Consider the following 135,995-nt stretch of genomic DNA (forward strand, 5'->3'; position numbering starts at 1 on the left):
GAAAGGTGAGGACACAGGGTGCCTGCATCCGGCTGGGGCCCCAGGGCACAGCCCCTGCCGGGAGGGTCAGGGAGCAGCAGGAGACGCAGGGGGAGCCGGGCCGTCGGGGCGGGTGGTCTGCAGGCTGCAGCCTTGGATGGAGGCGCCTTCCTACCCAGGTGTTGGGGTCCCGAAGGAGGACCCCAGAGGCTGAGGGTGAGGGATAGGAATGCATGAGGCCATCTGGAGGCTGAGCCCCAAATGGGCCAGCCCCGGGGACGGGGACGGGAGTGGGATGTCCAGAGGCTCCAGGCGCTTTTCCGGGGGAGCATCTGGGGCAGGTCCGCACCCTGGGAAGGGGGCGGGGGTACAGTGGTCCCAGCGAAAGGGAATGTCCGTGGGAAGTCGCCTAAAGGTCAGGCCCCAGGGGCGGGGCACCCGTTCAGTCATTTGATCCGGCCACGGCCACGTGAACGCGCCTTCTCCCGGTCCCCCCACCCCACCGCCCCCCCAGTCCTTCAGCACCCGCTCCTCCGCTGGGCTGTCTGGTTGTCACTGGTCTGCTCTGGGGCGAGGGGCAGACCGGGCTGAGGGGGTCTGAGGCTGATGCAAAGGGGAGAGGGATCCTCTCTAATCGATAAACATACGTTTAGAAATTAGCTTTACCAGCTCCAGCGACCCCACAATTCCACTCCAGACACGGCCCCAGAGCAAGCACGTCAGCCGCCGGCAAAGCTGCGCACGTTGTTGAAGGAAGTGAAAGACCCGAACCAACGTAAAAATACCCATGTTCCCGCGCCAGAAAACCAGCATCTCTGAGGTGGCGGGACTCTGCACACCCGCGGACAGAGCCACACCGGCCGCCGGCATCGCAGGGGCCGGTCCTTGCCGCACACCCTTCCCTCTGGAATCGCACACGCTTCCCTCTGGAATCGAGAAAGGAGGCCAGAACGGGCCCGAGACTTCACGGAAGGAGCTCTGAGGGGACCAGGCGTCTCCGGGACCTGGGATTCGGCAACGGATTCTCAGATGTGACGCCAAAGCACAAGCAAAGTAGGTAAGTGGGGCTGGGCCCAAATTAAAACCTTTTTCTGCTTCAGGAACCATCCGGACAGTGAAGAGAGTGCCCACCACTGCAGGAGACACACCTGTGTGCCTTTCACGTGAGCACCTGCGTGCGCCTGGCACTGCGCCTGGCACTGAGGACTAAGAGCTAACACGGCAGACAACACCTCAGCCCCTGCCTATCCGAGCACCGCCCTGCCCGGCCGGGGGCTCAGTGGTTGAACCAGGTCACACGGTTCGATTCCCGGTCGGGCACGTGCCCGGGTTGCAGGCTCGATCCCCTCTGTGGGACTTGCAGGAGGCAGCTGATCGATGATTCTCTCTCATCATTGATGTTTCTATCTCACCCTCTCCCTTCCTCTCTGAAATCAATAAAAATATATAAAATTTTAAAAATTAAAAAACCCCACTATTGCCTTATATAAATTTCACCTGAACGCCACCCTTCCCCAAGTCTTTCTTTAAAAAATATATTTTTATTGATTTCAGAGAGGAAGGGAGAGGGAGAGATAGAAACATCAATGAGAGAGAATGATCGATCGGCTGCCTCCCGCACACCCCCTACTGCGGACTGGGCCCACAACCCGGGCACATGCCCCTGATTGGAATTGAACCTGGGACCTTTCGTCCCACAGGCTGACGCTCTATCCACTGGGCCACACCAGCCAGGGCCACCCTTCCCCAAATCTTAAAACACTCTCCTTGCTTGGTGACAGGCCGCAGGCCTGCCCTGGCGTGCCGTCTCCCGCGTTGCCATGAGGCAGTAACCTTGACTTGGCTGAGTTAGATTTTGTCCCTGGTGATCTGAGGCTGACGGGGCTAGAACAAAACTGCGTGCAGTACAGCGAGCAAAGATCCCCGAGGCCCGACCGCAGGGGGAGGAAGGAGCAGTGTTGGGGGGAGGCCGTGATGTAAGCAGGACGCTCAATGAAGCTTCGCTGATAAAGTGATGTCTGAGCAAAGACGGGAAGGAAGTGGGGAGTTCTTCCGTGTGAGAGGTGCTCACCTGTCGGAATGAATGGAAATGACTCGGAGACAGAAGTCTGGCGGCAGTGCGACCTGTCATACCTTCTCTCTAGGGGTGCCGGCCAGGCCACACAGGACACGTGGGGCAGATCGCAGGCTATTTACCCCAGGTGCAAGGGCCCCTCCTGTTCCTCCTTGGCCAGCACCCTGGGGGTTAATCCACTTCGCCCCCAGCAGTTTAGCTTCCATCTGTTTTCTGCAATGGCCTCAGGTAAGGCTTTGTTTGCAGAAAGTATTCAGTTTGAAAATCCCTGCTCAAGGTCAGGCCTCAGGCCCTGGCGAGTTGGCACAGTCAGGGATTTCCGAGGATGGAGGCCTTTCTCCCCGACACGCCACCTCCTTTTAAAGTCAGGTGCCCGTCTGCCTCCTGGTGTCATGACCTCGCATCCAAACGGGCAGCAGACACAGGCCTGCGGGTGTGGACACGGCCCCTGAGCCGGGTCCTAATCGGAGAAGGCGGAAGGTGCTGGAGCCCAGCCTCAGGTGGAGGCGATGGAAGGGAGTGAGCTTTGCTCTGTGCCCAGCCCCGTGCCAGGTGCTCAGGGTCCAGATCCCCTCCAATCCCATGAGAGGTGTTTCTTTCCCTCCCTCCCTCCCTCCTTCCCTTCCTTCTGGGTTGACTGAGCACCTGTCTGTGCCAGGGGCTGGGGCACAAAGGCAGAGCTCGCACCCCTAGACCTCCCCGCCCCCTGAGAGCTGTGACTGGGGCGGGTGCAGGTTGCAGGGGGCGCCCCAGGGACTCGGGGAAGGTTCTCCGGTGGAGTTACAGCCGAGCTGGGACCTGAAGGATGAGGAAGGGCGTTCCAGGTGGAGGGAACTGCATGTGCGAAGGCGGGGAGGCAGGAAAGAGCCCGCCTGGTCGGGGAACTGTGGGGGGGCGGTGGGGACCCCTGCAGGATGCGGAGCCCAGGCCCAGGAGGTCTGCTGGGTGAGGTTGGGGCCCCGAACCCACTCCTGGACCCTCTGCCTCCTGGACCCCCCTTGCTCTCAGCTGCCCGGCCAGGAAGAGGCCCCGCCCACCTGCCCCAAAGGAGGCTTTGATGCTGGAGCCAGGGAGTGAGGAAGGAGGAGCAGCTGGTGTGTATTTTGGGATTGCCTCTCAGATCTCCTCCTCCCCCTCCTCCTCCTCCGACACCATGGCAACCAGGGGGCAACTGGGGGAGCCGCCTGTGAGCTGGCACAGTTGAGGGGGCGGTGGGCTGGGGGTAGGGGCCTTTGCTCCCCTCTCTGAGCCTCAGTCTTGGCATCTAGAATATGGGCACCGCCCTAGCCAGTTTGGCTCGGTGTATAGAGCGTCGGCCTGGGGACTCAAGGGTCCTGGGTTCGATTCTGGTCAAGGGCACACGCCCGGATTTCTCCCTTCCTCTCTGAAATCAATAAAAATATATTTAAAGAAGAAAAGAGCCCTGACCGGTTTGGCTCAGTGGATAGAGTGTTGGTCTGTGGACTGAAAGGTCCCAGGTTCGATTCCAGTCAAGGGCATGTACCTTGGTTGCGGGCACATCCCCAGTGGGGAGATGTGCAGGAGGCGGCTGATCGATGTTTCTCTCTCATCGATGTTTCTAACTCTCTGTCCCTCTCCCTTCCTCTCTGTGAAAAATCAATAAAATATATTAAAAAAGAAAAGAAAAGAAAAGAAAAAAGAATATGGTCACCACAACCCAGGTGCTGGCTCCTGTGAACCCAGGTGCTCCAGGAAGCGAGGCCCAGGCTGGACTCAGGAGGGGGAGCCTGGGGGTGAGGGTGGGGCTGGGGAGGGCCGTGCATCGTCCTGCAGCCGGGGGCTCCGCAGGCACGGGGAGTCCCTGCGTCCTGTGGCTGCGCTTCCCACCCAGCAGCCGCCTGCTGTGCCCACTGCACTGTCACTGCCCACGAGCCGGGGGAGCCGGAGACAGGCTCAGGCACAGACACAGGGATGGTCTCCCCGGGAGCCCCGCAGTGAGCGGTCTGGGGGTCCCCCTGCCGGGGCACGGGGCTCAGCTGTTCCCAGAACCCGGGCAAAGCCCCACAAGGAGGGGCAGCGAGGGGTCTGTTTCCTGGGCTGCTGCCCTGATGACCAAGACGGCCTAACCGGGGGGAACAGGGGCTCTCCCCGATCTGGGGCCAGAATCGGAAACTGGAACAACCTTCACCAGGCCCGACCCCCTTGTTCACGCGGGCACTTCGGGCTGCGCCGGCGGCCACCGGAGGGGACCCGTCTACAGAGTGGCAGGCGGCACGGGCCTCCCAGGGCAGCCGGGTGCCACCAGGCGTGGCTCCCGCCCAGCCCGGGGCCTGCCTGGGGGGCGGCCGCCCTCTGCTGGCCGGTTCCTGTTCCTGCCGAAGGGAGTCCCCGCCGCCAGCCGGTGGCCCCGGCGCCAGCCCAGCGCATCCTCCCGGTTCAGTCCGGGCCAGGCCTGGGCTCCCTCCGCGGGGCCGCCCTGCATGGCGCTGCTGTGAACACAGGTGTGCAGGAAACCGAGGTTCTGCTTTCGGTCTTTTTTAAAAATATATATTTTATTGATTTCTACAGAGAGGAAGGGAGAGGGACAGGGTTAGAAACATTGATGAGAGAGAGAGAGACATTGATCAGCTGCTGCCTGCACGCCCCATGTTGTGGATCCAGCCCGCAACCAATGTCCACGCCTGGGGGTGAGGGTGGGGCTGCGGAGGGCCGTGCATCATGGAACCCAGGACCCTTCTCAGTCCACCGCCGGCGCTCTATCCACTGAGCCAAACCGGCTAGGGCTGCTTTTGGTCCTTTTGAGTAGAGATACCCAGAGTTGGGGCCGCTGGACACACACACACACACACACACACACACACACACAGAGAGAGAGAGAGAGAGAGAGAGAGAGAGAGAGAGAGAGAGAGAGAGAGATGGGTAGATGGAGTGAGATAGGGAGAGACAGACCAACGGTGGCTGAGCTGGTCCGGAGATGGAGGGAGGGCCCCTGCTCGCTCCGGGCTGCAGGCACTGAGCCAGCGAGACTTTCTCCAAATCGTCAGGCGGCCTGGCGGGAAGGTGCTGGGATTTCTAGCCCCCCCCCCCCCCCCCCTGGCTGGTCAGACTATGAAAAGGCCTCCCCAGGGCCCCGGGCGTGGGGGCAGGGTTCCCAACCGGAACAGGTCGTGTGATGGCAAGTCGTTTGGCCCAAAGAAAACGGCCGGAGAAGCCCCGCTGGTTCCCACATCAGCACCGCGTCGCCCAGTGCGAACCAGCTTGTGGCTGAGGTGCGTGTGGGTGCTTCCAGGGGAAGTGCGAGTGGCTCTGGCTCCACAGATGCGCTCAGGCCTCTGGGCGCGCGTGGGCGCGTGCACCTGCGCACGTGGGCGCGTGCACGTGTGTGCGCATTGCTCTTTGTGGCTCAGAATGAAGGACAGGCTCTGACTCCACCACCCTCACCAACACGGGCGCTGACAGTGCCTTCCCGTCTTCTCCACGTTGCCCTCATCTGCGCATCCCCGCCCCCAGGAGATGGGCACTGTGACAGATTTATATAGAGGAACAAACAGCAGCTCAGAGTCCCTCCGGGGCACGGGCTGGGCGGTGGCCAGGACTTGGACGCAGCCCCCAGGGCCCGAGCCTCTGCTCTTCCCTCCACACGCTGCACAGACAGCCTGCCAGGCGTCCCTGCGTGAGCGGAAACAGGAGCATGAGCTAGAATTGAGCTTTGTAGGGAACACACAGCCCGCGTTTCTCGCACCGCCCGAGCTCGCCCGGACGGGGAGAGCGAGGCTTAGGGGGGAGAAGAGAGCCGACTGCGTGGAGCCTGGAGGGCGCCACGGCGAGTGCTCCAACACCGCAGACCCGCAGGGTAGGAACCGAACTTGTTCCAGCCGCTGGAGCCGCCGGGCCGAGAGCGCGACGGGACAGCGGCCGGACGTGCGTCATCACGCGTGCGCCGGAAGCGCCCAGGTCTAGGCGCCTCCTGATTGGCTGCGGTGGGAGCCGGCGGCGTCGTGCGTGCTCCTGGACCGAGGGTGTGGGTGCCGTGTGCTGCGGTCCCTGTTGGTCTCCGCGGCAGTTTTATTTCCCCGTCCAGGACGCTGCTCCGCGAGCTCGGCATGTTCCCGGAGCTCAATGACCTCCTCAGTGCCACCCCGGACCGGGCGGAGCCGGTAACGCGCCGCGCGGGGGGGCGGGGCGGGGCGGTCCCTGGAGCCGGGCGGAAGCACGCGTCCCGGGCGCAGGGCACACGGACCCGCGGGCAGGACGCGCTGCCCACCGGCCGACCGTGCTTGGGGGTTGTAGTCCAGGGAGGGCCGGCCGGGCGTGGGCTGGACCTCGGGGCCCGCGGGGCGTGGGTTTCTGCGCCTTCTCGCGGTTTCTCGAAGGCCGTGGGTGCCCGTGAACGATCTGGGACGCATGTTCGACGTATGGACGGACTTAGGTTCACAAACGTGTCCCGGGAGCCCTCGGCGTGTCGCCCGGTGGGGGTCCCGGCGCCCGGGGAAGGCTGCCGGAGAGGAGCGGAGAGGAGAGTTGGTTCTCCACCTTCACAGCGGCCCAGCCTCTTGCCCGTCCCGAGTGTCCTTCGGGCCCGGGAGCCCGCGGGTCTCGGCGATCGCTGCTGCTCCCTCTCCTGGCGCCTAGAAGCGCGCTTCCCCGCTGCTCTCAGCCGGCGCGGGGCTGCACCAGGCCACCTCGGGCACCACAGCCTCGCAGTGTTTCCCCCTCCCCGCCTTCTGGGGCACCTCGACCTGTTTCACCTTTTAGTCCAGGGGTTACCTCTCCCAGGAGCATCCCTGGTTCATCTCATAACCTTTGTCTTCGTAACGAAATGTCAGGCTCCCCCGGGCAGCCAAGACGCCTCTACGACCCCATAGTGCCGGGCAAATCAGCCTTCTGTAGGTCCTTGTGTATTTCCTGGCTGCCCGGCAGCTCTCCTCTGCCCACGCCTGCAGGTCCTGCAGCTAATGGTCCTGCACCCCCAAGTGTTCAGCCCAGGGCCCGCTGGGGAATGGAGGGTCCCAGTGGGATGACAGCCCTGGGGGTCACCCTCAGGAGCTATAGTGTGGTCTTTCATGTTTTGTTTTAAGAAGCACATTTTAAAAAATTAATTCATTAACTAATTAATTATTGTTAATCCTTATCCGAGGATCTTTTTCCATTGATTTTTAGAGGGAGTGGGAGGAAGGGGTGGGGGGAGAAACATCAATACGAGAGACACATCGATTGGTTGCCACCCCACGTGCCCCAGCTGGAGCCAGGAATCAGCCTGCAACCGAGGTGCGTGGTGCCTTTGACCAGAATCGAACCCGGGACCCTTCAGTCTGCGGGCCACGCAGGCCAACGCTCCATCTCCTAGTCCTGAGCCAAACCAGCCGGGCATCTTCGTGTTTCATAAGTGAAACAAGTCACAGCGGCACAGAGGCGTCTGATCCCACTTGCTCTGGACCTTTCCTCTTGCTGACAAGGAATTCGAGGTGCTGGGTCAGGGCCGCCAGGCATCGCAGAGACAGCCACCCTGAGAGGCCTTTCCGGGGCTCCTGGCCAGAGCTCTGCCTGAAGCAGTGTTCAGGGCCATTGGACACTGAGGTCTGTCAGCAGCCACGCCTTCCCTCCCTCCCACCTCCCCACCCTCTAGCGGACTCGGCATCAGAATTAGAAATGGGGAGGAAGCTGGAGCAGATGGTTTTTTGAAGGTCCCTTCCCGTGTTGGCAGACTCTGATTTTTGTTGGATTCTGATGGTAGACGCGTCCTTTGTCCAGTATCTCTTTCCCCCAACACTAGTCCCTGAGTTACTAGGTGAGGAGTGAGGAAGAGGAGGGATTTTATTCTCTGTTTTGCTTCGGGAAAATAGAAGCCAAGATATGCTTGCCCTTAATGAGTGACTTCATCCTGATCACTTTGTTTTTCCCACAATTTTTACTTCCTCTCTGATAATCCTAGTGCATATGTTGTGCATACACACGTACACACATACCCTTCAGATTACACAGCCAACCGCATACACACGTACACACATACGCTTCAGATTACACAGCCAACCGCATACACACGTACACACATACGCTTCAGATTACACAGCCAACCGCCCTCTTTCCGGGGATCTGGATCACCTTTTCGTGTTCCTCTTAATTTTTAGGGGAAACTGACTCTACTCTGTGATGCCGAGACCGATGGCAGTTTCCTTGTGCACCACTTTCTCTCCTTCTACCTCAAAGGTATGGGACCCATTGAGGCGACTGAGAAAGAAACCTGAGGCCAAACGTGCTTAGAAAAGCCTGTTTCAGGAATCAATGGGACTAGTCGGGGCTTCGGTGTCTGGGTGGCCACGTGGCTGTTCATTAGACTTAATTACGTTCAGTGAGGCGGCTAGAGCTTCTTTGCGTCTCCTTTATATCGTCTCGGATGTAGGACCAGTTTTCAAAGTTAATTGTAGGGGCGATGGGGGGTAAGGACATATGTAACACCTTAATAAAGAGAAAAAGTTCATTGCACTCCTCTACACTGACAAACAGAAAAATATGATTTTTTTAAAGGCCACAGTTTATTTACACTGGAGCAAAATAAGGTACCCAGTAATACACCTAACAGAAGTGCATCTCAGAATCAACTATAAAAGGTATAATTATTAAGTATTTTAAAAATCGCATCTTAGAATCAAATTTGGTATTTCAGGTTGCAAGACCCCTGAGTCTCTAAGACCTGCCTTAGTGCTTCTGTTTCCGGAGGTGCGGAGGGCAGGAGAGTGGCTGTGCAGAGAGACAGTGTTAAGATGCATTGATTTTGTCTTCCAGCTAATTGTAAGGTGTGTTTTGTGGCCCTCGTTCAGACCTTCAGTCACTACAACATTGTGGGGCAGAAGCTGGTAAGTATTTCAGACGTGGTGGTGAGGTCCCTGAGTGAGTGTGTGTGCCACGTACGTGTGCGTGCTCTGAGGTTGGAGAGAACTTGGCGAGAGAGGGACTGAGGAACTCGTGGGCCCCTGAACGCTTTATCTGAAGGGGTTAAACAGCACCTCATGTTTTGTTAATTTGAGTTTATAGACCCAGGTCTTTGCTCATTAACCAAACCCGTCTCTGTTGATTCTGGACCAGTCACGTTTCCCCTCTCCATGTGGGCTCTCCTCTGGGCCCTGCTGGGCTGGCCATCACAGCTTGTCTGCCACCAAGTTGAGTGGCTCCGCTGTCTCTCCCTAAGTCTAGGGCTTAGGGCCCGGCTGTGGGGACAGGCACTGTCACCTGCACCCCATCGCCTCAGATAAAGGCAGGTAAGCACGTGACGGCCAGAGGCTGCTCAGGGCCTAGGGAGGCGTGTGTCTTGTTTTGATAGGCCGGCCTCACGGGAGAGAACCGGTCACCCACCGGCAGCGACCTCTGAAGTGCCAGGTCACCGCTCCTCCCTGATGCAGGGAAGCAGACGGGAGGGTGAGAGGAGGTGGCTCTTCCTCACTCTGTGCAGTCAGTCAGGAACACGCTGCATTCCAGGTCAGGCACGTCCCCCTCTGGCCGCGACGTCGGGCTTTCTGGATGAGAGAGCAGTGTCTCAGTCCAGATGGGCTGCTTTTCCGATGCCCGTGGCCTCACCGTCCACACGGCAGGGTGGTCTGCACATGCTGGGTGTGCACAGCCTCGATGAGCTGCCGTACCCTAACCTCACACCCTCTTGGTGGGTGACTGCACTTAACAGGAGCAGAATGGCCGTGAGCAAGAGCACAGGTGGCGGCCAGGGGGCTTTCTGTGCCCGGCGCTGCTGGCGCTGCTGGCGGCGCCGAGTGGAGAGCTAGCGGGTGAACGAGCCATGGAGACCTGGCCCAGGGCTGTGCCCTGTCCCTGCACAGAGAGGGAGGGAGTGTGCCACCATCCCTGGCGCTTTGCTGAAATGCTGACTCTTTGGCTCTGCCCCTGAAACTTGTGGTTCTGGAGGTCCGGAGTGGGGCTCAGGGATCTGCATTTTAATCAGTGTCTTGAGGTTCTTACTTGGGTGGTTCATGAAGAATCCTATTTAAGAAGTTCTCATTAGAGCAAGGGCCGACAAACTCCTGCCTGTGCCCCGGTGTTTTGTAAATAAAGTTTTATTAGAACACAGCCACACCCATTTGCTGATGAATTGTCTATGGTTGCTTTCGTTCTACAATAGCAGAGTTGAGTAGTTGCTACAGAGACTGTCATTCTCCCACCCTCTTACTGTTATTATTTACTTACTGCTTTTAAATGTGCTTAATTTTATAAATACATGCATTTAAAAAGGAATCTATATTACTATTGTAAATTAAAATCTGTCAGGTAATCATAAAATAAATATAAAAGCAAAAAATGCACTTTTTTTATATAAAGTGACAATCAATGTAAGTGCACCTCTGAAAACAATGGGAATTGTGGGTGGGAACGCCCAGGGGAAAGGAGACGCGCCCAGGGAGGGTGGACAGGTGCACATCTGCAGGGTTCGGGTGGGGCTGTGCCCTCCTGAGAGCTTGAGGTGAGAGCCCGGGCTTCCCCTGCGAGGCTCGGTGGCTCACTCTCTTGGTTGTGCTCAGGGTGTCAGCCTGACCGCGGCACGGGAGCGCGGGCAGCTGGTCTTCCTCGAGGGTCTCAGGTCAGCGGTGGACATCTTCTTCCGGGCCGGGGGCGAGGCACACCCCCTGCAGTTCCTCAGGTCAGTCCGCCTGCAGCCCAGCCCCAGGGCACAGCTGGTGGGGCCAGCCCAGCGCAGCTGTTGCCTCCCCCTCGCAGCCTCACCAGCCTCCCCCTCGGCGTGCGGGAGGGCAGGGCGGCTTCGGGTCAGACACGCCCCTGTTGCGGCAGCGTTACTGGCAGCCCTTGCTCTGACCCTGGGCCGGAGGGTGGGCGGGCGGCTGCCCCCAAAGCTGTGGGAAGTGTTGTCTGCGGGAATCTGGTGACCGGCTCTGATTCTGGGAAATGGCCGCCGAGGGAGTCGCGGGGAGATGGGCCAGCCCCTTCAGGGACAGGTCGCATGGTACACACCAGCCGCCCTGAGGCCAGAGCCCCTCCTGCAGGACCCCGAGTTGCTGTTTAGCTTCTTATGCCCCATTCGGACCTGCTGGGAGGGCTGCTCCCGCCTGCCCGGCCACAGGAGGCCTCCAGGGCCACCTCGGGTCAGGGGCCCGGGGCTGTTGGGCTGGGTCTGCGGTTTGTAGCCCGGCGCCCCGGGCCTCGAGGAGCATTGGTGTTGAAGCACAGCTCACTGCACGCCGACCGGCCTGACCCCTGGGGCGAAGGACTGGGGTCCAGCTCTCTGCCCCCCCGCCGCTCCCTGTGACGCCGCTCAGTCCAAGACGCAGGCTGTGCAGAGTGAACTCTGCTGACTTCTGCCCCGTGTCCAGGGAGGCCAAGGCCGCCAGCCTGCAGCCGCTGTATGAGTTCGTGCGGGAGGCCCTGGAGCCCGTGGATCAGGGGGCGGCTGCCTGGAAGCGCCCGGTGCTGCTGGTGGACGACCTCAGTGTGCTGCTGAGCCTGGGCGTGGGCGCGGTGGCCGTGCTGGACTTCATCCACTACTGCAGGGCCTGCGTGTGCTGCCGGCTGCAGGTACCACGGGCCAGGCAGGCCCAGCCCTCGCTGGCTCGCGGTGGTCTGTTGGCTCATGGCTTGGGGTTGGGCTTTCCTCTGGCAGGCCAGGAGTCTTTGGGGCTCTCTGCTCCCCATACCTGCCAGTGCTAAAGGGATGGCGAGCGCCGTCTCCAGGGGCTGGTCGTGTGGTGCTGCGAGGCCCCAGCCCTGTGTGTCCTGGGCAGGTCACTATCCCTCTGGGTGTGTTTACAGATCAGTTGAGATAATGGGTATAAATTGCTTTAAAAATTGTGAGGTGCAGTACAGGTAGGTTGTCACCTTTATTGTCAAGTTATTAGGCAAAAATGGAGACTTGACCATAATAGAGATTTTATTTTATTTTTGGTCAGTCCTCACCTGAGGATATTTTTCCATTGGTTTTTAGGGAGAGTGGAAGGGAGAGGGAGAGACAGAAACATCGATGTGAGAGAGACACATCGATTGGCTGCCTCCTGCACGCGCCCGGACCAGGGCCAGGGCCCTCCCCGCGAGGTGCATGCCCTTGACATGGAGCCTGGGACCTGCAGTCCGCAGGCCGTGTGACTTCCGGTGACGAGCTGGAAGCACAGGCTGGAGGTGCTGGTGATGGGATGTCCAGTGGGTGATTGGAGCCCAGGCAGGGCCCTCCCACAAGGGGCTGGTCGCGGCGGCGGCTGACCGGGAGAGGGTGTGCGGCCCGATCCTGGGGTCCCTTCCGTCAGGAGAGGCTCCCGTCCGTGTCTGTTGCAGGGAAACATAGTGGCCCTTGTGCACGACAGTGGGGACGCCGAGGACGAGGAGAGCGACGTCCTGCTGAATGGCCTCAGTCACCAGAGCCACCTGGTCCTGCGGGCCGAGGGCCTGGCCACCGGCTTCTGCAGGGACGTGCACGGGCAGGTGCGCAGGGTGGGCAGCACCCTGCTGGGTGACGGGCTGCTGGCGTCTGTGCCTGAGTCTGGCTCTCACGTGGGAAAGTGTTGTTTTAAAATCGGGACCTGGGCGGCTTTCCCTGAGGCGGGGTGGCCGCCCCTGCTGCCCCTACACGGCGCGGGGGGAGCGCTCAGGCGGAGGGCGGCCTGCGCCCGAGGGAGGCCAGGCTCACCATGCTTCTCCGCCTTCTGAGACTTCACCCAGCCCCACCCCAGGCTGACTTCCTGCGGCCCCTCCTGTCCAGGGGCCCTCAGAGGCCAGCGTGGGGTCTAAAGCAGCACCGCCATGCTGAGCGGCGGTGCCGGCGGCCGGCGTGAGAGGCTCTGCCGGCGCTGGGGCCTGGCTCTGAAGGCTCAGGACGCGCAGCCGGGACGTCACCCAGAGGAGCGGAGCCTCCCGGGCCTGAGTGGAGCGCGTTCTCAGTTAGTGTGGCAGCAGGGGCTGACCGTGTGGGGAAACAGGATGAGGGGCCCCACAGACACCGCGGAGGTTCCCTGGTGACTGTTCCTCTCCGGGGGGAGCAGGCGTCACTGTCGTCATGGAGGCTCCTTGACTCTCCGCTGGTAACAGAACAGCCTGGCTGTGGAGTTGGGCCCAAACCTGCATGGCACACGGGCCAGTGATCTGAGGCCCGAGGGCACGGAGGAGCCGGGAGGGCACGGGGCGGGGGGGGGGGGGGGTGGCTGGGCGGGGCCTCTCACTCTCTCCTGTCCACAGCTGAGGGTCCTGTGGAGGACGCCGTCGCCGCCCGCCCAGCGGGGCCGGAGCCTCACGTTCCAGTACAAGATCCAGGACAAGAGCGTGTCCTTTTTCGCCAAAGGACTGTCTCCTGCGGTTCTGTGACCCGGGGGGCAGGCGGAGCCCCCGGGCGGTTTCCTCACGGAGGACGAAGCATCTCCGCCTTCGCAGCCGTGTTCCCAGCTGGACTGCGCCCAGGGATGAGCGGGCTGTGGCGTGTGCCCTTGTCCCACGTTTAGAAAACACATCAGGAGCCCGCACCCTGCCTCTGCCGAGATGGAGCTGGGTGCAGGGGCCCTTACACGTCAGCCCGGCCGTTCACACTGTGCTTTGGAGCCAGGGTGGGTCTGAGCGCTGGCAGGAACCGTACCAACGGTGGGCATCCTCGGGGACAGAAGGGGCCGTCCTGGCTGCCATAGAGGGCGCCCCAGGTGCCCCACATCCTGGCTCCGCGGGCATCTCAGAGTTTCCACCTTTGTCTTGCAAAGGTCCTTTCCCTAAGCCCAGCGAAGAAGCAGCTTAGGAGGCGTGAGGCCCGAGGAGGCCACACTGGCTGACCCACGCTCCTGGGAAGGGGAGGGCTCCCACCCGTTCAGCTCGGCTCCCACCCGTTCAGCTCGGCTCCCCCTGGTCCCCCTGGTTCTGTGGAGAACGCGGAGGTGCTGTGGGGAACGGGGAACAGGCGGAGAGAACGGGGGACGAGCCATTACACCAGTTCGAGTCGCAGGAAGCGCACAGGCTGCCGTCGCAGGAGAGCAGTGGTCCCCTCGCCTGGTGTGTGAGTTGCCGGAGCGGAGCTTGGGCGAGAAGGCGTGGTTTGGAAGCAGTGCCAGTGCGAGGCCTTGGAATGCTCCCGTCTTGTCTCTGAGGACATCTTAGCTCCTCAGGGTTCAGAAATGTCTTTTCCTTCTTCACTGCCGGGAAGGGCTGTTCCTTTTTAGCTTAAAATAACGTCTAAGTGTTCCTTCACTGTTGACTCATTTAGGATTCGTTACGGTCTTGTGCTTGTCTCCGTGCTGATCATGAAATGAAATAGCCCTGCAGTACTGACTGAAGAGAATGTACTCTGATTTATTTACATGTAAAGTTTCTAAAATTGAGCCTCTGTACCGTTCACCTATCTAGGTGTTGAAAGGTTAGTGTATCTGTGCTCTCAGGAGTCTTTAGTTTTTTATCTCGATTTTAGAGAAAAACATCAGCTGCTTGTTCCACTTATCTGTGTATTGGTTGATTCTTGTTTGTGCCCTGACGAGATCGAACTCACAACCTTCGTATATTGGAACAACGTTCTAACCAACTGAACTACCTGGCCAGGGCCTCAAGAATCTTTTTTGAAAGGGTATTGTGCCCGCCCTGGCCGGTTTGGCTCAGTGGATGAAGATTTGGCCTGTGGACTGAAGGGTCCTGGTTTGATTCCAGCCAAGGGCACACGCCCAGGTTGTGGGCTCAATCCCCCAGTAGGGGGTGCACAGGAGGCAGCCAATCAATGATTCTCATCATTGATTTTTCTATCTCCCTCTCCCTCTCCCTCTCCCATCTGAAATCAATAAAATATATATATATATATATATATATATATATATACACACACACACACACATATATACATATGTGTATATATATATATACATACATACACACACACATATATTATTGATATTTTACAGAGTGGAAGGAAGAGGGATAGAGAGTTAGAAACATTGATGAGAGAGAAACATCCATCAGCTGCCTCCTGCACACCCTCTACTGGGGATGTGCCCGCAACCAAGGTACATGCCCTTGACTAGAATCGAACCTGGGAACATTGAGTCTGCAGGCCGATGCTCTATCCACTGAGCCAAACCGGCTAGGGCTAAAAATATATTTTTTAAAAAAGGGTTATTGTGACCACTTATCCAGATGACTTTCACCAGCACTTTGTCAAGTTCTATAAAGTGTTCTTCAGAGACTTTTCCTCATTTTTTAAAACTGGTTGTATATTTTTTTATTATTAGATTTTTAAATCTTTATTGTTGCAAGTATTACATATGTCCCCTTTCCCCACTATTAATGTCCTCTAGCTCACCCCCGTCCCCTGGTTGTATAATTATATTAAAACTAATGCAGAAATTGATTTAATACCCTCTCAAATGTTTTTTAGTTATTGGAAAAGGACTTACCTGATTTTTTTTAAATGGTGTTTTAGACATAGTAATGCAGTTGGCTTTTTAAAAAAAATTCTAAACTCTTCTAATGATTTTCAGATCAAGACTCTTGAATTTGTGAGATATTTCCCCTTTTTTTAGGTATCGTTAACATCTGCAAATAATGGTACACACCTTGCTTATTCCTCCCTTGGATAACTTTAGTCAGCACTTTGGAGTTTGTGAAATGAGAGTGGTGTGTATGCATTCGCTGTCCAGTTTCTGTTTTTAATGGAATAGGAAGCATTTTCGTATAGTACCTAATTTTAAAACATATTCTCAAGTCAGTTTGAAAATAAGCTTGAAGAAGGAAAGGAGAAAGAAATGTTCCTCTTCCACTCCTATCCTCCCCCGCCCCCCTTTTAAAATATATTTTATTGGTTCCAGGGAGGAAGGGAGAAGGAGAGAGAGACATCCATGATGAGAGAGAATCACGGACCGGCTGCCTTCCGCTCGCCCCACACTGGGGATGGAGCCCACAAACTGGACATGTGCTCTTGGTTCATAGGTCAGCGCTCAGCCACTGAGCCACGCCTTTTTAAGGGCTCGACCAGTAATCACTGAACCTCGTGGACTTCCTCGAGGTTCTGGCGCTTTTCCCGTGGGTGTGCTGGCGTGGCGACAGCTCTCAGGTGTATGACCCTTGAATCCCTCCTGCAGTCTTGTCTTACTAGTATTTGTTCTAGTTTCTATAAACTGCTGTTTGTTAGGCTTAAGATTTTAAAATTAACATTTATGTTTGAGATGGACTTACTTATTATGGTAGTATACCATCTATAGTTGTGAGCAGAGATGACCTCTATTTTTCTCTGTATTCGTCCAGTCAGGTTTGAACATGAAAATAATACTTGCCACATAAGCAGTGTTGAGGAACTCGCTGCCTTTCATATGCTCTGAAAGTCTTAGTGCTTTTTATTCCAAGTTAGGACTTGCATTGGTCAAGGTCAGGCACCTTTTTGGAATTTTTTTTTTTTTTCCTTTTTGGAATTTTGTCTTTGTTACTGGTCTTTATGTTTCTTTATTGTCAGTTTTAGTACTAGTTATTTTTCAAATATTTATCTTTTCTATTTGTTTTCCTGAAAAACTATTTATAAGTCATATATACAATAAGAGACTTGTGTCCAGAATATATAAAGAACTCTCACAATTTAATAAGACAACCAGTTAAAGAGTGAGCAAAAGATTGGCATAGACATCAAAGCAGACATAGGAATGCCAACATGCACATAAACATAAACATAAAATACCTAACATAGCCCTGGCTGGCGTGGCTCAGTGGGTAAGCGCTGGCCTTGGGACTGAAGGGTCCTGGGTTTGATTCTGGTTAAGGGCACATACAGGGGTTGCAGCTCCATCCCCAGTGTGGGGCGAGCGGGAGGCAGCCGATCCATGATTCTCTCTCATCATTGATGTTTCTCTCTCTCCCTCCACCTCTCTGAAATCAATAAAAATACGTAAAAAAAAAAAAAAAAAGATACCTAACATAACTAGCCATCTGGGATGTTCCTTAACAGAGAATGTTGCTAATTACCACACAGCTCAGCTAGAATTCAGTAACAGCTACAAGTCAGACAGTCCTGTAGGTTTGGAAAGAAGGAAGCATACCCTTCAAGGAGCAGAGGGTCAATGGGAGAAACGGGGTAAGTCACTTCATGCTCCTAAAGTGGCTACAAACCCACGTGCCCTCGCAGGTGTGGCTCGGTGGGTAGACAAACCCGGATCTACCCCTCACCCAGGTGACCAGGGTCCGTCAAATGTCTCTCAGACTCCTCAGCCAGCACACCCACAGGAAAGTCCAGAGCCTCAAGGAAGCCGAGAGGGGGGCGGGAACAGCGCCATCCCGCCTGGCGGTCATGGTGGAGATGAGCTTTTATTAGAGCACCGAACACGCGACCTACACAACACAGGTGCTCACTAAAGCGTTTACCCAGATCCCTGGCTCAGTGGACAGAGCGTGGGCCTGCAGACTGAAGGGTCCTGGGCCCAATTCCGGTCAAGGGCACGTGCCCTGGTTGTGGGCTCCATCCCCAGTAGAGGGCATGCAGGAGGCAGCCGATCAATGATTCTCTCTTCCTCTCTGAAATTAGGAATATCTTTTAAAAAAGAATGGCTACTGTGTTTTGGAATCGAGGCATTTTACATCTGTCCACCTGGATCTTAATTTCTTTCCGAAAGTCGCAGAGGTCAATGTTGGCTGCATCCTGAAACCGGACTCCTCAGGTGCGGTTCCCTGAGGTCCAGTATTTTCCGGCCACAAGCAGCTGCTGCTGCTGCTAGAACCATGATGCAGAGCTGAGGAGTCTGGCCGGAAGCAGCCCTGTCCACTTGATCCGTCGCCAGCTGCTGTCACTAGTGCTTAACTCGTGGTGATCGTGATCACTAGTGCAAGTGACTGCAGAGACGGACCCGAATCGCCAAGAAACACCCTTCTCTGTGTCCCAATGGCCGAGGTGCCTGGCCCTGGGTTGGAACCCAGAGTCCTGTGTCCAGGCTGTGGCCACCACGTCAGTTATTAGAGTCACCTCTCTCCCCTCTCCAAGAAATTTTCCTTATTTGTGAAATAGACCCAGCCCGTTTTTCAAGATTTTCATGAGGACTGGCCCAGTGTAGAAGCTTAAGTATGGGAAATTATGACTTTTTTTTAAAGAATATTTTATTGATTTTTTACAGAGAGGAAGGGAGAGAAATAGAGAGTTAGAAACATCGATGAGAGAGAAACATCGATCAGCTGCCTCCTGCACATCTCCCACTGGGGATGTGCACGCAACCCAGGTACATGCCCTTGACCGGAATCGAACCCGGGACCTTTCAGTCCGCAGGCTGATGCTCTATCCACTGAGCCAAACCAGTTTCGGCATGACTTCTTTTTTAAATATGTTTTTTTAAATTTATTTTGAGAGGAAGGGAGAGGAAGAGAGAGAGAGAAACATCAATGATGAAAGGGAATCGATTGGCTGCCTCTTGCATGTTGGACCAAGCTCGCAACCCAGCCATGTGCCCTTGACTGAAATCAAACCTGGGACCCTTTGGTCCACAGGCCGATGCTCTATCCACTGAGCCAAACCAGCCAGGGCTAAATATGTTTATTGATATCAGAGAGAGGGAGAGGGATAGAAACATCAATGATGAGAGAATCATGGATCAGCTGCCTCCTGCACGCCCCCCACTGGGGATCAAGCCTGTAAGATCACGTGCACCCTGCTGTGATCTCCTGGGTTGATGCTCAACCACTGAGCCACACCAGCCAGGCACTTCTTGACAAACTCTAAGCTCCGTTTCATTTAATTTTTTGAGTTATTCCATGGTAAGCAATTTGAAGTACGGTTGAGCTTTGCTAATCCTATCTAATAAAAGAGAAACATGGTAATTGGTGTACAACCGCTACCCTTCCCATTGGCTAATCAGGGTGATATGCAAATTAACTGCCAGCCAAGATGGCGTCCAGCAGCCAGGCAGCTTGCTTGCTTCAGTGACAGAGGACTCCAATGTTCCCTGCCTGCCTTGCCGGCCTCTGAGCTTGCAGTTTAAGAAACATCGTAACAAATATAGAAGCTAAACAAAACCCCAGAAACCTGCTTTCAGTGAGCGGAGCCAGGATCTCAGAGCTGGAGTTATACATTGTTTCGATTATAGAACTGAAACAAACCAGATACCTTCTTTCAGCAGCAGAGGCCTCAGAGCTGGAGCCAGAGCTAAAGCTGGCCCAGAATAAAAAGAAAAAAAAAAAAAAGGAGCAGTTGGGAGTTTCGGTCGGCCTGAAAACAGCCCTCAGCCCCTCACCCAGACTGGCCAGGCACCCCAGTGGGGACCCCCACCCTGATCCAGGACACCCTTCAGGGAAAACCAGCCAGCCCCACCCATGCACCAGGCCTCTATCCTATATAGTAAAAGGGTAATATGCCTCCCGGCACCGGGATCAGCATGACGGGGCAGCGCCCCAACCCCCGATGAGCCCTGCTCTGTGCCTGATAGGGGGGAGCTCCCCAACCCCCTGATCGCCCTGCGGCTCTATGTGTGACAGGGTCCGGCGCCCCCCCCCCCCACGGGCCCTGCTCTGTGTGTGATGGGGTAGAGCCATAACCTCCCCATCGGCCCTGCCCTGAGTGTGACAGTGGCGGCACCCCAAACCCCTGATCCGCCCTGCTCTGTGTGTGACGGGGTGGTGCCCCAACTCCCCTATCAGCCCTACTCTGTGAGTGACAGCAGGGAGCTCCCCAACCGCCTGATCGGCCCTGCTCTGTGAGTGACAGGGGGGAGCTCCCCAACCCCCTGATCGGCCCTGCTCTGTGAGTGACAGGGGGGAGCTCCCCAACCCCCTGATCGGCCCTGCTCTGTGCGTGACAGGGGGGGCTCCCCAACCCCCTGATGGTCCCTGCTCTGTGCGTGACGGGGGAGCTCCCCAACCCCCTGATGGGCCCTGCTCTGTGAGTGACAGGGGGCAGCGCCCCAACCCACTGATTGGCCCTGCTCTGTGCGTGACAGGGGCTGGCGCCGCAACCTCCCCATCGACCCTGCCTTGAGTGTGACAGGGGGCGGTGCCCCAACCCCCAATCAGCCCTGCTCTGAGCCCGACCAGGGGCTGCACCTAGGGATTGGGCCTGTCCTCTGCCACTCAGGAGCAGGCCTAAGCCAGCAGGTCGTTCATTATCTCCTGAGGGATCCCAGACTGCGAGAAGGCACAGGCCTGGCTGAGGGACCCTCCTTTCCCCCCCGAGTGCAGAAATTTTTGTGCACCAGGCCTCTAGCCTACACTAATAAAAGACAAAGATGCTAATTTACTGTACCTTTGCTTTGCCCTAAGCCACGCCCACCATCCAATCAGAGAGACTATATGCAAATTAACCCAAGCAAGATGGCGGCCGGCAGCAACGGAGCTGGAGCAAGCAGGAGGCTTGGTTGCCTGGGTGATGGAGGAAGCCAAGCTTCCCGCCTGCCCTGGCTGGCTGTGGTCTCCACTAAAGGCAACAAATTTCAATTATAGAAGCTAAATATATCCCAGATACCTGCTTCCAGCCAGCCTCCACTGGGAGCTTGGGTGGCTGCGGGGTGTGGCCAGCCTGCAAACAGCCATCAGACCCTCACCCAGGCTGGTCACACTCTCATGGGGTTAGGGTCCCCGCTGGGGGGCTTAGCCAGCCTGAAAACGGCACTCAGCCCCTCACCCAGACTGGCCAGGCACCCCAGCAGGACCCCCCCACCCTGAAGGGGCTGTGGCCAGCTTGCAAACAACCATCAGCCCCTCACCCAGGTTGGCCGGGCACCCCAGGGGGACCCCCACCCTGAAGGGGCTGTGGCCAGCCTGTAAACAGCCATCAGCCCCTCACCCAGGCTGGTCAGGCACTCCTATATAATAAAAAGGTAATATGCAAATTGACCCTAACAGCAGAACGACTGGTAATGACTGGTCACTATGACACACACTGACCACCAAGGGGCAGATGCTCAACGTAGGAGCTGCTGAGCTGTGGTGACTTGGCAGCTGCGGTTTTTGGGTGACGCACCTGGAACCAGAGAGGAGGGAGCCAGAACCTGGGGTGCGTCACCCGAGAACCGCACTTTCGCAATCCTTGGGGGTATGTCGGAGAGCCAGCTTCACCCGATCCCCGCAGGCTGGGCAGAGGTGACCCACTGGTGCAGAGCCTGTGCACCAGGCCCTGGTGATGAGCAAGAACTTCTGAGGTACCCGCATTACCGCAGGCTGGGGGCGGGGGAAGCCCCGAGAGGACCATCCCTTAACGCCTGGAGGGCGGAGCAGCAGTATGCGCGGCTCCTGAGTGTGTGTGGGAACGGCCTTCGCTCCCGCATCTCTGCGCGGGTTCACCCGGGAGCTTTCCAGGCAGCGGTTCCAGGTCGCCCACAGCCCCGCCCCGCCCCTCCCCTCCCCACGGGGCGCCGGCGTCCGCCAGGGGGAGCGCGCGAGCTGCGGCGGGCGAATGCGCACGCGCGCGCCGGGCCACGTGCGGAGGGCGGGGCGGGGCGGGAGGGGAAAGGTGGGAGGTGAGAGGTGAAGGGGCGGGAGCTGCGCGGCGCCGGGCGGCCGAGGGAGAGGGCCGGCCCCACGCACCGAACCGCGGGCCAGGAGCGCGCACGCCGCCGCCGCTGCCCTCGCCGCCGCCGCCGCCACAGGTACCACCGCGCGGTCCCCACGGCGCCCGGTCGCGGGCCCGGCTCGGCCTCCCCGCGCGGCCGGGGGTTCCGGGATGGGCGGGTGCGGGCGTGGGCGCTGTCCAGCAGCCGTGCCGCCCGGGCGCGGAGACCGCGGCCGGGTCGGGGGCCCGGTCGCCGTGTCCCCTCCACCGGCCCCGTCCGCCCCGCGGGCCGCGCGCTCCCACCCACGCTCCGGCCCCCGTGACCGCGGCCGGGCCGGGGGGTCGCGCCCTGGGGCCCACGATCCCCGGAAGCTGCGAGCTCGGCACCCTGCGCGCCGGCCGCTCCCGCCTCTTGCGGAAGCGCAGCCGCGAGGCCCCGCGAAGCTGCTCGGAGGTTTGCTCGGCGCCGCTTTTCTGTTCGGTCCAAACCCCAGCCGGGCTCGGGGCCGGAGGGGCTGCCGGGAGCCGGTCTGAGGGGCGGGGCGCCCGGGGCCTGGCGGGAGCCCCCCAGCTCAGGCCCCTGTACCCCCCTCGGCGGTGACCCTGAGCCCCGAGGCGGGTGATGCTCCGGTGCGGCGGGCAGGGGGGGCAGCGGCGCACTGACCGGGCGCTGGCGGAGCTGGGAGCTGGGTGCGCGGTCCCCGTCGCTGCTGCCGGGGGGGGGGGGGGGGGGGGGCGGGGGCCGAGGCCCGCGGCGCGGAGCTGCCGGCTCCAGTCCCCGCGTGTGATCGCGCGTGGGCGCCGCACACCTGCAGCCGGAGCCTCCCCACGGGCGGCGGGGCAGGACGCGTGCAGGGGGGTGTCCGTGCTCCTGGTCGGGCCTCGGAGCCCCTCTCCGTTCCGCTCCCTGCCCGCCCCCGCAGACGGGCATCCGCTGCTGCTGGAGGCGGCGGACGGTCCCCTCGCTCCCGGCCAGGGAGTGGGCGTCAAGGTTGTCGGCTGCCCGAGGTCACAGGTGAGCAAACGGTTGGGAAACGCTGCACCTGTGGGCTCGGCACCCACGCGTTTCCTAGCGCCCAGACTCGGGGGGCTGCTCTCCTGGTGTCCAGCCGCCCAGGGCCCAGAGACCCCGCGGGACGGAGGCGTGCGCCGCTGCTGCCCCGGCATTGCTGGCCCCGCAGGCCCTTCCCGCACCGGGTGTGTGTCGTCACCCGCTGGACCGGTGGGAGGCTGCCCGCAGAGAAGGGGGTTCCCAGAGGCACCCGCTTGTGAGCCGAGATCCGGCCTTCAAGCCAGACCTGCCGGCCTCCCCCGAGCGAGTCCGCTCTGACTCGCTTCCTTCCTGGGTTTGGCTCCTTTTGCTCCTGAAATAATTCTGGGCAGAGTTTTTCTTAAAGAGAATGTTCTTTAAAAAATACGCTTTTATTGATTTCAGAGCGGAAGGGAGAGAGAGAAACACCAGTGATGAGAGAGAATCATGGTTCGGCTGCCTCCTGCACGCCCCCCACTGGGGATCGAGCCGGCAACCTGGGCCTGTGCCCTGACCGGAATCGAGCCGGGACCCTTCAGTCTGCAGGCCGCGCTCTATCCACTGAGCCACACCGGCCAGGGCTGGGTAAAGGCTTTAGTGAGCACCTGCGCTGTGTAGGTCCTGTGCTCGGTGCTCTAATAGAAGCTCATCTCCACCGTAACCGCCAGGTGGGATGGCACTGTTCCCGCCCTCTTCACGGGTGCGTGGCAGGGACATGATTTGTTGGGTCCTGGAGTGAGAGGCGTAGATCCAGGCTCGTCCGACAACAGAGTCGATGCTTTATGCTCGTGGTACCCGCTGGCTTTGGGGTCTCCTTTGTTGGCCACGGGCAGGTGAGAGGCAGCAGCAGGTGCTGAGGCGAAGGGAGGGAGGCAGCGCCACAGACAGTCGGAGGTGGTGGAACTGAGCCGGACGGGACAGCAGAGTGGCCACTACCCTTGACAGCTCCCGCTTGAGTGGTGGGCACCCCTGAGGACGCTGGCGGTATGCACACGCTTTGCAGTGGAGTCCAAAGCGGGCGTGTCAGTGCGTGTGCGTGTGCGTGTGCGTGTGCGTGTGCGTGTGTGTTCGAGCACCAAGAGTGCACATGGGCCCCAGGAACAAAATTAAAAACGATCTTCATGTTTATAGCAGCCTGACTGAATTTTTACTGTATAGTCATGAACCTATGTAGTGTCACAGTAGTATGTGTGTATAACTTACATACATATGTGCTGCCAAAGTGAACGCTATAATTTGTATATAAATATACACATATTGGCGATGTCCTCAAATTGTTGTTGTGGATTCATAATCCGAACCTTCAGAAACCACCGTTTACTTGCTCCATAGCTTTTTGTAGATGCATGAACACATCATCGAAGGCCGGACGCTAGCCACTTGTTTTGAACTGGGAGTCTAGGGAGCTTCAGTGCAATTCCACATAATCAGAGAGAATAGTATTTCATATTAACCGCCAGTTATAAGCTATTTTAAAATCGCAGCCATGCGTGCGAGTGCGGATCTGATCTCCCAGTAGTTACGTCGCACACAGCCCCAGCTCTTCAGTTTGAAGCTACAGTGACTGGTAAAGCCTTTTGCAGGTTAGACTTTGGTTGAACTTCTTCTGTTTTAAACGTTAATTTCAGTTAGTAGCCAGCGAGACTGAAGCAGTCAGTTCTCAGAGATGTGGCAGTTGTAATAGTCATATTTGTGCTATTCTCCAACTCCAGGGTATTTTTTAATCATCTAAATATTTTGAAATTAAAATACAGTGACTTCTTATCACTTTTACAAACTAGATTTGATCTTCAGTTCATTCCACTTTAGCGTTTGGTACGTTATCTCAAAATGAGCAGTTACAGAATTCTACCTGCTTTAAAAAATGACTAGAGGCATGCACTCAGGGGGTCCCTCAGCCTGGCCTGCTGCGCCCTCTCGCAGTCCGAGAGCCTTTGGGGATGTCCGACTGATGGCGGTGAGCGGGCCTGCCATCAGTCGGACATCCTTAGCGCTGCCACGGAGGCCGGAGAGGCTCCCTCCACCACCACTGAGCTCGCCAGCCAGCCCTGAACCCGGTGACCACTAGGGGGCAGCTCCTGAGTTGAGCATCTGCTCCTTGGTGGTCAGTGCGTGTCATAGTGACTGGTTGTTCCGCTGTTCGGTTGATTTGCATATTAGCCTTTTATTATATAGGATAGTGGCCCGATGCACAAAATTCATGCAAGGGGCTCGTCCCCTCGCCGTGGTGGCAGCCACCTCTGCCTCGGCCCTCGCAGCCCTGGCTTTGTCCAGAAGGATGTCCGGTCTAATTAGCATATTGCACTTTTATTATTATAGATGCTTATTGCCCTAAGGTTGCTCAGTGGTTAGAGCATGCGCATGCGCACGCACACACACACACTCACACACACACACTCTGTGATCCTTGTACAGCCACTAGTGGGTTTCTCAGGCTTCTTTTTTCTTTAATCAATAAATATGTGTTTTTATTGATTTCGGGCGGGGGTGGGGGCAGAGAGAGGAACATCAGTGATGAGAGAGAACTGTGGATTGGCTGCCTCCTGCATGCCCCACACGGGGGATCGAGCCCGCAACCCGGGCCTGTGTTCTGACTGGGAATTGAACCGTGACCTCCTGGTTCCTAGGCCGACACTGGGCCACGCGGCCGGCACAGGCTTCTTTCTTGCTTATTCCTTGCTCTCTCTTTCTCTTTCTCACGGGATCATACTGTTCTGTATCCATTTTCTGTGTCACTGTGTGACCATCTTTTCATGTAAAAAGCTATTCTACAACTTTTTTGGTTTCTTAAAACAAAGCCTCATTTGTTTCTGTTTTCCAGTAGCTTCCTCCTGTGAGCAGCCTGCCCCCCCCCCCCCCGGTCCCCCCGCTGGCTGCACGGGGCTGCACCTCCCGGAGTGAGTGCTACTCAGAGGGCCTCCAGCCACAGCCTCTCCTCCCCCAGCGCCCCACGACCTGCCCTCCCACGGCGGCCCAGCCAGCCCGTCTCCCCTCTTCCAGCTCATGTTTGTACGCATCTCCGCGGGGTGATTAGGTTCCTTCTTTCGGGCCTGAGTCCCGGTCGGGTTCGACATCCGTTCACATTTGTCACCCAGTGACAGTGACTATTGCAAACGTCAAGACCCGCCTTAGCAGACAACAGAGAGCCTGGTGCATCATGTTCTCGCCGGGAGGATAATCTTCAATTCTCCCCTCCCAACAGCCACCCCACGTGCAACCGAGAAAGGACCCCCGGGGCTGTGTGGGAGGTGCACCTGTTCCCGGCAGCCTGAGAGCCTCTCTTCCCAGTTAACTTCTCCCTGAACTCGGCACGACCCCATCGGCTTGCAGTGGGATCTACATAGAAAGTCCCTGAGAGGATCCGGGAGGCCAATAGAGATGTCCTTCAGGGCCAGTGCCTGGAAGGGCTGCGTCCCTGCTGAGCCACGGCTCTGATTTTGTATTAAGTACAGGAGTGGGCAAAAGTAGGCTTACAGCCAAACCGGTTTGGCTCAGTGGACAGAGCGTCGGCCTGCGGACTCATAGGTCCCGGGTTCGATTCCGGTCGAGGGCATGTACCTTGGTTGCGGGCACATCCCCACTGGGGGGCGTGCAGGAGGCAGCTGGTCGATGTTTCTAACTCTATCCCTCTCCCTTCTTCTCTGTAGAAAATCAATAAAATATATATTAAAAAAAAAAGTAGGCTTACAGTCGCTGGTCTGGGGACAGGTCAGCGGGTTCCGATGGTTACAAAGCTCATCAGCTCACAGGAATGCCACACGCCACGGGAAGCCTGCCTTTGGGACACGAACTCTGTCCTTCACACAGTGACCCCCGCATCCCTCCCCCAGCCCCTGGCAAGCACCGTTCTGCTGCTGCGGTTCTGACGGAGGCACCCTGTGAGTGAGTCCCGGCATCTGTCCTTTTGTGTTGGCTCATCTCGCCCATGGCATCCTCGTGGCTCCGCATGCTGGTTACGCCTCCGCTGCTGGTGGGGACTGTTCGTACCCTTGGCTGTTGGGAATAGTGCTGCTGTGAACACGGGGTAGCGTGTTTGCTCAGGTCCCTGTGTTCAGTTCTTCCGGGCGTGCACACCAGTGGACCCGCTGGGCCGGGTGGTCATTCCATGGCTCACTTCCTGAGGAACCGCCGTCCTGTTTTCCAGCGCTCGCACCGTTTCACGTTCTCACCAGCAGCGCGCAGAGTCCCAGCTTCTTCACGTTCTTGCCAACACTTGTTACTTCCTGTGTGTGCGCGTGTTCACGCGTGTGTGTATGTGCGCGTGCGTGTATGTGTCTGTGTGCATGTGTGCTTGTGTGTGCTTGTATGTGTGTGTGCGTGTGAGTGTGCGTGCGTGCGTGCTAGTAGCCATCCTAATGGTGTGAGTATCTCGGTGTAGTTCTCACTTTCATCCTCCTCGTATGTGATCTGGAGCGTATTTCCATGTGTGTATCAGACGTATCTCTTCTTTGGAGAAATTCTATTCAAGTCCTGTGTCCATTTAAAAAGTTGGGTTGGTTTCCTGTTCGCTGTGGACTCGGGAGCTCTGTGCTCTGTGTGCGCGCCCTCCAGGGACCTGGCTGTAAGGTTTCCTCGTGCTGTGGCTGCCTTTGGCTCTGTTGACAGTTTCTTCGGATGCACACAACTTGAAGCTTACGTGAAGCCAGCTGTTTATTTTCCTTCTGTGTTGCCTGGCCTTTGGCCGTGGCCAGGAAATCGTTGCCAAATCAGCTGTCGTGAATCTTTGCTCTTTGTTTCAGGTCTTGCATTTGGGTCTTGGAGTCTCGAGTGTTCGTTCTCACTAAATTTTGTAAGGGTACAAATTCTTCCTTTTTCCCTCAAATTTTTTATATGTGTACACACACGTGTGTGTGTGTGTATTTAAACATTTTTATTGATTTCAGAGAGGAAGGGAGAGGGAGAGAGATAGAAACATCAGTAATGAGAGAGAAGCATGGATCGGCTGCCTCCTGCACACCCCCCACTGGGGATCGAACCCGCAACCCAGGCATGTGTTCTGACTGGGAATCGAACCTGGGACCCTTCAGTCCACAGGCTGATGCTCTGTCCACTGAGCCAAACCGGTTAGGGCTATATTAATGTGTGTGTGTGTGTGTGTGTGTGTGTGTATTTCAGAGAGGAAGGGGGAGAGAGAGAGAAACATCAATGATGACAGAATCATTGATCAGCTGCCTCCTGCACTGGGGATCAAGCCTGCAACCCGGGCATGTGCCCTGGCTGGGAATTGAACTGGTGACCTCTTGGTGTATAGAATGACCCTCAATCCACTGAGCCACACAGGCCCGGCTATTAAAAGCTATTGAACCCTAGCTGGTTTGGCTCAGTGGATAGAGCGTTGGGAGGGGTCCCAGGTTCGATTCCGGTCAAGGGCACGTACCTCAATTGCAGGCTCCTCCCTGGCTCGGGCCCTGGTCAGGCCCGTGCAGGTGGCAACCAATTGATGTGTTTCTCTCACATCGATGTTACTCTCTGTCTTTCTCCCTCTAAAAACCACTGGAAAAATATCCTTGGGTGAGGACGAGCAAAAAATAACTTAAAAAAGCTTTTGAGTGAGTAATAAAATAGAGACTCCTCACGCCTCCACCTTGTGCGGACGGTCGGAACCCTGGCGCTCACCGGCGGACACTCCCGTAGGAAGCCAGGCGAGAGGCCTCCGTCCTGTGTGGCCGGGAGGTGTCCGTGGGGTGGGCGCCGGGGCTGCTTCTGGCCGTGCTTCCGTCTCACCTGCTGGCACGGCGCCCAGGCACCTCCCCTGGGTCAAAGGGCTTGTCTTGTGAAACCTGGGGTTGCCCTGGGCCCTGGCGGTGGCCAGCTTTAAAGCAGATCCTCGGCACACGCCGGTAGCCGTGGTCAGTTCAGGCCCCTGGCCAGTCTCCCTGCCCAGGTCAGGAGGGAAGAGCGTCGGCAGCTGGCGTGGGGTCACTCTCCAGTGCCCGGTGACGCCCGCGTGCGTGGGATGAGCGATGGCCTCCCGACAGGCAACGCACGTGGCTTCCCTTCCACCGGGCGTTGCCGTGCCCACGCGTACTCGGTCCATCCTCTCCAACGTGTGCTCAGGTTCGCATGCTCCGAGATCGGCTTTCATTCCTGAACCAAACCCCTTTCTCTTTTCAGTTCACTTGGCAATTCCTCCAGCTTCCGTGGCTCATGTTGATGCTTAGAGAAGCAGATTCCGTCCTGATCACTGGTCCCCTTTTCAGAAAAAACCTCCTTTTCCCAAATGACTCGTTTGCGCCCAAGGACTCGGTCGGCTGAGAACAGACCTGCCGTGACTTTCCACTCGGCACCGACCGACCCTGGGTGCTCCAGGGAGCAGAGGCCTCCAGCTGTGACTGCTCCCGGGAGGGACCCGGCCATGAGGGAGCCGAGAGGGCTGGGATGCACGCAGGGCGGGGTGGGCACATGCAGAGCAGGGTGGGCACATGCAGAGCAGGATGGCACACACAGGGCGGGGTGGGCACACGCAGGGCAGGGTGGGCACATGCAGAGCAGGATGGCACACAGAGCGGGGTGGGCACACGCAGGGCAGGGTGGGCACATGCAGAGCAGGATGGCACACGCAGGGCAGGGTGGAGGGATACAGGCTCAGAGCTTATGCTGCTTCCACGGGAAGCTTGTTTTTTTATTTTCCCTGTCGGTGCAGTCACACTCACGTGGCACAGAATTCAGCAGGCGCCGCAGCGTGCATGCAGGAGGGTCCTCTCCCTCCCGCCCCGGCCACCGATCCCCAGGTCCTCTCCCCAGGGCGGCCGCGCTCCCAGTTCTCGGGTGTCGGGTCAGGGCGTGCATGGCACAGACACACACAGAGCTCCTTTCTTTGCACGCAGGTGGCGCCCTGTGTCCCTTGCTGTCCGTCTCCGATTGTCATAGTTCAGTGTCAACACGTGAGAGCTTTCTCGTCGCTCACAATACCCCATTGTCAGGAGGTGCCTCATGTCCTTCAGCCAGAGCTCCTGGTGGCCGTGAAGGTGTGTCGCGTGTGCTGGTGCAGGGAACACGGAGGAGCCTCCGTCGCATCAGCCCAGCACGGCCCCGCGCACCGTCTGCTCACGCACCAGGGGCAGGAGCACTAGTCGGGGAGTATATGCCTTGGCCGTTAAACATTTTTTTTTAATCCTCACCTGAGGATATTTTCCTGTTGATTTTAGGGAGAGTGGAAGAGAGGGAAAGACAGAGAAACATCCATGTGAGAGAAACACATCGATTGGTTGCCTCCTGCAGGTGCCCCGACCAGGGCCCAGGCCAGGGAGGAGCCTGCCACCCAGGTACGTGCCCTTGACTGGAATTGAACCCGGGACCCTCTGGTCCACAGGCTGACGCTCTATCCACTGAGCCACACCGGCCACGGCTGTTTGGCCATCCTGATGGCTCCTGCCAGATGCACCTCCATGGAGGGCTTGCCCTCGCCGCTCTCTGCGGGCAGTGCCACTGTCCACCCCCCACCAGCTCTGTGCTACTGCGTGTGAGCTCTGCCAGTTCAATAAGGGAAACCATTTCTCTCTACTTCCCCCCAGAACTTCTTGGTTCAAATTATAGGGAAGTTCCAGAGCAGCAGGCACACGCCCAGCTCAGGTTGGTTGATGTGTCTCCGGCTGCCTGACGGCTGAAGGCCGTTTCCGTTGCCTTCTGTGGAGGAGCTGACCGCCCTTGGCCCATTTTCCGTCAGGCTTCGGTTTTTAAATGGGTTTTGTCGACATTGTTTCTAGAGACGCTTTGTGCTCCCACTGGGCTCGAGGTTCGCTTGGGGCCGAGAAGGATATGAACACGTAGCTGAATCTGTGTCTCATGCAAACACACGCAGAGTCATGCGGCGCTTCGCGGTGGGTCTGCTCTGAGAGATGCGTCCTTAGGCGATGGCGTCGCTGCGCGTGTCAGCGTGACGGGCACGGACCTGGAGGGCACGCCTGTCGCTCCTGGCTGCGGACCTGCGTGTGCCCCGGCCGAGTCCTGTCAGCAGCCGTCTCCAGTGCACGTGTTTGTGCGTCTGAGCGTGTCTGAGCCCAGACAAGACAGTGCCAATGTGATTCAGGAATGAGTGGGTTCGCCTGGATGCGGCGCCCACCGTGATGGGCTTGCGGGACTGGGAGTGGCTCTGGTGCGTGTGTGCGGGAGGGAGTGAATGTCAAGGCCTGGACGTGCTGGACCCGTCCGCAGACTATAACGCTGCCCACAGCTCGGCCCCGCCTCCGCCTCCGCCGACAGTCGGGAACGGCACCCGGACGCTGTCCCTGTGCTCCATGGGCGGGGGGGGGGGGGGGGGGGGGCTGGGACACTGAGACACGGCTGCTGCGGTGTGGATGCCACAGTCCTGGCTGCCGGAGGGAGTGGCCCGAGGTGCCACTCAGATGGCGCGAGAAAGGAGCCTGGAGGGCGGCCGTGGCACCTGCTGCCTGGGCCCTGGGCCGGGGTCAGGCTGAGGGCCTTGTGGCCCTCAAAGCCGAGGGCGTGGACGGAGGTGCGGAACCGAGGGCTCAGCGTCCCGCCCCCAGCGGAGCTCTGTCCTTGCAGCTGAGTGAGCCTCTCGCGCAGCACACAGTGTGTCTCACTCTTTAACCCGTTCGGCTACTCTGTGCCTTTTGATTCGAGAATTTGATGTATTTAGATTTAAAGTCATTGTTGATAGTTAAGGCCTTAGTCCTGCCATCTCGCTCTCTGGCTGTCTTGTAAGTTTCTTTTTTGCTGTCTTTATGAATTGATAACTTTTCAATCAATTGAATGTTTTGATTCCTTTCTCTTTATCTCTTGTGAGCTGCTATATTTTTTCTTTTGTGGTTACCATGAGTTACACAGAACATCTATAGTTGCAACAATCTATTTTAAGTTAAGACCTTAATTTTACAAAAAGTCTATGTTTTTTATCACCCATAGATGTCACAATTTACATTTTAAAAATATGTTTTTACTGATTGTATTTTTTAAATATATTTTTATTGTTTTCAGAGAGGAAGGGAGAGGGAGAGGGAGAAGAAACATCAATGATGTGAGAGAATCATGGATCGGCTGCCTCCTGTACACCCCACACTGGGGATGGAGCCCACAATCCCTTGACTGGAATTGAACCCCAAACCCTTCAGTCTGCAGAGCCAAACCAGATAGGGCACAATTTACATGTTTTTATATTGTGTCTCCATTAACAAATTATGTAGCTATAGTGTCGGCGCCAGGCCCTGCACGCGAGGCTGGTCTCGGAGGTCACGATGGGTTATGAGCAAACGGTTTGTCGTGTTGTCGGAAAAGGCCCGGCCTTCGCTGCCAGCTGTGGGCGGTTTCACAGACCAGGCTCAGCTTGCTGTGCACCCGCCCTGCGCCCTCCTGTGCAGGGAGTGAGGGAGGGCTGGAGGGGAGGGGTGCCCGGGAGCGCCCCCCTGCTGGGCGCCTGTGTGTGTGTGTGTGTGTGTGTGTGTGTGTGTGTGTGTGTGCGCGTGCGCCTCCTTCCCTCCCTCCCTGTCCCTTTCATCATTTCTCAAGTTTTACGTCTCTGGGTCTCTTTTGATCTCTGCTCTCTCCCTCTCCCTCTCCCTCCTTCCCTCCTCCTGATCTCCCACTGACAGCGCCTCCCTCCTCAGCCCTCCCCTTGCTCCCCAGGGCGTGCGTGCACACACACACACACACACACTCACTCACACTCACACTCACACTTTGTCTTCTATACCATGTATTTACTGTACCTTTTCTTTGTTTGGGTAGGTTTACATCCACAAATACTTGCCGCTGTGTTGCAATTACCTGCAGTGTTCGGTGCGGTAACCTGCTGTGCAGGTTTGCGGAGGAGCTGGGCTGTATAGAGCAGCGGCCTGGTGTGCCCTGGGCGGCCTCTCCCTTGTGTAAGTGCATCCGATGTGGACGCAGTGACGCAATCCCGTTGCTGAGCGTGCATGACTTGACGGTGTCCTCACCTTGACGGGCGTCGTCCAGGTTCCCCTCCGGCAGGTTGCGGAGGGGCCTCTGAGCTCTGGTTCCGTCTGGGAAGGTCGTTCTCTGGTTTCCGACGGCCGCCTCGCGGGGAGAGCGCTCGTGTGATGTTTCCTGTGAACCGGTCGCCCACCCTCGCGGGCCACGGGCCGCGGGGCCTGTGCATGGAGGGCTTTCTTCTCTTGCTCTGAGAAGTGAGGGTGAACAGTCTTGAGACAGATGGAAAACTAGACACGAACCTGACGTTAGACATTTCATGACGAAAACTAAACAGAATTCATTGAGTGGAGTCGCAGAAGGGAGAGGAGACGACTTGTTTAACTTGGAGATGGAACAACAGGAACTGCCCGTCTGGCCGGCGGGGATTGCGATTAACGAGAGAAAACGACGTAGCTCGGGGTGCGGGCCAGAACGGGGCCTCTCCCGTGGAGTCCCGCCCGGCGGAGAGGGGCGCAGGCGTGCGTGCGGGGCTGTGGGAAGGAGGAGGGAGCCCGTGGGCAGGTCAGCCGCTTCTGAAGACGAGGAAGACGGTTTGGGACCCTGAGGGCCGAGGCTGGAAAAGCTGCTGCGGGTGCCGCCCTCTGTCGTCAGGGAGAGGAAGGGAGAGGCCAGTGGTGAGAGCATCACGGAGGGCTGCCTCCTGCGCGCCCCCCACTGGGGAGCGAGCCTGCAACCCGGGCCTGTGCCCCGACCGACCGACCGACCGACCGGCCAGGAATCAAACCGCCACCTCCTAGGTCGTCGCTCAGCCGTGGGCCTCGGGGACCCTCTTGCGGGCCTGTCTCCACAGGGTATCTCTTCTGAGTGTTTGTTTCCCCGTTGGGGACAGAAGGGGGTCGGGGCGCAGGAGCAGACGTTCGAGTCCCGCGTCCGCCAGGCGGGAGCAGTGGCTGCGGCCCCGCCTGAGACCGTCCGGCGGGGGAGCCTGTGCCCAGCTCCGCTCCCGCCCTGGCCCTGGCCCGTCGCACGGACCCTGAGAAGGTGGCTGGAGGGGACGTGGAAGTGCGTGTGCGCTGAGGCTGTGCCTGCAGGAGGGAGGGCTGCCGGGGCCACTCGCTCTGCGTCTCCTGGTCCTGACACTGCTGAGGCGCCGGCTCTTTGGCCCGAGTTTGCCTCCGGAGCCTCCGGAGCCAGACACGTGTCTGAGCAGGTTCCTGCGCACCGACCGCAGCCGGGACCTGGGACGGAGCAGCGGGTTTCACGCTGAACTCGGGTGGGCAGCGCCGTGAGGAAGGGGTTCTGGGTCCCCCGAGTTTCCTGCTCGGATTGGTCGGTTTAAGGGTGTCCGCTCGGAGGCAGCAGATGTGGGCTTTGGCTCCCAGGCCAAGGAGGGTTTGCTGGGACATGGGGTGGGGCATGGGGTGGGGCACGGCTGGAAGAAGCGGGGAGCTCGTCCTCAGAAGGGACCGACGCCCGAGCCCCCACCCTCATCGGGGAGGGACCCCTGGGGGCGAATGAGGCCCCCATCCAGGTCGTCTCCTTCCTGCACAGAAGTCAGACCCAGGGGGAGAGGCCCCGGCCTGCGGGCAGGGCGACCTGAGTCCTCCAGGCCAGACCCCGAGAGGCGGGCCCCCTGCGCCCGGCTGCTCCTCAGGAGGGTGTGGGGCTGTCGGCCGGAGGGTGCCTCAGGCGGCTGTGGGTGCTTTCCCGGGGGGCTGATCCCCCGGACATGCTTGACCCGTGAGTCCCTGCCGGTGGGGTCAGCCCTGCCCGAAGGTTTCCCCAAAGGTGCTCTCGTCTGACCGCGCCCGGGGGAGCGCCTGTTAGACGTCCTGGTGTGGACGCCCCGAGGCGCCCCCTCTCCCGTCACTGCGCCTCCCAGCCACCCCCTTGCTCACCGCTTCCCCTCCCCCAGGGCAGATGGTGGCCGCCAGCCCCGGGGAGCGCCTGCCGGCTGACCCCTGCGCACGTCCGGGATGGCAGCGAGGTGACCTGCGCTGACGATGACCCTGACTGACAGGCTGCGTGAGAAGATATCGCGGGCCTTCTACAACCATGGGCTGCTCTGCGCCTCCTACCCCATCCCCATCACCCTCTTCACCGGGCTCTGCATCCTCGCCTGCTGGTACGTGCCCAGGGCCCGGGGGTGGGCGGTGTGGGGGCAGGAGGGTCCCAGCCTGACCGCTCCGGGCCGTGGCCAGGCGTCTCCTTCCCCCGGGGCCCGAGGGGCGAGCCCTGGAGCCCGGAGTCAGCCCTCAGCCCGTGCGTCCGCGAGCCGTCGCCGGTAACCCCCTTCGAGGTCGTGCTGGACAAGGAATCGCCAGCTCGCCGAGAGGCCTGGCTCGGGCTCCCTCTCACAGCGACGGTCCCTTCTGGTGCCGGGACAGCGGGCCTCCCGTCTGCGAGGCCGAGTCCTGCCGTGGTGGTGATGGTGGGGCTGATCCTCACCACGCGTGTTTTCCCGTTGACTTTTAGGGAGAGCGGGAGGGAGGGGAGACAGGGTGAGAGACACATGGATGGTTGCCTCCCTCACACACCTGACTGGGGCCTGGCGATCGAGCCTGCAACTGAGGTACATGTCATTTGACTGGAATCGAACCCAGGACCCTTCCGCCCGTAGCCAACGCTCTATCCACTGAGCCACACTGGCCGGCGCACGGTCCATTTGATCAGCTCCTCGGGCGCCCCCTGGCAGACCTGCTCACCCAGGACTGCGGGGAGAGCGTGGCTGCCCGGTGGCATCGGCCCCCCCAGGCCGGGGATGGGGACATGGTGAGAGGAGAGGCCCTGAGACACGGCCACAGGACAGGAGCCGCCCTGCCGTCCCCGATGTGTCTGACACGCGTGGTGCTGGCGGCGCCCTCACTGCTCCAGCTGAGGAGGCAGGTTCTTCCCGGATGGACGGGGATGCGCATCCTCCCTGGGAGGGTCCTGCTGACGCTCGGGCATCTGTGGCCGGTGTCCTCCGGCCTCGGCAGCCAGGGCAGCGTCCTGGCAGCTCCCACGGCACCAGAGTGGGGAGGCCCAGGCTGGTCCGGTCCACACGGCCCGTGAGCAGGGGAGCCGTGCCAGTGCACCCTCGGCCCCTGGCCCGCCCTCCGGCAGCGCCGACTCCTGGCGGCTCAGCGCAGGGCACAGACGTGTAAACTGTTCATTGCGTGTTGGCGGGAAGGCCTGGGAGAGGCCCCAGGAGTCGCCTCTAACAAGTCCCTGGGGGCCACACGGCTGTGCCTTCAAGGACCTTGGACGTTCTGCCCAGCTCCATTAGAGCGTTTTCTCTGGATTCTGTTGCGGGAGCAGCCGTTGACTGTGGCCTCGGGGACGGTGGCCTCAGGAGCTGTGGCCTCGGGGACGGTGGCCTCGGGAGCTGTGGCCTCGGGGACGGTGGCCTCGGGAGCTGTGGCCTCAGGACAGTGGCCTCGGGGACGGTGGCCTCGGGAGCTGTGGCCTCGGGGACGGTGGCCTCGGGAGCTGTGGCCTCGGGGACGGTGGCCTCGGGGACGGTGGCCTCGGGGACGGTGGCCTCGGGAGCTGTGGCCTCGGGGACGGTGGCCTCGGGGACGGTGGCCTCGGGAGCTGTGGCCTCAGGACAGTGGCCTCGGGGACTGTGGCCTCGGGAGCTGTGGCCTCAGGACAGTGGCCTCGGGAGCTGTGGCCTCGGGGACGGTGGCCTCGGGGACTGTGGCCTCAGGACAGTGGCCTCGGGGACGGTGGCTCGGCTGACTGTGGTTGGTGTGGGGTCCGGCCCCCTCTGTGCCCCGTCCCTCTGTGGCCTTCCCACCTCTGCACGGGGTGAGAGGTAACGCGTGGTGGCTGAGGGCCTGACCGGACTTGAGCGCGTGTCTGTGGGCAATTGAAGGTGAAGGAGGGGTGCTGTGACCCCTTCCCCGAAGGCCGCTCTGGCCGCTGAGGGAGGGGCTTCCTCTGTGCCGTCGCCGTCTGGGGTGGGTGTCACCATCGGGGGCGAGTGTGGCAGCTGCCGATTCAAAGGGGGGAGGCCCGTCCCCGGCTGTGGGACGGCACTTCCTGTGGCAGGTGAAGCACACGGAGCCTGGGCGGGGCGTGCGCTGGGAGCTGGGCCGAGCGCAGAGCGCCTCCCACACCTGGCGGGGAGAGCGCGGCCGGGCAGGTGGGGGGACCGTGGGCTTTTCCTGACATTTCATGCCCAAGGGTGGACTCCTGGACTCACAGCGTCTGCCCCGTGCCAGACCTGGACAGGCCTTCGGTTTGTCTGTGTTTTGTGTGGAAAGCGAATGAGAACACAGAGCTCGAAGTAAAAGGACGGGAACCGGAACCAAGAGCAGCTGGAGGTGTCGCCGCCTGGCGGCCCAGGGAGGCTCTGTGCGCAGGGCCGTGTGTCCCGTGAAATGAGTTAGAAGTTCCCAGCTGCATCGGCCGGCGGGGCTCGGGCTGAGCGTCGACCCAGGAACCAGGCGGTCAGGGTTCGATGCCCAGTCGGGGCACCTGCAGGGTTTGGGGCTCGATGCCCAGTGCAGGGCGTGCAGGAGGCAGCCGGTCCAGGATGCTCTCATCACTGATGTTTCTCTCTCTCTCCCCCCCCCCCTTTTCCTTCTTCTCTGAAACCAATAAAAATATATTTAAAAAAATAAATAAAAATAAGGATTCCTGCCTGGGTGGCTCCGTGTCTGCGTGTGCAGCCCTGCGGGTTCAGTGCAGCTGCGGGGGCTCCGCGCCCGTCCTCAGCGCCGACTCCTCCGCCGTGCCCTAACTCCCTCTCCTCCTGCCCCTCCAGCTACCCGCTGCTGAAGCTCCCCCTGCCGGGGACGGGGCCCGTGGAGTTCACCACCCCCGTGAAGGACTACGCGCTCCCGCCCGTGGCCCCGGGCCCCACGCCAGGAGAGCCGAGCGAGCGGCCCGAGTGGGTAGGTGCTGGTGCCAACTGGCCGGGGCCGGGCCCGGGTGAGAGGACAGTGACGGGAAGACCAGCCTTGCTGACCTTGGAGGCGGCGGGCCGTGCAGCCGGGGGGCGGGGCGGGGGGCGGGGGGCGCGGAGAACTGGAGGAGCCGCAGCTCACAGGCTCTTGGCCGACACCTTGCTGGGGGTCCTGTGTTTGGTCCTCACAGTTTCCTCAGTGAGTCAGGGCCCAGCCTGGCGCGTGTGGAGACCGAGTCCCAGGCCCCAGCGGGGGCGGAGCCAGAGGGGGAGCCCAGGAGGGCCCGGAGCCTGCCGGCCGGACACAGGGACATAGGGACACAGGGACACAGGGACACGGGCCAGGCCTGTGCCCCGACAAGCTGAGTCCCAGCTGCTTGTGCCGTGGGTCAGGGTGAGGGTCTGTGCCCAGAGCTCTAGGTCGCTCTGGGTAAACGTGAGGAAGGATTGTGTTCTAGAAAAAAGGAAAACAAAACTAGCCTGTGGGCTCGGGCGCTGGCCTGGCTCCCCCAGACCAGGTCAGCGAAACCCGAGCCTCCCGCGAGCCCTGCCTGGCGGTCGGCGCCTGGACGCCTGGACGTGGGCTTTCCCAGGGGCCTGGGCGACCTGCCTCGCGCGTCAGCCGGGCCAGGGACGCCTGAGCCTTGGCTTCTTATCTGCGGCCTCGGCTCAGGGTCTCGGCAGTCAGGGCGGCCAAGGCTGCCGCCGGGGCTGAGGGAGCCCCTCCCGGCGCTGGCTCAGGCCCCGCGCATCCTGGCCTTGCGCCCTGGGCAGCTCCCCATGCGCCCACTTCACAGGGTGGTGGCTCCAAGGGGCGGAGGAGACAGGTTATTTTTTCTTCCAGTTTTTAAAATTGTGCATCTTAGCAATAAATGTACCGTCTTAACCATCTTTATGCGTCCAGTTTAGCGGCATTAAACACATTCTCGCTGCGGTGTGCCCAGCACCGCCGCCCGCCTGGCTCCTTTCCTCTCCTAAAACAGAAACTGCCCCATGCCCTAACTGATTTGGCTCAGTGGATAGAGCATCAGCCTGCGGACTCAAGGGTCCCGGGTTCGATTCCGGTCAAGGGCATGTACCTTGGTTGCGGGCACATCCCCAGTAGGGAGTGTGCAGGAGGCAGCTGATCGATGTTTCTCTCTCATCGATGTTTCTAACTATCCCTCTCCCTTCCTCTCCGTAAAAAATCAATAAAATATATATTTAAAAAAAAAAAAAAGAAACTGCCCCTAAACAGGCGCCGTCTCCCCCAGTCCCGCAGCCACCTTCTCCCTGTCTCGGCGGAACGGGCGCTCGGAGCCGCGTGTGGGGGTCAGACATGCGTGTCCCCCGCGGACGCCCACGTTTAAACAACAGGCTTCTATCAGTTCAGAGAGGCAGGGAGAGGGAGAGACAGAAACATCCGTGATGAGGGAGAAGCATGGATCGGCTGCCTCCTGCACGCCCCCCCCTGGGGATGGAGCCCAAAACCTGGCATGTGTCCTCATCGGGAATCGAACCCTGACCTGGTTCATAGGTCAACGCTCAGCCACTGAGCCCCGCCGGCCGGGCCTGGACGCCTTCATTTCTGCTCAGCCCGAGGTGGACCTGGCGGCGCCTCTGGCGCACTGACCTCTGGCGCCCGTCTCTCCGCAGTACGTGGGCGCCCCGGTGGCGTACGTCCAGCAGATCTTTGTCAAGTCCTCGGTGTCGCCCTGGCACAAGGACCTCCTGGCCGTGGACGTGTTCCGCTCCCCTCTGTCCCGGGCCTTCCAGCTGGTGGAGGAGATCCGGAACCACGTGCTGAGAGACAGGTACCCGGGCGCCCCAGCCCAGCCCCGCCGTGGGGAGGCGGGCGTGTCCTCAGTGCCACCACGGAGCCAGCGGCTCTGCAAGGCCCACCCGCGCTCCCGTGGCTGCGCCCGCGCCTGAGCTTGGGCCTGGGCGTCAGGCAGAGGGAGTGGCCCCTGGCCCACCCGAGAGGAGCTGCCTGAGGGCCGGGGCGCGTCCGCAGGTGTTGGCAGCAGGGGCTCTGGTGGCCCTGGGCGCACGGGGCCCGCTCTTCCCCTCGCCCTCTGCCCCCTGGGTGGGCCAGGCGTCTTGGTGGGCGGGGGCTGCGCACGCCCTGGCCGGCCTGTCAGATGATCCGCCTTTGGGCTCCACACGCTTGGAAGGTCCTACCCCCACGTGGCTGTCGACCTGGAGGAGCCTTTCCTGGCTGCCTGACCTCGGGCTCAGACACCGGCACCTGGGGCCTGGGTGGCACGGGGCCTCCAGGCGTGGGCCTGCCCGTGTCATCACACGTGCCTCCCTTCGCTGCCAGCTCTGGGGCCAGGAGCCTGGAGGAGGTGTGCCTGCAGGTGACCGACCTGCTGCCAGGCCTCAGGAAGCTCCAGAACCTGCTCCCCGAGCACGGCTGCCTGCTGCTGTCCCCGGCCAACTTCTGGCAGAATGACCGCGAGCGCTTCCACGCCGACCCCGACATCATCGCGACCATCCACCAGCACGAGCCCAAGACCCTGCAGACCTCAGCCACGCTCAAAGGTGCCTCGGGCGTCGCCACCCAGCCCTGCGATGGGTGCTTGGCAGGTCAGGGGCCACCCTTGTGCCAGGTGGGGGTGGGGAGGCCTTGGTCAGCGCCTGCTGGTTTCTCCCTGCAGATCTGCTGTTTGGGGTCCCCGGGAGGTACAGCGGGGTGAGCCTGTTCGCGAGGAAGAGGATGGCCGCCTACACCATCACCCTGGTCTTCCGGCGCTACCACGCCAGGTGAGCCACGGGCTCCTCGGGCTGCGGGTGCCACAAAGCTGGGGTCCCTGTCCGGGCAGTGTCCAGGCGCCCCTGACGCGCAGGACCCGGCTGCCTGTGGAGTTTATCCCTCGGGCTGCGGGTCCGCCTGCTCACGGTGGGGGGTCCAGAGTAAGGGGCTAAGGCAGGGCTGGCAAGCCCAGTGTCCTGGTGCCCCCAGCGGTCTCTCTGGAGCAGGGGTCCTCAAACTACGGCCCGCGGGCCACATGCGGCCGGCCGAAAACATTTGTTTTTTTACTTCAAAATAAGATCTGTGCAGTGTGCATAGGAATTTGTTCATAGTTTTTTTTTAAACTATAGTCTGGCCCCCCGACGGTCTGAGGGACAGTGAACTGGCCCCCTGTTTAGAAAGTGTGAGGACCCCAGCTCTGGAGCGTAGGGCCGGCCCCCCAGCTGCTCGCCCCGGGCCCCCTGGGGCTGGGCGTCCCCCAGCAGCGCTGCAGCGGCCCCAGCAGGCGAGGACATGGAGCGCCTCCGGCTGCCTCCCCGGGGCCTGGGGTGGGCGCTGGGTGGGCCGAGGGCTGGTACCTACTCGAGGAGGGAAGCTTCGCTGGCCCCTCCCAGGGGCTGTCCTTGTCCCCTGGACCGTGAGGGACAGCCCCCCCTCCCCCCATGCCAGGTTCCTGAGCAGCCTGCGGGCCCGCCTGATGCTCCTGCACCCCAGCCCCAACTGCAGCCTGCGGGCTGAGAGCCTGGTGCACGTGCACTTCAAGGAGGAGATCGGCGTCGCCGAGCTCATCCCGCTGGTCACCACCTACATCATCCTGTTCGCCTACATCTACTTCTCCACGCGTAGGTCCCGCCTCGGGCTCGTCCCCGGCCTCGGGGCCAGGGCTCCGCGGGCTCCGCAGCCAAAGGCCCCGTGTCCCTGGGGTGGGGAGTACGCGCTGTCCTTTCCTTTGGTGAAACCTGTCATGGTCGGTTCCCTCCCAGCAGCTCCTCCAGGGCTGTGGGAGGGAACATGCCCCTGACGTGCCCTCTGCCCTCCAGGCAAGATCGACATGGTCAAGTCCAAGTGGGGGCTGGCTCTGGCCGCTGTGGTCACGGTGCTCAGCTCGCTGCTCATGTCTGTGGGGCTCTGCACACTCTTCGGCCTGACGCCCACCCTCAACGGCGGGTAGGTCCCCAGCAGGCTCCCCTGGCCACGGGGGGTCCTTGGGCGAGACCGTGCCCCTCTGGTCGGCCCGGGACTGGGCATGTTGTTGCTTTGACATTTAAGAGGAATATTTTTTCCTCGTTAAGTTACCTGGCTTGTAGTCATATGTAAATATATGGCCTGTGTGTATATGTACGTGCATGTATATGTTGATGCATATGGGATTTCTTTTATATAATAACAGCCTAAGTGACCTTCCGACCGGTAGCGATGACGCGCACTGACCACCAGGGGGCAGACGCTCAACACACAGTCATGGAAACAGGGAACAGACTGATGAATCTCAGAGGGGAGCGGCGAGGGGGAGGGCAGGAAGAGATTAACCAAAGATCTTATATGCATCCTAGAGGCCCGGTGCATGGATTCGTGCACCGGTGGGGTCCCTCGGCCTGGCCTGCGGGGATCGGGCTGAAACCGGCTCTCCAACATCTCCTGAGGCGTCCCCGATTGTGAGAGGGCGCAGGCCTGGCCGAGGGACCCCACCGGTGCACCGGGCCCCTAGTGTATTTATTTATGTGCGTGTATGTTGGTGCATGGGTATGTATGACTGTGTCTGCGTTGTGTGTGTGCGTGCGTGTGGGTGTGTTTGTACACTTACTTGCGCATACTGCTCCTGGATGGCGTGAGCACAGGTGGTCTGAGAGAGAAGCACGCTCTCTTCCTTTTCCTGTTAGAACTGTAAAGCCTGATAAGACGGGTCTTTCACAGTGAGGTTCTGAAGAGGTTCAGGCACCTCTAAGCTGCCACCTGGCCCTTTCCCTGCCCCTGGGCCGGGCCCCTCCCTGGCTTTGCCCTCAGGCTGCGGCTCCTTGGCCTTGACCCGGCCGCCCTGACCCCCCCGCAGAAACAGGGCGTCTGTGTTTCCTGTTGCTTCCCCTGCTCACAGATCAGCTTCGTTCTTGAACCTGCTGGTGCTAACCTCCCCGCTTCCCGCTGTAGTGACGGCTGCGCCCGCCGAGCCCCTCCAGGCCCCACAGCAGCAGCCCTGGGCCCTGGAGGCTCCCCTCGCGGCCAGCCCTCCCGGCAGCCTCCCCTCCTGCCGGCCTCAGTGGTGTGGCTGGGGTCTCCCGGCCCAGCTTCTCGGGGGCTGGAGGCGGGTCTCCCCCTTCCTCAGTCCTGGGCCTGGCCAGAGCGCGCTGAGGGGTGGGGCCGGGGCGTGGCCGGGCGGCCAGCAGGGCCTGGTGCGGGGAGGACAGGGAGCGCCCTCCACGGTGCTAGGGGTGGGAATGCGCACCACCTGCCCTGTGCTTGTGGGGGTTGCTCAGCACCCCCACCACAGGCTGCACACCCCACCGCTGCCCAGGCCTGTGGAGCCGGCTGCGTGTTGGGGCTCAGCACTCTGCCCCCCGCTCCGCCCTCCCCCAGCGAGATCTTCCCCTACCTGGTGGTGGTGATCGGGCTCGAGAACGTGCTGGTGCTGACCAAGTCGGTGGTCTCCACGCCCGTGGACCTGGAGGTGAAGCTGCGCATCGCCCAAGGTACGGGCGGGTGGGGGCGGGGGGACGGGGCGGGGGGCCGGGGGGACGGTGCGGGCTCTTCCTCCGGGGCCACGGGTCCTGCCGTGGGGGACGGTCCTGGTTCATGTGTCTGTGAGGAACCGGCCGGACCCTCCTGCCTCCTCCAGGCGTGGGCTCCTCGGTGGCAGGAGCTGGGGTCTGGGTTCTGGGGAAACAGGAGCCCAGGCCGGGAGGCCTCAACGCTTGTGACCCCTCTTCCCAGCCCCACATCTGGGGGCCAGGGCTGGGGGCTGTTCACCCCGCAAACCTGAGGGTCTGGGGGAGCCGGGCCCTGTGCCAGATGTGGTGCCACGGAGGTTCGGGAAGCGGCCCACCCAGAGCCGCTCTGCCCGTGGCAGGCGGGCACTCACCCCGTGCAGGGATGGCAGCACCTGGCCGGGCTACGGCAGCCTGAGGGTGGGCACGGGGGGGTGGCTGCCTCCGAGGCTGGGCCCCTCCCCCGTCTCTACCCTCGAGAACCATGGGTTGCGTGTGGACACGTCGCGGACGGGCCGATCGCCGGCCCACGGCCCTGCTGTCCCCACAGGCCTGAGCTGTGAGGGCTGGTCCATCATGAAGAACATGGCCACGGAGCTGGGCATCATCCTCATCGGCTACTTCACCCTCGTGCCCGCCATCCAGGTGAGGCCCGGCCGCGCTCCGCCCGCTGTGAGCCAGGCACCGGGACGGGGGGCCCGGCTGGGCTGTGGGTCACGCTCCCAGCATGTCTCTGCCTGTGACCTTGTCCTCTCTGACATTCAGCTGTGGGCAGGAGGGCTCGGGGGGCACCCGGCCAGCGGCCGGCTCTGCCGATCCAGGCAGACCTGGTTCCCGAATGGGTCCCCTCCTTCCTGACCCACACCAGAAGCCCCTGGTCACGTCCCCCCACGTCATTGGCGGGCCACCCCCCGTTGCCCAGAGTGGCCCTGCTCTTGGCAAAGTGCCCTCGCTCAGCGGTGGGGCGGTGGGCAGGGGTGGGTAGCCCTGCAGAGTCGGAGCCGCCTGCTGCTGACCATTCGGGGGAGAGGCAGGAAGGGGGACGCAGCACGTCCGGGTCCTGCCCGGGGCGGGCCGGCTGCACCTGCCGGGCGCAGTGCAGTCCCGGCCATTGGAGCTGACGTGGCCACTGCGAGGCTCTGCCGGGTCCTCTGGGGGACGTGCTGAGGCCTCACACGCGGGCAGGGAGGACTTAAACCAGGACATCCCCCCGCCCCCGCTCCCCCCAGCCCAGTGCTGCTGTGGCCGGGACCTTTCTGAGCCCTGAGAGGGGCCATCCCCGCTGTGGGCAGGGCCCCAGCTCAGGGCACAGGGCTGGGTGCGGGCTGGAGGGGCTCTGAGCTCCCAGCTTGGATCAGACTCCGGGAGGTTCATGGAGAAAGACCTGGGTCTCTGCTGCCCCCTGGTGGGCAGGGAGGCGCCCGCACTGCCCTGCTTGGCTGGGCCCAGACCCGGAAGGACTGCGGCTCCGCTGCCGCCTGGGGCTGTGCAGATGGTGAGGTGCCGGCCGGCTGGGCAGGGACCGCTGGGCCCCAGGTGACGGGCCGTCCTGATTCCAGGAGTTCTGTCTCTTCGCCGTCGTGGGCCTGGTGTCCGACTTCTTCCTTCAGATGCTGTTTTTCACCACTGTCCTGTCCATCGACATTCGCAGGATGGAGGTAGGGGCGGTCCCGCCCTCCTGGGCCCGGCTGAGCTCACAGGGTCTCCGGGTGCCCACGGGGCAGCTCCCACTGACCACTGTGCCCACAGCTGGCGGACCTGAACAAGCGGCTGCCCCCTGAGGCTTGCCTGCCTCCTGCCAAGCCAGGGGGGCGCCCGGCGCGCTTTGAGCGGCCGCTGGCTGTGCGGCCGGCCACCCCCCACACCGTCACGCTGCAGCCGTCCTCCTTCCGGAACCTGCGGCTCCCCAAGAGGCTGCGCGTCGTCTACTTCCTGGCCCGCACCCGCCTGGCACAGCGGCTCATCATGGTACTGCCCTCGGCCCTGCCCTGCGTTTTGCCTTAGAGTTGGGGGTGGGGTGCCTCTTCTTCTGCCCAAACCCACTTCCCAGGTGAACAGCTGGTCTCGGGACAGCAGCCCTGGGGCGTCAGGGGCAGGAGTTGTGACCCCGGGCGGGAGCCAGCCCCGCTCCCAGTTAGGGTTCATCGCTGCTGGTCGTGTGTAGGCATCGGGAACGCTGGGCGGGCGGAGCAGAGGGGCTTCCTGCCAGCAGGGCCTCCCCAGGGCGTGAGGTGCGGACAGGGCCTGTGGGCGGGAATGGTCGCAGCTGAGATGGGGGCTGGCCTGCTGCTCTGTTTCCAGGCCAGGCCACCCAGCCCTGAGCACGGAGCGGGAACTGGGTCCCCGGGGCAGTGGGCCCAGATGGTAGTGGGGACTTGGGAGGCAGAGAGAAGGAGCTTGGCCGTGTCCTCTCCCTGATGCCTGAGATCCCTGTGCTGCTGCCTCTGGCAGGAGGGCCAGGCATGTGGGGTGGGGCTGCCCCTTGCACCCAGAGCCCCGGCTGAGCACCCCGTGCCCCCTGCAGGCGGGCACCGTGGTCTGGATCGGCATCCTGGTGTACACAGACCCGGCCGGACTGCGCATCTACCTCACGGCCCAGGTGACGGAGCAGAGCCCGCTGGGCGAGGGCGCCCTCACTCCCGTGCCTGTGCCTGGAGGCATGCTGCCTGCCAGCCACCCGGACCCCGCCTTCTCCATCTTCCCACCGGATGCCCCCAAGTTCCCTGAGAACCGCACGTTGCCAGGGGAGATGCCTGAGTCCGGGGGCCTGGCCGAGGTCGTCCCCGACAGCCCCGCCCCCGAGGTCACCTGGGGGCCCGAGGACGAGGAGCTGTGGAGGAAGCTGTCCTTCCGCCACTGGCCGACGCTCTTCAGCTACTACAACATCACGCTGGCCAAGCGGTGGGTCGGGCTGCGTGCACCTCCCTGGCGGTGTCAGCCCACGGTCCCCAGAGCGTCCCTTCCCCCTCGGGGGGAACCCCCTGGTTTGAGTGCTGTTTCCTGGCCGGCTGCGCGGGCGCTGGTGTCTGTAACTGTAACGAGCAAGGCTGAGGGGCCAGGGCTGGGCTGGGGAGGGGCCTCCTGGCTGAAGCTGCCCTCGCCCTGTCCCAGGTACATCAGCCTGCTGCCCATCATCCCCGTCACGCTCCGCCTGAACCCCAAGGAGGCCCTGGAGGGGCGGCACCCTCAGGACGGCCGGAGCGCCTGGCCCCCGCTGCAGCCCAGGCCTGGCGGGCTCTGGGAGGCCGGCCCCCAGGGGCCAGGTGTGGCGCAGACCCACGGAGACGTCACCCTGTACAAGTAAGGCCCGAGCGGGACGGCTGCCCGGGACTGGCCTGGGCGCACCTGACCCGCCTCTCTGCAGGGTGGCGGCGCTCGGCCTGGCCGCCGGCATCGTCCTGGTCCTGCTGCTGCTCTGCCTGTACCGTGTGCTCTGCCCGCGCAACTACGGGCAGCAGGGCGGCGGGCCGGGCCGGCGGCGCCGCGGAGACCTGCCCTGTGACGACTACGGCTACGCGCCCCCCGAGACGGAGATCGTGCCCCTGGTGCTGCGTGGGCACCTCATGGTGAGTGCGGGTGCCTCGGCCGGCTGCCCCTGCCTCCGTGCCCGTGCCCGTGCCCATGGCCGTGCTGTGCCCACAGGACATCGAGTGCCTGGCCAGTGACGGCATGCTGCTGGTGAGCTGCTGCCTCGCGGGCCACGTGTGCGTGTGGGACGCACAGACCGGGGACTGCCTCACGCGCATCCCTCGCCCCAGGTAGGTGTCTGTCACAGTCAGGCTCCCACCCCTGCTGCCTCGCCGTCCTGTCCTCACCCACCCTCCCGGCCCCGCAGGCAGCGCAGGGACAGTGGCGGCGGCGGCGGCAGTGTGTTCGAGGCTCAGGAGAGCTGGGAGCGGCTGTCGGACGGCGGTAAGAGCAGCGCAGAGGAGCCTGGGGACAGCCCTCCACTGCGGCACTGTCCCCGGGGCCTCGCGCCACCTTCCGTCTTCGGGGACCAGCCCGACCTCACCTGCCTGATTGACACCAACTTCTCTGTGCGGCCATGGCTCTCAGAGCCCACTCAGCCTGAGCCCCGGCACCGGGCAGGCTGCGGCCGCTCTCGGGACAACCCGGGCTACGATTTCAGCCGCCTGGTGCAGCGAGCGTACCAGCAGGAGGGGCTTGCCCCTGTCCATGCACAGACCCTGTGCCCTCCCTCCCCTGGGCCCACGCTGTCCCAGGCCCCTGAGGACAAGAGGGGCTCTCCCCCCGAGAAGGGCACCCCAGCCCTCGCCTGGGCTCCCAGTGCCGAGGGCTCCATCTGGAGCCTGGAGCTGCAGGGCAACCTCATCGTGGTGGGCAGGAGCAGCGGCCGGCTGGAGGTGGGCAGGGGACTGGAAGGGGGAGCAGGGGGCTGGAGGCGGGCAGGGGACTGCAGGGGGCTGCAGGCGGGCAGGGGGTGGAGGCGGGCAGGGGGGTGGAGGCGGGCACGGGGGTGCAGGGGGTGCAGGCGGGCCAGGGCTGTGGCCTCTCCAGCCGCAGCTGCTCATGGCCCGGGGCCTGCAGGTGTGGGACGCCGTGGAGGGCACACTGCGCTGCAGCAGCGAGCAGGTCTCCTCGGGAATCACGGCCCTCGTCTTCCTGGACAAAAGGTGAGCGCAGGCACCCGCCTCGGCCCGTGTCCCGGCCTTGCTGGCCAGGCCGCACTGAGGACGCCCTCACTCTCCTCCCTGCGTGTCCCTGCAGTCCCCCTGGGGCAGCAGGAAGCCCTTAGAGCCGGGCGACACCCAGTGAGCTCCAGGCCCCCGAGCCCCTGCCGCCACCCAGACTGTAGCCACGGGAGGTGAGGACCGGTTTCCTTCTTTCCCTCCTGAGGCCCAAGCTCTCTGGCCTCGATGCCGACTTCCGGAGTTTCTTGGCTGCATTTTCAGTTCCAGAAAAATGTGCTTTCAGAAGAGCCTGTTTAAACCTTTCTTTCCCGTTGCTGCTGGCCCGTTCCTCTCCCTCCCAGCAGTCGTGGCGTAGCCGTGCCCTCTGCACACTCTCTAGGGGCGGCTCTCTGCCCTGGCAGTGCCTCCTGCTGCTGCTGCCCCTGCCTGCCCCAGGCCGGCTCTGCCTTCCAGGGCCTGACCATGTGGCACCGTCCACGCTAGAGCTGGAGCAGGAGAGGAGCCACTTGCCTTCAGCTCTGATTTCCCTGCTGGTTCCCTCGGCTTTAGGGAAAGCCCGCATGTCCCCATCAGCCTCCAGAGCTCCTGGCCCTCCCATCCACAGGCAGCAGCTGGAAACATGCGGTGCCGCTGGCTGTGGGCGTCAACTTGGATCCCTGCTCACTTCCAGGCTTTGGGGCCACTGGGCACAGGTCCACATGTGCCTGGGATTCTGAAGAAAATCCCGGTTTCGTTGTGGGAAAATAAATGGAGGGGGTGGTGCTTGCTTCTGTGCGACTCCTGTGGCTCCCGGCCGCGCAGGCCCTCCGCGTGCTGGTCTCTGATTTGCCCGCTCCCACGATACGCCCAGGTGTCACACGGATTAACTCCTTTCCCTGGGACCGCCCGTGAGGTGGTGCTGCTGTTCCCATTTCACAGATGAAGCACTGAGGCGGGTCATGGAGTTGCCATCTGGGCCTCTCCCGCATCCCTTCCCAGCCCCCGTCCTTCCCTCCTGGCTCCCAGCGGAGCTGAGCCTGTCCAGTCTGGGCTCGGAGCCACCTGGCGTGCTTTCCTTTCAGGATTGTGGCTGCCCGGCTCAACGGTTCCCTGGACTTCTTCTCCTTGGAGACCCACGCTGCCTTCAGCCCCCTGCAGTTCCGAGGTCAGTGGCCTGGCCTGGGCAGGTGGGTCTGACGTGTGGGTGAGGGGCCGCCTGCAAGGGGCTGACCCTCCGCTGGCCTGTTCTCTCCAGGGCAGGGCAGCTCTCCCGTGGCCCCTGTGTACAGCAGCAGTGACAGGGTGGCCTGCCGCCTGACCCACACGGTGCCCTGTGCACACCAGAAACCCATCACAGCTCTGAAGGCAGCTGCCGGGCGCCTCGTGACCGGGAGCCAAGACCACACTCTGAGGGTGAGTGCGGGCCCGTCTCGGGCACTGGCGTGACGGAGCGCAGGGCATGGTGGTTTGGGGTCAGGGAGAGGCTGCAGGTGCCCTCGATGTGCTGTGGGAGGGATTTCCTGGCTAAAGTGTCATCTGGAAAAACCGAGACTGGCACCTGATGCCCATCCCCCAGGTGTTCCGTCTGGAGGACTCGTGCTGCCTCTTCACACTGCAGGGCCACTCAGGGGCCATCACAGCTGTGTACATAGACCAGGTGAGGACGCGGGCGGGTGCCGGAGAGCAGCGTGGGCCACCCCCGGGGCCTGGGGCCCCTCGGTGGACACCCAGCTCCCGGCTCGCTCCCCCAGACCATGGTGCTGGCCAGCGGAGGACAGGACGGGGCCATCTGTCTGTGGGACGTGCTGACCGGCAGTCGGGTCAGCCACATGTTCGCCCACCGTGGGGACGTCACCTCCCTCACCTGCACCACCTCCTGCGTCATCAGCAGCGGCCTGGACGACCTCATCTGCATCTGGGACCGCAGCACAGGCATCAAGCTCTACTCCATCCAGCAGGTAGGCGGGGCCCGCGGGCTCTCGCGGTTCAGGGAGGGACTCCAGACACTGAGCCTGTCCTGTCCTTGCCTCTAGGACCTGGGCTGTGGGGCCAGCCTGGGGGTCATCTCAGACAACCTCCTGGTGACCGGTGGCCAGGGCTGTGTCTCCTTCTGGGACCTAAACTACGGGGACCTGCTGCAGACTGTCTACCTGGGCAAGAACAGCGAGGCCCAGCCCGCCCGGCAGATCCTGGTGCTGGAGAATGCCGCCGTCGTCTGCAACTTCGGCAGCGAGCTCAGCCTGGTGTACGTGCCCTCGGTGCTGGAGAAGCTGGACTGAGGGCGGGCGGGGGCCGAGGGCTCCGCGGAGCCAATGCCCTGGACCGAGTCGGGGTGTAACGCGTCTGGCTGTCCTGCCTCAGGACGGGAACATTAAACTTTGTACAAAACCACACCCGCTGGCGCCTTGTGAGCAGTTGCGCTTCCTCCACGAGTCCCTCTCCCCCGTGCCTCCCTCCGGCGCAGGGTTGGAGCCTTAGCTCAGCGGCTCCAGGCAGGAGCCCTACGAGGAGCGTCGGGGGCAGTCAGGCGGGGGAGGCCTCCGTAGCCCCTCCAGGGTGTGGGAGAAAGGGTGGCCCCCAGCTCACCCACCCACCCACCCACCCACCCACCCACCCACCCACGGCCATGAACGGTGCCGGGTGGTAGGCTCCCTCTTGGAGGCAGCAATGGGCAGACTTGGCCACAGACAGGTTGGTTTATTCCTTCAGCAGCGAAGAGCTGGAAAAACATCAGGTCCCACAGTAGCAGGATCTGCCTAAGGCCTAAGGCCTGCGACACGTCTGCACCCCATAGGGGTGCGGGCTGGACCAGAAGGGCGGAAGGCAGCAAGGACAGGAGGAAGAGACCGGCCACCTCGGGAGGCCCTGCTGGGCGCGGGCAGGCGGGCGGCGGGCAAGACGATGTAGTGTGAGGACCAGGCGGGCAAAGCCTGCTCAGGTCTTGTTGAGCGTCCAGAGTGGATCCAGAAGGCTGAGGGGGTCGTCGGCGGGCGGGGCAGCCCGCAGCCCCTGCCCGTGGTGGGCGTGCAGGAAGTTCTGCTTGCTCATCCGCTGCTTTCCCCGCAAGGAGCTGTCCAGGGAGAAGGCCTCCGGGGTGAGGGAGGCCAGCAGCTCCAGGGAGGAGGAGGGGGGCCCCAGGCTGGGGACCTCGGGAACGGGCTGTTCCTCCTCGGGCTGGGGTGTCTCGGGCAGGGGTGAAGAGAGGGGTGGTGGGGAGGAGGAGGGGAGCTGGGTGGACGGCGGGAGACTGGCTGGCAGCAGGCCTGGGGGCTCCACAGGGCCCGGCAGGCAGGCCACTGGGGAATCCAGGCCCCCGGGCGGCCGGATGCTGAGCTTGGCGATGGTGGCCTGGATGGAGCTGATGGGCACGTCCCCCCCGAGGACCAGGTCCTGGGAGTCCTGAGGGAGGTGGTTCTGAAAAGAGAGGTGGGTGAGGGCGGGACACGGGCTGCGCTGTCCCTGTCCCGGCAGGGTCCCTGCCTCACCTTCTGGCTGACGCCTGTGCCCGCCAGGGGCCTGCAGGGTGGGGGCACGCCATGGCGCTGCAGGACCTGCTCCACGTGTCTCACCACCGCCTCGTGGCAGAACCGGAGGTGCAGCTGCAGGGGCACAGGCTGGTCAGCGGGGGTGGGGGTGGGGCATCCCTCAGGGCAGAGCCTGTCCGCGCCCAGAGCCTCACCTTCTCCTGCAGCATGTGCTTCCTCTGCTGCCGCATGCGCCGCACCAGCTGGGGCAGCTCGGGGAGCCTGTTCCCCGCCTCCACCTCCTGCACAGCCGCGTAGAGCAGCGCAAAGGCTCCCGTGCGGCCCACCCCGGAGCTGCAGTGCACGACGATGGGCGTGTGCAGGGGCCGCTGGTGCAGGTAATGCGCGTGCACCTCCTGGATGAAGCGCAGCAGGTTGCTGGGGCTGTCGGGCAGGCCTCTGCGGGGAGGGGGGGCTAGAGTCACACCTGACCGAGGCCTTGCCACCCTCCATGCTCCCCCCACCCAGGCGGCAGACGCACAGCTCGGGCCAGGTGGGGAAGTGGAGGTGCACGAGGGAGCGCTTGAGGCTCTGGTCGCGGAACTGCAGGCTCAGCACCCGTTCCACGTGGGTCTCAGTGGTGCGGACGCTGCTCAGCGCCAGGCTCAGGGCGCCGTGCACCATGGGCTGGCCTCTCTCGGTGGGGAAGTAGCGAGCCACCTTTTGCTGAGGGGCAAAGAGGGCGGTTAGGGGTGCTTTTCCAGGATCCCCGCTGGGCACCCACCCACCTCCCCCTCTCACCTTCTCCATCTCCGCCTCAGACACCAGCATGACAATGACCGACACTTTCTGCTCATGCACCATGAGCCAGAAGTCGGCAGCTGTGCCCGGCAGCGGGGCCTGGGTGGCCACCAGGGGCGGGCAGTATGGGGAGAGCCCCTCCACGCGGCTGGCGTTGATGTAGTCGTCCTTGCCCGAGCGCAGCACCACGCGGTTGCTGTCATACGGCATGACGTCCTGGTGCCGGTTCTTCAGCGAGTAGCAGCGGGCAATGGCGATGGAGCGGCCACGGGCGTCGTGTTCCTGTGCGTCCTGCAGCTCCCGCCACACGGCGTCCAGGGCCCCGGCATCGCCCAGCTGGCCCCGAAAGGCCTCCAGCTCTTGCTGCAGCTGCTGCAGCCTCTCAGGACGCTCATAGGGGTCCCGCTCAATCAGCCGCAGGGCCTGAGGCCGCCGGCCCTCGGCCGCGTCCACCTTAGTCGGCTGCAGTAGGGGCTGCCCACCCCCGGGAGGCTGGGTGCCACCATGCTGGCTCTCGGGGCTGGAGGAGAGCAGGTCTGCAGCCACAGTCCCCCGGCGCAGGCATGGGGGCGGGTCTGTCGCAGGGGGCCGAGGAGGTACTGGGCCGGGCCCTGGTGAAGGGGCAGGTGAAGGCACCAGGTGGGGACTAGGGGTGGCCTGGCTGGCAGGTGAGGGGCCTTGAATGGAGAGAGGGGCTGCCTGGGGGCCCAGGGGCCGGGGGGAAGGGGCAGGACCATAGGCCAGGGTGGAATGGGGAGGCTGAGGGGGCCCAGGGCTGGAGAAAGGCAGAGCCCCAGAGTGAGGGGGCAGGGGTTCCTGAGAGGGGCCTGGGTAGAGCTGGGAGTGGAGAGGTGGTGGTGGCTGCCCCAGGACAGCAGGCTGAGGGGCGAAGGAGTAGGGGGGTGGGGGAGTCATGAGCCCTGGAGCCTGGGATGGGAAGAGGTGGGGATGCTGGAGTGGCAGGGGCTGCTGGGGGAGCTGCTGGGGGGGCTGGGGCCCAAATGCTGCCCGTGGGGGATGAAGCTGGGGCTGGGGCCCTATCCTTGGGGCTGGAAACCCCGTGGGGATCCCAGGAGGAAAGTGGTGCTGGGCTGGGGGTGCTGTGAGGGGCTGCTTAGGCCCCAGAGGATAGGTGTACGGCATGGACAGTGGCTGGGGTGGGGGTACTGGGAAGCAGGGCTGGGGAGGAGCAGGGGTGGGGCTTGGCCGGGGTGCTGTGTGGCTGGAGATGGGCGCCTGGACACTATCCACCGTGGTGGTGGCTGGCCGGACCCCCATCGCCAACTCGGGGCCCGAGAACTGGGGCGGGGGGGCGGAGGGCAGGCCTGCGGCCGGGGGGTGTGGGCCTATGGCCCCATAGGGCGTGCCCACCACGCCGTGCTGAGGGGAGGAGCGGGGCACGAGGCCCAGCTCTGGCGTGTAGACAGGCGCCGCGTAGATGGGGGGTCCAGGCGCCACGGCCATCGCAGGGGGCCCCGGAGCCTGGGGGCCCCTGGGCTGCATCACCTGGGTGGGTCCTGAGTAACTGCCTGGGGGCAAAGGGCCTGAGAGATAGTGGGGTCCCGGGCCCGCAGGGCCAGGGAAGGGGACCGGAGCCAAGCGGAGTGTGGCGGCCGCTCCCAGGAAGGCGTCGGGCAGGCTGCGCAGCTCCTCCGGCGGGTCTCCCATCTCCCCAGCCTCGCCCTCCTCCCTGCGGGGCAGCAGTGGCTTGGGGGCTGTGGGCCGTGGGGGTGGCTTCTTCTTCAGCTCCCTGCGGGACAAAGGGAGAAGGGGAACCGGCCCAATCAGCCAACCCGGGTCTGGGCTGCAGCGCCCTGCGGTCCCGGCCACACCTACCTGTCCAGGAGCTGCTGGCGGGCAGCCTCACGGGCCTGGCAGGTGGACTGGGCCCGCTCCAGCAGAGCGGCCACCTTGCTCTCGAGGTCCGCATAGAAGTCCTTGCCCTCCTGGGACTTCTTCATCAGGTCCTCATAGGCTTCGTAGGAGGCCACCAGGGTCTGCAGCGTGGAGTTCCACCTGGAGGGCAGAGGGGCCGGCGGGAGGTGAGCGGCGGGAGCCAAGCTCAGGGAGGGGCTCTGGGCAGGAGCGCAAGGCCAGGCACTGACTTCTGGTCCAGCTCGCTGAGCACCCGGCGCACGGCTGCATACTGCACGTTGGCCTCGGTCAGCGCGCGGAGGACGTTGTCCTGGGCAGCCAGGTTCTGCTCCAGGTACACCCTCAGCTGGTCGTACTTCTTCAGCTGCTCCTCGAACAGCTTCTGAGGGAGTGGGGGGAGGACAGACACTCAAGGCTTTGCCACCTCAGGTGGAGCCCACAGCCAGGGCCCCGCCACCTGCTCCCCCACCTTCATCTCCGAGCGGTCCGTGGTGACCAGCGAGGCGGTGATGTCGTCCTTCTGGATGAGCTCCCGCAGCTGCTGCTCCAGAGACACGCGCTGGTCCCGCATCTCCTGCACCTTGGCCAGGATGCGCTTCAGGGTCTGCAGCACGGCCTGGTCCTCTGGGGGCAGCAGGGGTCAGTGAGGCCAGAGACACCGCAGCCGTCTCAGCCACGGCCCAGGAGGGGGTGCTCACCTGGGGTGAGGGCTGGTGCGGGCAGGGCAGCCCGGACCTGGTCCAGAGGCCCGCTGAGCAGGCGGAGGTTGCCAACGTGCAAGTTCATGGCGCGGTGCAGCTCACTGTTCGTGAAGGAGGCCTTTTCGTGGACCTCCATGTACTTGGCCCATTCTCGCCTCACCTCTGCCAGCTCCACCTGGGAACCCGCCACACTGGCCCCTGCCTGGCCCACTGCCTCCTGCAACTTCTGGTCTAGCAGCTCATCCTCCTCCAGCAGGTCCCTGATGTCCTTCAGTGAGGCCTCCACGTCCGTGAACACACCTGACAGCACTGAGGGAGTGTATGGGGAGGGGGACAGCCTGAGGCAGGCAGACCAGGCACCCGCCCCGGCCTGTGACCCAGGAGACAGCACTACCCTCAGTCAAGGCTTGTGGGCAGCCCAATGCTTGCCGAGCAAGCACACCCAGGGTGTGGCATGGGGGACGGTATTCGTGCCAGGTGCTGGGAGAGGTGCACCCTCCATCCTGGGGGAACAGGGGACAGAAAAGGCCACAGGAGATGACATCCCCACCCTCACCTGCCTACCCCCTCCCACCTTGCATGGACTGGACGAGGTTCCGGACAGTGTCGGGCCGGACGCTGAGAGCTGCACACTTCTCCATGAGCTGGGGCGGGATGTGGTTGTACATGTCCAGGTTGTCCACTGTCTCGGGATCCAGCTGCATTGAATCCATGAACTGGCTGTGGGGACACCAGGCCCAGGCGGGTGATGGGTGCTGACCCAAGTCCTCACATGTACAGAGAGGGCACTAGGGTGAGTCTCCCCCGCAGCTGCAGACAAGTCTGAGGCCCCAGCAGAGAGCAGACCAGCACCCTGGCCTCCACCCTGAGGCTGGCCTGGCCCCAGGGCATGCCCACCGCACTGCGGACAACACGGGCAGAATGGACACCCCTCCCACGACTCGGGCTCTCACTTAGATGGTCAGTCTAGTAAACAAGACCTGGGTTGGGAGGGCAGAGCGGGGCACACCCGCTACTACTTTCCCTCCTGCGGGCAGCACCAGGGCCCACCGAGGTCTGGTGTGTAACCCCCATACCCCAGCCCCAGCCCACACTTACTCCAGCACCTCATTCTTGTCCTCAATCTTGGCCATGATCTCTCGAAGCAGCTTGGCCTTCTCCTCACTGCAGAAGCGACAGAGCAGTTGCTGGAAGCCTGTCTCTCAAGACACCCCACTCCCACCTGTGCCGAGGGCAGGGCCCGCCCGCCCACCCACCTGTACAGTGACGAGGCTTCATGGGCAGCCATGGGGACCAGCTTGGCGAAGATGTCAGGGCCGGTGACAGCTGGGTCTGTGGGGTTCACTGGCAAGGGCTTCACCAAGGGGGCACCTGGGAGAGAGAAGTTGTGGAGCCCAGGCCCTTGCAGCAGCCCTCACGTCTGCTCTATGCCCCTGTCCCTCCTCCCTGACCCCAGCCTCCCCCCAGCGGCAGACCTTTCACAGGCTGAAGGGTGTCCAAGGCCGGGACAGCCTCGTGGTAGATGAAGTCATTGTCCTTCTTGGCAGAATTGTACCTGGGGGTCCAGGGAAGGGGGGGGTGGTCCTTGGATGAGCAGCAGGGCCCAGGAGCTGGCCTCTATGGGGCTACTGCTCTCTGGCACTGGTGGCTCCCTCTCAAGGGTGCAGGCAGAGGGCCAAGACCCTTGCTCATGAGAAGGACCAGGGCCACCCCCGGCCCCACAGACTCACTTTCCTCCAATGACATCCATGGCAAAGCGAAGTGCATCCTGCACAGTGTCAGGCTGGCCCTGCAGGGTAGGGAAGGGGCTCAGCACAACTCAGGCCAGTGCCAGCACCCCGCCCGCCGGCCTGCTCCCTGTCCTCGGGCTCTCGGGGCAGCAGGCCCTTTCCTGGCTTTACCTTGGCCAACTTGATGGCTTCACTGAGCTTGTCCAGGGCACTCTGGAAGTACGCGACCTGTGGGGATAGCGGGGAGAGCCTGGTCCTTCCCTGCTTGGAGTCTCCTCCTTCTGCCCCCCAGTGAGCCCTGCCTGGCCGTCACATGACCCATTAGAAGGCCAGATAGCTGGGTGCCAGCCAGCCCCTCTGCAGGGAGTCTGCTATGCCTCCTCAGCTCGCAGGGATGAGGGCTGCAGCAGGGGCTTGTTCAGGGATGAGGAGGTGGGAGGCCGAGAGAAGACCACCTCCCCTATTCTGTAGGGAAGGGATCCACCGGCTTCTCACTAACAAGGCTGGAACCAGTCCTGGGTGCTGTCCTCACAACTCACTCACCTGCTCCCCGAACTTCTGCTGCTCCTCGGCCTGCTTCCCCATGTGCAGCTGGGAGGAAAGAGACATCGCTACTTAGTTCCCAGGCTGTGGCACCTCAGCCCAGCCCAGGGCCAGAGGCACGGTGCCCTCACATGAGCCACAGCCGCAAAGTAGTAGATCTTCATCTGCACCAGCTTCTTCCAGTCCTTCTGGATCCGGCCCAGCAGTGAGGCGGTGTCAGGGTTCTCCAAGGCCCGGCAGGCCTCCTTGTAGTAATCCACCACCTGGGGGCCCGATGGGGTCAGTGGGGCGTCGGCAGAACACCGAAGGCCAGCCCTGAGCACATCTCCCCCATCCCTACCTGGGCGCTGATGCGGGCCACCAGGAAGCTCTTCCTGTTGTCCAACATCGACTTCTCCAGAAGGCACTCCTGAGCCTGGCCCTGGGGCAACCAGTCAGGTCCACTCCCTGGTCCACCCGAGGCCTTGCCCTTCTAGCAGGCAGACCACAGGGACAGCTCTCCACACCCTCTCCTCCAGTCCCCAGCCCAGCTCCTGACCCACCTGGCGCTGTCAGACCAGAGCCCAGGCCCTGCACTGCCCTCTGCTGGGCCTGTCTAGGGTCCAGCTCGAAGTCCCCTCCCTGGATTCAACTCAGTTCCCACCAGGGCACCTCCTCACCAGCATGAGGTTGACATTGAGAGTGAGGATCTGGCGGCTCATGTCGACGCTGTAGGCGTGAGGGAAGTGCTCCCGCAGGTAGGCAAAGGCGCCTGCTGCACACTGGAAGTGCGTACAGGAGACCTTCATGCCCTGGGTGGGAGAGGAGGAGGGTGGCCAAGGGCAGCGCCAGACCTGGGGCAGGATTCAGCCCAACTCGGGATCTGAGAGCGCGCAGCAGCCCTCCCTGGTCACATCCCATGTCCCGTCCACTGCCCTGCCCTGCTCACCTCCTCAGACACCCGCTTGTCCATGGCTCCCAGCATGGAGTGCAGTGCACCTGGGGAGGCAGAGGGTACAGGGTCAGTCTGGGGGTGCTCCCCACACCTGTGTTAACAGTAAGGCAAAGGGCGCAGTGTTGTCACCCATGATCAGGAAAACGGGTCTGAACTGGGGCTGTTGGTCCATGGATATCAAAGCTGAGCAAATGGGGAAACTCATCGACGTCTGGCCAAGACCCCCAGGCTCCTGCCTGCACCAAGCGGGGGTGCAGGTGGACAGAGGAGAGTTCCTGCGCAGACTCTAGCCTAGAAGTCCGGTCTGGAAGCTTCTCTCTGGAGCCCAACTGGGGCTGAGTCATCAGGTTGATAGCAGAGCCGGCTGAGCCCAACCTTGTTTTCCTTCTGCCTGGAGCAGCCCAAACTCAAAAGGGGGGCTGGGAGCTGTCCAGTCAGAGCCATGGCGGCCATCGTCCCAGCGGAGCCCACAGCGGCCACACCGGGCAGCAGCCCCACCGAGCCTCTCCCCAACAGGTGGCTCCCCGGGGCCCAGAAAGGAGGCGCTGGCAGAGATGTGGGAGGCAGGGGAGGGGTCCAAATACAGGGTCTTCCCTGCACCAGCCCACTGCCCCGTCGCCTGCTGCGGGGCTGGCAGGCAGCTCACCCAGGTTGTAGAGGATGCAGGCCTGCTCGTACTGGATGTCCTCGTGCGCCACAGACTTGCCCGAGAAGATCTCGGTCCTGCAGACACGGCACCTGGTCATCCTGAGGGCAGGTGGGGGCCCAGCCACCCCCGGGCAGGGTGGGAGGGAGGCCCTGGGAGACACCATATCCAGCTGCTCCCCACCCTCTGCCACAGGAAAAGGGAGGACGGGCATCCCCAGCCCCAGACGCCCAGTCGGCTCTCACCAGGTGACAGGAACGGCAGCCTCCTGGCCCGAGCCCATGGGGACCCGGCTCTGCAGGTAGTGGAGTTGGCCCAAGTACTTGCGGAGGACGCTGCAGCCCTCAAAGTCCCGTGGGACCCGGACGGCGTTCTGGGGGCGGATGGGAGAAGCAGGCCTGCCATCACTCGGGGCTGAGGAAAGCCTCAGAGCTGGGCACTCCCACCCAGGGGCCAGGAAAGCCCACTGCTGCGTCCATGCCGTCCGACACACCATCCCGCGGCCAGCGTGGTGGGCAGAGTCAGCCCACCGTCCGGAAGGCAGTCGACAACATGCATCCAAATTCTGAATATACTCAACACGTGACCCACAGTTCTGTACCCACAGACAGACAGAGAAATCCGAAGCGCGGCTGCCTCAGTGAGCACAAGGGACAGCTGGCACAGCGCTGTCAACAGGTCAAACAGTGAGCACCACCAACAAGCCCAGCAAAGCGGCTGGAACAGACGCACAGGCACAGAGCAAGGCTGATGGCAGCGGGAGGGGGGTGGGGGGGGACTACAGCGTAAGGAATGTCGTCAATAATATTGTAATAACTATGGACAGTGTCCAACGGGTATGAGAACGCTTTGTATGATTACCAAACCATTATGCTGTATACCTGAAACTAATATAAAATACTGAACGTAAACTGTAACAGAAAAATATAGAGCAGCAGTTTGGGTAGATGGGGGGAGAGGATTATTTAAGTAAGTTATGTCAAGGCTACATCTCCTCACACAGAAAAACTGAAGACATGTTAAGATTTCCAGATCAGACGTATCACTGGGGCGAAAGTATGTAATAGATGAGGGGTATGATTTCATTTATGTAACAGCATGTAGACACTGACATCCAACTGCATTATACAGACAACAATAAAAATCTACACGGTTATGTCTGAAAATGTTAAGTGTCCATCGCTGAGCAATAGGGTTTATTTTATCTTATTCTATACGTACAGACATACATACAGATATATTTAATTCTTTATGTATTTATAGTGAACATTTTCAATTTTTATAATAAGCAATAAAGAGATTGCTATTTTCAGAAGAAGAAACACACACACACACAAAGCAAATGACCCCTCTGCTCACACAGCAGAGCAGACGGAAACCCTCTGAGACGCAGGTGCACACAGGGGATGGGACTCGCCCGTGTGCCAGGACCGGACCCCCCAGGTCCCAGAACTGAGGGCCCAGTGGGAAGCAGCCCACTGGCTAGAACTCCTCCAGGACTCCACATAGGACTGAAGTCTGTCATAACCATCAAACACGAGAAAGAAAGAAAAGGCATCCAAATCGAAAAAGAAAAAGGTAAAACTGACATTATTTGCAGATGACATGATACTACAGAGAACCCTAAAGATTCCACACACAAAAGCTATTAGAATAAATGAACTCAGTAAAGTATAGGGCACAAAACTGAGATTCAGAAATCAGTTGCATTTTGTACACCAACAACAAACTATGAGAAAGAAAAATTAAGACAACAATCCCAGGTACAATTGCATCAGAAAGAATAAAATACCTCGGAATAAACTTAAAGACCTGTGTTCAGAAAACTGTGAGACACTAAGGAGAAAAACTAAAGGAGACACAAATGGAAGACTATAAACTATTATAAAAGGAAGAATTAACATAGTTAAAATGACCATACCACCCAAAGCAATCTATAGTTCAATGCAATCCCTATCAAAATACTAATGACACTTTTCACAGAACTGGAATAATCTCAAAATTTATATGGAACCACAAAAGACCCTCAATATAACCAGAGCAACCCTGAGAAAGAACAAAGTTGGAGACAGCACACTACCTGACCTCAAACTACACTGCTACAAGGTCAGTTATCAAAACAGGTTGGTACTGACATAAAAACAGACGCCTCGCTCTGGCTGGTGTGGCTCAGTGGATAGAGCGTCGGCTGTGGGCTGAAGGGTCTCAGGTTCGATTCCGGTCAAGGGCATGTACTTGGTTGTGGGCACAGCCCAGTGGGGAGTGTGCAGGAGGCAGGTGAATTGATGTTTCTCTCTCACCAATGTTTCTAACTCTATATCCCTCTCCCTTCCTCTCTGTAAAAATATCAATAAAATATATATTTTTTAAAAAAAATAGAGAGACAAGAATACACGATGGGGTAAGACAGTAAGTGGTGTTGGGAAAACTCAACAGATACATGCAAAAAATGAAACTAGACCACTTTCCAAAACCATATGCAAAAATAAACTCAAGTGAATTAAAGATTTAAATGTAAGACCTGAAGCTATAAAACTCCTAGAAGAAAACACAGGCAATAAACTCTTGGATATCACTCTCCGCAACTTTTTGGATACGTCTCCTCAGGCAAAGGAAACAAAAGAAAAACAAATGGGACTATGTCAAACTAAAGAGCCTTTGGGGTGAAGGAACCATCAACAAAACGAAGACATATTCGCCAATGATACATCAGATAAAGGGTGAATATCAAAATACAGTATAAAGAACTCATACAAAAAAAAGAAAAAAAAAGAACTCATACAACTTAACACCAGGAAAAAAACACAATCTGATTAAAAAATAGACAGAAGATCTGAATAGACATTTCTCCAAAGAAGACATACAGATGTCCTAGAGACATATGAAAAGATGCTCAACATCACTAATCATCAGGGAAATGCAAATTAAAACCACAATGAGCTATCACCTCACACATGTCACAATGGCTATCAGCAATAAATCAGCAAAACAACAAGTGTTGAAAAAACAAAAAACAAGTGTTGGTGAGGAAAAGGGAACCCTCGTGCACTGTTGGTGGGATTGTAAATTGGCGCAGTCACTGTGGAAAACCGTTTGGATGTTCCTCAAAAACTTAAAAACAAACCTACCATTACCATATAATCAAGCAATTTCACTTCTGGGTACTTATCCAAAGAAATGCAAAACACTAATTCAAAAATATATAGGCGCCGAAACCGGTTTGGCTCAGTGGATAGAACATCGGCCTGCGGACTGAAAGGTCCCAGGTTCGATTCCGGTCAAGGGCATGTACCTGGGTTGCGGGCACATCCCCAGTAGGAGATGTGCAGGAGGCAGCTGATCGATGTTTCTCTCTCATCGATGTTTCTAACTCTCTATCTCTCTCCCTTCCTCTCTGTAAAAAATCAATAAAAAATATATTAAAAAAAAATACTTATAAAAAAAAAATATATAGGCAACCCTATTTCTTTGAAAGGTGGGCATTAAAAACCCAATAAAAACAATGAACTGAGAAAAATATTTGTAGCACATAACACCAAGAAGCAGTATCATTAATACATGAATGAGTCTCATAAATTAGTAAGAAATAAAGTATAACACTCTCATAAAAAATGGACAAAGAGCAACAGCAGTCAAGTCCTTAAAGAGGATATATAACAAATACATTAACAACTGTGAAACCTTACTATTAACCAAATAAAAGAAAAGTAAATCCCCTTTCACCTATCAGACCGCCAGCACTGAAAAGGAACAGCAGGAACAGGCACACAGCTGCCAGGGAGACAAGTACATCCTTTTCTCCCACCAATTCCTACAGGAACGACCCTACCGAGACGAGGAGCATCAAATGGCAAAAACCGAAAATTACCTAGTGCTCTCCAAGAGGGGGCTGATTAAAATATACTTCAATGTAATGATCACAGGCCAGCCCTAACCGGTTTGGCTCAGTGGATAGAGCGTCGGCCTGCGGACTGAAGGGTCCCGGGTTCAATTCTGGCAAGGGCATGGACCTTGGTTGCGGGCACATCCCCAGTAGGGAGTGTGCAGGAGGCGGCTGATCAATGTTTCTCTCTCATCGATGTTTCTAACTCTCTATCCCTCTCCCTTCCTCTCTGTAAAAAACAAATAAAATATATTTTTTAAAAAATGATTACAGGCCATTGAAACACTCCTGTTGTATGTTCACCGATACAGAAACATATCCACCATATGTTGTGAAGTGAAAAAAGCAGGCGTATAGGTGGTATATGATTCTCCTGGGGTTTTATATAGTACCTGTGGCCCGAACAGTGGTTCTCAACCTGTGGGTCGCGAACCCTTTGGGAATTGAACGACCCTTTCACAGGGGTCACCTAAGACCATCAGAAAACACATATATAATTACATATGGTTTTTGTGATTAATCACTATGCTTTCATTATATTCAATTTGTAACAATGACAATACATCCTGCATATCAAATATTTACATTATGATTCATAACAGTAGCAAAATTATAGTTATGAAGTAGCAACGAAAATAATTTTATGGTTGGGAGTCATCACAACATGAGGGACTGCATTAAAGGGTCGCGGCATTAGGAGGGTTGAGAACCACTGAATTAGAAGAAATATTTATTTTTTAAATATATTTTTATTGATTTCAGAGGGGAAGGGAGAGGGAGAGATAGAAACATCAATGATGAGAATCATTGATTGGTTGCCTCCTGCAGGACCCCCACTGGGAACCAAGCCCGCAACCCAGGCATGTGTCCTTGACCGGAATTGAACCCGGGACCCTTCAGTCTGCAGGCTGACACTCTATCCACTGAGCCAAACCAGCCAGGGCAGAATATTTTAATATTCTATTCGCCCTTTCTCTATAAGTGTCAACCAAGTTCACGATCGACAATGACAGACTGAAACACATGCATGCGATCAGCACCAGCGAGAGCTTTATATGTATCATGCATGGGCGAGTCAACTTAGCCTCTTATAGATATAGAATAAACTGGCTTCATTAGACCTGCTTTCTGATTTAGCTAAACTTTTTCCAGCCCAGTGAAGCACCCCAACTTCTCTTTCAGGTAATTGTCAGCAACACAGCAGTAAATATCAACACAAAGCAGATTATTATTGTAGATCACACAGGGAGAACAAAGGGTAAATATTTAACTGCAGCCGTGTTTGACTGTATTCTGTGCAGTGAGAAAACCTGAAGCCATTTTCAAGGTCCACCATTTCTTACTTCTCTTCGGTCGGGTCAAGTTTCTAAGCTTTCTAAATCTCCATATTCAGCTAATGAAAAGAAAATAGGATTCTACCGAGTCTCCTATCTACCTACTCCAGGACTTCTGTGAGGATGAAATGAGATGAGGCACGGGAAAACGCTTCACAGACATTTGGTTAAAGTGTAAAGTGTTTGCACCTGGCTATGAAGCAAGTGGTGTTCCTGGGCTGAAGAAACTGCAAGGAGGCTAGTCGCTAGGGAGAGGAAGCCGGGCGTTGCTACGTGACATCATTACCCAGAGCCCAGAGCCCAGAGCCCATAGCGTCATTTCCAGACTGGGCTGGGCTGGGCCACATTTTGCACCATGGGGTCTCGGCAGCGTTGGCTGCGGTTTGGTGGGGTGTCCGGGTGGTGGTGGGGCCTGTGTCCCACTTGGGGGAGCTGAGTATTGCTTTGTGGGCACCAGGTTCGTGGTGCCATTTCTCTGTAAATGGCCAGTGTGCGTCATGGCAGCTCCTGCATTGAGCATCCGCCCCCTGGTGTTAGGTGTGCATTATAGCGACCAGACAGACACATCATATTAGCCTTTTATATATATAGATAGATTTATAGATAGATAGATACATAGTATATATAAATAAAAAATATATAAAAATTACGAAATGACTTTTAGGATGGGTTTTCTTTTTGCTTTTTTTTTTTTTTTGCTGTTTAGTATTTTCAAATTTTCCTATCATTAGTTTTGCTTTTACATGGAAAAGTGCTACATTTAAATAAGAACACACAACAGCAAAACTGAAAATAAAATGAGAACCCAGCTGCAGGTGGTTTCTTTTCTTTTTTTTTTTTTTAAATATATTTTATTGATTTTTTACAGAGAGGAAGGGAGAGAGAGAGAGAGAGAGAGTCAGAAACATCGATCAGCTGCCTCCTGCACATCTCCTACTGGAGATGTGCCCGCAACCCAGGTACATGCCCCTGACCGGAATCGAACCTGGGACCTTTCAGTCCGCAGGCCGGCGCTCCATCCACTGAGCCAGACCGGTTTCGGCATGCAGGTGGTTTCTTTACGTCCCTCAAACCAGTCCTGGTCACACCTCACACGCGCGACCTCCTACCTGTCTGAGCAGCTCCAGCTTCTTCAGCTCCTCGTTGTAGGCTTCGGGGTTCTCTCCATAATTCTTCAGGACAAACTGGAGAGAGAGGAGGGGAATGTAAACCAGGGAGGGAGACTCCCGGCTCCCGCTCCTCCCCGCCCCCCCAAATCTCACAATCACCAGTCAGGGTTCAGGAGCCATCCACACCACAACACCAGCTCCACTCCTGGGCCACCAGGAGCCCAATCACGGAGCAGCACCAAGAGGCTGGCCAGAGCCGCCTCCTCTGAGCAGAATGGACGGCCCTGCGTGAATCCCAGGCTGGTCTCCACCACGCGGCAGCCTCTCTACGATGCCCAGGACTCTGCCAGCTCAGGAGGCCGGGGAACTCAGGGGTGGAATGGGATCCTAAGAGCATCCCCAAACAGGCCACACAGTCAAGCCTCCTTTAGGGTCGGACCTGTTGTGCTCTGGGTCACACCACACCCTAGCCCAGTGGTCGGCAAACCGCGGCTCGTGAGCCACATGCGGCTCTTTGGCCCCTTGAGTGTGGCTCTTCCACAAAATACCACGTGTGGGCGCACATGTACAGTGTGATTGAAACTTCGTGGCCCATGCGCAGAAGTTGGTATTTTGTGGAAGAGCCACACTCAAGGGGCCACAGAGCCGCGTGTGGCTCGTGAGCCGCGGTTTGCCGACCACTGTCCTAACCCAACAGTAAGTGTCGACAAAGGTGCCACGCAAGAGTGGGAGTGCAAAGCCTCTTCAGCAGCCCACGCTCCTGGCTGGGAAGGCACCACAGAGACAAGTGGTCTGCAGTGTCCCCGGCGGGGAGGGAAGGCCCATGGCTGGGTGACAGGGATGAGCAGACGAGGGGCAAAGGGAAGGTCACTGCTCACACCACTGCCCAGCCACCACCTCAAGAACTGACCGCCTGGAAGAACAGGCAGTGACCACACTCACCGCCTGGAGGCACAGCCAGAACCAATGGGGGTGGGGACCGCGGCGCACAGGCCACATGACGTCTGCAGAATCATTTGGTCTGCCCTGTCACTGCATTAGGGGCGAGTTAATTAAATGTTGGACCAAATATAGCAGGCTAGATTTTTTAAGATGTTTTCTTTTTAAAAAATATTTTTTTATTGATTTCAGAGAGGAAGGAAGAGGGAGAGATAGAAATATCAATGATGAGAGAGAATCATGGATCAGCTGTCTCCTGCACCCCCCACACTGGGGACCAAGCCTGGAACCAGGCATGTGCCCTGACCAGGAATCGAACTGCGACCTTCTGATTCAGAGGTCGATGCTCAACCACTGAGCCATGCCAACAGGGCTTTCCATTGATTTTTTAGGGGGAGGAGAGAGGGGGGGGGGGGGGGAGAGAGAGAGAGAAACATCAATGTGAGAGAGACACATTGACTGTCTCCTGTATGCACCCCAACAGGGACCAGGGATCAAACTTGCAACCCAGGTACATGCCCTTGTTCGGGAATCGAACCCGAGACCCTCCTGCGAACAGGCCGAAGCTCTAAGCATCAAGTCACGCTGCTCAGGGTGAGGGAACTTTCTGGGCCTGGTCTTCCCATGCAGTGCACATACTTCTCCTCTTCCACCGGTGTCACCGTCTAACTTGTAAATGTCCTCTACTAGAGTACGAATGCCAGGAAAGAAGTGTCACCTCTTACCCACCTGGATCATCAGGGCTCAGCACAGCGCTCCACAGGCTGACCCGAACACAACCCGTTTTTACCCTGCTGTCCTACCCCTCAGCTCCGAGCAAGGGAAGAACAGGCAGAGTGGGGCTCCAGGGCTGGGGAGAGGAGTCCAGGTCAGGGAGGGCTCCCAGGCCGCAGGGGCGTCGCCTCGTCAGGACAGTCCCTGAAGGAGGTGGCCGTGCTCAAGCGCAGCCCACCCACAGGTGGCTCAGGGGGTTCATGCAAACACGTCAGAACCTTGTCAAATAAATGGTGGCACCTTTCCCATGTCCAAAGAAAAGGAAACAAAGAAAAAGAGCAGCTCTGCCGGTGTGGCTCAGTGGACAGAGCGTCGGCCTGCAGACCAAAGGGTCCAGGGTGGATAACGGTAGATTAAGGTCCGGGACACATGCCCAGGTTGCGGGCTCGATCCCCAGTGGGGTGCGTGCAGGAGGCAGCCGATCCATGACTCTCTCTCATCATTGATGTCCCTGTCTCTCTCTCTCCCTTCCTCTCCGAAATCAATAAAAACATTTAAAAAATAAAAGAGCAGATGGACAGGAACTTGTCTCTTGAGCGGCTGACACCTCAAGCTAAATGGCTCCTGAGAACTCCTCTTGGAGGCCCAGCCTCTCCCATGGCGGGCACCGTGTTGCCAACGTGAGCCCCCAGAGAGAGCACCAGAGGTAAATTGCGACCAGGCATCTCCTAGGCCAGCGGTAGGCAACCTTTTTGTGAGTGCGCGCCAAAACCAGCAAAATCTCTGACTCAAAATTCTTCTGCGTGCCAACCCTAATTTTTTGAGAACATATTACGCCTACTTGATATCTCTTAAGGTGTACACATGTGAAGAACCTTGAAGAAATAATAAAATTCATTCGAGCGACAAAAACACGACGTGTGATGATGAAAAATACATTTAACGTATACATGTACACTGAGAGTCCGACAGAAAACTTTGACTCCGATGGATATTACCAGTGGGACTTTTGCTGCTGCATCACTGATGACAGAGATTTCACATCAGGTTTATATTTCGTGACCTTCAGAGATATGCACGAGCTACTACTTTCATCCGCCAGGCTACTCCTATTACGAGACTTAACAAAATTCATCACTGAGAGCAAAGATTCACAGCGTATGTGGATGAAACCATGGAGAGTAACGCTGTTGCAAAGTTTCTTAAACAGAAAAAATTTTCTGGAATGGCATTCCAAGTCCTCAATAGTTGGTTTTTGACACTGGTACTCCTGGTACTCCTGTCTCTAATCGCTTTTTTTCAATGTTTTCCAAGTAACTCTAAGGTCAATAAATTTCTGCTTCCAAATTGAGCTTCTCTGAAATTCAATCAACTGCATTTCAAAGTCAGCCATGTCTACGGTCTTTAAGACAACCTGTTATGTAAAATTATTTATTTACCTAAGATGCACCTACACTGAATTTGTGTGAAAAATAAAAAAGTCGATATTAAGAAAGAAATTGCAAATGGAAGATTATAAGAGAGGGTTTCACGTGCCAGGAAAAGTTACTGGCGTGCCATGTTTGGCCCGCGTGCCAGGGGTTGCCCACCCGTCCCAGGCGCCTCTGAACCAAGATGCTCTCCGCTGGGTTTGAGTGGAGTGAGAGGCAGCACCTCTCAGTCCCTCCCAACTGTCAGAGGGTCACCTTCCCTGGGTGCCCACCAGGCTGCGAAGGCAGGCGGTGCCTCCGGCCACTCCCAGGTGAGCAGGGGTGGGGGTGGGGGGTCGGGGGTGGGGGGAAGAGGATGAAGAGCCGGTGGGGAAGCGGAACGTCGTAGAGGCGTTTCCTGGTTTTGTAAGCGAGGAAAAAGGTCCAGGGAGGTTAAACGATGGGCTCCACGCACCACACGAGCTGCCGGTGTCTGAAGGAACGCAGGGCGGTGCAGAGAGGAAGCTACTTCCCAGCCCATTTTCTTTCTTTTATTTTTTTTAAATACAGTCAGAGAGAGAGGGAGAGAAACATCGACGAGAACCATGAAGGCTGCCCCCTGCACGCCCCCACTGGGGATGGAGCCGCCTGTGCCCTGACGGGAATCGAACCCCGGCCTCCTGGTTCCTAGGTCCACGCGCAGCCCCCGAGCCAGGCCAGCTGGCAAGCCCCTGCACCACCTGGGACACTGGGCCTCGTGCGGGCACCGGGCCTCCTGGGTCCCTGCTTTTTCTCTCTTTTCTCGGGCCTCGGCGTTCGCAGACACAGCTGATGACGAGGATGCCCGGCTGGTCCTCCCCCTCCTGCCGACCCTCGAGGCGACCAAGGGCCCTTCCCAGGCCGACGTCGCGGGGCTCCCGAGGCGCAGTCCGCGCACCGGCCCGACTTCACATCCGATCTTCGGTCACAGGCCGCCGCCTCCATCAGCGCCAGGCCCGCCCGCGTCCTCCGACCTCCGACCGGCTCAACCCAATGTGCGAGGGCCTCCCGGCCGCTCCCGCTGCTCATCCCCGGGGGCGGCTGGGAAGGCGGAGACCCGCCCCGGGGAACGCGGACCGGACCGAGGGGGCTCCCGGACCGGGCCCGCCTACAACACGGGTCCGAGCGCCTCGGCGTCCGCCCGCCAGTCCCGGGGACCGCGCGCCCCCTCACCCTGCTCCCGGGGGGCGGCTCTGGCGTGAGGAGGGCGGGGCGGGGCTGGGTCCGAGCGTCACGCCGAGGAAGTGTGCGCCCCGCGGGCGCCGTGGGTGGCCCGGGACCGAAGTTAAACAGCGGCGTCGACGAGGCCGCGGTGCCCGCCCCGGGCGCGTGAGGAGCGGGAGCAGGGCCCCGGGCGCGCGGGGGAAAGAGGCTGGGCCGGCGGAGGGAGCCGGCGGGGCCTGGGAGGGGACGGCGCGCCGGGGCGTCACGCGCGGGCCGACGGCGGAGACGCGGAAGGAGCGGGGAGGGGAGCAGCGCTCACCTTCTTCACAGCCGCCTGGAAGAGGAAGTCGCCGGCCTCCTTCAGGTCCAGCCAGATCATGGGCATTCGGGGCACGGCCTCCATGGCGGACAGAGCCCGCCGGCCGCCGGGCCGCTCCCCTCGGCCGCTCCAGCTGCTGGCTCAGCGCGCGCACTGCCCCGCCCCTCCGCGCCGGAAGGCGGTCGTCACGCGGGGATGAAAAAGGCCCGCACGGCCTTCTGGGAGATGTAGTCCCCGCCATGCCCGCGCAGCCTTGCGCACACGCGCAGTTCAGTCTCCTCCGAGAAGAGGGCCTGGAGTCCTCCAGCCCGAGTCTCCAGCCCGAGGCGAAAGGGCTTCTGGGAGTGGTAGTCTTCCTCCCTTAGCTGCGAGGTAAGGCGCAAGCCGGTTTCTTCCGGGCCGTACAGACCCGCCTGCCGAACGTAGGCCGCGCCGCGGGACCAGAGCCGGCTAGCGGGTGGGAGACTCTAGCGTCGCGTCGCTGCTCACGGAAAGGCGGGAGTGGACGTGGGGCCCGGGAAGCCGTTTGGCCACAGGACACAGAGCCCAGGCCCGAGCACGAGCTCAGCAAGAGGTCGGGATGAACAGCTGCTGGTCGGTATGGGCTGGAGCAGCAGGAAGGAAGGGACCGGGAGGAGTAGGACGCCCTAGTGCAGCGGTTCTCAACCTGTGGGTCGCGACCCCTTTGGGGTCCAACGACCCTTTCCCAGGAGTCGCCTAAGGCCATCAGAAAACACATATATAATTACATATTGTTTTCATGATTAATCACTAGGCTTTAATTATGTTCAATTTGTAACCATGAAAATGCATGGTATTTACATGACGATTCATAACAGCAGCAAAATTAGTTATGAAGTAGCAACGGAAATAACGTTATGGCTGGGGGTCACCACACCATGAGGAGCTGTATGAAAGGGCCGCCGCGTTAGGAGGGTTGAGAACCGCGGCCCCAGTGGATCCTTGCAAGACAGGGAGGACCTGGAGAGGGGGGAGCCGGCCGGCGCAAAAGGGGGCGCTGGCCTGTCTCCCGATGGAAAGAGCGCGTGGGCGCTGCCTCCTGAGCCGCTTGGAGCTACTGTCCTTCCCGTTTTACGGAGCGGGACCCGCCCAGCCGCAGGCTCCTGGGGTGGAACTGCCCACACGGCCTGCGAGGACCTGGTTCACGTGCCAGGGCTGCCACAGCCGGTGCCCGACGTCCCCGCTGGAGGCCACACGTCTGCGATCGAGGCGTCCCCACGCTGGTGTCTTGAGGCCCGACTCCTTGTTGGCAGAGGAGTGTCTGCCTGTGTGGCCACACGGCTGTCCTCCTGGGCACGTCCGTGGCCTAATCTCTGCTCGTGGGGACACCCTCAGGGCCTCGCTCACCGAGTCTCCCCTTTCAGAGTCTGTCTGCATGGGCGATGCCTATGTGCACACGAGGTCTTTGGCTGACCCCCCCCCCTTCCGTGCTTCGTGTCTCCGATCAGCTCCGTTCAACAGCTTATTTTGCTCATTAGATTCCAACAGGAGTGAGATCAGGGCTTCCTCTGCTCATTTCCCTGGGGTCACAGACAATAGGGTGGTGCAGGCCTGGGAGGGGGGGGGTGGGCCTAGAAGGGGTCACTGGGTGGGGGAGGGGACATACGTAATATTTTCAACAATAAAGATGTTTTTTAAAAGAGTATCTACGAGAGTCATTCTAAGGTCCTGGGGCTGGGGACTTCCACACAGGAACGTGGGGGAGGGGGCACCATTCAGCCCCTAACGGTCCTGGTGACACGAAGGGCAGTTGGTGGGAGAGGCATCCAAGGCCAGGAGGCCCTGTGAGGAGGGGCCTCGGGTGCTGAGGGATGGGTGGGCACGGGCCAGGGGGCGGCCGCAGAAGGGGTCAGGGAAAGGTGCTGCACCCTTGGGAGTGTGGGGAAACAGACTTGGAAGGAATGGCGAGGCGTAGGCCCGTCACAAGAGGGCAGCAAACACCCATTCAGCCAAATCAGTCACCTCTTCCTCTGCCCCCTATGGGGCTTGGCTACAGTGTTCCCACAGGTTCAAGCCTCGGACTGAGGAGAGGGCACAGTCCTCTCTCTCATGGCCGCGTGCACGTCCCAGCTGGAGGGCAGAGCCCGCCCAGCACAATCATAGCCATCGGCCGTAGCTGTGAGCGTGAGCCTGTGGTCCGAACACGTGGCCCCGCGTGCCTTGTGATGGAGTTCAGGTGCATGTAGTTGAGTGAGGTTGAAACCAACGAGAACGCTGGAAACAACGTGATCACACCCCTACTTTGCCTTGTGGCATCTGCTATAAAATAAAGACTCGGCTTGTGGGCGCGGGCGCTGTCTCATCAGGGAGCAGCGTCCCACCCAGACCCAGCTTTCATTCTCTGGTCTGTCTCTTCTGAGCCTTTCACCCCCCCTCCCCACTCAGGATCACCCTTGGCTGTGCTGGCCCAAGTGGTGCCCGAACAGGGCTGAGTTCGGGGGGATTTAAAAAGTGGTCAGGTTGCCAAAACCGGTTTGGCTCAGTGGATAGAGCGTCGGCCTGCGGACTGAAAGGTCCCGGGTTCGATTCCGGTCAAGGGCATGTACCTGGGTTGCGGGCACATCCCCAGTGGGGGGCGTGCAGGAGGCAGCTGATCAATGTTTCTCTCTCATCGATGTTTCTAACTCTATCTCTCTCCCCTCCTCTCTGTAAAAAATCAATAAAATATATTTTTTTTAAAAAAAAGTGGTCAGGTGAAAGGAGGCTCCAAGGCGCGCACAGAGAGTAAGCTTAAAAAGCAAAAGTGAGATAAGGCCAAAAAACAAAAGGAAGGTACGGAGCCGAGGTGTGGTAAATTAGCTCGGTGTAAAACGGGACAATGCTTAACTGAAGCATTTTTAAAGTCGGCATTTTTAAATTTCTAAGGTAGAAATAAGCAGAAGCAACTTAGAGATTGCTATATAGCTGAAGGCCCAGAGAAAATTCCTGCTTCTATCTTCAGTTTGTGGTCCGTGATTCGGGGCTACCTAGAGCCCCTTCCCGGAAAGGGATGGATGAATGCGGCAGGAGATGTAAGACAAATGGTAGAAAGTGACCAGAGGCTTCCATTACCTCCTCCAGTCCCTGGGGCTACCGTCCCCGTGGGGGAAAGCCCTCTGGACAAGGTGCTTCCTCAGAAAAAGGAAGGAGAATTGGAGGAGGAGGCAGAGAGGGAACAGCGCAGGCGGGACCGGGATGATGGGTCTAAGACCCGCCTGCGGGAAGCTCCCTGTCACTCGTCAGCCTCTCCAGTCGCCTCTAAACAAGCAAGAGCCAGAGTGGGATCTCTGCCTACTCCAGCGTCTCTGCATGAGGCTAAGCAGGCTGGGGAAGGCACTTCAGGATTTAGGAGCCAATCGTACTCTGAAAGCGCAATCACTAAAACAAACGGGGAGAAGAGGTTGTGTTTGTGTCTTTCCGGAAGGAGCAGTACAATGTGGGTGCCAGAACGATACGTGCGACACCACAATGGACCCAGAGAAGCTCCCTGTCCCTCCGTTCAAGAGACGGAGAGTTGCCCCGATGACAGCAAAGAGGAAGAAAAAACAGAGGCTGCACTAGCGGCCGAGGTGCCAACATGGCGTCAGCGGAAGCAGCTGACCACTGAGGCCCAGCAGATGGCAGAAAAGCAAGGAGTGGAAGCTACGCCTCCAGCCCTGTTTATGGCTGTCAGCATAGAGAAATAATAGAGAAGTGAGCGGTAGAAAATAAGCGGTAGAAATGTAGAAATAAGCGGTAGAAATAGAGAAATAAATAGAGAAGTGAGCGGTAGAAATAAGTAGACATAAGCTGTAGAAATAGAGAAATAAACGGGGGTTGCAACCCAGGAAAGGTTTGGGCAAGGGCAGCCAGGCCTACCTATAGTTCATAGTTAGAGGTAGAGAAATAAGTAGAAATAAGTGGTAGGAAATAAGCTGTAGAAATAGAGAAATAAGTAGAAATAAGCGGTAGAAAATAAGTAGAAATAAGCTGTAGAAATAGAGAAATAAGTAGAAATAAGTGGTAGAAAATAAGTAGAAATAAGCTGTAGAAATAGAGAAATAAGTAGAAATAAGTGGTAGAAAATAAGTAGACATAAGCTGTAGAAATGTAGAAATAAGCGGGGGTTGCAACCCAGGAAGGTTTGGGCAAGGGCAGCCAGGCCTACCTATAGTTCATAGTTAGAGGTAGAGAAATAAGTAGAAAATAAGCAGTAGAAAGTAAGTGGTAGACATTAGAAAATAAGCGGTATGAAATAAGCTGTAAAAAATAAGTGGTAGGAAATAAGCTGTAGAAATAGAGAAATAAGTGGTAGAAAATAAGTAATTAGGAGGTACAAAATAAGGTAGAAACCTCCTAGGTTTTGTTGAAGCCACTGTAAAGCCGAAGATGGCTGTGGTTGCTGTTGTTTAAGGAAGTAATTTTTAAAAATATATATTTTATTGATTTTTTACAGAGAGGAAGGGAGAGGGATAGAGAGTTAGAAACATCCATGAGAGAGAAACATCGATCAGCTGCCTCTTGCATACCCCCGACTGGGGATGTGCCCGCAACCAAGGTACACGCCCTTGGCCGGAATCGAACCTGGGACCCTTCAGCCCGCAGGGCGACGCTCTATCCGCTGAGCCACACCGGTCAGGGCAGTAATTTTTATTTTAGACCGAGATCGTAAGCTCTTGCAGCAGTTGCATTGTTTCTAGGCTTTGGTTATCTTTGTGCGACCAGATAGCTCCCTGGGACTTTGGGTCTGTGTGAGACGCCAGACTCAGAGTGGGAAGACTCCAGCTCTGCAGGACCGAGGGTTGCTCGTTGCCATGCAGCCGCGGCTAGAGAACGAGGCCGAGAAGGGACCAGACTTCACCTGTGCGGACGGGGCTGGTTTGACGGGGACTGGTGCGGACTCAGTGCCGAGGACAACCGTCCCAGCAGCCTGATCCAGGGCACTAGCTTTGCATCGGCGACATCCTTGCATCGGCGGGATATCAGCACGGAGTCAGCTGGAGAAGATGGCGACTGAGGCCGAGCAGATGTCAGAAAAGCAAGTGGAAGCTACGCTAGCGTTGGTGAACTGTCAGTTTTCTGAAAAATCTTGCGGAGCTAAATCTAAGGACTTTGAGTAAGATGTCCTGAAAACGTTAACATGTTTGTAGTTCGGTTTTGCATTGGTATTGCTTTGTTATTAGCCAGAGTTTTGTTCTCTTGTTAACATTGCTGTGTTTATGGTTTTGTTAAGTTTAATATTTCCTCCATGATCTTCAGCTTTATGCTGAATAATTTGTTTAGAGTTTTTTGGATAACGTAAATAGGCGTGTTTAAAAACAAAAGTAAAAGGGGGAGATATGGGGTGCGGCTACAGTGTTCAGACAGGTTCAAGCCTCGGACTGAGGAGAGGGCACAGTCCTCTCTCTCATGGCCACGTGCACGTCCCAGCTGGAGGGCAGAGCCCTCCCAGCACAATCATAGCCATCGGCCGTAGCTGTGAGCTTGAACCTGTGGTCCGAACACGTGGCCCCGCGTGCCTTGTGATGGAGTTCAGGTGCATGTAGTTGAGTGAGGTTGAAACCAACGAGAACGCTGGAAACAACGTGATCACGCCCTTACTTTGCCTCGTGGCATCTGCTATAAAATAAAGACTCAGCTTGTGGGCGCGGGCGCTGTCTCCTCATCAGGGAGCAGCGTCCCACCCAGACCCAGCTTTCATTCTCTTGTCTTTTCTTAATCCTTTCATCACCCCCACTCAGGATCACCCTTGGCTGTGCTGGCGCGGAACAGCCTCCCCCCCACCCCCCCAGCTTGCCCGAGACACACACCCTCCCTTTTACACTGAGGACTGGACAAGGGAGAGGATCACTAATCTCCCAGCAAGGGAATGCAGAGTCCCGGGTGGGCCTGGGTCTTCTCCCTCTCAGTTCATTTATTCAACAAATGTGTGTGTGTATCATCCAAGGATATTTTTCCGTTGATTTTAGAAAGAAAGACAGAGAAACATCGACGTGAGAGAAACACATCGATGGGTTGTGTCCTGCACGAGCACTGACCAGGGCCCAGGCCGGGGAGGAGCCTGCAACCGAGGTCCATGCCCTTGAACCGAATCGAACCCGGGATGCTCCGGTCCACAGGCTGGCGGTCTCTCCACTGAGCAACACCGGCCAGGGCTGTTCAAATATTTATTCCGCCGTGCCCTATGCCCTGGGCGCTGTTCTAGGTGTTGCTGCGTAAAACAGGCGAACATCTCTGGCCTCGTGGGGTCCCAGTGAGCGAGCGCGGGCGGCAGAGGGCGGGCGGCACAGTGAAGAGGATGGAAAGTGAGAGGCATCACTGCCGTCTGCGGTGAGCGGTGGGAACAGGCCGAAGGGGCACTTGCAGTGTTACACCTTCCATACGGGGGGCCGGGCCGGCTGTCCCGAGAAGGTACTATCTGAGCAGGGGTCTCAAGGAGGTAAAGGAGGAAACCAGGGTTGGAGTGCGGGGAGGAGTGATCTAGAAGAGGGAGCAGCAAATGCAAAGGCCCGGCAGCAAGGTGCTGTCGTGTGCCCCGCCAATCACAGCAGGACGCCTCAAGAGGTCGAATGAAAGTCACATTTATTGCAGTCCGCACGCCGAGGGGGCATTTCGCTCTCCCAGGTCTCGCAGTGATAAGATGGCCGCAGCACCAGATTTACAGGCAGCGATCACAAAGGTATTGATGACATCCCAGGGTTGGGAATGAGGACCCTGGTTGCACAAAGCAGTTACAGAAGCGAGATGGAGCTGATTAGTTATCTACAAAGATTAATTATAGTTTTGGGGTCTTGGGACCACTGAGTTGACAGGGAAACATTATCTGGAGCCCTCGGGTCTTGGGATAATTGTGCTGTCCAGGTTCCCAGGTACAGAGGAATGTGCTTTCTAAAACCAGTAAGATCACAATCAATGGGATATTCACATTACAATCAATAAGGCACTCAATCGAATGGGATGATTTATATAATTCAGAAAATCAAAATAACTTTTCTGTTGTTAAGCCAAACAGCAGGGTTAGAGTTAAACTCCAGTTTCTACCTGGGATGATTGCTACCGTACTTCAAAGGCTCCCTGCCGCCTGCAGAACAGCACGGAGGCCAGAGGGGCTGAGGCGAGTGGATGTTACATACGTGTATACGTGTCTGTAGAGAGAGAGAGAGAGGAGGACGCCCATATGGTGAAGCGCTATTTGGAGAACTTGAGTAAAGGGTACGACGAAGGGGTTCTTTGTACAATTCTGCAACTTTCCCAAGTAAGCCTGAAACGATGTCACACTAAAAAGTTAAAAGAGCCGAAACCGGTTTGGCTCAGTGAGGGTGCCGAGGGGGGTCAGAGGTCTGGCAGGGCAGAGAAAGGGAGAGGGGGGAGAAGGGAAAGGGGACGGGAGGAGAGGAAGGGAGGAGGGGTGGGAGGGCAGGAGGCGCTGCTGGGCTCACCAGGCAGTCCCATCGTGTCCCTTCCCCCCAGCCACCCCGCTGGGCACCTGGAGCTTGGCGAGGCAGCCCCTCCCTTCAGCCCAGAGGGAGGCTCCCCGGGGAGCAGCACAGCACCCTCCCCCCCTCCCCGCTCCCTCCCTGGACAGGGCTCCAGCCGCACAGCACCCTCCCCGCTCCCTCCCTGGACAGGGCTCCAGCCGCACAGCCTGGGGAGAAGGGCAGCGCCCTGAGGCCCCTCCAAGAAGCAGAACCGCCCCCCGCCCGGGGTGGCTCAGGGGTGGGGGTCGACCCAAGAGCCAAGCGATCACGGGTTTGATTCCTGGTCAGGGCACATGCCCGGGTGTGGGCTCGCTCCCCAGCAGGGGGCGTGCATATGGTGGCCTGTCCATGTTTCTCTCTAGTCCTCTCCCTCCCTCTCTCTCAAATCAATAAAAACATCTATAATAATAAAAGCGTAATATGCTAATTAGACCATACGTCCTTCCGGATGACCTTTCGGACAAAGCGGGGGGGCGGGGGGGTGCTACAAGGGAGGTCTGTGCTGGCAGCCAGGGAAGCCAGGACTCTAGTATTTAAATAATAATAAAGAAACCCGCACCCCTCCCCAGTTCTTGGACGTCACTTGGCCAGCAGATGGCACCAGGGCCACCACCTGGGGCACCACTGGCTGCACAAAGGCCCGATGGACCTGAAATAAGGTGGTTTTGTTCAGAACCAGGTTTAATTCTCGGGCGAGGGGCACGCCTGCACCGGTGTCTGCGAATGGGAAGCAAGCAATGGAGGTTTCTCCCTCTCCTGCCTAGGACAGGCCCCGGGTTCCGGCTGCTGGACGGGAGGGCCCGGCCGACGGGCCTCAGGGTGCCCCGGGCACCCCCCTGAGGCGTCCTCACCCTGGACTCGCAGTGAGGCTGGAGAGGGTCGCGCCCGGGGGCTGCCACGCCTGCGGGGTCAGGGCTGGGCTCCACTTGGACTCTCAGAGGCCAGGCGTCCCTGGTAGTGGGGCAACCTGTGTCCACACGGCTGGTTTCGAAGCATCAGGTGCGTGTCCCCACGGGCAGTGGTGCCACAGCCCCTTTCTCCACCCGACTTGGGCAAGGGCTGAGGCCTGGCTCTCTGCCCGCCCTGACCACGCGTAGGAGCCAGGGGGACGCGGAGGCCCAGCCAGGGCAGAGTTTTGCCCAAGGGCCGCCACCCTCCTTCCTCGCAACCCCCGGCCCTGGTGGAGGCTGTGCTTCCCCGCGCTCTCACGGAGGCGCCGCCGCCATGGGGCCTGGGGAGGTGCTGCCGGCTCAGTGAGCCGTGTGGCAGCCACGCTCACCTGAAGGGGGGCTCGTGCCTCCTGCCGGGGGAGCCCCCATGCCCACTTCCTGCTCCCTGCACCCTCCAACACCCCCCAGAGCCTCACCTGCCCCCTGCCCCAAACTCAGCCCCAGGTGGGCACATGCAGGGCGGGGCTTGGAGAAACCTCCTGCTGGACGCGGGAATCCTGCCCTCGCACTCCGCCCTCCGCCCTCCCAGGCTCCAGGCTCGCTCTCTGCAGACTCCGCTCAGCAGATGGGGGTCAGCCAGCCCACAGCCCCCTGGAGGGCAGAGCGGCAGGGGGCACCACCCTGTGCTGGTAGCCCAGCACCTTCCCTTACCAGCTCTGTGCCTGGGCTGTTCTTTTTTGTTGTTTTTTTTTTTAATATAGTTTTATTGATTTCAGAGAGGAAGGGAGAGGGGGAGAGAGAGAGAGAGAGAGAGAGAGAGAGAGAGAGAGAGAGACGATGATGAGAAAGAATAATTGACTGCCTCCTGCACGCCCTCTACAGGGGATCAAGCCCACAACCCAGGCAAGTGCCCTGACCATGAATTGAACCTAGGACCCTTCAGTCTGCAGGCCAGTGCTCTAACCACTGAGCAAAACTGGCTAGGGCTGGGTGAGGATTTTTTAAAAGATTTATTCTAGGTGTACCAGTTAATAATGAGGATTTTTTTCAATAGATGGAGTTACACATATCTTGATATATATGTGAAATGATATGTATGCTGTTTTGCTGTATTGACAACAAGCTTCAAAACTTCACATGTCAAATTTGCTGAAGGTGTTAACATCATAGATATTTTTACACTTAAAAATGTCGAATTTCGTGCCAAAAAAAAGAGCATTTGTGGGAAGTTTTAATTCATTACTTTATTGTGAAGAAAAGTGCTGCTGAAAGTGATCGTATACTTCGGGAAGCTTATGGTGAACATGCTCCATCTCAAGATACTTGTGAACGCTGGTTTAAATGCTTTAAAAGTGATGATTTCGATGTGAAAGACAAAGAACGTTCAGGTCAACCGAAAAAGTTTGAAGACCAACAATGACAAGCATTACTGGATGAAGATGCGTGTCAAACTCAAAGACAACTTGCAGAAAGATGAAACGTTGCTCAGCAAACAATTTCCAATCGTTTACAAGCAATGGGAAGGATTTTAGAGGAAGGAAAATGGGTGCCACATCAACTGAACGAAAGACAAATGGAAAACCGAAAAGTCATCAGTGAAATGTTGCTTCAGCGGCACAAAAGAAAGTCTTTTTTGCATCGAATTGTGACACGATGAAAAGTGGATTTATTTTGAGAATCCCAAACGCACAAAACATGGGTTGACCCAGGTCAACCACCAACATCGACTGCAAGGCCAAATCGCTTCAGAAAGAAGACAATGCTCTGCGTTTGGTGGGATCAGGAAGGTGTGGTGTATCATGAGCTTCTAAAACCAAGTGAAACCGTTAACACTGATTGCCACCGACAACAAATAATCAATGTGAACCATGCTTTGATTGTGAAATGACCAGAATGTGCCAGAAGACACGGCAAAGTAATTTTGCTTCATGATGACCCACCATCACGCACTTCAAACCAGTTAAAGACACGTTAAAAGATCTTGCCTGGGAAGCATGAACCCACCCGCCGTGTTCACCAGACCTTGCGCCTTCAGATGAGCACTTGTTCCGATCGATGGCACACGCACTTTCTGAGCAGCACTTCAAAACATATAAAGAAATGGAAAATTGGGTCTCTGAATGGTCTGCCTCAAAACAAGAAAAGTTCTATTGGGACGGTCTCCACAAATTACCTGAAAGATGGGGAATGTGTAGCTAGGGATGGACATTACTTTGAATAAAGCACCTTTGATGTTTCTCTTGAAATGATCATATTTTCTTTGATTACAAAATCCGCATTAACTGGGAAAAGGTCAATCCTCATTATTAACTGGTAAAGGGTCAATCTGCATTATTTTTTTTAATATTTATTTCATTGATTTCAGAGAGAAAGAGAAAGGGAGAGAGAGATAGAAACATCAATGATGAGAGAGAAACATTGATTGGCTGCCTCCTGCACGCCCACCTTGGGGATCAAGCCCGCAACCCAGGCATGTGCCCTTGGCTGGAATCGAACCCAGGACCCTTCAGTCCGCAGGCCGAGGCTCTATCCACTGAACCAAACCAGCCAGGGCCAATCCGAATTATTAACCAGTTGATAACTAATCTGCATTATTAACCGGTTAAGGACAATCTGATTAACGAGTTAATGGTCAATCCACATTATTAACTGGTTAATGGTCAATCCGCATTATTAGCCAGTAGAGGGTCAATCCGCATTACTAACCGGTACACCTAGTAAATGGACATCAAGCACAAGAACAAGGGTACTGCCCATCCCCGCAGCTAGGAAGCCGGGCCCGCCTCCCAGCCTTGTCCAGGGAGCAGCCGGGAGGGGACAGGGAGGGTCTCCCTGGGGAGGCTGCCGCCGTCACAGCCACAGGGACGATGAGCCATGGGTTAGCAGATGGGGCTTTTTCAGAGTCAGGCACAGGTTTCTGAAGGCTGACACCAACTTGTAAAATGTATGTCACATCGTGGATGTCAGCCTGGCCCAGCCGCAGAGGGGCCGTCTCTGTGCACGTGGCTGAGGGGCTGCCGCACACAGACTCCGTGTTCTGGAAGGTTCTTTGGGGTCAAACCAGAACTGCCAGGTGGAGACGGCACAGGGTCCTGCCGCCGGAGCCGGCCTCCTGGTGGCACAGGTGGGGTCACGGAGGCCCAGAGGGAAGGGACTTGCCCCCGATCAGCCAGGTCTCCTGCCCCCGGCTCAGGGCTCTCACCCACTCGGAGGAGCCGTTGCCCAAACCTGCTTGCTTCTTGGCCAATGGCATTTCAGAACATTGGCCAACAGTGGTGTCTGGCAAAGGAAGGGAGAGGCCCTTGATGTCACCAGCAGCCCTTGCACAAGGCAGCCCCAGAAGCACCTAAAAGGGACGGAAAGTGGCCGAGGGCGGAGAAGGGACCATGGCAGGGGCCTGGAGGGCGCTCGTGCTGGTGGCGGGCTTGGCGGCGATGGCCTGTGAGGCCCAACCCCGGCAGGGCCCCCAGGCGAAGATTGTCGCCCAGGCCTTGCAATTCTTCAACGCCGGGCGGCCAGGCCAGCCCCTCTTCGGCCTGCTGGAGGTCCTCCCAACACCCAGATCGGTGAGTGTCCGCGGCAGCCCGCGAGGGCGCCGGTGGGAGAGGCGGCCGGGCACGGCCCCACGTGCCGGTTAACATGAGCTGTGGTTAACGTGGTGCTGTTTCTCCCCCCGAAGGGAAGAAAGGCGGTCATCTCTGGCCGGGCAGTGCGCTAGCCGGGAGGTCTGGGTCCGGCCCCGGCCGGAAGGAGTGTGCAGACGGAAAAGGCCTGGTCTCCCCAGAGCCTCACGGGGCTTCGTGTCCCCTTCCCGCCCCACAGCCTCTCCTGGCAGGGAGCCGAGCGTGCAAGGCTGGTGTTCTATTTTTTTCGTTTAAAGTATTACATACAGTATTTCCTGTCTCCTTCCCCCACTGTCACCCTCGCCACCCCACCCCCAAGGCTGGTGTTCTTTTTGTTGTTTGTTTATCCTCACCTGAGGGTAGGTTTGCCACTGCTTTTTCAGGGAGAGTGGAAGGGGGGGGGGCAGGGGAGAGAAGGAGAGAGGGAGACATCGGTGCGAGAGAGCCACATCGACTGGTTGCGTCCCGCACGCTCTAACCACTGGGCCACCGCCAAGGCCAGGCTGGTATCTTGTTGCTGGTCACAGAGACGGGAAGCGGCCCCTCCGGGCCCACGGTCTCCGAGAGCTCCCCCCACCGCTGCTGCCTGAGGTCCTCGCCGTGGTGGGAAGCCGGGGCCTGGCTCAGCCCTTCCTCCGGGCTGCGCTGACCGCTGGGTGCCTCGGCTCCGTCCGCTGGGGGACTCACCGGGAGCTGCTCTTGCTTCTGCAGAACTCCACCTTCAGGACGCTGGCCAGGTTCAGGATCCAGGAGACGGTGTGCCTCTCAGAGCCGCAGCAGCCAGCGCCCCAGCAGTGCGCCTTCAGGGACGGCGGGGTGAGTCCCCCACCCCAGCAGGAGCAGGGGGTCCTCTCCTCTCCACTGGCCTGGGGGGGAGCGGGGGGTCTGTGTTCATCTCTGCCCACCTCCCTTGGCCACGCGAGGTTTCACTGTAGGAGCCTTTTCAGAAATGTTTTCCCTATTGCTTTGTGCTTTCTTACTATAAATTAGTCCTTATTATAAAAGCAAAACATGCTGAAAATGACTAAATAGTCCTGGCCGGTGTGGCTCAGTGGATAGAGCGTCGGCCTGCGGACTGAAGGGTCCCGGGTTCGATTCCGGTCAAGGGCACGTGCCTGGGTTGTGGGCTCCGTCCCCACTGGGGGGTGAACAGGAGGCAGCCGATCCATGATTCTCTCTCATCAGTGATGTTTCTGTCTCCTTTCCTCTTTGAAATCAATAAAAATATATTTTTTTAAAAAATGACTAAATAGAAAAAGAATAAAGTGGGACTATAATGTACCTAAGGTATGAAATTAGAAAAATAACATTTTCTGATAGCAAATTAACAAACTGTGGAGAAGCAAAATAAAATTAGGTCAAGATCTCCCACAACCCCACCCCCAGGGTCGGACAGCCCTTCGTGCCCGCACACATTTCAGCGGCTCAGTCGAGGGCGGCATCCCTGAGTCACCGACGAGCACGCCCTTCACCTGGGGGGGGGGGGTGCGTCTAGCCCGCGGGGGCCCTGGGTCACCCTCATCTTGCAGCTCTGGCTTGGGAGGATGAGGCACACGGCGGGTGGGCCGTGGGGTGGGGGCCTTGGGCCTGGATCCGCCTCCAGCCCCTTCGCTCGCTGCCACGCAGGAGGTGCGGAACTGCATGAGCGCCTTCGGCCGGTTGGGCCGGTGGGGCCGTCAGCGCATCCTGTTGGTCGACTGCAGCCCAGGCCCGGAGCGCCAGCAAGAGGTGAGCCACTGGCTTGGGCACATGGGGCCTCAGTGTCCTCGTCTGGAGAATGGGTTGATCGGGATCAAGCCGTCCTCCATGCCGGTTCTCGAGGGATTCTGAGGACGGCGGGTCATTTGGCACAAGGGCAGGGGCAAGACCGGTGGTTGGGGCCGGGGGTGCTGGGAGCCGCACCTGCCTCCTGGGCAGGACGCTGGCTCTTGGGAACCGACCCTCCTCTCCAGCCCGCACTTGGGGGGGAGGCACCACGGAGGTGCAGCCTCCTGGCCGGTGAGTGGGGAGCGAGGGTGGAAGCGAGTCCCGAGGCCCAGGCCGCCCAGGCCCTCTGGGCGCACCTCCAGCCCCATCGCCGACGGCTGCCTGGGCCGCAGTCTCTTCATCGGCCTGGAGAGGAGCCCAGGCAGGACGGGAAGGGGTGACAGTCCGTGAGGGCGACGGGCGGGCGGTGACCACAGCGTCCCTTCTGCAGGACTCGCAGGAGCAGCCGGAGGCGGAGGCTCCACCCCCCGAAGAAGCCGCTTCAGACATCGACCGCTCCCAGCTGCCCCCTGTGGCCAGGAACTTGTATGACAATGCCGTCAATGACATCATCAATAACATCCTGAGGAATATCTAGGGCCGGGCAGGAGGGGCGCCCGCATCCCGCCATGACCTCCCCTCCCACCGCCCACAGCACCCCCTTCGCTGCACAGTCCCCCGCACGCCTCTGCTTCCGCACACCTGCTGCCCTCTGCTCGAACGCCTGCCCGTCCTGTGTCTAGCTGTGCCCGCCGGCGACAGCGGGTGGGGGAATGGGCTTCTCAACCAGGTGCTCCTGGGAGGACAGTCCTTCTGCAGGACCCGGCACCCCCGCCCCCGCCCAGGCCCTGCACATCCGCAGGCATTGCCACGGGGTCAGCCCATCCTCAGGGGAGAGGCTCAATAAAGCATTTCTGACAGACGACCGAGTGCCGGTGTGAATGAATGAAGTGTTAGCTGGGCCAACTGGACTCGGGGCGAGGAGACCCATGAGGCAGGCCCCGGGGCGATTCCACTCGCGTCATGGTCCTTGGGGTGGGGACAGGGACGATGGAGAGCACACGGGATGCGGGCCGAGGGGGCGTGTGAGGGCCCTGGAGGCCCAGGGAGGCAGTCATCGGCCGCCTTTAGTTCCTTTATGCCTCCCCCTCATCAGAGCTCCAGGCAGCACCTCTTCCCGACCCCGACTTTACGTATCAGACGCCTCCTGGGCCCTCCTGCAACGTCCAAAGGGTGTCACACACTCAGCAGCTTCCCTCCGTCCATCCCAGGGCAACCGCCTCACCCCGGCCCCGACCGGCGCCCTCGGCTGGGCTCTCACCAGCCTCGGCCCCGGCTTGGTCTTGGCACCGGTGCACCTGAGCTCCTAAAGGAGAAAACCTCTCAGGAAACGGGGCGTGGAGCCCGGAGACGCCAGCAGAGCGTCCAGTTCCCTCGCACCTCCTGGGCGTGGGGTGTTCGCTCTCTGAGCGGCAGTAAAAGCCGCGTGTGCGCCGCTGGGGGAAGGGGAGTGGGCTCTGTGCCAGCGAGGGGGGAGGCCAGGGCGCGGCAAGAAGGGAGCCGGAGCGCAGCAGCCCCTCCCGCGATGGGGTGTCGCTCCCCGGAAAGGGCGTCCCTGCCGGCGGGGCCGTGACCTTCCCCACAGCTCGGAGCCCAAGGAGGACCTGCTGCCTCTTCCGTGATCTGCACACGGGGTCTGCTCGTCCCCTCGCTGCCAAAGCCCACCCCAGGCCCCGGCCGCAGACCACACCCGGTGCGGGGGCGGGACTGTCCCCTCAGGCGGCCTTGACCTGGGCGCAGGGGTGACCTCGGCCCCGCGGTGAGCCGGGCCAGGCGTCTGACGCAGGGGCTTTATGCCAGCTGCCCTCTCCGTGGGCCCCCCCGAGGCGGCCACGTGGGCGTCAGCACGTGTTCATGTGTGAGCACGTGCTGGTGGGGGGCGCGTGGGACGGGCATCCCCTTCCAAACTCGAACACGGATCGCTGCCGTCTGTCACCACGCAGAGGGCGAGCCCGGCCCGACGCCGACTTGTGGGAAAGTGTGACGTCTCAGTGTCCAGACCCAGCAACCGGGGTCAGGAAGGCAGGTCTGGACCGTGGCTGCGCGTGGAGGAGTGAAAAGGAAACGCGGAGTCCAGCTCTCCCACGGAAACTGCCTCGCCCAGGGCGCCGGGCTCCGGGAGGGCCCACACGTCAGTCTGCGGTCTGAGAACTTTCCGTGAAGCTGGAGCGAACGGGGAGCGGGGCGGTGATGGAAGGAGGCCCGACTGGGGTGAACGCCGTACCATACACCCACGATGCAGTGCCCCCGGAGCCCATACAGCTTTAGTAACCAACGTCACCTCCCCGAATTCAATTACAAAAATAAACTAACGAGCGTTCCAGTGACTGCGTGCACCACGGCCGCGCCTCTGGCCTGGAGCGGGAACCGGGAGCGAGAGGCCTGGCCGGGGTCAGCGGCCACAGGCCACGGGGCTCGGAGTCCGATGGCAGCGAGGGGCGGGCGATCCGAGAGAAGCGGTGACCTGGACAGGAGCACGCAGGCAACACGCCAGGTCGTCTTCCGCATGTTTTTCACCAAAACCCGTTCGTATAAAATGCACGCGTCTTTCCAAAGACTGCTTTTGCTGTATCTGGCTGCTTCCTTATTTTCACAGCATATTTTTACTTTGTTCTGTGTTTTTCAATTAATCACAATAAAAATATGATTTGCTAATAGTATTTAAAAAATGAATCAGGAAAGGGCAAGACGATAGAAGTGTGCTCTTTATTTCTCTTTGGTTTCTTAACACATGCGCTCTATAAATAAAAGGAAGTGAGATTTCTGGGAAACAGTAAATTGGGGGGTGGGAGGAGGAGAATCTCTCCCTGCTCCCACCTTTGTGGCCAAGTCAATGGCTGGTCTTCAGCTCCCATCTCGGCTTTGATCGCAGATGAAACACGTGCTTTCAGGGGGAACGCCCAGGACACAGGTCACAGCCCTCTGCTCCGGGCTGGGCGAGCCCCGAGGCCCTGAGCACAGCCGTCAGGCCGGGAAACCCCCTGCACGTCTCCGGGGTGACGGCTCTTCTCACCGTGCTGCTGAGACGGCGCCGGCAGCACAGGGCAGACCAGCTGCTGGCAAACATGCCCTTGGACTGAGGGGCTCAGCGTGTAAAACTGCCGGTGGGTGTGCACCTGCGCTGAGCCGGGTCCAGGCCTGGCTCCCTCTCCCGGCAAGCGCTCTCAGTCAGCAGTGCATGTCGCCGGGGAGGCGGGAGGGACGCGGGAGGCACGCGGGAAGGCCCTACAAGGGCAGCAGGTCTCGGGAAATGAGCCACCCCCGGTGGCAGCCTCCGGGCCAGCCTCCTAAGGACCGGCCAGGCCCCCGCCTTGGCCCACTGACCGGTTCTTAGCGCGTCACCATCAGGCTTGTCAGTGCTACTTCAAGTTCACAGAAGAAGGGGCTGATGAGAATCAGACGCGCACCACACACCCCTCTCCACCAGGAATGCGGACCCGCCTCCCCGAGGCCACCTCAGGGCCAATGAGAGGGTGGGGAATGTCAGAGCTGCCCCAGGGCTCAGCTCAGCCGTATTGATTGTTGTCGTTAAAAAATCATGTTCAAGTGCTTGTCCCAGAGGCCCAGCGCCCAGGTGGCAGGCACAGGGCTTTCCCTCCGGACACCTGGCGACTGCTCACCCTGCGGACCTCGCAGGCGGAAGACGACTCCGGCCCCACACTGCTCCCTGCCAGGCACCCAGCCTCCGGGGCCGCCGGGGAGACGGGGACCCGAGGCCCGTCCTGCACTAAATACTGGCAGCAGGCAGAACACCAGCTCCGGCAGCAGCAGCTGAAGGACGGCCCCCCTGCCCCGCGCTGGTGACCCAGGGGCCTCCTGTGTGCCCGTGAGGTCCCATCAGGGAGGAGGGAGGGACAGTGTCCTCCAGAGCCCTTTGCTCAATCAGGGGAAGAACTATAAAGCTTGTTCTTTGCAGCAGCAGGAGTCCTCCGGCCTTGACTCTTCCCCTGGGAAAGCCGGCTCTGCGTGCGAGTCGAGGTCCGTCTGCTGGTCAGGCTGCCGAGGGCGCAGGGAGGCCAGGCCCTGGGCTGCCGAGGGCGCAGCAGCAGCGGACGGGCAGGGCGGGCAAGGCCACCAGACCGAGCCCTCGGCCGGCTCTGGAGGCAGGCAGAGCCCCACAGGCTTCACCACCAGCCTCTAGTGAGAACGACAGACGGGCAAGCGAGAGTCTGGCCAGACCGACGGCTTCCTGCTGGTCGAATACGGAAGGAATGAAAGGTGGGGAGGGGAGTGCGAGTGAGCCAGGGCGGCCGTGGCGACCACAGGGGCACCGGGAGCCTCCAGCAACCAGCTGGGCGCTCCCCCTGCAGGAGCTGCGGCAGGTCAGCCGACTCACTAAGCCTGCGAGGAAGAGTCCTCTGACGATGGGTGTGAAGACGACCGAGGAGCACCTTGCTGCAGGGCCCGTCGTGCGCGGATTCGACACGCGGGGCCAGAGGGAACCCCCGTGCTGTGCGAGGCTCAGGACCGGGCCCAGATGTGGAGCGGTCACCCCCCTCTACTCGGTGGGTGGTTTTCTGTTTAAACACGATTTCCTTTCAGTGTCTCTCTCTTTTTTTTTAACATTTTTTTCTTGCAAAAAATGTTTACTTAAAAAAAAGGTATTTTTCTTTCCAGTTTCTTTCAAGTGTTTCTTTAAATTTCCTTCAGCTTCTTTCAAGTATCTTTTTTTCCTTCTGCTTCTCCCGAATAAGATGAAAGAGACCTCACTGAGACCCCAACAGCAGACAGGAGAGCTTCTGTGCACCCTGCTCTCCCAGGAGCAGGACAAGGCCTCTGCCCCGATGGAAGGAGGCGCCTGGCGCGAGCCCCCGGCCCAGGCGGCGTCTCCAGAGGTGTCATCCTCTCCCAGCCACACCCGCTTACAAGGCGTGGCCACTGCGGCTGCCCGTCAGACCGGCGGCTCTGTGGCCGGAGAACAGCAGGTGAGTGTCAGATGGAGCCTCCTGCCAGGCTGGCTCGGAGCTGGGCTTGGACGGGCCTGGGCGTGTGACCACAAGCAGCCGCTGGCACCAGCTGTGAGGCCCAGAGGCACCTGCCAGGCTGTGCGTCTTGGTGCCCTGGGCTCGGAGGGCACAAGGGCGGCGAGCGAGGGAGGACTGCGCACCCGGGAACCGCCCCTCGGCTCCCCTGCGCCTGCTGGTCGCTGGTCCCCCTCTCCGGCGGGATGCCCCTGGAAGGAAGTGCCCACGCTGGTACCTGACCCCGACCCCACCACGTCCCACCCTGCGCCTTAGACAGCGAGGACAGGAATGCAGCCCACCCCGACCCCGCCCTCGTGGCACGCCATGGGGGCCGTGAAGGCCCAGCAGTCCGTCTCCGGGTCGTACATCTCCACGGAGCTGAGGTTCGACTGTCCGTCATAGCCCCCCACGGCGTAGAGGCGCCCACAGCTGGCCACCAGGGAGACGCGGCTGCGGCGCGTGAGCATGGGGACGAGGAGGCACCACTGGTCGGCCGCGGCGCTGTACACCTCGGCGCTGCTGAGGAAGCCGGAGCCATCGTAGCCGCCGCAGACGAACATCTTGCTCCCCAGGGAGGCGGCCCCGTGCCGGCAGCGCTTGTTGAGCATGCCGGCCGCGGGGTGCCAGGTGGCCGTGTGGTGGTTGTAGTGCTCCACCTGCAGCAGGGAGAGAGGCACGGCGGTCAGCCGAGGCTCAGGCCGCCGGTGCACGGAGGCCCACGTGGCGTCAGATGGGGGGGGTGGGGATCGGAGAGCCCTGCAGCGCGTGCCTGGCTCTGACGCCGTCTCCTCAGTGGTACCCCTGCCCCTGGGTTTTCAGGGACGGGGCAGAGCCTAGACCAGTGATGGCGAACCTATGACACGCGTGTCGGAGGTGACACGTGAACTCAATTCTTTGGGTTGATTTTTCTTTGTTAAATGACATTTAAATATGTAAAATAAATATCAAAAATATAAGTCTTTGTTTTACTCTGGTTGCAAATATCAAAAAATTCTATATGTGACACGGCACCAGAGTGAAGTTAGGGTTTTTCAAAATGCTGACACACCGAGCTCAGAAGGTTCGCCATCGCTGGCCCAGACCGACCTTCCGTCTGCATTTAGGGCTGCTCTGCGGGGAGTGACAGCGGACGCGGCGGGTCCCCTGAACCCGGCCAGCACTGAGGGGCCCTCGGAACCAACCACTAGTGATCGGCTGCTGAGGTTTTATTTCCAACAAATGGGGCCGAAGCCCACAGCTGCCTGCAAGGCCGCGCTGCCTGTAGCCCACCTGCTTGGGGCAGCGCTCTCGGCAGCCGCATGCGGGTCTCCACGGAGACTGAAGGGGCGCACTCTGCCTCCCACGCTCAGGACTTGAGGGCGGCCGTGGGTGGCCCGGAACCCCACTAGGCGAGGCCTCTCCCAGCAGTGGGGGGGCTAGTCTGTTCCCGGGGAACTGCCTTTCCCAGTCGCTCTCAAGGACGGAGCAAGGGCCCAGCCCAGGAGCCCAGACTCACGCTGTTGAAGATCTGCAGGCCGTCGTGGCCGCCGGACACGTATATCCTGCCCTCGAAGACCGTGACCCCGGCAGCACTGCGACTGGAGCTCATCGGGGTCACCACTGTCCACCTTCAGGAAGAGCCAAAGCAGGAGGGGTGCTGTGAGATCGGGGTCCCTGCCCCCAGGGGCCTTAGAAGGCTCGGGCTCTGCGCTGTGCTCCCCCCGCCCCCGCACCCACCTTCCCCGCGAGGCCGCCCCCGGCCTGAGCCCGCAGCCGTCTCTGACCCTTGAGGCGCTCACAGCAGCAGGCGCGGACCGGCCTCCCCCCGACCGGCCTCCCCCGGACCGGCCTCCCCCGCCGCTCCCCCCGCCCTCCCAGGTCTTTCCCGTGGGCGCCCCCTAGTGGCTGTCCTGGGGAACAGCAGCTTTATGGCCTCTTCTCCCTCATCTGTGTTCCTTGGCAACCAGTTCCCGGCTGGTTTGCTCCTGGGCTTGCCTGTCCCCACCCCCTGGATCTGAGTCCCCCCACCCCCCAACCACCGCAGCCTCCTTACAGGGGCCTGGCCGCAGGCCTCTCCCCCTGGGACCCTGAGCAGCACGCCCAGGGGCTCCCCCTGCTTCCTCGAGGCAGAGTCCCCGCTGCCTGGTGTGGCTCCTCCCCACGTGGTCCTGGTCTCCTCGCCGCCTCCGTGCCCTGCCCCACGGGCAGGCTAACCCCCGAGACCCCTTCCTGCCGCCTCCCTGTCTCCCGAGCACCCCCAGACCCGCCATGGCTCGGCCCGCCTCTCCCCCGCCTGAGGGCGGAAGGCCTTCCCCACGCTGTGCCCAGGGCCGCAGCCAAGGCCCCGGGAGGACGACGGTGGGCCCAGCAGACGGTGCTACACAACAGGCTTAGATGCCCTGCTCGCTCCGATATGTAACAGATTAAACGAATGAGGTATTGGCTTAAAACAGTGGTTCTCAACCCCCCTAATGCCGCCACCCTTTAATACGGTTCCTCATGTTGTGGTGACCCCCAATTTCATTGTTACAAATGTAACATCATTAAAGCATGGCGATTAATCACAAAAACAATATGTAATTATATCTGTGTTTTCCGATGGTCTTAGGCGACCCCTGTGAAAGGGTCGTTCGACCCCCAAAGGGGTCGCGACCCACAGGTTGAGAACCGCTGGCTTAAAAGCACGATGAATCCATCCTACTAACGTGCTGATGTTGTTACATAACGTGAGAAAATTCAAATACCGAAATGAAAAAATTGGGGCTGATAATTGCACAAGATGGGCCCGCAGTTACATAGATGAGGCGAACAGACACCACGTTTCCAGCTCAGCTGACCATGTCGCCCTTACATTCCCCCCATCATCCTACCCCTTCCGGAGTGCCGCCCGCCGCCCCTCGCCCCTCGTCCTCGCCGGCATTTCCACCATCATGGCTGAGTGGGCTGTCTCCAGGGTCTTTTTCCCTCCCTCCCTCCCTCCCTCATTAAGCAGAGGTCACTAAGGCCTACAGGCCGCAGGCACTGCAGGGCTACAGGCAGGGCAGCTCCGCCCTGAGCGGCCTGACTTCCACGTCAGCTCGAACCCTTTACCCCAGGTCCAGCCAGCCCAGGGGCCGGGGGCGGGTCCTTACTTGTCCGTCTCGGGTGAGTAGGTCTCCACAGAGTTGAGGGAAGAGTTGCCGTCGTAGCCCCCACAGACGTAGATCTGCCCGTCCAGCACGACCGTCCCCATGGCGCTGAAAGACAGTCCGCCCAGGGGCCTCAGCGTCCGGCGCCTTCCTGCGTCCCAGACATAAACCCAACCACCAACCCTCCTCGAGAGCAGCCTAAACCCAGGACGGGGCAAGTCAAGGTGGGAGCTGAGGGAGGACGCTGCCCTGGGCTCCCCCCCTCTCATCCCGACTGCGGTTTCCTGCCCTCCTCACGCCCTCCTCACTCCGCAGGCCTGATCCTCTCACATGCCCGCCCTGCCGCTGGCTGTGCTCCTGCTCTGACTGGCCTGTAAGGTCCTGGTCCGATTCCTTGCTCTCCTCCTCAAAAGCCACCTGATCCCTCAGCAAGAATGCCTCTCCGGCCTCACGCTTCCTCAGGGAACCCGACAGTGTTGTGTGAGGTGCCTGTACATACAGGCCTTGGCGTGTTTGGTGTTACCATGATCCTCCCATTCAACTCACTGTCAAGTTCGACAAGCGTGTTTTCAGTGCACACACGGCCCTGCATGGCCCTGACCTGCCGCAGTGGGAGAGGGAACAGCTCCTGCAGCTGCGCATCAGGACAGGTGTCAGGTGCCCTATGCGGCCCTGTCCCCCCCCCCCCCCCCCAGGAAGCAGCACCATCGTCAGGCACCAACAGCGGCTCCTGTCCAGCTGCCGTGAGACACGCCTCCTCCGTGCTGTTCGCAGGGCCAGCTCCGCCAGCACCAAGACCCCAGGACCCCAGGACCTGGCGTAACCATGCAATCTGCTCCACATGGAGCCTCGGTAAGCGACAAATGCCGACTCCCGTGTTCACCCGAAGCTGGAGGAGATTCTCGGTAAATCCTGGCGTCTAACAGGAACGTTAAATACCAGGCCCCACTGCACAGCACATCAGAGCGTCCACACAAGGCCCCTGAGCAGTGCCCGCCGGCGCTCGTGGTGTATGCTGCCACGTGCCCCTGCTCGCCCAGCATGGCGCCCCGATGCCGCGTGCGTGCCTGCGGGTACCTTCGCTTGCTGTTCATGCTCGCCGCCCGGGCCCACGTGTCCGTCTCTGGGCTGTAGACCTCCACGGTGCTCAGCCGCAGCTGGCCGTCGTAGCCCCCGATGGCGTAGAGCAGCCCGTTCACCACAGCCACGCCGACGCGGCTGCGGGCGGTCGTCATGGGATGGCACTTCTCCCAGCGATTGGCGAGGGGGTCGAACACTTCCACCACGTTCAGGGAATCACCTGCATAAAAATTTGCTACTCACATTAAACACATGACCCCCCTCGTTTGCCTCACAGCTGCTGGGTACTGGTTATTGGGGTGTGTAACGTGGCTCTATCGGCGCTTCAAGCTGGAAGGGCCCACTGAGAAGTTCCAGCCCTGATAACCTCAAAGCTCAGCCTCGAAGGGAATTAGAATCGGATGGGAGGCGTTACTTCCGAGGGAGGGAATGGGTGCTCCACCTGCTTACAGGCCCAGTGAAGGCAGGTGGATGCAGAGTTCCCCAAGCAGGAGGCAGGCCCCGGGAGGGTGTGGGCTCCAGCGTCCACGTTCCCTCGCTAGCCGGGACCCTGGGCAAGTGGCCTGGGGTCCTGTCCTCTGCTCGCTCTCGAGGGCAGAGCGGCCTGAGGTGAGGGGTGTGATCTGTCAGTCACCTGCCAAGTGCTCGGCAGCGGGTGATACTCCGGCCTCACCTTTTCCTCAGGCTTTTGTGGGGGTCAAATCACACACGTGCCCCCCCTTATCCTGCTCCGGGCACTCGGCTGTGCCACACGACAGGTCCCTGCTGAGACCTTGGAGGCCACAGACTAGTGCCCCCCCTCGTGAACTTTCATTTAAAACAAAGCTGCCCGGACCCCCCCCCCCGCCCCCCCCCCGACCTGCTGGCGCTGTGGCAAGGCCTGGCCCTCACACCGGAGACCAAGCTCCCTGTCACTGCACTGCCCGGACCAGGTGTCCTGCCTCCCGACTAAATCCCTCCGGCCTGCGATGGGGCCCGGGCGCGGCGGGGCGGCCCACGGAGCTCCCCCAAACCCGACCGTCTTGATACGAGAGCTGCCACCGGCACCCGGACGGTAAAGCGGGTGCGTCACACGGAGCGTAAGAGCGGCCCACGTCCCGTGTCTGCCCTTCTTGGGTGACGTGCTCGCAGTCGAACCCCAGGGATCCGTTTGACCAAATGGGGTCAGTCAGCCAGGGGTCAGAGCTGGGTCTCTGGCTATGTCCTATCGAGGGCTGAGCCCCTCCATGGCCAGCGGGTATCCGGGGGAGTGCTGGCTCAGGAGTCAGGACCCACGATCCAGGCCCTGCTCGGCCAAAGCCAACTGTGAGGACGGGGGACGGTGAGGGGCCAGGCCTCAGGCTTTCTAAAGGCTCTTTAGCTCAATATTCTGGTCAATGGTATCAACACCTGACTTGCTTCAACTGCAGAACAATTAGATAACACCCAGATGGGCCAGAGGGGTGGCACGCACGGAGAGGAACCAGAGGGCAGGCGAGGCTGTTTGGTGCTCCCTTACCCTCGAGTGCAAGGCAGGGCTCTGCGAGGGGGAGCTGCAAGGTACCTGCTGAGTTGAGGCCTCCCACGGCGTAGATGAGGCCAGCGATGGACGTGCAGCAGCGAGGCCGCGTTCGGAAAGCTGGCAGGTGGGGCCGGCGCTCTGGCATGAGGTGATAGTCCTTTGCTTCGTCCACCAGGTCCCTGGAATGAGTGTGAGATGCTAGGACAGCAGGCATCCTCCCAGTGGGTCCACGCTCCCATTTCCAGGCCTGGTCCCCCCACCTCCACCCGCAGGGGACCCTGGGCGAGCCCTGGGCAGCCCCACCCTGCTCACCGGCACTTGTGGCAGCATCGCACCAGGTCCTCCTGCTGCACTCGGTCCGACAGGAACTGGGGCCGGCAGAGGGGCAGCCGGACATTGGACAGCAGCTCGGGCAGGCAGGGCCCCCTCTGCTCCCGGTCGTACCTGACCCAGGCCAACGCGGCTTCAAAGACCTGCCGAGACAGGGTGGACGCTCTGGTGGCGGCTCTTCCCAGTCAGAGGCCACACCCCTACACCCCGACCTAAGGCCCGCCCTCCCTACGCTGGGGCAGTCCCTGGGCTGTTCCATCGTTCCGACTTGTCTCCTGAAGCCACTGTCTTCTCTCTACTCCCCCATGGGGCTCCATCTCGGAACGCAAGCCTGGGGGACCATGACCGTTCCCGGCTTTCACCGTGACTCTCTAGGGCAGCGGTTCTCAACCTGTGGGCCCCGACCCCTTTGGGGGTCAAACGACCCTTTCACAGGGGTCGCCTAAGACCGTGGGAAAACACATCTATAATTACAGATTGTTTTGTGATGAGTCACTGTGCTTTCATTATGTTCAATCTGTAACAATGAAGTTGGGGGTCCCCACAACAGGAGGAGCCGTATTAAAGGGCCGCGGCGTCAGGGAGGTGGAGAACCGCTGCCCCAATGGAAATCTGTCAGTGGAACATTTCTGTATCGAAACAAAGTCCCTGTTCACCCTCCTTCCTGCCGCTCCTGCACCTACTCCCCCCCCCCCCCCGCCCAGGCAGGCTGGCTCCCCGCCCACACGGCCCCTTCGCCTAGAACGCCCTCCTCTCCTCCTCCTCATCTCAGCCGGCTCCCCTGTCTTAAGGTCTGGCTCAGGCCCAGGCTCCCAGGAGCTGGAACAAGTCAGAGCGAATGTGCGTGGAATTACCAGCATCTCCCTTCCCACCCGCCCGCCCCGGCGTCTGGGTGGGCCCTGAAGGCCTGCCCTCCTGCCAAAGCCTCACCCCTTGTGCTGAGATGCGTCCCTTCTCACCCGCCCGAGGCCATCACCCCAGCAATCACTCTCTCTGTTCTCCGACTGTCAATCTTCCCTCTTCTGGAGAATTCCCACCGGCAGTCCAACTGCACATGTCATTCCTCTCATTTGAACCAAACAAACCCCTCCTGACTTCCTGTTTCCCACTGGCGACTGCCCCAAGGCTCGACTCTCGCTTAGAGAAAGACGCTTTCAGAAAGTGAGCTATGCTGTTCCCGGTTCCCCTCCGTGAGTTCTAACAGTGAAGACGGGAAATAGCCCGGACCTCCGAGGATAAGGAAGCGATGGAACGCTGTTTAGACACTAAAACGCATGAAGGCCCTGGCTGGTTGGGCTCAGTGGATAGAGGTCGGCCTGCGGACTGAAGGGTCCTGGGGTCAATTCTGGCTACGGGCACATGCCCGGGTTGTGGGCTCCATCCCCAGTAGGAGGTGTGCAGGAGGCAGCCAATCAATGATTCTCTCTCATCACTGATGTTTCTCTTTCTCTCTTTCTCTCTCCCCCCCCCCCCCTGAAACCAATAAAAATATATTTAAAATAAAAGGTGTAAAGTTTTCATGAAACATGCACATGATATCGTACAACAAACGCACCATAAACTGTGTACGTATCACGATCTTCATTTTGTTAAAACAATAAGGGAAGACCAGGAAGCGCAGCCGCCCACCCCGCGGGCAGCCTGCCCGGCCACAGACCTGCTCCTCCGACGCCACGTTCAGCTCATCGCGAGACACCAGCTCCAGCACGCCCTCCAGGGGCAGCCCCAGGAACTCCTCCGACACGGACACCTCCACGAAGTGCTGGTGGACGAAGCTGTTGGCCGCGTCGTACAGCACAGCGCACATCATCGTCTCCGCAAACTGGCGCACACCCAGGCAGTTTTTGGGGTGAAGCCTTTCGCATAAGAAAAAAATGGCAAAAATAACGAGACATCAGCTGTCTCTCGGATGCGCTGTGGATACACACTGAAGGCAGGCTTTCCCTCGGGCTCTGCTCGGGGCCTGGTGCGCTGCGCCTCTGGGTGGGAAGCAGCTCTCAGGAGAGAAGAGATCGGGTGCTGGAAACCCGTCTGCTTTCCTTCGGCTGCCGACGTCCCTGGTTGAGTGGGCACCTCTGGCCGCCAGGATGAGAGCTTAAACCCGAGAAGTGACTCTCCAACCTCAGGACCTTACAGGTTTCTATGTTTACACAGAAGGCCCGATGGGTCCAACTAGTTAGAGCCCCAGAAACAGCCCCAGGCAGCTACCCCCATGGAGCCCAGCGCTTAGCCAGGCCTGTGTCCTTTCTCCAGAATCCTAACACTGCAGAGCAGTCAGGGCTGTCATTTTCAGGTGGAAAATGAGGCTTAGAGAAGCTATAAAGGACGTAATTGGGGCACGAAAAACGGCTCTGGTCTAAAACTGTTCTAAGCATGTTTTAGGGACACTACCCTGTAACCGCCTGGATCCAGGGTGACGGCGATGCCCGCCACCGCCCCTAGGTGGAGCTGTTGTCCCCTGAGAGGCTGGCCACTTCATCCTTCCCAGGGTGCCTACTCAGCATTCTCCACATTCCTGGGGACAGAAACTGAATCCAGGCTGCGTCCTTAAGCCGCTTACAAACGAGTAGGAGAGACAGTGTCTGCCCCAGCCTCGACCTGCAGCCCTCCAGCCTGCCCAGAAGGCACCCAGGGCAGGCTCCCGCCAAGCTCTGGGACTGCGGGTCTCCACCTGCCTCACCAGGAACCCACGCACCCCGCACCCAGGAGAGCACCTCATGTTGGGCATCGCTGCCCGGGTCACTAAGACCAGCTGCACACAGCCGTGCCCACGAGCGCCACCGGCCGGTGTGGCTAGCAGGGGCGGCCACAGAGCTTAGTGAATTGGGTTGGTGGAGGTGAGAGGGAGAGGTCAGCTCTAAGAGGGAGGAGGCTCAGAGGGCAGAGCTGAGGCGGGAGGAAGGCTGGTCTTCAGGCCGGGAACCTGCTGGTCAGAGTGGTCAGGTGCAGACCAGGCCCTGGAGGGCACCAGGCACAGGAGTGCTCGGTGCCAGCTCGCCTGCCTGTGTGTAGCCCAGCACTGACCCTCATGTCCACGCCTCTGTGGGTAAAAGGCAGCTTTTACCTTATGACTAAGAGCTCTGCCCGCTTCTGGGGGGGCAGGGGGGAGACTGCTCAGTCATCAGAAGGGCACTGTCGAGTGCTGGGCGTAGGACAGAGGTGAGCCCAGTCCTCCCCTAAAAGAGCACAGGGGACCGAAAGCCCCAGGAGGCGGCATCTGGGTGGGCTGTTAAAGAGCTGAAGGGGAAACAGGATGGAGACGTCCAGGAGGGAAGGATCGGAACAGAGGCGGTGTCTGTGGAACGGTCAGGGAGCACCGACTAAACCAGCGCGGTGAGAACGGTCGGCTCAGTTAGCAGCTGGTCAGCTTGGGGAGGGAGGGCCAGGAGAAGAGGGACATGTCAGGCCCAGGGAGAGAGCAGGCAGGGTCTGCTCGCCGTAAACCATGTTCCTCAGGGGTTCAACCCAAAGGGCTGGGCACCGCCTGGTACTGCTTTCAAGAAAGGTCGTTTCTGCAGAGTGCCCTCCCAGCTCACTTCTTCCTCACACTCTGTGCCCCGAAGACTCGGCGAACTGGCAGGGGCTCCGGAAATGAAAAGGTCACGCTCCCCCCAGGCCGGCCCATGCCCTCACCGTTCTTGGAGGAACGTGCAGCAGGCATCCTTGATGCTCTGCAGCTGCAGGAAGCTCGCCCCCATCAGCAATGACTGGACATTTTGCTGGTCGATGGCGAGGTGGCCGTTGTAGGCAAAGTTGATGAGAGCCTCCAGGGCGCTAGAGGGAAGAGGAGAGGTGCTCTTTAGAGACGGGTCTTCGCCCCCGAGACTCGGCCCTCAGTGGGCGGACAGTTCCGCCTGGGGAGACGGCCCCACCCTAGCAGCCATGACACCCTTGCCCTTGGAGAGCCTACTGAATGGGGTCCTTCTTCCCCGGAGCCAGACTGTCCTACTTCTGGTCTGTGTTGCCCACATAGTTTTGTTACAGAAAAGTTTAAAAAGAGAAAGCAGTCACCCCCATGTCACTACTGAGCAGGTCCATGGTGTCACCTCCCTAGGCCCTTTCATCCCTCTTTGCATAAATGGTGTAAATGTACTTAAGACTCACGAGGCCCTTTCCATGTTGCTACGCTGCCTTCACGTCTTGTTTTTAGTGGCTGCTATGCAGTATTCCAAAAGGTAAGCATGCTCACTCCCTTTGTTACTAGGTGTAACAGCTACGACCATCTTACTGCCATTATAAATCATGGTTGTGGACTATTATTTCTTGGGGATAAATTTCCAGAATGAGAATTCCGACATTTTCTTCTCTCCCACGATGCAGAGAAGAAAATCCAAAGTCCACCCCAGGCCTGCACGTGGCCTGGCTCCTCCACTGTACGACCTGTCACCTTCCACTCTGTCCCCCTCACTCACTCAGGGCCTCTGCATGGCTGCGCCCTCTCTTTGGAGGGCTCGTCCCCCAAGTGGCTCACTCCCTCACTTCAATGAAGCTCTGGGCTCAACGGCCACCTCGTCACAGAGACCTTCCTGGCCTCCCTGAATACACAGGCCCCTCCTCATGCACCCGCCTTGGCTCTGCTCTGCTCTCCTGACATCACGTTCACTTCCCGGCCAGCTCACGCATGTACCTGTCTATCACCAGCTCACGCGTGTACCTGTCTATCACCAGCTCACATGTGTACCTATCACCAGCTCACACATGTACCTATCACCAGCTCACGCGTGTACCTGTTTATCACCAGCTCACACGTGTACCTGTCTATCACCAGCTCACATGTGTACCTGTCTATCACCAGCTCACATGTGTACCTATCACCAGCTCACACATGTACCTATCACCAGCTCACGCGTGTACCTGTTTATCACCAGCTCACACGTGTACCTGTCTATCACCAGCTCACATGTGTACCTATCACCAGCTCACACATGTACCTGTCTATCACCAGCTCACATGTGTACCTATCACCAGCTCACACGTGTACCTATCACCAGCTCACGCGTGTACCTGTCTATCACCAGATTCCTCCACTGGAGTCAGTGCAGGAGAGGTGCTTCCGTGTCACCCCTCAGGCAGCCTCGCACACACGCAGGCTCTTGGCGGCCTGCGAAAGAAGCGCCTGCACTGTGCTTGGCGATTAGCACGGCTCCTGCAGACACAGACCTCGGAGAAGAGAGTACAACTGCCCTGAGACCCTCTTCTGTGTGCTTCCTCCCAGTCCCCGGCCTGAGCCGTCTGCATGAGTGATTATAAACCCTCTCCGTGCCCTGGGGCCGATACCCTCAATCAGCAGAGGGCGCCACAGGTTCGCGGGCCCTCTCCCTTGTATTTTCACTTCGTGAGGTGAGGCAGCAAGTGGCAGGCCACTCGCCAGAGTTAGAGTCACTGGTCATTTACTGTCTCTTCCCACGAGAACGTCCTCACCCTGTGCCACCTTGTGCGTCGTGCCTGCTGCTGCATCCCCAGACCCCAGGTCAATGACAGGCACACAGGAGGTGTGCAGGGCATCCCGGGATACAGCCCAGGTTACACACACAGCCTCAATTCATAGATCTGCAGCAAATCTTTTTAGTGACATAAACATGCCTTTTTCCTTTCAAGGCCCAAAAAGGCATACTATGGAACATCCTATATAATCCTATATAAGAAAAGCCTAATATGCTAAGTGTCCAGTTGTCTGTTCGACCAATCAAAATGCAATATGCTAATGATATGCTAAGGCTGTTCAACCGTTCACTATGATGGGCACTGACCACCAGGGAGCAGATGCTCTGACCGGTAGGTTAGCTTAGCTTGCTGCTGGGGTCCGGTTGATCGGGACTGAGACCGGTGGACACATCCTGGAGCCCTCCTGCAGTCCCTCCCCACTGGCCAAACTCCAGCATCTCTCCCCAGCCCGGATCATGCACAGGTGGGGTCCCTTGGCCTGGCCTGCACCCTCTCGCAATCCAGGACCCCTCAGGGGGTGTCGGAGAGCTGGTTTCGGCCTCATCCCGCAGGCCAGGCGGAGGGACCCCACTGGTGCACGAATTCGTGCACTGGGCCTCTAGTGTTTATATAAAGTCTTTAGACAGAAACCCGGGGGTATTTCTGTCCAGTGCTAGGTGACTCCAGATGTGAGGACAACTTCAAATAAGCCCGAGGGATGTGGTCTCGGGGTTATGGGCTGCGCCTGCCCCGGGTTCCTCGCGGGGAGAACTTCTCCCCGCTGTGCTATGCGGCCTCTTGGATGGAGATGTTTGGGTGGGGCCGCGTCTGAGCCTGACATCCTCAGGCTTCAGTATTCTCATCCATCAAATAGCTACGATCTCTGCCACCGTCCTGACCTGTTGCTCCAAATAATACCAGCTACACGCAGGTACTTAAAGTTACTCTTAAACGAACTGAAATGAAGTACAATTTAGAACTCAGTTCTCCCGTCCCACTAGTCCCACTCCGAGTGTTCACGTGGCTCCCGTCCGGTGAGGACGGCAGGACAGTCCCGTCACTGCAGGAAGTGCTGCAGACCGAGGACGGGCTCTTGAAAAGTGTGCCAGCTCACACGGCTGGCACAGAGAAGTGCAGAGAATTACAAACCCACCTCTGTACCCGTCCCAGACAAAAAATATATCTTGGACTCTACTGCCTATTAAATGTGCACTCTAACAGAGCACAACACAGAGGCCCCACTTTCACCCTGTCTCAGGCCCCGGGCGGAGGGCCACGCACAGAGCGGAGCGTGCACTGGGCGGTGCTGGAGGCGCCGTGTCCTGCCGCGGGCCCCGGGGGGCACTGGCACCGGCACCGGCAGGACCGCGCAGGGAAGCGGCGGGAGGCCTGGCGGAGGAGCGCAGTACCTGGGATCCATTCCCTGCATCACAATCTCATCTTGCTTGCACTCCATCATGTCGCTGGTGAACATCGCGTGGAAGTACGGGATGGAGGCTGCTAAGACGATTCGGTGAGCGCTGAATTTGTGGTCCCCAATCTGCGGGCGAAGTAAAACACAGAGAGATAGGGAGGAAGGCAAATACAAAGACCCAACATGCCCTTCCACGCTGCCCCCGCCCCCGTCAGGATGGCAGCGAAGGCATCCACCTCGTGACGGCCACGGCTCATCATGGAGACCCGCGAGTCCCCACTCAGTGCCCTAGGTTATGGACATGTCAACAGCTCATCTCACAAGCTCATCAAACACGCGAGCCCGAGGGCTTCACGCGGCTGCTTCGCTCACATGCGTCTCCACCGAACCCCTCCCGACTCCCCCAACCCCAGACCTGACTTCCCTAACACTGGCCAAGAACCCCGACGCCCCTGGCAGCAGGCTCCTCAAGAGTCAGTACTCAGAGACAGGAAGGGACCAAACGTGAATGGGGGCACATGTGGGATCAAGGACAGAGGAGGCGCAGTGGGTGCAAAAGCTGGGGCGTCCTTGGGTACGAACCAGCCTGTGGTAGACCACGCGGAGCCCAGAGGGACCGAGGCTGGCTGCAGCGCTGGGGGGAGCTGTGTGGCCCAGGCACTCAGCCACAGGGCGAACCCTCAGGGCGGCGTCCACGGCCCAGGGAGTTCTAAAGTGCTTGCCAGCGACCTGCCCAGAGGACGCCTTCACAGGCGCCGTGAACAGCCCCACCGCACCCACAGTCCCACGCAGCACTGCTGCTCTTCAGCACCCATCCCCTCCCCTTCACCAGCTTCCTGGCTCTCACCCGACCTCACCTCACCTCACCTGTGTCACCTCCACCCAAGGGTTCCGGCTGGAGCCCATCTGCCCCCCTGGTGTACCCCCTCCGTTACCCCCTCGCCGGTGGCCGCTCTGGCGGAGGCTCTAAGCAGGGTGTCCTGCAAACTGTGTGACTCACACGCTTCTGAACCAAATACTGGCCATCGCATTTTCAACCTCCAAGAGGTTCCCTGAAGGTTCCTTTTCCTTTTTAAGAATGTGTTGTCCATTTTCATGATGTAATATTTCTCTAATCGCTCAAGACCCCAGAGTGAACTGTCTCCTCTTCCTCCCTGCTTCCACGGTTTCTTCGACGTTTTCGTCTCCCATCGTTCTGGCCTGTCTGTTCTGAGAGAGGCTTGCTCTCAACGTCTGGTGATGTCAGTCAACTGCTCATACTTTTAGAAGCTGTTTGAAAGCTGAGTGTGAGTGTGAGTGTGAGTGTGAGTGTGCGTGGGTGGCCTAGGCTTGTCAAGCGTGGGCGTCACATTGGGGTGACAGATGAAGACCGGCCATTTTCATTGGGGACCCTAGAAGCAGGCGTCGTTAGCGCTCTCCCTGGGGCTGGCTCTCAAAGGGGGACCCGTCTTGTGTGGGGAGTGACTGCATGCAGGTGCCCCGGCAACCGGTGAGGGGTGGTCCTGCCTTCACTGCTTAGGACTCAGTCTGAGGCCCGAATGTCAGTTCTGCTCCAGGCCATCCCGTCTTCTGTGCTCCGTGTGCCGTTTCAACACCTAAGACTGGAAGCCCTGCCCCCTGAGAGGATGGGGAGGGACTGTAGGCATCTAATTGCCTTTCACAGACTTTCAGCTGATCTTCCTGTTTTCAGTATTGGCGCTATTCCAGGTTCCGCGTTGCAGATCCTCTCTCTTCTTAGTTTCTCCCCAGCAGGCCCTTTCGGTTCCTCTGGCCCATGAGTTCATCACACGTGCTTTTTGCCTTTAACATGCCATCAACTGCTCACTTGCCGATATCTTTTCTCCCTTTATTATCATTTTAATGATATCACAGGAGGGAATGGATGTTGAAATGTGTGTTCAATCTGCCGTGTTCAACTGCTATGCATTTATTTTTCATCTAGAAAGTGGGAAAACGCAGAGAACAAGCTGCATGTGCGTCTGACTGGGCGACCTGATCCCCAAAGAGCTCAGCTGGAAAGAAGGCAGCTGCCTGGGGAGAGGCTCGCCGATCACAGCTGCACCGCGTTCAGCTCAAGTCTGTCTCTATCTGGAGGGGAGGCCACGACGGGAAAGGGAAAACGATTCGTCTTATGAGGAATAGCTAAGGAGTTAGTCTGGAAAAGATAATCTCGGAGTGGGGCACAACACTGTCTCAGACCCTAGAGCGCCTGTCACACGAAGGAGGGCAGGCCCAGAAGGAAGTGGATTTTAGTTGAAAGAATAAGCGTGTTAGGGAGTCCTCCACTGGATCTAAAACTATTACGGGACCTTCCAATTCTACAGCCCTGGGCTCTTACACTTTCGCGAAAAGCTTTAAAAACACCAAATACCCTCATTTATAATCTCAGTTTTTTAAAATGTCACTTAAGAAAAATGAGATGATCAGTTATTGAGTTCCCATTTTATTTTCTCATTTTAGTCCTCTGCTATGAATTCCAGTAAACCAAGATTTAGAAGTTAGGTAACTTGCCCAAAAGTTAAATAGTTATTATGTGAAAAATAAAATAAAATAAACATATCCTCAGGTGAGGATTAAAAAAGTTCCGTTGCACCCAGCTGAGAGCAAATGCTATAGAGGACTAAGATATAAACAACTGAAATCCTCACAGTTCAGTCTGCTTAACAGAACCTGGACCAGAGATAAAAACTCAGGAGTTTTAGGGCCAGCTCTGTTCCAGACATAAGCAAGTTGCCCAATTTCACCATGCTTCAGGTTTCCAGGTTGGAATACAGGATTTTACTTACGGGGGCAGGGCAAGCAATACAGTAATCAATCAATTAATTGATTCTCAAGAGAAGCATTATAAATACTGGTAAACATTATTTTTTTAAAAATATATTTTATTGATTTTTTACAGAGAGGAAGGGAGAGAGATACAGAGTTAGAAACATCGATGAGAGAGAAACATCGATCAGCTGCCTCCTGCACACCTCCTACTGGGGATGTGCCCGTAACCCAGGTACATGCCCTTGACCGGAATCGAACCTGGGACCTTTCAGTCCGCAGGCCGACGCTCTATCCACTGAGCCAAACCGGTTTTGGCTGGTAAACATTATTATAATAAATCACCCTATTAGACAATATTAGAAAGTACAGCATAGTATTAATTGTCAAAATACGTGCCAATCTCTCCCTCTGTGACCGCCCCAGGGGGACATAGCATAAGGTCATGGCACATGCAAATGAGCCAGCTCCCACGCCACCGTTCCCTGCTGCAATGGAGGCCAATCTCTCCCCTTCACCCCAAGCCTCAGTGTTCTCCTCTGCATATGAGGGGCTTGAACTGGATGTGGCTTCTCAACAGGTGGTAGTTGTGCTTACAATAGCTTAACACAAATTCAGGAGAGCTTTTCCCTTTTTTATATACATAGTTGTTTTTCTTTTTTAAAAAATATATTTTTATTGATTTCAGAGAAGAAGGGAAAGAGAGAGAGAGAGAAACATAAATGATGAGAGAGAATCATTGATCAGCTGCCTCCTGCACGCCCCACACTGGGGATGGAGCCCATAACGCAGACATGTGCCCTGACCGGAATTGAACCGTGACCTCCAGGTTCATAAGTTGACGCTCAACCACTGAGCCACACCGGCCAGGTGAGCTTTACCTTGACTTGATGACATCTACATACATTTGAAGAGTAACTATACACAAGTAAAAGATCTGCAGTGCACACATGGACTAGGGGGTGCCGGGCAATGACTGTGCGGGACCCCTGTGGCACGCAAAGGTAAATAGCGAGTAGGGTCTAAGACTGTAACTAGGCCAAGGGTCCCAGAAGTCCTGAGCACCTTACTGTCTACCTAACCTCTGACATGTGTTCTCTCTCTCTCTCTCTCTCTCTCTCTCTCCCTCTCTCTCTCTCTCTCTCTCTCTCTCTCTCTCTCTCTCTCTCTCTCTCTCACACACACACACACACACACACACCCACACCCACACACACCTTCCCGTTCTTCCTTGGAAAGCCTGGGAAACTGCCCTGGGGGTATCTCTGGGTCAACAGGGATGGTGTAGCATGACACCACAAATTCTGTTTCCTACCACAGGCCAAGTGTGGCTCCAGATTCAGCCGCTGCTTCTTCATGCAGGAAAGCAGCGGAGCCAAATCTGAGCTGGGAGTCACCTGAGACAGGTGTTCCCAGAGAAAGCAGAGGTGCCCGAGCAGACGTCTCCTTGATGGAACATTTCGGTGCTGCTGCCCTGCCTTCAAGGAGCTGTGAACACATCAAACAGGAAGTGAGCAGCTCAGTGCCCGGCCTGTGCAGACAGAGCGCCTGGGGGCGTGGGGTCTAGGCAGTCAGAGATGCTGAACAGGCACAAGGAGTCATCCATAATGTTACTGAGCACAAGTCTGAGTCATAAAGGCTATGAAGCCGGTGTGTAAGAATGAGTCTGTGACGGAGATGTCGTAGGGATGAATTCATCTCTAAAATTCCTTCCGGCTAGAAGTCAATCATTGTAAATGTTTAAGGGAGATCCCATGTCCTGGTAGGAAGAACAGACACTGTGGAGCTAAGTTACCTGGGTTCGAACCCGGGTTCTGCCATCTGCGACCTGTGACCTGGGCTAGTCATTTAAGCTCTCTGTGCCTCAATATACACATTTGCAAAATGAGGTCAATAACCCTTCTGTCGGGGGTTATTCTGAGGATGAAATTAGCTAACATCTGTGAGACATTTAACACAGTGCATGACACACACTCAGTGCTACCGGCTGCTTGTTAAAGAAAATGTCCTCAAATTCAGAACTTTATAGAAGTTATTTGTAAGACCTTTAGAAAAGGGCTCAGCAAACTATGGTCTAGGGGCCAAAATCTGGGCTGCCTCTTGGCTCTGTGCAAGGCATGACTAAGTGTAGTCTTTACATTTTTATATGGCTGAAAAAAAATCAAAAGAAGACATGTTTCACGATGTGAAAGTTACATGAAATCCAAACTTCAGTGTCCATATATAGTTTTCTTGGAACACAGACATATCCACAAAATGGCACAGCTGCGTAGCCGGAACAGTGACCAGGAACCGGCAAAGACAACAACGTCTGCCCTGGCCAGTGTGGCTCAGCTGTTGAGCGTCGTCCCAGCAGTGAGAGGTCGCCGGTTTGATTCCCGGCCAGGGCACATACCCAGGGTGCAGGTTCTAAAAAATAACTTACTTCTGCCCGCTGGCCTCTGCTCTGGACTCACAGGGAACAAATATGAGAAGATGCTGGTCACTCGTCTAGGACCCTCAACCCCCCACCAGGCCGGTCCACATCACACCTGATTTGCCGCTGATGTTCACAGACTTTCTCTGCTGACCTAGTGGGCGCTGTCTGTCTTTGTGGAACTCAACACTGAGATCGTGTTGTTTACAAAATGTTTGCTCCTTTCAAAAAGGAGATGAGCTAAGCCTGCACAGAGGCATTCGGGCTGGAGCCATGATGGCGTGCCTGGGCCTGCCACCAACAATGTGCCTTTTTTAACCTTTGGTTTCTTAATCACAGTTACACAATTTTCTCTCTTTCTCCATTCCTCCCTCCAGCCCATGGAGTTTAAATCCTAATTAGCCTGGGCAAATAATGCAGCCTCATCCATCAGAAATGTAGGAGGTGAGGCCTTGACGCACCCATCTTCCTACCCCGGGTACCAGCCAACCCTCCACCTTACTGAGCAACCACTGAGCACAAGGCCAGAGCAGCCCAGCTCTCCACTCCCATCCGAACTGGGATTCAGGTGTCAGATGAGAAAGGCTGTTCCATGTTTGAGATGTGAAGCCCCCGTCTCAGGGACTGTGCTTTTCTGTGTTTATCGGCTCCAGCGGCTAACCTTTAGAAAAGGCTCACCTGAAGGCCTTAAGTCCTGGGCTCCCTCCGGGGCAGCAAGGAGCTATCAGATGCTGTCACCCTCCAAGAGTGACAGACCGGCCTGCAGTGGGAGGAGGGTGCTGACCATGGGGGAGGCTGGGCAGGATTTCAAGTCCAGGCCCATCAGCAGCCCTGTCTTTTCTCCAGTTCAGGACACGAGCTGGTAAGTGATGGTCTTGCTGAGGCTAGTTCTGCCAATTCCAGCCGGAGTTCTGATCACTGGTGTCCACACAAAGCCGGGGGGGTGGGGGGGGTAACATCCAGAAAAGGGGGTCTTCCTTGCTGGCCTTAATCAACGGGCTAGAACGGAAGGTGGCTCCCCTGAGCTCTGGGTGGGCCCTGTGGTGCCTTGAGACCTCCACTCGGCTACCCAGCCAGGTGTTACAGGGCCCCTCTGCACAAACACTGTGTGTGGTGCTGGGCCCAGGCCGGGCAGCACGGCACACGGCAAGCACAGCGTTTCACCGACGGGACAGGACGCCGAGGTGCACACAGGAACGGCCAGCAGGTGCCTCTGCCTGTGTGACTCACCGGTTGCATTCTAAGGGTTTACATTCTTGGAAAAGGAGTCATTACTTTGGAGAGAGAAGCAAACCCACGACCTGAATTCCAGTCAAAACTGAGGTGAGTCACCTGCCTGAGGCCATGTGGTTCCTCCCCCGAAAGTGCGGACAGTGGCTCTTGGAGACGTGTGGCTCTTTCCCGCAATTCCACCCTCCTTTCTCCCACCATGGTGATGCCCTGGTCATTTTATTTTTTACATCCTCATCCAAGGAGATGTTTTTACTGATTCTGAGAGAGACACCATGTGAGAGAGTGAGAGAGAGAGAGACACCATGGGAGAGCATATCCGTCAGTCCTCTCCTGTGCGCACCCTGGTGTGCCGGACGATGCTCCCACCAACAGAGCCACCCTGCCGGGACCATACTCTGATCATTTTAATGACCCTGGAACGAATAAGGAAATTAAATTTGTAATTTAAAAACCCACGCTCTAGCTGGTTTGGTTCAGTGGATAGAACGCCGGCCTGCGGACTGAAGGGTCCCAGGTTCAATTCCGGTCAAGGATGCCTGGGCTGCGGGCTCCATCCCCAGTGGGGGGCGTGCAGGAGGCAGCCAATCAATGACTCTCTCTCATCATTAATGTTTCTATCTCTCTCCCCCTCTCCCTTCCTCTCTGAAATCAATAAAAATACATGTAAAAAAAAGAGTAGAGTAGTGTAGAAATGCTCCCAATGCACACTCAGAGGTGTGATGAAATAACGAAAGTATTACAAATAATACGATTTAATCGTAGGACTTAATATTATTTAATTATATGTATTTTAAATTCAGGCTCCTGAGTGTGACCCCTAGATCAGTGGTTGTCAACCTTCCTAATGCCACGACCCTTTAATACAGTTCCCCATGTTGTGGTGACCCCCAATTTCATTGTTACAAATGGAACATAATTAAAGCACAGTGATTAATCACAAAAACAATATGTAATTATATATGTGTTTTCCGATGGTCTTAGGCGACCCCTGTGAAAGGGTCATTCAACCCCCAAAGGGGTCGCGACCCACAGGTTGAGAACCGCTGCCCTAGAGAGTCTCTCTCTCTTTTTTTTAAAAAAAATATTTTTTATTGATTTCAGAGAGGAAAAGAGAAAGAGAGAAGCATCAATGATGAGAGAACCATTGATCGGCTGCCTCCTGCACGTTCCCTACTGGGGATTGAGCCCACAACCCGGGCATGTGCCCTTGACCAGAATCAAACCCGGGACCCTTCAGTCCGCAGGCTGACGCTCTATCCACTGAGCCAAACCAGCTAGGGCTAATGATATATTTGTCAAATAAGAGTCCTGACAAGCCGAAACTGGTTTGGCTCAGTGGATAGAGCGTCGGCCTGCGGACTGAGGGGTCCCAGGCTCGGTTCCGGTCAGGGGCATGTACCTTGGTTGCGGGCACATCCCCAGTGGGAGGTGTGCAGGAGGCAGCTGATCGATGTTTCTCTCCCATCGATGTTTCTAACTCTCTATCTCTCTCCCTTCCTCTCTGTGGAAAATCAATAAAATATATTAAAAAAAAAAAAGAGTCCTGACAAAAAAACTAGACAATAAAAAAAACAAACAAAAACAATCCAATGAAAGAAATGGGCAAAAGACATGAAGAGACATTTCATCAAAAAGAATATTATATGACAAGAATACTATATGACAAGATGATCACCATTACCCATTAAGAAAATGCAAATTAAAATCACAATGAGCTATCACTACACATTTCACAAAATGACCACAATTTAAAAAGAGTGATAATACCAAATGCTGGTGAGGCCACAGAAGAACTGGGTCACCCACTGTATGAAGTGGGTCTCCAGATAAGCAGAACTAGTGGGGTATGGTGTGTGTGCGCACACACAGGGTGGGGCAAAGCAGGTTACGGCAGTGATACGGGAAGGGCAGTTTACTCATTATTACTCCTCACAAACCCGCAGGGTTGGAAAACAGCACATACAATAGAACACCGGGTCCAGCCTGGGGTTCTGACGGCGTTTTCAAGCACACTGTCTGAACCCCTCTATTCTTTTTTTTTTTTTTAAATATATTTTATTGATTTTTTACAGAGAGGAAGGGAGAGAGATAGAGAGTTAGAAACATCGATGAGAGAGAAACATCGATCAGCTGCCTCCTGCACACCCGCCACTGGGGATGTGCCCGCAACCAAGGCACATGCCCCTGACCGGAACCGAGCCTGGGACCCCTCAGTCCGCAGGCCGACGCTCCATCCCCTGAGCCACACCGGCCAGGGCCCCTCTGTTCTTTTTTGTTCTTTAATCCTCACCTGAGGGTACTTTTCCATTGATTTTTTCAGGGAGAGTGGAAGGGAGAGGGAAAGACAGAGAGAAACATCGATGTGAGAGAAACACATCTATGGGTTGCTTCCTGCACAAGCCCCAACCAGGGCCCAGGCCAAGGAGGAGCCTGCAACCAAGGTCCGTGCCCTTGACCAAAATCAAATCTAGGACCCTTCAGTCCACAGGCCGACGCTCTATCCACTGAGCCACACCAGCCAGGGCTGAAACCCTCTCCTGATGGAACGTGGGTCTTTCTGCTTTGGGGGCCCCACTGTGTAAAGTGACTCCGGAAGGGGTAAGGGAGGAAGTGGCTGACCATCTAGCACTAAAAAAAAAAAAGAATAAGACCTGGCCCTAGCTGGTCGTAGGCTCAATCCCCAGTAGGGGGCGTGCAGGAGGCAGCCAAGCCATGATTCTCTCATCATTGATGTTTCTATCTCTCTCCCTCTCCCTTCCTCTCTAAAATCAATAAAATATATTTTTTTAAAAAGACATTATTTTTAAAAATCCTATATAATAAAAGCCTAATATGCAAATAGACCGAATGGCGGAATAACTGGTGGAATGACCAGCCACTATGACACGCACTCACCACCAGGGGGAAGACGCCCAACGCAGGAGCTGCCTCCAGCCCGCAGGCTCCAGGCCGGCCAAGGCAGGTGCCAGCGGGGGCCTCAATCACCCTGCCGGTCACCCCACAGATCAGCCCTGATTGTCTGCCAGGACTAGGGACCCTACCCGTGCATGAATTTCGTGCACCGGGCCCCTAGTAAATAAATAAAGACCTGGGCTCTGACCCCAGGTAGAGAGCAAGGGAAAATATTCAGACCTGTCCCACCTCCTCCAAGCCCTCCCTGCCTCCCACCCATGCCCAGGAGGAAGGATGGAGAGGAGAGGAAGACAGGAGGGTGGAGTCTGCAGAAACCACTGAGCCCCTAACTGTACAAACAGCATGTGATCTGCAGATGTTTCTTCCCAGTCCAGACCCTTCCCCATGAGAACTGAAGTTCAGACTGCACCCAACCGGCTCCCAGCCACACCTCCCACCCGACTGCCAGGTCTTCCTTGCTCATGCTGGCCCTGGAGCAGGCGCTCCCCACCCGTATGCTTCTTCCCACCGCGTCTGTCAACGTCCTATTTCCCCACCAGGTCGTCACCAGACATGCTCCTCTCCGTGAAGCCACCCACACTCATCTGGAAGTGACTGCCCTCTCTCGGCTCCCTCCGGCCTCGGGCGGTCCCTGTGCATCCCTCTGCCTTGTCTCGTAGCCATTGATGGGTGTCTCTCCCCGTCTGTAAAGGCCCAAGATCGGGGCTGACTCCCACTCCCAGCAGGTGCGCCAGGCACAGTCGAACGCACTTCAACAGGCTGGCTGAGGGGGCCCTTTAGGGAACTCAGCAAACACGTCCCAGCGCCTGACACATGCCAACAACTGTGCCAGAGAATGCTTTACACGCTTGGGAAACTCGACACAGAGGGGAGAAAACACTCCAGCACACCTACGCCCGGTTCAGTGTGGGAGGAGGGCGAGTGAGAAGGCACCGGCAGGTCTGAGGTGGGGCTGGGGCCTGCGCGTCTAACAGGACCTCAGGCGATGCTGGTGCTGCCGGTGCAGCAGCAGTAAGGGGGGGGGGGACAACAGAGGAGGGAGAGAGTAACCGCACCTGGAGGTACGAGGAGACGGCCTTTGGAGATGGGAGTTCACAGGCTCTGCCTCATGGAAGCGCACAGGAGGGCAGGCGGGCGGGAGTACAAACATGTGACCACAAGGCAGTGCTGAGCAGACACAAGGCCAAGTGCCCCGGACAGCAGAGGAAGGAGTGGTCGGCCTTTCTCTGCCCTCGGGAACAAGTCGGAAAGGAGCCTCAAAGCAGGTGTGAGCGGACACTCCACGCCAAAGGAAGCGCAGAGCAAAGGCCCAGCGATGGGAGAACACAAGGCAGAAGAGGCGGCCGAGGGGCCACGCCTGGAGGCCGGAGCATGGGGAACCCAGCGGCAGTCCTGGAAGAGGCCCTGGAAGAGGCCGGGAGGGTCAGCACCTGCAGGACATCCTTAAGCTTCTCCGCTTACGTCTCACAGATGGCGCGGACGGATCTGTGAGCAGCTTAGAATAACCAGAGGCTCCCTGAAATCAGCAGTCCTTCCCTTAATCCTACGGAAGCCATCACCACCGGCCTCTCCTGCCCCCCCCCCCCGCCCCCCAGATGTCTTGCTGACTTCAAGGGAGAGCCTACGGGAAGGACAGGGGGAAAGACAAGCTTTACCACATGGGCAGGAGCATCGTTAAAGACCGGAGAGCTGAGGAGCTGTCCTCCTTCCTGCCCCCTCACCCCCCAAGTTCCCCACCTCTGTTTTCCCGGTGATGCAGAATAACAGAAGTTCCTCGAGAACAAGCCCAAAGTGGTCTTTCTTGCTCTGCCCGTCAGCATCCTCTCTAGGGAGTGGGAGAAGCAGGGAAAGGTGCTGGTGATCCTGTGATAGCCTCGCGGACTATAAAAAACGTACCCTCCCTTTCTTAGGCACACCCCTAGCCCCCCACATTCACGAGTAAGTGAACAGTTACTGTCTTCATTCATTCATTCACTCGTTCACAAGTGTTTCCTCAGTCACACTGCACGATGCAATGACCTATGTGGGACTTGAGGCTCCCTCTCCAACCTCGGGTCTTTCCACTTTTCTCTGACTTTACGTGGGGGGTGAAGGTACAACAGAAGAGGGAGAGCGTCACCACCCCCGGAGATGACTGCCACCCTTCAGGTGTGCCCGTAGGCCTCGGTGATGCCTGTGCATCACAGGTAACTGGTTCTTACCACACCAGCAGCTTGCTGCTTCCCAAAACGCCACGTCTGCTCCCGCCTCGGGTTCTAGAACACTCTTCCCTCAGCTGAGGACACTCGCCCACTCCCATTCCTCAGGGAGGCCGGCTCTGGCCCCTCCAACAAGAAGAGCACTTTAGCCCCCCCCCCTTTATTTCTCTTCACAGCACTTATCACTACTGGGCTAGAGGCCTGGTGCACGGATCTGTGCACATTGAAAGGAAATTCTATATAGATATAGAATAAACTTGCTTCATTAGACCTGCTTTCTGATTTAGTTAAGCTTTTTCCAGCCCAGTGAAGCACCCCACCTTCTCTTTCAGGTAATTGTCAGCAACACAGCAGTAAATATCAACACAGGGCAGATTATTATTGTAGATCACGCAGGGAGAACAAAGGGTAAATATTTAACTGCAGCCGTGTTTGACTATATTCTGTGCAGTGAGAAAACCTGAAGCCATTTTCAAGGTCCACCATTTCTTACTTCTTTTCAGTCGGGTCAAGTTTCTAAGCTTTCTAAATCTCCATTTTCAGCTAATAAAAAGAAAATAGGATTCTACCGAGTCTCCTATCTACCTACTCCAGGACTTCTGTGAGGATCAAGTGAGATGAGGCACGGGAAAACGCTTCACAGACATTTGGTTAAAGTGTAAAGTGTTTGCACCTGGCTATGAAGCAAGTGGTGTTCCTGGGCTGAAGAAACTGCAAGGAGGCTAGTCGCTAGGGAGAGGAAGCCAGGCGTTGCTACGTGACATCATTACCCGGTGCCCACAGCGACCGTTCTCGTGCTGGGCTGGGGTGTGGGCTGCATTTTGCGCCATGGGGTCTCGGCAGCGTTGGCTGCGGTTTGGTGGCTGTCTCTCCGGGTGGTGGTGGGGCCTGTGACCCACTTGGGGGAAGCCGAGTGTTGCCTTGTGGGCGCCAGGTCCGTGGTGCCGTTTCTCCGTAAATTGTCAGTGCGCATCATGGCAGCCCCTGTGTTGAGCGTCTGCCCCCTGGTGGTCATTGCGCATCATAGTGACTGGTCGGTCGGACGGTCGGACACTTAGCATATTAGCCTTTTATATAAATGGGCTAGTTTTTACATCGGCCAATCACCCCACGAGGATGTGAGCTCACACACATAGAGGCTTTGCTTACTCAGCTCACTGCTGTGTCCCCAGCACTTAACAGTGCTGGGCGCATGGTCGGAGTGGATGCATTCCGAACCGAGCACGCTGCTGGATGAGAGTGAGATGGGGAGCCACTCCGAGCGGATGACTCGATCAGAGCTGAGACAGACCCGCTCGCCGCACAGGATCACTCCCTAAAGGGTGAGAATGCTCTCAGCATGGTACTCAGGTCAAAAAAAACAAACAAAAACCTGGTTTAAGTAAAAGGTGAAGCATGTCTACATTAGGACCGTGGTTTGCTGAGCACCTATCATGTAAACACCTCAGTGAATGGTTCAGTCACAGCCGTGGGAGTTACAATACTGTACACAATTATGCAATTATTAGAGGCCTGGTGCACGAATTCGTGCACAGGTCGGGTCCGGCTGGCCTGCCCCAGAAGGGGCTGATCGGGTCGGGCTGGGTGAGGGAGGGGACACGGGAGGTTGGCTGGCCAGCCTCGCCGCTGATTGGGGTGAGGGGGGCTGGCCAGGGGCAGGGGCCATGGGCAGTTGGCCGGCTGACTCTGACCCTGATTGGGGTGGGGGGACTGGTGGGGGAGAGGGGCCAGCCAGTGGAAGGGGTTGTGGGTGGTTGGTCGGCCGGCCCGCACCCTTGATCGAGGTGAGGGGGCCCGATCAGGGGCAGGGATGGCTGGGGGAAGGGGCTGTGGGAGGCTGGAGGGGGGATGGGCTGATCGGGGCCCAGATGGGGCCCGTTGGCCGCCGCAGTGCACGTCATAGTAACCAGTCGTTCTGGTCATTCTGCCAGTCCAGTTGCTGGGCTTTTATATATGTAGATTATTGCGACAAGAGCCACAAAATACACACAAAAGAGAGAGGATGAGCCAAAGCCCAGCCCAGCACTGTAGTCCCACATGACTGGATGGATGGCGTGCCGTCCTCACCGAGCCAACAAAGAAGAAATGGTCTGGAAGGAAAGGGGCTTCCTTTCAGACACGACGGGCACGCGGGTCCACAGGATGAATGGAAACGTAGGAGCAAATAAGGGAGCAACATAGACGGAAGCCCCGTGACTGCAGACGACGCCAACACACCTTGTCCTGGAGACACGCGAGCACAGCCCGCAGGACAGCTGCCAGGGCTGCCTGATGTTCCGAGTCCACAAACCGGCACAGGAAGAATGAGCTCCCGGCCTGCGCCTTGGTGTGTGTCTGCTAGGAGCCCGTTCCTTTCGGGGCCATTGGAAGGGCAGCGCAGGCTGAGCAGCCAGACGTGGCTCTGAACAGCTGAGGCGGCAGCCACAGAGGCTGAGACCAGGATGCACGCACCTCGCACCAGACAGTTCCCGTCAGGCCTTTGGCTGCCGAGACGGTCGCAAAGCACTACCTGCAAGCCTCCTGCCCACTTACTTGGTAATAATGCGTGAGCTTATTAACTCTTTTTCAAAATGTGTTATATACGTAACATAAGTTTACCACTTCAACCATTTTTCAATCCGCACCCGAGGATATGTTTATTGATTTTTATTTTAGAGAGAAGAAGGAGAAAGAAAGAGGAACGCCGATGTGAGACAGAAACATTGATCAGCTGCGTCCCTTACGCGGCCCCAACCAGGACTGAACCCGAAACCTTTCGGTGTGTGGGATAAGGCTCCAAACAACTGAGCCACAGTTCAGGGGCATTAAGTACGTTCACACTGTTGTGCAGCCATCACCACCATCCATCTCCAAACTTTTTCATCTTCCCGAACGGAAACTCTACCCACGAAACACTAACTTCCCATCCCCAACTCCCCAGCCCCTCAGCAATGACCGGTCTACTTTCTTTCTGCAAATACTCGACTACCCTATTACTTCCCTGAAGTGGGATCATAGCATGTTTGTCCTCGGCGACCGGCTTATTTCACTTAGCACGGTGTCTTCTAGGCTCTTCCATGTTTTCGCGTGTGTCAGATGTCCTTCCCTTTTCAAGGCTGGATAATACTCCACTGAGGTGTGGAACATGCACCACGTTTGTGTATCCACCCACCACCGATGCAGCCCTGGCTGCTCCCCCCGCATCGTGGATAAAGCCGCTCTCAACGTGGGGAGGCAAATATCTGCTCCTGAGCTTGTTGTTTGAAAGCGTTTTTGTGCATCACACTCTGCCCAGACATATTGGGCCACAGCTGAAACACAGAGCGACTCTGCCTGTCGAAAGCCCACACTCTGGCCCTTACCTTCATGGCCCTGAACACAGCCGTCAGGTCCCCGGGAACTCGGGGGCCTGCCATTCTGCAAACAGCCGAGCAGCCTCAGCTGCGACTGAGAAAGGGCACCAGTATCTCTAGTTAACGCTCCTGGCTCCCGCAGAGCCACAAGACGTTCAAGATCAGGTGCAAATTTTAACAGTAACTTCTCCTACGAGAGTTCCTCAGTCACCAGCCGGGATAGTCCCATGTGCCCTGCAGTGAGCTGGGGAAAGCAGTTCTCCACTTCTGGTTCGGCTGTTCTCTTTAAACAAGAGATTTCTGGAGACGTTGAAACCAAAGAAGTACACGCTGGGGCAACCAAGCCAGTGTGACCTGCTGCGAAGGCCTTGAGCTTTACAGAGGCCGGACGTCGCGTGCAGCAGGGTCAGCAGACACAAGAGCGGGGCGGCCCAGGGCTGCTTTGTAGAGAGAGCTTTACTAGAACACCCATGCCCTCGCTCATGCGTCACTGCTTTGGCGCTACAACCCCGGAGTTGAGTAATTGCAACTGAAACTGTCTGACCCACAAATCCTAAAATATTTACTATCTGGCTCTTTACAGAAAATGCCTGCCAGCTCCTGGGTCACACATACTGATTGGTTCATTCTCCCCAGCTGGAAACAGTGGTGATGGGAGCGGCTGTGGGGTAGAAAGGCCTTCACTGAGCGCACTGCGGGGGAAGCTGGCTGGTCCCACCCCAGGAGGCCATGGGGGTGGCAACTCTCCCCAGATCAAACGCAGGAAGCAGACGCCAGCCCTGCTCGTGGTCTAGGAGTTTAGGAGGCGTGGAGCACCTGTCGCAGAGCACGTGGCCTCACTTCCCAGCACCCAGCCTGCAGGTGAGCAGTGGAGTCTCGCACAGAACAGGGAAGAGCCCACCTGCGGTGAGCAGCATTCCAGGCACAGGCTTCTTGCGTTACCCAGCGAGCTACCCACCGGCCACGCTCCAGAGGCCTCAGGGTGGATGGGCCCCAGGAAGGTTGCCCGGTTGGTAACTGACTTTCCAAGATTCTTCTAACTCTCAAGAGAGTCAGCAGAAAACCCTGGGAGTGAACTATATTCAGAAGCACAAGTTTTCCACTACAACGTCATTTCAAAATCAAAAGAATCAAGAAAGTGACTTGTCCAGAAGACTAGCAGAAAAGCCTCCCTCTTCCTTCCCTCCTGCGACAAGTGGTGCTGCACCTGGGATGTACCTCCCTGCCCTCCACGCCCAGGGTGACATGGCGGATGTCAGCTCCCGGGCCGGCTTCCTGCCATCGGAGGGCAGGCGAGTGCCCAGAGGATGTGAAAGCATCGCTCCCACCAGCAAACAGCTGTGTCGGGCACAGGCGACAGGGCGTTTGCCTCGGGCAATCCCTCAATATCGCCAAGCCTCCGGGTTTACATCTGCAGAACAAATGGCTTTGATGCAGGACCTCCGTGGCTCCTTTCGACGTGATTATCCGCGCTCTGTAATTATACCTGTGTTGCTCACTGCCTTACTCATAACACAGAAATGGCATGCACCAACAAGTCCTTACTTCACTTCCTGATATCCTTCTCCACCTACTCTCTCATCACAAAACCAGAGTGACAAATTAGGCGAGAGTCCAGAACCAAATGTGTGGCTCTTGAAGCCAGGCTCAGTGGAAACTGTCTGCCTGGATGTAGTGGGCAGACAAAAGGAAGTCTTCTAATACCGTGCCTTTCACCATGAAAAAGACTTTCCTTCTGGAGGCTCAATTCTCAGGTCTGGGTTCAAAACCTCAGCAGGGGCCTTGGGAAATGCTGGGAAGGCTGATACCAGCAGCTCTAGGAGGAGCCACTCACCAGTGAATGCAAAAACAAAGTGTGTGTGTAGGCACATCCTCTGTCCTAAACGTATGGTCAGCAAATAGCAGGCAGGTTTGGTGACCCCATTCTGCGCTCACAGATAAAAAGGAAAGAAGTGAGTGAGGGGAGGAGAGGTAGAAACAGTGAATCCGGTGGGTCTGGAGCTCATGAACACCAAGTTGTGGGGACACTCCTTGAATCTGGGGCGTTTGCCCAATTCACTGGACTCAGATGAATGCAACAGATGTGACGGGAGCGCTGGGCTCCAGGTGGCCCGGAGGGAAGGGGATGACCCTACAGCTGGGAGCGGACAAGAGCCTCCCTGGATGCAGGCCTTTCTACCCAGGCCGTCTTCGGCTACAGGATGCCAAGAAGGCCTGCACTGCTATCCTCCTAACCTTCGAGATAAAACAACTTCTGATGGAACCCAACCCAGTTGGACTCATGACCCAAGATGGGCGTCAGGGGAGCTGCTCTCAAGAATGAATGCAGCTCTGGCCGGTGTTGCTCAGTGGCTAGAGCGTCGGCCTATGGACTGAAGAGTCCCAGGTTCAATTCCGGTCGAGGGCATATGCCTGGGTTGCGGGCTTGGTCACCAGGGGGAGGTGTGCAGGAGGCAGCTGATCAATGATTCTCTCTCATCATTGATGTTTCTAGCTCTCTCTCCCTCTCCCTTCCTCTCTGAAATAAAAAAATATATATTAAAAAGAGAAAGAACGAATACAAAATTTTGCACATATGTAAGTATGTACATTTTTTTCTGGTGAGAAGGCTCATCGCTTTCATTTTTCAAAGAGGGCCATAGATAATGTGATTTTTAAAAATCCAATATATTACCCTTTTTAATTATGCCTTTAATTAATTATCCAACAGGTATCTAAGGAATTTAAATTTCAAATATTTCCCCCCCCCAAATTAAGAAAGGTCAAGAGGTGACAGTGAAGTTTGAGAGTGCGGCGTGCCTGCTAATGCTTTCACTCTCTCCCGAAAACTCAGAAAGACAGAAGAGATTACATTATGACTGATTACAGCTGACCGGAGGAAGATCCATTCGCATGATCGCAGCTGAAATCAGTTCAGCCGCTGTCAGTGACGGAAGAGGCGATGGAGATGCCGATGGAATACGAGACCAGCAGTCTAGTCTCTAGTCCTCGCTCCCTGCCTTGACCTGTGACCTTGGGAGTCCCCCTCCTGTGCTCGGGCCTATCAAATGCAGGCCACCGAAGCAGAACGGTGGTCTGCAAGCACTTTGAAGGCAATGAACATCATGTGTATATAAAACCGTCTAGAATTCATCAGAAGCTGAAACAAATTCAAAACGGCAGGCTGAACACACGCATGTATATCCACTTCTAGAAGCCCCGTAAGTTATTACCCTTCAATGTCTATACTCACTGAGCATTTGCCACATGGGTGTGTCTTTTTAATGTTTAAACTGAGACTTCAACCCTGGACATCTCAATCTTTTCTTTTCTTTCTTAAATATGTTTTTATTGATTTCAGAGAGGAAGGGAGAAAGAGAGAGAGACAGGGACATCAATGATGAGAGAGAATCATTGATCAGCTGCCTCCTGCACGCCCCCCACTGGGGATCAAGCCCGAATCCGGGCGTGCGCCTTCGACAGGAATCCTATCAGGGACCCTTCAGTCCGCAGGCCAACGCAGGTCACATGTTTGTTTTAAGCGTATTATTAACTAATGGAAACATTAACACTTTATAACAATAATTTTTTTTTCTTTTAAATATATTTTATTGATTTTTTACAGAGAGGAAGGGAGAGAGAGAGAGAGTTAGAAACATCGATGAGGGAGAAACATTGATCAGCTGCCTCCTGCACACTCCCCACTGGGGAAGTGCCCGCAACCCAGGTACATGCCCTTGACCGGAATCGAACCTGGGACCTTTCAGTCCGCAGGCCGACGCTCTATCCACTGAGCCAAACCGGTTTCGGCTATAACAATAATTTTACTGATTGATTTTAGAGAGAGACAGGAAGGGAGAGGAAGAGAGGGAGAGAGAAACATCGATTTTTTTGTTCTACTCATTGATGCACTTATTGGCTGATTCTCGGATGTGTCCTGACCGGGGACTGAACCTGCAGCCTTTGGTGTATTGGGACGACGCTCTGACGAACTGAGCTCCCGGCCATGGCAAAGCCTGGACACTTTTACTAGGAGGTGCTGGTGCCCATTTCACAGATGCAGGAACTGAGTCACCAGCATGGAAGGCAGTGAGTGGCCGAGCCAGGGTGCAGGCCCAGGCAGTCAGGCTGTCTGTGCTGAGCACACCCCCTCTCAGACCCACAACCAAGGAACAGCGAAGCTCCCAGAGAAAGAGAAGTGAAGGAGACAGAGATCAGCTAAAATGTCACCCTATTTTGGGAGATGGAAAGCGGACCAATGAGGAGTAATGACTTGGGTGGAGTCTACCGAGTGCTGTCCCCCTCGCAGACCCCGGCCCACACTCCACTGCTGGAGACACAGGTCTCCTCTCGGGCGTGAGCATTAAGGAAGCCCGAAGACAGGCAGGCGGGGAGGAGCCCGCCACCAGGGCACATGCCGGAGACCAGAATCGAACCGGGACCCTCTGGTCCCCAGGCCGACGCTCCATCCACTGAGCCACACGGCCAGGGCCGTTCTCGGCCTTTCGTGTCTGGGTCGGCTGGCCCCGGGCAGACCAGACATTTCTGTCCCGTAGCATTTACAGCGATGAGAAGCGCAGGCCAGGCATCGGGCAAATACCAGACGCGCTCCCGTGATCCTCCGGCTAAGACTGAGGACGAGGATCGCCTCTGTTTTCTGCTGGAAAACTGGTGCTTAGAAGACGGAACCTGCCCCACTAGGTCGCCACGGGATGGTCGCCCGGGTCCCTCCCGCACCCGGGGCGCTCTCAGCCTTTCCGCTCTGCTGTCTGCAGAGCCCTGACTCCAACAGGAGAAGGAGAAGTTCCCTGAAGCCGTAAAAATAAGAGCAAGGAAGGAGCTCCGTGTGGCTCATCGTCCACAGGAGCCGAGGCTGCGCGGCCAGAGCCCGGCAGGGACGGACGCGGCTGCACCTGCCCATCGGGGCTCCGCGCAGCCGCTGGGCGGGGGGAGGGCAGCCCGCGGGCCGCCAGCGGGAAACCCAGCGAAGCCGGGGCGAGTGGGGGGGGGGGGGGGAGGGCTGGTCCCGGGAGAGGACCCCGCTGCAGGCGGCCACCGGCCCCCCGCCCGACCTTCGCGGTGATGGGGGGCCTCGCAGTGCGGGCCGGGGAGCCGGCTGTCTACCTCAGCAGGTCCCCAGCTGCTTTTTAAACAACCCCACTTATTTTTTAAAATACAGTTTCGTTGATTTCAGAGGGGACAGGAGAGAGGGAGAGCGACGGAAACATCCATGATCGGCCGCCTCCCGCACGCCCCGCACTGGGGAGCGAGCCCACAACGCGGGCGGGAGCCCCGACCGGGAATCGAACCCGGGACCCTGCGGTCCGCAGGCCGACGCTCTAACCACTGAGCCACCGGCCAGGGCCAGACCCAGACCCGCAGCTCCAAAGCAGACGAGGCGGCCAGGCGACGGCCACGGGCAAGCGATGCCCGCGAGGGCGCCCCCGCTCCCCCACCACCCGGCGGACCTCGGGCACAGGGGTGTCTGGAGGCGGGGCAGGTGCTTCCGCGGAGCCGGCAGAGTGGGGGGCCGCACCCTCCTCCAGGGGGGCTGCCGGCCCCTTTCCTCCGGTCCGCGACCGAAAGGGGAGGCGGGCCCCCCAATGCCCCCCACCCCGCGCGCCGCTCCGCCTTTCCTTCCCGGGGCGGCGGGCTGTGCGGGTCCGTCTCCCGCTCGCCGCCTCCTCGGCCCCACACGGCCTCCCGCGGGCCCCGGTTCCCCACCTCTCCGCCCGCCAGACCTCGCTTCCCCTATGGGCCCCGCCCCTCTGTCTTCCCCTCGGTCCCTGCTCCCTCAGCCCCGCGCCGCCGCCAGCCTTCGGTACCTTGAGCGTCACGTCGCACAGCTTGCCCTGCCGGCGGATCTCCTCCATGACGCCGTAGCCGCGACTCGGCAACTCGGACACGGAGAAGTGCACCAGGTCCTCCAGCTCCTCCGCGCCGTCCTCCACCATCTTCACCCGCCGCCGCGACTGCGCAGGCCTGGCCGGCCGGCCGGCTCTCAGCTCCCCGGGGCGGGGCGGGGCGCGGGCGCGCGCCGACGTTGGCTCCGGCGCAGGCCTGGGAACAGACGGGCCTGCGCGGCCGCCGTAGTCGGAGTCGCTTCTGCGCCGGAAGCCCTGCTGCCCCGCTTCCTGGTTCGTGCGCCGCTTTCGTTCCCTTGCTATCTCGACCCTGGTCTCGCACCTGCAGCTGCCGCATTCTTCCTAGAATCAGCGGTCCCATCTCCTGTTTTCCTGATGCTGCCCTGACCTTACTCGTATCTCCACCGAGGACCACGGACTTCATTTCCGCCACTACCTCAATACTTCCGGGACCTACGGAAGCGGCCCGTTGCCATGGCGACCGTGTACACAACCTGGCAGCTGCGCGCGCGGGTTTTCCTTCGCAGCAGTTGCAGTGGTGGTGCTGCGGAGCGGCTGCTGCCTCCGGAGCGGTAAGCAGGGCCCACGCGCCGCCGGGGTGGGGTGAAGGGAGGTCGGAGAGGAGGGGGTGTACGCCGGGGCGGCGGGCAGCGGCTGGGATCCGAACATCGCTCCACCCGGCAGTTCCCCAGCATCGCTCCCTGACCGGTGAAACCCGGGCGCGGCATCGCGGGGGAGGGGGGCGGAGGGGGCCTTTCAGGCTGGCTGAGGCTTAGAGTCTTCAGATCTAACGTTCCCTGTCCCCACGAGGGTCCTACGTCGCGCCCAAGGTTCCGAGGATGCGAGGCTGGGGCCAGAGGTATTCCAGGCTCTTCGGCTCTTAACGGTTTTCGAGCTTGAAGTGACTTCAGGCTCGCCAGTCCGAGCCCTTTGCTTTACAGATGAGAAAACTGCTCCAGAGAAGGACAGGGATGGTCCTAAGGCCCACTGCCTCCCGGACTCCACACAGGGGTCCGACATGTTGGGTGAGGAAAGGAGAAAGGCCAGTTTCTGCGTGGATCCGAGTATTTTGTTTAGCCCAAGGCTGGGTGCGTTTGGACCCTGTTTGGGGCTGGTTCCGATGAGGTTTCCCGTGAGAGTCCCTGGCTTGGCAGGAGCGCTGTAAGATAGAACTCACCTGGTGCCTGCCTTCCCCGCGGATGCCCCCTCTCCTTTTATTGAGCCGTCAGGGGCTTGGTGGCAATTCTGTTCCTTCCCACCCCCAAAACAAACGAAGACGCCCCGAGCCTCTACAGCAGGGGGCTTCCTGGTGGCCACTCAGAGATATCTAATGGTGGCAGCCCCCGGAGAGAGCAGCATTCCCCACAAGGACCTACGGGAGGCGGCCCCACTAAAGGGAGGGCGTGGTGAAGGGGGCTGAGCTTAGCTTCTTGAAAGTGGTGCTTGGAAAGTGAGTGTCCTCCTAGAGTGGCTGCGGGCTGCGGGCTGGGTGTGGGAGGGGAGTGACATTTCATGCCCCTGGGGACTCTCTCAGTAGTGACCGAAGATGGACCCACATGTGGAGATGCAGCACCCCTCTGACTTCCCACCATGACCATCACCACCAACCACCGTTTCTTGGGCACCTGCTCTGTGCTGGGTACCGCTGTGGACCTTGAGGGGGATTCAAATAAAAGGCACAGTCCTTTCCCCCAGCCGCTTGTCATGTCACTGGGGAGCTGAAACCCGCTCAGATGATGTGGCGTAAGAACAGTAACAAGCATCTCCGTAAGTGCGAGGTGCATGGGGTCCCCAAAGGTCTGGGTGCCGAGGGGCTGCTGAGTAGCAGAGGTGCAGGAGGGTGCAGTGAGTAGAGACGTCGAGAAGGCTTGCCTCTGGGGATGGGCATGGCTCCGGGCATGCGTGGGGCCATGGGCAGCACAGATAGGCGACTGCATGTGCATGTTGGCCAATTGCATGGTAGAGAAGGGGCCGGCTCTGAGGGGAGGGTGATGCTTGGAGATGGCCTGCGCGGCCCTTGTGCGGCCCGTGGGTGGGGCTGCCAAGAGGGACCCGTGGGCACCGACCCCCAGAGGCGGCCCTAATAGGTACCTCTTATGAGGAGGGTGGGCCTCAGACTGGTCTGGGGAATGGTTCCCAGAGCTTTAGAGATTGAGGGTGTTTGCTGGAGTCAAAACACACCTCCCCCCACTCTCAACTTCCCAATAATCTCCAAAAAGTGAACTTAGAGGGGAGAGGTTCTCCGCAGTTTCTTCAGCTCGGAGTTGGTGTTAGAGCTACTTGTGGCTTTTTGTTCCTCAAGATCAGTTTTGCCGACAAGGATTTCAGGACGGAGATTGGACAAGCCACGACCTTTGCTCACCTGAGGGCCTTTCACATTCATAGTTATCCTTGGAGGGTTGTACAGTTCAGTTGTTTCTTTTTTTAAAAAATTTTTCTTTATTGTTGAAAGTATACAGGTGTCCACTTTGGTTTTTGTGAGTGTGTGTGTGTGTGTGTGTGTGTGTTTCCGCATTGACCCCTCCTCCTTGCACCCACCGTCCCAAGCCTGCGCCACACTATTGTCTGTCCGAGGGCTACGCATATATGCATAAGTTCCCCCGTTAATCTCTCCCCCCACCACACACACACACACACACACACACACCCCACACACACCTTCCCTCTGAAATTCATCAGTCTGTTCATGAGTCTATGTCTGTAGATCTATTTTGGTCATCAGTTAATTTTATTTATTAGATTCCACATATGGGTGAGATCATGTGATACTTATCTTTTTCTGACTGGCTTATTTCGCTTAGCACAATGCTCTCCAGGCCCATTCATGCTGTTACAATTCCGTTTTTAGAAATATTTATACTTTGTTATTTGGGTGGGATCTTAGAGATCCGTTAACTCTCCCCTTTTGTAGCACCTCTTGAGTTTGCTTTACTGCTTGTGGAGTTTATGGTCCTGCCCTGAGAACATGTTTTCCGTTGTCGGACAACTCTATCTATTAGGAGGGTCCTTTACTTAAATCGCCCCCCCGCCTTGTATCTATAAGCATTCTATCAGACGTTTATTTCAGCGTTTCATTAGTCATGGTAATTATTTGTGATCATACAATACAGGAATACACATATTGGTGTTTCTGTCTGAAAGAAGATGGTGAGACTCCAGTTTTAGGAGGAGAGGACGGAGGGGACTATCTGTGATTCTTTTCTCGATGGGGGGCCAGAGGAGAATGAGTACAGGATTATGGGCTAGCGGGTCGCGGGCGTGATCCCCAGGGTGGGGCGTGCAGGAGGCAGCGGTCAGGATTCTCCCTCTCACTGATGTTTCTCTCTTTCTCCCTCTCCCTTCCTCTCTGAAATCAATAACACTGTTTTTTTAAAGAAGAGAATTAGTTTTAATGCTTTTCATGGTAAGTACGTTCGAGAAAAATACAGTGGCCCTGGCCGGTTTGGCTCAGTGGATGGACCGTCGGCCTGTGGACTGGGGGGTCCCGGGTTCGATTCCGGTCAAGGGCATGTACCTTGGCTGCAGGCACATCCCCAGTGGGGGGTGTGCAGGAGGCAGCTGATCGATGTTTCTCGCTCATCGATGTTTCTAACTCTCTATCCCTCTCCCTTCCTCTCTGTAAAAAATCAATAAAATATATTTTTTAAAAAAAGAAAAATACAGCGAACAAGGCAATTACCAGTGGACTCAGACACGGAGCCGTTCCAGAAACCACACCTGAGATGGGCGCGGGAGGGCTGGGGCGGGAGGTGGCGTCTGAGCCTTCACTCCAGTCTCCTGGGGGCGGGGTCGAGGTGGGCACGACACGGCCACCTGGAGAGCAGGAGGTCCTGTGGGCAGAGCACTGAAACGCGCCGGGGGGAGGGGAGATGGCTCCCGGGGACTGGACACCACTCTTTCCGCCTCTGCCTGAGGAGTGACGCCCCTCTCGCCGTCGCCTGGTGATGGACGGCCACTGACCCTGTCGCTGTTTTCCTCTCTCCAGCGAGAATGAGCGCTAGGAAAAAAGTGCACGCGTTCGTCCGTGTCAGACCCACCGATGACTTTGCTCATGAAATGATCAGATACGGCGACGACAACAAAGTAAGTGCGACGCGTGTGCCTCCCCGCCTCTCTCCGTCCCGCCGCGCCCGCTCCGGGGTGATCAGACGGGACGGGTGAAAGCCCAGCCGGACTCCAGGGTCCACCAGGCCCAGCCATTCCCCCACGATGCTGTCGGTGAGGAAACTCTCCACTCCCTGTTCCCATGATCTTTTTGGTTAATAAGTTTCCCTTTAGCCCTGGCTGGTTCGGCTCAGCGGGTAGAGCATGGGCCTGTGGACTGAAGGGTCCCGGGTTCGATTCCAGTCAAGGGCACAGGCCGAGGTTTCGGGCTCGATCCCCAGTGGGGGGCGTGCAGGAGGCAGCCGATCCATGATTCTCTCTCATCGTTGATGTTTCTATCTCTCTCCCCCCTCCCTTCCTCTCTGAAATCAATAAAAATACTTTTTTAAATAATAATAAAGGCCCCCCTGTGCTAAAGCAGTTTAGTAAGAACATGGTACATGCGCTTGACCCCGTATCAGAGGAGGGGCCACGACATCCCCCTGTGAACCGGGGAGAGATGGGTCCGCACTTCCCCTCCCTCCCTCCCTCCCGCCCTAGGAAGTCACCCAGACATGAGCCTGCCCGGAGCCCCTGTCCTTCCCAAGGGTCACCTCCTCTTCATTTCCAGATCAGGCCTCGGCCGTCGGTGACGTTTTTACGCCAATTTGCAGCGATTTCCTAACAAATACGCATTTGTCTCCCCGTCTCCTCTCTTCCTAGACCATCGATATTCACTTAAAAAAAGATGCTCGGAGAGGAGTTGTCAATAACCAGCAGACAGACTGGTCCTTCAAGCTGGACGGAGTTCTCCACGACGCCTCCCAGGACCTGGTCTACGAGACCGTGGCCAAGGACGTGGTTTCGCAGGCCCTCGACGGCTACAACGGTAACTGGGCGCGTTAGCTGTTTGACTTGCGGGACAGAGCCCTGTGGGGCCCTTCGAGGAGGGGCACGTGTCCCTCGGCGAATAAATACGTCCTCGTCTGCGGCCTTCTGTTCGCTACTTTGTCTGTGTCCACGTTCTCGCCCTTGGCTTGGTGACACGCGGGCCTGGCTTGGCCCAAGCCCGGACCCTGCCTGCCTTCACAGGACCGACGCGGCTCGGGGTCGCGTGGGGCTTCACCTTCTGTGCTGCCCTGTGTCGAATTCCTCACAGACTAGCTTTGAAGACAGTGCCCTCGTGATGCGTTTGACGGCGCGCAAACGCCGTCCTCTGAGCTACCTGCTGGTGGTGTTGCCATTCCTTCGATCAGCACAGTCGACTGTTGACGCTCTTGTATCGGACTGTGTGTGAATATCGCGCTAAAAACATGAGTAACGTTTGATTTCTTAACAAATTAAAAGCAGCTGCATCAGGAAATTTTTACAAACTTGCTCGGTGCAAGATTGTTTTGAAATCTTTTTTTCTTTCCCCTTTTAAAGATTTAAAAATCCTTAGCGTATATCTCAGTTGGTAGGCTTTGCTCACTTGGCGGCTGCTGACTAGAATGTTCCGTGTTTGCAACGTTCAGGTCTGTGGAAGGCCCTGCGCCCTGGCTGAGTGGCTCGGTGGGTTAGAGCGTCATTCTGGTCCAGGACACAGGCCAAGGTGCGGGTCCATCCGGGCCAGGGCACATCCAAGGAGCGGCCAATGAGTGTGTCAATCAGTGGAACAGCAACTTGATGTTTCTCTCTCCCTTCCCTTCGCTCTAAAATCAATGCATAAAGATGAACATTTTTGAGAAGGCCCTTGAGCGGAGATGCTCAGACGCTGTAAACACTCCCTGTGGCCACGTCGGTGGTCCTCTGACCCGCGGGGGGTGGCCCTGAGGCGGCAGAGACAGGAAGTCAGGCCCGGGTGCTGTGGGACCACAAGTGGGTCCTGAGTCCCAGCCCACATGACTCCTTCCTGCTCGTTTGCATTGGGTCAGTCGACACTCTGTCTGGGTTCCAAGGCACGTTCTGGATTTAGGTGGTTGGTAAAAATCTGTCCATCCCAGACACGGAGCATCCGTTCGGCAAAGCAGGCTCTGGTTTCCATGGCACCACCTTGCCTGGTGGGTCTGCCGTGTAAACCCCAGGAGCAGCCTTGGGGACAGGGTCTGGCACCAGCCGCCCAGGAGGAAGAGCAGGTGGGAGCCTGAGCCCGGGGCCCCCGTGGAAGGACGTGAGAGGTGCAGGTGGGAGTCGTCCCTGAGGGCAGGGGCTCCCGGGCAGGACCTGGCTGGGGTGTCTGCTTCCGGAAGTGGAAGGGGCCTCCTGGCAGCCCCATTCGGTGCTGTGGGAACCTGCAATCTACACAGAATTCTCACCATTGGCGGGAAATGCCTTTTCCAACCCATCTCTTCCTTGCCTCCTGCCTGGCCAGCCCCTCAGGGAGGCCTAGCCCTGAGCCCCTGGCAGCGCAGGGCCTTGCTGAAGGAGGGCTGGAGTTCTGCCCTGGCCGGTGCGGACTGAAGGGTCCCGGGTTCGATTCCAGTCAAGGACACAGGCCTGGGTTGCGGTCTCGATCCCCAGTGTGGGGCGTGCAGGAGGCAGCTGATCAATGATTCTCTGTCATCATTGGTGTTTCTCTCTCTCTCCCCCTCTCCCTTCCTCTCTGACATCAATAAGAATATATTTAAAAGTCTATAATAATAAAAGCATAATATGCTAATTAGACCGGACAGCCGAATGTCGAATGACCTTCCGGACGTCCTTCCGAATGACCTTCCGGACGAAGCCGTGGTTGCACGAATTTCGTGCATCGGGCCGCCAGTAAAAATAAAAATAAAAAATCAGTAGAAAAATCGGGTGAGGATTAACCAAAAAAACAAAAAAAAGAAGGGCTGGAGTTCAATCCTTTTCGGCCCTCCTCCTCTTCCCGGGAAATCCGCAGCCGCTCTGCGCCCTGGGACCCCGCCCCCTCCCCGAAGCCCTGGGTCAGATCTCTTGCTGGCGGGAACGGCAGAGCACCTGGTGGACCTCGGATTCAGAGCAGCTGCCTGTGTTTTGAGCATTTATGTCCCCATTTCCCTGCCCCCCCGCCCTCCATGGCAGGAAATCCCGGTCTCTGCGGAGGCGCCTGATGGCCACCTCCAGGCCAGGTCCTGGCTGGCCCTGGGCATGCGGGGGTGGGGGGTGGGGGTTGGGGAGGGGGAGAGCTATCCTCGGAGCTGTTTCCCTGGAGGTCACCGAGTCGTCCTTTTTGAAATGTTGGCAGGCACCATCATGTGTTATGGGCAGACAGGCGCTGGCAAGACTTACACCATGACGGGGACCACGGAGAACTACAAGCACCGAGGGATCCTGCCCCGGGCCCTGCAGCAGGTAGTGGGGGGGCGGGGGAGGCGGCACACAGGTCCCTGCTCTGCCACAGGTGCTGCCAGCCCCAGGCCAGCTGCTGGAGACGCTGGGGTGACAGGATGCACGGGGGGAGGGGGTGTCCGTGAGTCAGAGGCCTCAGGAAACCAGGAGTCCGGGTTTTGGACCCTGGCCCACGCCCAGGCTGAGCCTGTTTCCTCGTTTGTGAAAGGGGGAGTGGGACTTGCCGACTGGCTCCTGGCTGCTGTGCTGGTCTGTGGCCTGTGATTGAGGATCTGAGGCCCAAATCGCGGTCCTTCCTGCCTTGAATGAGGGGATAGGGGCCCTGCAGAGCTTCCACCACCCCAGCCCCGCCCTCCCCCCACAAGCCCCAAGAGAGGGAGCCGAGCTGGCCCGGCTCTGAGGTCTGAGTCCGCCCCCCCCCCCGGGGTCTGGGAAGTGGGGAGCGAGATGGAAGGCGGGTTTGAGGACCCTCTGGAGATAGGAGGCAGAGGGCCCCCCCAGGGCATCCTGAGCTGGTACATCCCTGTCCTGGAAGAGCGGCAGGTCCCCCTCGGACATAAGCCATCATGCTCTGTGCTTTGAGGCAGCGCCCTAATGATCTGCTGTCAGAGCCTCAGGGTCTTCTTAGATGCCAGTAGTGCAGCCAGTGTTGTCCAATAGAAATATAGTGCAAGTCACACGTACAACTAAAAATATATATACACACACACACACATTTTACTTATTTCAGAGAGGAAGACGGAGGGAGGGAGAGAGAGAGAGAAACATCAATGATGAGAGAGAATCCTGGGTTGGCTGCCTCCTGCACGCCCCGCACTGGGGATCGAGCCTGCAACCCCAGCCTGTGCCCTTGAGTCCACAGGCTGATGCTCTGCCCACTGAGCCAAACCGGCCAGGGCCACATGGGCAATTTTGAGTTTTCCAGTAATCACACTTGAAAAAGTCACACATGTGAAATTAACTTTTCATAATTTATGTCATTTAACCCAGTATATCCAGAGTATCATTTCTACATGTAATCAATGTGAAACGTGTTGAGACATTTTACATTCTTTTTCTCATATTAAGTTTTTGAAACCTGGTGTTTATTTCAATTTAGACACTAAATATTCATCAGAAATACTTGTCTGTATGTAGAGGTCATAAAATTCACAGCTGAGAAATAGATTTATAAACCCAAGTTGTTCCGAATATACTTACAGGTGTACTGGTAACTGAATTGAGCCTTGGTTTTGTTTTGGGGTTTTTTTGGGGTTTTTTTTTAAAAATATATATATATTTTATTGATTTTTTACAGAGAGGAAGGGAGAGAGAGAGTTAGAAACATCGATCAGCTGCCTCCTGCACACTCCCCAACTGAGGATGTGCTGGCAACCAAGATACCTGCCCTTGACCGGAATCGAACCTGGGACCCTTGAGTCCGCAGGCCGAGGCTCTATCCACCGAGCCACACCGGTCCGGGCGAGCCTCGCTTTTCAAACGTCCATTTCAGTTCACTGAGATCACATGGGGTGACAGCGCGTTTCCTCGCAGTCTCTGGCCACACGTGGCGGGTCGGCAGCACCCGTGGCTCGTGGCTCGCGCCTCCCCTGGCGGACAGCACAGGGCGAGGCCGCTAGCGCCAGGGCGGGCCTCCAGGCTCATCTCGCGGCTCCCGTTTGACACATAGGAAACAAAGGCCCAGAGAGGGCGACGCCCGTCCAAAGGCACCGGCTGCCCGGCGCCGAGAAGGCCGAGTCTGGCTTCACTCCTTCCCTTACGAGCTGAGTGACGAATCCCTTATTGCGCGGAGCTGACCGCGGATGGGTGTCGCCCGGCCCTACGTCAGTCACGGGGGTTACGGGGCGGGAATGAAACCATGGGGTGAAAGAGGCTCATGCCTGGGGAGACCCCGTCAACTCGAGACCTCCACCCAGAGCCCTCCCGGTTCATCACGCCTCTACTCCTGGGGACTGAATGAGGATTAGCCGCTCTGTAAGTCAGGCCTCAGAAACCCCGGTGACAGTGCCGGCCGGGGCGGCTCAGCGGCTGAGCACCGGACCAGGAACCAAGAGGCCACCAGCTCAATTGCAGGCTGATCCCCTGGGGAGCGGGCAGGAGGCAGCGGTCAATGATGTTTATCTCTCTATCCCTCTCCCTTCCTCTCTCTCTAAAAATAAATCAATAAAAGATATATTAAAACGAGGTGATAGTAAATATCACCAGTGGACTATGATTATAGTCACGGTTGCTGATGGTCCTCACACCAACTAGACCTAAGTCCTTTTAGGAGAAGGGTTTCTGGTCGCACGTCGATGCCCCCGAGGCCCGCCCTCCCATGGCACGGGCTGCCCCTGCAGAGGCCCGACCGCTGCCCGACCTCCCCCAGGTTTTCAGGATGATCGAGGAGCGCCCCACGCACGCCATCACGGTGGGCGTCTCCTACCTGGAGATCTACAACGAGAGCCTGTTCGACCTCCTGTCCACGCTGCCCTACGTGGGGCCCTCGGCCACGCCGGTGGCCGTCGTGGAAAACCCGCACGGGGTCTTCATCAAGGGCCTGTCGGTCCACCTCGCCAGTCAGGAGGAGGACGCCTTCAGCCTCCTCTTCGAGGTGAGAGATTTCTTTCTTCCTCCCTCCTTCCCTTGCTTCCTTTCTCTTATTTTCTCCCTCACCCCCTTCGTAGTTTTTTACTTTGATAGTCAGGATGAGAATTAAAATATACTCATTTAGCACTTTCAGCTCGTACTGAAATAGGAAGAGCTCTGGCCGCAGGGCTCGGTGGTGCGAGTGTTGGCCCCGCGCACTGAAGGGCCATGGGTTTGATTCCTGGTCAAGGGCACCTACCTGGGTTGTGGGCTCAATTAAAAAGAAATATATATATATAAATGGCCCTGGCCAGTGTGGCCCAGTGGAGAGAGCGTCGGCTCGCGGGCTGAAGGGTCAAAGGCATGTACCTTGGTTGCGGGCTCAATCCCTGTGGGAGGCAGTCAATCGAAGTTTCTCTCTCTCTGTCTCTCCCGCTCCACTCTCTCTCAAAAATGAAAATAGATACATACATACACACATATATGAATAAAAAGTTACTTATTTGTTTTCTACACGTGGCAACAATAATGTATATTTTGGCTTATTTCCTTCTAGTCTTTTTTTCCTGGGCAGTTTCTTCTTTATGTAGATGCAGATACCCCCCCTCCTCCCCCCAGTTAACATTAAATCATGGGCATTTGTGGTACAGAAAAAAATAAGCATTAATGTCCTTAGTACCTTTTACAAGTCAATTAAAAAATTCCGTAGTGTATGCTATTCTTTTAAGAGTCATATCGGCTGGAACTCGTACATTGCTGGTGACGTGAAAAATGGTGAAGCCCTTTTATCCATACGCACTCGCAGTCCCACTCCTAGAAATCTGTCCCCCAGAACGAGAGTGTTCACACACACGGGCTTTACACAGTGTTCCTGGCCGTGTTGTCTGTAACAGCCAGAGACCGGGAGTAACCCCGTGTCTGCCAGGGGTGATGAGTAAACAAGCATTACGTCTGTACAATGGGAAAGCACTTAGCGATGGCGGATCTCAAACAAACAAGGCCAGGTGAGCCCGGCCGGGTAGCTCAGTGGTTGAGCATCCACCCATGAATCACAGCTCAGGGCACAGGCCGGGACTGCAGGCTCCACCCCCAGTAGGGCGTGGAGGAGGCAGCCAATCAGTGATTCACTTTCACTCTCATCATTGATGTTTCTACTTCTCTCTCCCTCTCCTTTTCTCTCTGAAATCAATAAAAAATAATAATAAAAGCACCAATTATTGTTTCCTCCCCCCCATTTTTAAAAAATATATTTTTTTGCCCTGACTGGTTTGGCTCAGTGGATAGAGAGTCGGCCTGTGGATTCAAGGGTCCCGGGTTCGATTCCGGTCAAGGGCGTGTGCCTGGGTTGCAGGCTCCATTCCAGTGGGGAGTGTGCAGGAGGCGGCTGATCGATGTTTCTCTCTCATTGGTGTTTCTGGCTCTCTATCCTTCTCCCTTCCTCTCTGTAAGAAATCAATAAAATACATTTTTAAAAATATATATATATATTTTTAATTGATTTCAGAGAGGAAGGGAGAGGGAGAGAGAAATAGAAACATCAATGATGAGAGGGAATCATAGATCGACTGCCTCCTGCACACCCCCCACTGGGGATGGAGCCCACAACCTGGGCATGCGCCCCGATCGGGAATCGAACCGTGACCTCCTGGTTCATAGGTTGTCGCTCAACCCCTGAGCCACGCTGGCGGGGCTCCCCCCACATTTTTAATAGCAGTACATGTTCCCTGTCAAAAAGATAAGATGGAAGCACAAACCTGTAGAAGAAGAAAAATGACCTATCAGCCCCCAGCCAAGAAGTGACTGTTAGGAACATCTTGGTGGCAGCACCTGTATGTTCTTCCTCCCACCCATGCCTTTGCCTGCCTTAGCCTGTGGCCTCACAGAACGCTGTCCTCCGTCCTGGTCGCGTGCGTTTCCCCTTGACCGACGTGCTGATGTCAAACCATCCTCGCACCCCAGGGGCAAATGCCACGTGGTCGAGGCGTATGATCCTTGTAACGTGGTGCCCAAGTCAGTGTGCTCCGAGTTTGGCTTCTGCTTCTCTCTGTCATAAAAACTCTTTGCCAGGATTGCCCCCTGCGCGGCATTTCCCTGTACAGATAGACCATTCCCTACCCGTTGGATACGAGGGCCGATTGCGATTCGGTACTTGTGAACAGTTCGAAGGCACGTCAAACTCCCTGCCGCTTTGCTTTTTGGAAAGCTATGCGAGTCCATTCACCCCCAGATGCGGGTCAAAGTATAGATCTGGACGCTGCCTTGTCCCCCGTCGACTGGCTCATAAATGAGGTCTGCCCGAAGGCCTGCTGCCCGCCGCGAGGAGCGCTCACGGTGCAGCTGTCGGTGTCGTCCCAACGACTCAAGTGCCTGGTTATTTACGTTTTTCAAAATATCATCCACGTTTCCCCTCCTCTTCAGGGAGAAACCAACCGGATCATCGGCTCCCACACGATGAACAAGAACTCGTCCAGGTCCCACTGCATCTTCACCATCTACGTGGAGGTGAGTGCGAGCCCCTCGCACGCCCGGGCGTCGTGGTCCGCGCCCTGGGCCTCAGCCAGCAGGCCTCCCCGGGAAGCCTCAGTCTCATCTGTCTGGATGTTTCACAGGCCCGTTCACGGACCTTGTCGGATGAAAAGTACATCACTTCCAAAATTAACTTGGTGGATCTAGCAGGCTCGGAACGGCTGGGCAAGTCTGGGGTAAGTGGGTTCCTTCTCAACAAGCCACGGCCTTGTGTCTGGCACAGTGGCCCGAGCACGGCATGGGGGGGGGGGGGCTGTGCCTCATGGGGGCTGCCCCTCGTGGTGAGCACAGTCCCGAAGGAGACACAGTAGAGCAGTGGTTGCCAACCAGTGGTGGTCCCTGAGGCCCGAGAGGTTGGCGACCTGGTCCCTGAGGCCCGACAGGTTGGCGACCTGGTCCCTGAGGTCCGAGAGGTTGGCGACCTGGTCCTGAGGCCGGAGAGGTTGGCGAACTGGTCCGTGAGGCCCGAGAGGTTGGCGACCTGGTCCCTGAGGCCCGAGAGGTTGGCGACCTGGTCCTGAGGCCGGAGAGGTTGGCGACCTGGTCCCTGAGGCCCGAGAGGTTGGCGACCTGGTCCCTGAGGCCCGAGAGGTTGGCGACCTGGTCCGTGAGGCCCGAGAGGTTGGCGACCTGGTCCCTGAGGCCCGAGAGGTTGGCCACCTGGTCCCTGAGGCCCGAGAGGTTGGCGACCTGGTCCGTGAGGCCCGAGAGGTTGGCCACCTGGTCCGTGAGGCCGGAGAGGTTGGCGACCTGGTCCGTGAGGCCCGAGAGGTTGGCGACCTGGTCCCTGAGGCCCGAGAGGTTGGCGACCTGGTCCCTGAGGCCCGAGAGGTTGGCCACCTGGTCCGTGAGGCCCGAGAGGTTGGCGACCTGGTCTGTGAGGCCCGAGAAGTTGGCGACCTGGTCCCTGAGGCCCGAGAGGTTGGCGACGGCTGCAGTAGAGCAGGTGGGCTTGACCCTGCGGAGCTGGAGGGACAGAGGCAGTTCCTCCCCGACAGGCTTTTGTAAAGTTGAAATGAGATCATAGCCTCTAAGTTCTTTTTTTTTTTAAATATATTTTTATTGATTTCAGAGAGGAAGGGAGAGGGAGAGAGAGATAGAAAGATCAATGATGAGAGAGAATCATTGATTGGCTGCCTCCTGCATGTCCTCCATTGGGGATCGAGCCTGCAACCTGGGCATGTGCCCTGGACCAGAATCGAACCCGGGACCTTCAGTCCGCAGGCCGACGCTCTATCCACTGTGCCACACCTGCCAGGGCGTAGCCTCTGAATTCTTAACAAGGAGCCTGGCTCTCAGCAAGCGATTAGCTTTTCTCGGTGTGAGTGTGAGTGTGAGTGCTCACAGGAGTGTTTGCATGAGTGTTTCATCTGAAATATTTATATGAATGTGAGTATTGGCAAACGCATTCACTAGAGCACACAGCTGCAACTAATATAAAATACCGAATGTCAACCGTGATTGACAAGTTAAAAAAAAAGCTGCTTAGCCTGAGGGTCGTAGGATCTGGTCTCCATTCCGGCGCTGTGGTAAGGGAGACTCAGGCTTCGACCCTCTCCGCTGGTGGTTTGGGTAATAAGCTCTCCCCTACCCAAAACTTAGCATAGTGGCCAACTAGCCAGGTAGTGCGTATTAAAGTCTTTTTTACTCCTGTATATGAAGGAGTATTGTGATTAGCTGGTTAAAATTCTAATTTGAAACATTGTAAATTAACATGCAACTTCAAAAGGTACGTTAAAATGTCCAAGTGGAAAGATACATGAAAAAAAAAAAGTTAACATCAAAAAAAAGCATTCGCCAGTGTACTGGGATGAGCGTTCTCTGTGCGTGCGTGTGAGCGTTCCTGTTTGTGTAAATACCCGCAGGATTATCTGCTCAAGCGACGGCACAAACACCCACACGTACACCACGCTGGTGTGGCTTTTCAGTGAGTTCTTACATGAGTGTCCACGTGGTGATCGCGTTCGCAAGCACCACGGGCGCTGGTGTGAGGGGTCCGCCGCGCGTGGGCGACATCGGGCCCAGATGGAGCACGCCCCTGACCCTGACGGAGGGGAGGCTCTACGGGCCAGGCCTGCTGGGCTCTCGGTGGGGCCGCCTCTCCCTGGGTCTGAAGCGGAACCTACTCTGGTTTGCAGTCCGAGGGCCGAGTCCTGAAGGAAGCCACCTACATCAACAAGTCGCTGTCCTTCCTGGAGCAGGCCATCATCGCCCTCGGGGACCAGAAGCGGGACCACATCCCCTTCCGGCAGTGCAAGCTCACCCACGCCCTCAAGGACTCACTAGGTGAGGGCCCGCCGGCGTGGGGGGAGGGAGAGGGAGATAGAAAGATCAGTGATGAGAGAGAATCGTGGATCGGATGGG

General features: G+C 58.0%; 6 protein-coding genes and 1 non-coding gene across 17 annotated transcripts in view; 4 read left to right on the top strand and 3 right to left on the bottom strand.

Moving 5' to 3' along the window:
* The first annotated feature begins 5,990 nt into the window (after positions 1-5,990).
* Positions 5,991-18,052, top strand: ELP6 (elongator acetyltransferase complex subunit 6). Of its 4 annotated transcripts, XR_009448634.1 has the most exons (9): positions 5,991-6,171; positions 7,471-7,591; positions 8,143-8,221; positions 8,798-8,868; positions 10,537-10,655; positions 11,344-11,545; positions 12,296-12,442; positions 13,193-14,670; positions 16,758-18,052. XR_009448634.1 is itself a non-coding variant. In XM_059664920.1 (8 exons), exons 1-8 carry the CDS (start codon positions 6,134-6,136, stop codon positions 13,316-13,318), a joined length of 903 nt encoding a protein of 300 aa, XP_059520903.1. In that variant the 5' UTR covers positions 5,991-6,133; the 3' UTR covers positions 13,319-15,331. The 4 variants fall into 4 exon arrangements, 3 of the variants coding, with proteins under 3 accessions (XP_059520903.1, XP_059520905.1, XP_059520906.1); XM_059664920.1 differs by lacking the exon at positions 16,758-18,052 and having other exon boundaries at positions 13,193-15,331; XM_059664922.1 differs by lacking the exons at positions 7,471-7,591; positions 16,758-18,052 and having other exon boundaries at positions 5,994-6,171; positions 13,193-15,331.
* A 3,329-nt stretch (positions 18,053-21,381) lies between these two features.
* On the top strand, positions 21,382-49,658 carry SCAP (SREBF chaperone). Of its 2 annotated transcripts, none has more exons than XM_059664924.1 (23): positions 21,382-21,522; positions 34,223-34,432; positions 37,061-37,190; positions 38,837-38,994; positions 39,504-39,724; positions 39,841-39,946; positions 40,605-40,777; positions 40,976-41,102; positions 42,507-42,619; positions 43,185-43,279; positions 44,194-44,292; positions 44,384-44,602; positions 45,159-45,535; positions 45,746-45,934; positions 45,999-46,200; positions 46,277-46,392; positions 46,470-46,998; positions 47,183-47,268; positions 48,348-48,430; positions 48,521-48,678; positions 48,842-48,922; positions 49,017-49,223; positions 49,299-49,658. In XM_059664924.1, the coding sequence occupies exons 2-23, from the start codon at positions 34,311-34,313 to the stop codon at positions 49,542-49,544; spliced, it is 3,837 nt and encodes a 1,278-aa protein (XP_059520907.1). In that variant the 5' UTR covers positions 21,382-21,522; positions 34,223-34,310; the 3' UTR covers positions 49,545-49,658. The 2 variants fall into 2 exon arrangements, with proteins under 2 accessions (XP_059520907.1, XP_059520908.1); XM_059664925.1 differs by having other exon boundaries at positions 21,418-21,522; positions 34,228-34,432.
* Positions 49,659-49,947: 289 nt separating this feature from the next.
* On the bottom strand, positions 49,948-69,041 carry PTPN23 (protein tyrosine phosphatase non-receptor type 23). The gene is made up of 24 exons (XM_059664931.1): positions 68,870-69,041; positions 64,286-64,360; positions 58,205-58,332; positions 57,960-58,036; positions 57,308-57,357; positions 57,039-57,170; positions 56,720-56,800; positions 56,511-56,642; positions 56,380-56,427; positions 56,008-56,064; positions 55,837-55,895; positions 55,582-55,661; positions 55,363-55,477; positions 55,205-55,270; positions 54,681-54,826; positions 54,104-54,415; positions 53,875-54,029; positions 53,636-53,787; positions 53,367-53,546; positions 51,531-53,280; positions 51,271-51,455; positions 50,945-51,188; positions 50,751-50,864; positions 49,948-50,679 (listed from the first exon to the last, which is right to left on the bottom strand). Exons 1-24 carry the CDS (start codon positions 68,951-68,953, stop codon positions 50,200-50,202), a joined length of 4,902 nt encoding a protein of 1,633 aa, XP_059520914.1. The 5' UTR covers positions 68,954-69,041; the 3' UTR covers positions 49,948-50,199.
* An 11,520-nt stretch (positions 69,042-80,561) lies between these two features.
* LOC132215922 (15 kDa protein A-like) lies at positions 80,562-83,507 on the top strand. Of its 2 annotated transcripts, none has more exons than XM_059664939.1 (4): positions 80,562-80,782; positions 81,551-81,655; positions 82,466-82,567; positions 83,037-83,507. In XM_059664939.1, exons 1-4 carry the CDS (start codon positions 80,603-80,605, stop codon positions 83,181-83,183), a joined length of 534 nt encoding a protein of 177 aa, XP_059520922.1. In that variant the 5' UTR covers positions 80,562-80,602; the 3' UTR covers positions 83,184-83,507. The 2 variants fall into 2 exon arrangements, with proteins under 2 accessions (XP_059520922.1, XP_059520924.1); XM_059664941.1 differs by having other exon boundaries at positions 80,563-80,782; positions 83,046-83,507.
* A 1,825-nt stretch (positions 83,508-85,332) lies between these two features.
* On the bottom strand, positions 85,333-121,266 carry KLHL18 (kelch like family member 18). 4 transcript variants are annotated; one of them, XM_059664936.1, is made up of 10 exons: positions 121,128-121,261; positions 100,461-100,591; positions 97,261-97,401; positions 95,285-95,483; positions 93,610-93,770; positions 93,340-93,476; positions 91,794-92,016; positions 90,720-90,824; positions 89,105-89,216; positions 85,333-88,265 (listed from the first exon to the last, which is right to left on the bottom strand). In XM_059664936.1, the coding sequence occupies exons 1-10, from the start codon at positions 121,254-121,256 to the stop codon at positions 87,879-87,881; spliced, it is 1,725 nt and encodes a 574-aa protein (XP_059520919.1). In that variant the 5' UTR covers positions 121,257-121,261; the 3' UTR covers positions 85,333-87,878. The 4 variants fall into 4 exon arrangements, with proteins under 4 accessions (XP_059520919.1, XP_059520918.1, XP_059520921.1 ...); XM_059664935.1 differs by having other exon boundaries at positions 91,794-92,031; XM_059664938.1 differs by lacking the exon at positions 100,461-100,591 and having other exon boundaries at positions 91,794-92,031; positions 121,128-121,266.
* Positions 120,591-120,667, bottom strand: TRNAR-GCG (transfer RNA arginine (anticodon GCG)). Its single transcript has one exon. It is a non-coding gene; the product is annotated as a tRNA-Arg (tRNA).
* Positions 121,267-121,489: 223 nt separating the features above from the next.
* Positions 121,490-135,995, top strand: part of KIF9 (kinesin family member 9) — a 32,684-nt gene continuing 18,178 nt past the window's right edge. Inside the window, exons 1-9 of one of the 3 annotated variants that reach the window (XM_059664932.1) lie at positions 121,829-122,191; positions 122,701-122,933; positions 125,152-125,249; positions 125,973-126,138; positions 128,434-128,540; positions 130,906-131,130; positions 133,524-133,607; positions 133,715-133,807; positions 135,770-135,917. In XM_059664932.1, coding sequence (XP_059520915.1) covers positions 122,900-122,933; positions 125,152-125,249; positions 125,973-126,138; positions 128,434-128,540; positions 130,906-131,130; positions 133,524-133,607; positions 133,715-133,807; positions 135,770-135,917 — 955 coding nt within the window. In that variant the 5' untranslated portion in view covers positions 121,829-122,191; positions 122,701-122,899. Of the gene's footprint in view, positions 121,739-121,828; positions 122,192-122,700; positions 122,934-125,151; positions 125,250-125,972; positions 126,400-128,433; positions 128,541-130,905; positions 131,131-133,523; positions 133,608-133,714; positions 133,808-135,769; positions 135,918-135,995 lie in introns of those variants that run through there. The other 2 variants (XM_059664933.1, XM_059664934.1) reach the window with 2 other exon arrangements.

This window comes from Myotis daubentonii, chromosome 14 (genome assembly GCF_963259705.1).
Source record: "Myotis daubentonii chromosome 14, mMyoDau2.1, whole genome shotgun sequence".
Lineage (NCBI taxonomy): Eukaryota > Metazoa > Chordata > Mammalia > Chiroptera > Vespertilionidae > Myotis > Myotis daubentonii.

What these genes read in the sequence shown, in the direction of transcription:
- SCAP (XM_059664924.1), top strand. Translation starts at nt 34,311, where the DNA reads ATGACCCTGACTGACAGGCTGCGTGAGAAGATATCGCGGGCCTTCTAC. An exon ending in CTACATCTACTTCTCCACGC is followed by an intron (nt 40,778 to 40,975) that starts GTAGGTCCCGCC and finishes TCTGCCCTCCAG; the next exon opens with GCAAGATCGACATGGTCAAG. An exon ending in TGCTGCGTGGGCACCTCATG is followed by an intron (nt 46,201 to 46,276) that starts GTGAGTGCGGGT and finishes CTGTGCCCACAG; the next exon opens with GACATCGAGTGCCTGGCCAG.
- ELP6 (XM_059664920.1), top strand. Translation starts at nt 6,134, where the DNA reads ATGACCTCCTCAGTGCCACCCCGGACCGGGCGGAGCCG. An exon ending in GCGTGTGCTGCCGGCTGCAG is followed by an intron (nt 11,546 to 12,295) that starts GTACCACGGGCC and finishes TGTCTGTTGCAG; the next exon opens with GGAAACATAGTGGCCCTTGT. An exon ending in GCAGGGACGTGCACGGGCAG is followed by an intron (nt 12,443 to 13,192) that starts GTGCGCAGGGTG and finishes TCCTGTCCACAG; the next exon opens with CTGAGGGTCCTGTGGAGGAC.
- LOC132215922 (XM_059664939.1), top strand. Translation starts at nt 80,603, where the DNA reads ATGGCAGGGGCCTGGAGGGCGCTCGTGCTGGTGGCGGGCTTGGCGGCG. An exon ending in TCCTCCCAACACCCAGATCG is followed by an intron (nt 80,783 to 81,550) that starts GTGAGTGTCCGC and finishes TTGCTTCTGCAG; the next exon opens with AACTCCACCTTCAGGACGCT. An exon ending in GCCCGGAGCGCCAGCAAGAG is followed by an intron (nt 82,568 to 83,036) that starts GTGAGCCACTGG and finishes TCCCTTCTGCAG; the next exon opens with GACTCGCAGGAGCAGCCGGA.
- PTPN23 (XM_059664931.1), bottom strand. Translation starts at nt 68,953, where the DNA reads ATGGAGGCCGTGCCCCGAATGCCCATGATCTGGCTGGACCTGAAGGAG. An exon ending in CTGCATCCTCTACAACCTGG is followed by an intron (nt 57,358 to 57,959) that starts GTGAGCTGCCTG and finishes CTGCCTCCCCAG; the next exon opens with GTGCACTGCACTCCATGCTG. An exon ending in AGCACATGCTGCAGGAGAAG is followed by an intron (nt 50,865 to 50,944) that starts GTGAGGCTCTGG and finishes GTGCCCCTGCAG; the next exon opens with CTGCACCTCCGGTTCTGCCA.
- KLHL18 (XM_059664935.1), bottom strand. Translation starts at nt 121,256, where the DNA reads ATGGTGGAGGACGGCGCGGAGGAGCTGGAGGACCTGGTGCACTTCTCC. An exon ending in TGCACGTTCCTCCAAGAACG is followed by an intron (nt 95,484 to 97,260) that starts GTGAGGGCATGG and finishes CTTATGCGAAAG; the next exon opens with GCTTCACCCCAAAAACTGCC. An exon ending in AGCATGAACAGCAAGCGAAG is followed by an intron (nt 90,825 to 91,793) that starts GTACCCGCAGGC and finishes ACTGTCTTTCAG; the next exon opens with CGCCATGGGGACGGTCGTGC.